Below are 129,466 nucleotides of genomic sequence, written 5' to 3'. Positions count from 1 at the left end.
AGGAGTCTATCCCAGCTGTCAGTGGGCGGGAGGCAGGAGTACACCCTGGACAGGTCGCCAGTCTAACGCAGGGCTAACACAGAGAGACAGACAACCAGTCACACTCACACCTACGGGCAATTTGGAATCACCAATGAACCTAACGAGCAGACACAGGGAGAACATGCAAACTTCACACAGAAATATGGGAACATACTTTTACTTCCTTACTAGACTATTCCTGCATTCAGTAATATTCTGGGGGCCAGATGGAAAGCTCCCACGAACTTCCTTTATAAGTTTAAATACTGATTCTAATGTATTTCCAACATATTGGCAACAAACAGATAATTATTTTTGCATATGATTCATTGCCATTGAGTAACAGCTGACGTGAAATCAGCCTCTGCAGTCTGAATTCTTCCCAGCGTTGTCCTGGACGATCTTCAGGCAATCTTGTTACGTGCACAGCCCACAGCCGTCGGATCAGATTCAACGCCCTCCATTCATTCCTGTTACCCTGTGTCACCCTGTTCAGATTTAATATTCACTAGCTAAGCATTCCAGCATCTATAAAGTTACCCTCGTACTGCTGCAGGCGAGTCACGCCACCAATAAACTCAGCTGCGGTTTCGCAACAGGGTTCATTGCAGGGCTTTTGAGAAACCAATATAAAGCCAATATAAAGAAGATAATTTGTAGTTTCGGAATTTTTTTGACGTAGAAGCATTTATGTACTGCTCCATTGTCCGTCTGAATTACGGGGATCAGCGAAGCAACATTTCTAATCTTTATTTTAAGTTTTTCTTGTTTTCATTTGTGGTTATGTGTTTGTTTTGTGTGTGTGTAGGATTCAGAAATCCTGTGCTGGGACCTCAGAGAGCCAGGAAAAGTTGTATTTTCTCTCAAAAGGAACGTGTCCACCAACCAGCGCATCTACTTCGACCTGGACCAGTAAGTTGACCTTACAGCTGTCTTTTATCCGGTTATATTGCACCTTGTCCTTTTAATGTACTCTTAAAATAAATTCAGCAGGGTTACAGATAATAATCATTTTGTCCACGTGTGTTTCTTTGTGGACATGTAGGTCGGGCAGGTACCTGCTGAGTGGAGACACGGAGGGAGTGGTCTCGGTTTGGGACACCCAGACGGCTCCTCCTGATGGTAACGAAGAATTACTGCAACCTCAGCTCAGGTTTCAGGCCAACTGGGACTGCACCAACGGCATCAGGTATGAATGTTGGAACTGGAAAAAAATAAATGATCCAACCCATCCCATCAGCTGATAACATTATATGATGACAAGGCAGATAAAATAACAGACTGAACTCACTGAAACTACGCCTAAACTGCTTTTAAATATGTGTTTATCTTAATTATTTACCAAAAAGTAGGTAGAGACTTGAGCTTTTCAGCGTTTATCAGCTTGGTAGAGGGCTGTCGTATTGAGCTTTAATACAAACAGAAAGTAGAACAACTGTAACTGCAGGACAATTAACTATTGTCCCGCCCTGTTTGGGGTTTTCAGTCAGCGTAGGTTACACAAACAAAGGAGAGCTAACTTTTTAATTTTTAATTTTTCAAAGCAGTTTATTTCTGCTTTGTGGGACAGAAGGCAATAACTGCAGCTCAGCATATTCAAGAAAAACCCATTAAGCTTAAGTTGCGGTTGCTTAAACTCAATGTTGCGTTTTCACCAAAAGAGAATAAGTGGTTGTTAAACTGAGATGAACACTCACCGGCCACTGTATTAGGTACAGCGTGCTAGCACTTTGACCGTCGTCTTATTCGTGGCAAAGCTTCAACAAAGTGCCTGAAACATTCTTCGGAGAGTTTGCTCCGTGCCTCACTATGAGATCGTACAGTTGCTGCACATCCACGATACCAATCTCCCATTGGCACCACATCTCAAAGGTGCTGTGTCTGGTGACTGTTGGAGGCTATTTGAGTTCAGTGAGCTGAAACGGTGTCATGTTCAAGGAACCAGTTTAGATGATTTCATCTTGGTGACATAGCATTCTGCTGGACGTAGCCAACAGAAGATGGACATGGACACTGTGGTCCAGAGGTTGCGCTAGACCTTCATTGTCTGTCATTTTGACTGACAGGGTCAAAAAAAACCCGTCATAATCTATTTTTAGGACTGCTAGCGCTAACAGCTCTTAGTCGGCACCGTAGGGTTGAAGTGCTTCGGTGTTATGCTAACTCTTTTATTTTGCACAGTTTGCACAAAAACTCATCAGAAATCGTGCCCTGATAAAAGTTCTGCGATGTTTGGAACGCAAACTGCGATGAGAGACAAGAGCCAATTAATAATGTCACTCGCCACCAAGTGGTCAGGGTGTGAATTGCAATCTGTCACAGTTTAAAAAAAAAAACGACGGAAAATATGACGGAAAATATTGAATTAACGCGACCCCTGCTGTGGTCGTAAGGTCATTTAAGTCACATTTCCTCTTATTCTGATGCTGGATTTGAACTTTAGCAGATCATCTCGACCGTGCCTACCAGCCTAGGTGCACTGTGTCGCTGTAATGTGATTGGATTGCACGGTTGAAGCTGATATAAATAGTGTATTTCTTTTTGGCGTGTGTTTCAAATGTGCATTTCTCCCCCGCAGCCTTCATCCCTTCATGCCACTGCTGGCGACATCCAGCGGCCAGCGGCAGTTCCCGTGGCCCAGCGACAGCGAGGGCGACTCCGCCTCCGACACCGAGGGAGGTGGAGGTGTGATGTCACAGCAGGAGAGGAGGCAGGACAACGCCCTGAGTCTGTGGTGGGCCGGGCCGCTTTGCCCCGCCGCTGAGGGCAGCCAAGACCAGGACGAGGCAGAGGCAGCAGCAGCAGCTGCAGCGTCAGTGGTGGTGGTGGAGGCCTGACACTTTGTTGTTTCAACCAGCTAACACAAATCGAGTTACACCTGCCATGTGATATTTATTTTGGGAATGCGAACAGCTAATTATGGGTCAGTCATAAGGAGTCCTGGCGCAGAATAACATTACTGGGACATTTTTTATTTTTTATTTTTTGGAAACAGCTTCCACATATCAAGTCCTAGCATATCACCTGCAGGTTTATAGATATTTACAAACAGTACTGTCTCTTCCTGGGTCAAAGAAACGTTTCACATCAGGTCAGTACAAAATAGATGTTCAGGAGTTTAGTAATTAGGATTTGGAACGATGCACCAATGTTGTAATGAATTCAGAAAGTAAGGAGGGTTTCTTTAAACCTTACTCAGGCTGAAATAAGAGGTGGGTTGTGTAAGGTTAGATGTGGAGGGACTCTTTCTCAGACTTGTTGTTTAACATCCAGTCAAAATTGAGTATAACGAATCTCTTATGACCTTTTTTTTTAATTATTTGAATAAGGAATTTACTTCCTAAATGGGATAATTTCAACCACAGTGAAAGCCTTGACTGTGTTGTCAAAGTGGCTTAGTGTCTCTCATCTGAGTTGTATCCGTGAGGGTGTTTGTTTACGTGTGTGTGTGTGTGGCTGTAACGCTGCCCTGGAGATTCCTCACTGCTGTAGTTACAGTAAGTGCCATTTGTCCCCGAGCTTTGCTTCCGTAAACCGAGCGGATCTCCTGTTTTTACCTTCTGTTTTTTAAAAAAAAAAAAAAACTGCCAGACGACGACGTCGTGTTACTCTTCTTGCGCATGCCCACAAATGTATATTTTTGTAAAGCCATGATTGACTTGTCTTTTGAATGTATGCTCAATTACGCAGCTAGCCCGACTGCTGTAACTTCACAACAACCTGTGGACGTGTCAAATTACATGTGTACCTGTGAGAGTGGTGATAGCAGCAGCACAAAACGCATCGTGTTTGATTAATTGCGTTATTTGCTCAACGCTTACGTCGCCATTAGTGGGGTTTGCTTTGCCGTTCCTTTGCCAGTTTTTCAGAAGCTCAGCAACCAAAGCTTTGCATCTCTAGACGCTGGTGAATCAATCCATTTTTAAAGCCTCTGTTGATTTACTTCTTGGAACTCCCACTTGTTGCCAAACTCTTAATTCTGCAGCTATTATTACACGATGCCACATAAAATTTATGTTCCGCCGTGGAGAATTAGGAACCATGTAGGCCTTGAACACGTCTTCAGATGGATGTCTCCGTCTACGACAGGTGGCTTTCATTCAGGAGCTGGAGTGAATTAAAAGCATATCTCTTAACAGATCCACAGCCTTGCTCGTTTATGTATTTATTTATTTATTTATTTTTTGTTTTCTATTAAACGCAGTTCAGAGTTGGACGCCCTGTAGTAAATCCTCAATGAATGCAAGATGATGCCGCACTTGAGTCAAGAGGCGGCCCTCGAAAACCCAAAGGGACCGTTGTCGTTCGCTTATGAGATGGAAAGTATTCATAGCTTTCACCTTTTCCCCACACACACACACACACACACACACCACACACCACACACCACACACCACACACATGTTCTGCATGAATGCGCACGCACGCTCGCGCACGCATTCGATTTTTTTGTTGCGAAACCGCAGGGGCACGCCGAGCGCAGAGAGCCAAGTCGGGGAGCTGGCGCTGTTGTGTTGTGCCGGTTGCCTAGCGACCGCCTCCGCCTTGGGAGAGGGGAGAAGGTAGAAAGACGACAAGACGGAAAATTGGGGGCACAGAAAGAGGAGAGGCGGAGGGGGAGAAATAAAACGCCAAACAAGTGTAATAAATAATCCAGCGGTTTAGTGATTGTTACTTGTTTGTCTTGATGGCTTGGACTCATCCACGTCTGTCTAAGCCCTACCAGAGACTGAAGTGTGTGTGTGTGTGTGGTGATGAGGGATGTATAGGTACTTATCTCCTCTGGATGTCTGCTCTTAGCTGCTAGAAACAGAAAGTGGTTAAATCACAGATGAATATAGTCAATCTGTGGTCTGTTCTTTAGACTTTGTGCTCTGTGAGATCTTTTGTTTGGATCATATCCGGTCAATTTAGCAATAGAGAAAGTATGTCAAATCAAAGTATGTTTTATATTAATGGTAGATAAAATACCAGCAGCTCTCCTCAGCTATGAGAGCAGTTTCACTTTTCTCATCAAACCTCATCTCGGTCTTCAAACAAGAGTTCTCACCAACCTCCTAAATGCTACCTGCCCAGCGTAACGTTAGAAATTAGCCGGTGGACAAAGTGTCCGTTTTTCACAAGGTCGCACATTGCCCTGTTTACAGCTTCTTCTCGCACCCCTGCGCTATTTTGAAGAAGTGCAAATTTAATTCTTGTTCCTTTTTTTAGCACTTTATACAACATAATAATCCTGAGCAACAGGTCGGCGTCGTCCAGCTGCAACGCCTCATGCTTTTGTATTCAGGTCGAGCTCCAAATTAGATTATTTTCCTCAATTCTGCATTCAGATGTTTTGTTTTCAGCCTTACTCTCCTCCCCACCACACACAGATTAATTTAATAATGAGTTCATAAGGTTATATTTTCAAGTCCCATTATTAAATCAATCCTAGGAAGCTCTCGCACCTCACAGAGAACCACGTGCCCGAGAAACTTAAATCTAATCCAATTCTGAATGTGCGTCACATGTATAGAAAAGGGCGTCTGCCTCTCAGAGCCGGCCAAACATTAGCGGCGTCTCGCAGGCGACAGGAGAGCGGTTATCTTCCTCCCGAGGTGGCTGCGGTGTAGTCTTTCCACTTGTGCGGCTAATGAGCCAATTCACATCAAGTGTTTCTGTGTTTCTGTGTTTCCGCGCCTCCATTTGCGTGGCATCCTGAGTGAGTCTCCATGGCCTCGCATAAGTGCCTTCCATTAGACCGCCGCAGACACACAAACTTAACAGTTCCAGCGCTCATCGCCAGGGAGTGTGCAGAATGGCAAGTAATGGGATCTTGATATTAAGAAAGACATTTGAAAACAATTATTCAAATGGCTGTCTTGCCTGTTGAATCTGCTAATCCCACAGTGAAGCACTCAAGCAAACACTCAGCGCCGTGACCCCGGCTGAATTAGCGCGGAGGAAAAAGAGGAGCACGCGGCTCTGAAGCTGGAGATGCTAAATGTCTAGACTGCTCCCTGGTTTGTCACTCTCATGCCGCCTTTGAAAGGAGAAAAAAAAAAAAAGAGGCTTTTTAGAACATGAAGCAGAGGGAACAGATTTCCTGTAGCTTTTAGAGGTTGTCATACACGGCATTTCTCAAAATGTCAAAGGGGCGGCTCCTTTATCTCGGAGAGACTTTGAATTTGTTTGGCAGCCGCTTAGCACGAAGGGTTTTTTCGCTCTGACCCGGCTCTGACACGCCGGCGGAGCAGAGTGGTTCCATCCAGTTTCCATCCAGAGTTAATAGATTATGTGCAGCGTATTCACAGCTGCCACGTTATTTGGTGCACTTCTCAGTCTGCAGCTCAGGCTTTTAGGGAATATATCACTTAAGCGGAGATCATTCAGAACTGATCGGGTTTGAGCTGTGGAAGAAGATTTGCAGTCGGGGATGTACCACCCAAAAAAAAAGAAATAATAATAAAAAAAAAAATCTATGTTGTATTAATTCTTCCCAGATTAAGTTGGATCATAGACTGTATAAAGATGGATGGTGGAACTGCTCCTCCAAAGTGAAGCCAAAGCAAGTAGAGCTCCCCCTGGTGGCTGGTTGCAGTATAGGCCGTAAGCTCCGCCTCCTCCATGTTAGTGGGTGGGGCCAAACTAAAACACTAAAATACACGTCAAATTATTTTTTTCAAGGATGGTTTCTGTCATTTCAGGTAGTTAATATAATGTTGATGCATGTTCAAGTGTCAATTCTTTGGATAAGTTTCGTTTTAGTTAGATATTTGACGCTATAGAAACAGGAAGTGACATAATGGCGACCACCAGTTGTCATGCCCTAACCCTGACCACTCCGTAAAGCGATCCCGCGGGACCGTGAGAGTTGTAAAAACAAATTTTAAAAATAAGTACAGTGTATAATCCAACATTTCCTTGTAACTGGTGGAAGTGTGGTCGGGTCTTGCAAGATGGCGCCGCTTGTATCTCCGGGAAAATGGCGTCACAATGGAGACACAATGTCCATGTATATTTATACAGTCTATGAGTTGGACTGGGAGACATTATGACCTCTATCTGCTCCTGGACAGCTACAAGTAGTCAAATAGCCTCTGACTCTATGCAGTATATTTAGCCACCACTAATCCAGTCATCACTTTGGTCATTATTCTTTTTCTGGCACCAAAAAGAGGATGGGTTATCTTGTTAGCTGTAGTTATCTCAAGCATGAGATTGGGGCCAGGTCAGCTTCAAAGTGTTATGTTTTATTTCACTTCCTCACAGTTGAGGATCTGCAGTGGACAGAGAGTAGAAGAAGACTGGTGTAAATGGAATCGGCATCTCGACCTGATTCTGATTTATGGACTACAGGCCGGAATACTCAACCATGGTCTTAGTTCGAGAGGGGAAAGGGTGCAAATTTAACCGTTAAACTTGCACTTGTTAGCTTATAATGCGGCACAACTGTTTAGGCCAAACTACACAGCTGTTTAGAAAAGCCAACTAGTCCAACTGCATCAGAACAATTCAGAGAGTCATGTCTAATGAGGGCTTAGTTGTGTTGTACTTGAACTTCTACTCAAGGGAAACTATGAACGCAGAGCTTTCTCGTAGTTGCTGTTAGTCCTCCATTTTGGTGTGCGCCAACTATGCTGCTAGAAAGCTTTGTACGGGCATTCATGGTTCCCAGAGGATGAATCGTAATATTTCTGATCCCCTGACTAGTTCTCTAGGGTCACCATTAGTGGTTTTACCTATTTTTGAATTGTAATATTCCAATTAAACTTTCACCGAGCGCCATTTTTGGGTCTTAATTTGAAGTTGAGCCTCACAGCAAGAAGGTTCTGGGTTGTCTCCAGGTTCTCCAGGTTCCTCCCACCGTCCAAAGACATGCTCGTTAGGTTCATTGGTGATTCTAAATTGGATGTAGGTGTGAGTGTGAATGGTTGTCTGTCTCTCTGTGTTAGCCCTGCGTTAGACTGGAGACCTGTCCAGGGTGTACCCCACCTCTCACCTAATGGCAACTGGGATAGGCTCCAGCACCCGGCGACCCTCCCTTGGACTTGCTTTAGGCCATGTCCACACGTACGAAAACGATCCTTTTTCCTCTCCGTTTTCGATCATCGTTTCAAGAAATATCCGTTTCAGCACGACCGAAAACGCTACTTCCTATTCCAGGCCTATAAGTGGCGCTGTTTCAGTTTCAGAAATTCACCAAAAACGGAGAGGAAGAGGCGGAGCATGCGCACAAATCTTCAGCGCTGTTTACAAATCGCCTTTTTTGCTCAGCGTGGTGGCACAGGAGCATGATATTTTGCCCTAGTAACCCTAATAGGCTCAATATCTTCTCCAGCATGAAAACTAGCATGTAGTCCGCCATTGTTGTTGATGTTGTTACGAGACGTCTCGCGGGATGTGGAAGGCTGCTCGGGAGTGTGGCGATGACGTCATCGTTTTCCCCGTATTCGCCGTCCACATGAAAACGCAAGAGCTGCGTTTTTGAATTTCTCCATCCTGGGACCCGTTTTCAGAAAAGTGCGTTTTAGGGCAATGCGTTTACAGGATACGTGTGGACGAAAGGCCAAAACGATGAAAAACTTCTGCGTTTCGGCGTTTTTGCGTTTCCGTGTGGACGGGCCCTTAGTTTCTCGAATATGTTTTACCTCTTTACCTAAAAGGCTTCTTCAGTTCTCCTGTAAATAGACTGGTTGGAGTCCCAAGCTTTTTAACCTCCTTGTAGGCCAGGGGGGCTAATGAGAGAGAACCCAAGAGCCTGGGTCTCACCAGAACTGAAGCAGCCTTTTGGATGAGAGGTGAAACATCTTCAAGATACTTAGATACGCCTCGACTCGGATGACTGAGAATCTCCAGACGCGTTAGACGCTCTAATGTTAGCATCACCCCTCTGCGGCGAACCCTCGTCCTTTGCCTTTCTTCGGCGTCGGGCTCCACGCTTGCACGCGATCAAGGACTTCTTCTGCTAACACGAGGACGAGGAGCTAAATCCCCAAAAATAATAAACGTCTTCATGAGTGCGACTCAAAATCGAGAACCCCTCATTGTTCACGGTCGGCGGCAGAATGTCATTCTTCAACGTCGCCGCAATTTCCGCTCATTATAGACGGACCAAGTCTGAAGTTCAAGATGGCTTGAGGTTTCCCTCACAAAGCCTCAGTCTGCGGGGATATATTTTTTTTTTTCTTTATAAGTTCCAACCAACCCATTTCATCAGCCGCCAAAATAGCCGCGCTCCTATGAATACATTCCCATTTCCATACCAAAAGGCTGCAGCTGTGATTGACGTGTCCTTGTTCTCTGGTTTACATTAAGTGTGAAAATAATTGGCACCTGCACTCCTTGCACATGCTCTGAAGCCGGGGAGAAAAAGCTCAGCGCCGGAGGTTTCATTTCACTCTGGAGCCTGATCTCCTTCTATTCACTCCAGATGTGGAGACACACACACACAAATGCGTGGATATCTATCTGAAATGGCTGGGAAGATGAATGCAGAGTAAAGATGTGTCGTATCACCGCACTCCGCCGTTGCTGACAAGTGGAGGCGAGTGGCTGTGCATTGATATTTCTCCCACGGATATATAAGCCCTCTTACATATATAGGATATCAACTGTGCATGTGTGCTTCTGCCGTCCCTCTACTCTCCACCTCATCCTCTTCTCATCATCTCAGCCTCTCCCAATCTCCTCTTCCTGCTTTACACACATTCCCTCTGGCCATCTCCGTAGCTAGTTATCACGAGAGCGGGCCTATTGAAGTACATTAAGCATCCAGTATCCCAGCCGGCCCTGGCAGATTGGATGTGATCTTGGCGGTTTAGCGGGGGTTCGATGCCCAGGGAGAGTAATTGATCGCGTAATTGCACTCTGGGGATCGGCAGAGCGGTGGGCCCCGAAATTCATCCTTCTACCTGCCCCCGGGCAGCGTGGACAACTCCCGCTCCGGCTTCTGTCCCTTCTCCACACCTCTACCATTCCTCCCCTCTCCACAGTGGCCGGAGGGGGGAGGTTTATGGAGGAGTCAGCAGTCGAGAAGTCTGCAGGCACAGCGGTGTCGAGTCAGGAGGGGGGCAGAGGGGAGGCTGAGGAAGCAGATGGAGGAGGAGATTAGGAGGAGCAAGGAGGTGTCCCGCTGATGAACCGTGAAGGCCGGTGGAGGAAGGGAGACGGAGGATATGAAAGCCAAAGTCCAAGTGAGGATATTTGTGTGTGAGAGAGAGTGTGTTCCTCATGAAGGCGGTGAGATCTTTTGAGTCACGTTGTGGCCGTTCTTCACATCACGAGGAGCTAAAGACTGATGCTGTTATATATTTTCATACCAACAAGAGACATGGCTGGAAGCATTAGGGTTTTTTACTGGTTGTCCATCTGCCCTCGACATTATGTTGAACGCAGTATCTCAGGAAAACTTCATATCTTGCACAAACTTTCATTTGGACTCAAGCATGAAGTGATTACAATTTGGTGGTGGTCAATGGCACAAAATCTGTAAATACATTTGATGAATCTCCATATCCAAAAGAACTTCACCTCAAAGTCACAAATGTGGAGAGTCTGGCCAGAGGGGCATGAGTTGTGTAGGAGGCAGGCTCTTGAAACGTTCTTTGGTTAGTTGTCACAGGTTTACTTTTGAAAAATAGGTTTTATTTTACCCAAACTACATAATAATCAACCAGCAAATTTGAGCGGTAATCAGGTTCTTAAGAGTTCAACTAAATCTAACTTTATCCTTCAACGAGTCTTTTGGCCAGACCAGGAAAGGAAGTTGAAACTCCTGAAACAGTAACTGAAAGACCAACAAAAATCATCAGTACAGCTTATTTAAACTGATGACAAACTGGATGTTTGAGCCTTTGATTAAATCACCTCAACCGTAAATAAAATTAAAAATGTTTGCGGGACAGTGTGAAACTATAAACACTGTGACCGTGTTATGCGTGCAACCAACATATAAACTGTTAACTTAATTGAAATATATTAATGTCACATGCACACAGCTGCGCTCTTACGTTCATTCCCCCTGAATGCAAAAATATGTTTTAAAAATGCTTTTATAGTCGCCTCAATCAGCAGGAACCAATCTAGGCTGAACCACAGATGAGACGGAGTCATTAAATTTTACCTTCTTCTTGTCCGACACACTTTTGTTTATCACAGAACACGCTTTCCCCGTCATTTACAAAGTGAGCGCATCCATCAGGCACTAAATGTGATTTAAATACGACACATTCATAACTGACTTCCCCCGCACGCATTGGTCTTTCCCAGTGATGTCACTAACAAAATATCCAAACAAGTATACACACTGATCAGGCAAAACATTATGACCAGCATCTGTCTATCCATTCCCCCTCTCATTCTGTCTCTCTCTCACACACACACACACACACACACACACACACACACACACACACACATATGCACACACTGCAGCAGCAAACACTCCTCGTATCTTCCTCTGACAGAGAGAGGGGGAGGCGGGTGAGGGGTGTGAGGGCGGGGGGGTTAAATAAGGGGCTGTGCAACATGTGATGCGGCGATCACACATATGGATCGTACACATTTCTGCATCGTTAAACTATTTATACCTGACAGGTGACCTAGCCACATTGTGCATGCTTGAACACTATGTGCTACTTGCATTACAGCAATCAGGCATAACATTATGACCACCTTCCTAATATTGTGTAGGTCTCCCTTGTGCCTCCAAAACAGTTGTGACTCATCAGAGAATGGACATGGGTCTTCTGAAGGTGTCCTGCGGTGTCTAGCAACATGATGTTGTTAGTGGAGGTCTTTGGGTCCTATGGGTTGAGGGGAGGGGCCTCTGTGGATCATCCCACAGATACTTGATCAGTTTGGGATCTAGTGAATTTGGAGGCCAGGTCAACACCTTGTGCTGTTCTTCATGTTTGTTGTCAGTGTCATTGCTATGGGGTGGGGGTGCCTGGTCTGGTCTAGGTTGGTGCAACATGTCTAAGTAACATCCACATGAATGAATGCCAGGTCCAAATTCTAGGCTTTGCTGCATACGTTATGAGTGTGGACAGACGTACAGTAGATGCAAACTCTAACTTGACTTGTCGGCAGAAGCATAGTTGTTGTCCAGCTCCGTGTCAGAAAGGTCAAATACTTCAACAAATGTTATGAGCATGCATTTTGAAGGGCAAACCCTGTTTTAAAGTACATGAATACACATTTGACAAACTAGGGATTGGCTTCACCTACATACATACCAGGAGTTTAATGCTTTGACAAACAAAGCGACACCTTTGAAGACAGCTGTACGGCAAAAATAAGTCAGAGTTAAGTTAAAGATTAGATTAACCTAAATGTTGATATATATAAATAAGTGACATAAAATTCTCTTTGAAGCCTGTAAAATTAGCTTTAAGCAGCAGTTTAAATGGAGTCAGTCATTCTCAGAGCCTTATGTCTTCAGGTAGGTCGTTTCAAAGCGGAGGGGTCGTCACGGCAAAAAAAAACGTGGTTGCCTTTTTAAAATTAAGTCTTAAAATTAGATCCTGGACGATTTTACGTGATTTAATCAAGAGGCTGTTTGCTGGAGGAGTCCACGATGTATGCAGCTGAGTTGTAATTGTACACACAGGTGGTCACCGTACAGTATCACCGTTCAAAGAGTCACAAGATGAATCAGAGGGGTTCTCATCTGATCCTTTTGTGTGTTCAGTCTGAACGAGGTAAGCAGGGTTACCAGCTTAAAAAGTCAGAAACTAGAAACAGTATAAAGTATTTTTTTTAATATTCTGTTACCGTAAAAGAAAACAACGTACCGTTTAATTCATAGCGTACTAAACTCAAGGTCCACTTGGTGTTTCCTCAGTTTCCAGCTTCTCATTTTGGCTTCCGCCCACTGGATGGAGCAGCTCACTTGTCAAAGAGATGTTAACTTTGATGCTACATGACACAACGTGTAGTCATGCACGCCTCTGTTCATGGACGGTCTCAGGTGTCTGATGTGAGCAGCTACACTGATCTGTTCCCGCTAGAGGATGATCCGAGAAAGAAAGAAAGAAAGAAGTTGTTGTAACCTGCAAGTTGAGACTGGCTCCATGAGGGACCTCTAAACCGTCTTTGTCGGGACGAAGTGAAGTGTTTTTAAATACTTTTTTTTTTTTTTTGCATAGTTGCCCCATTTTTAAACTCTGTTTTATTTGAATTGCATGGTGGGAAATAGCTCCCAAAACCAAAACGTTGCATCAGGAACTGGGACAAAGATTCGTAGCAAAAAATCTGGATCTCGAAGACAAGAAAGTCTTGTAGTTGAGGGAAGGCTTAAAATTAAAACTTTATGTGTCGTGCCTTTAACCTTAGCAGCTGCAGCAAGGTTGCGCTGAATGTTAAAACTAACTTAAAAAGAACTAGATTTGGGAAAATTGTGGTAATTGAAAGTATTTGGAGAATGAAAGGGGCCAGAAGTAAACCTTGTTAAATCTACACACGCATATATATGCAGAAGTGATTAACATTGACCATCTTGTGACGATTCAATGTTCTGCTGGGAAACCTTTGGACCTGGCATTCATTCATTCATGTGGATGTTACTTAGACATGTAGCACCCACCTAGACCAGACCAGCCACCCCCACCCCATAGCAATGACACTCCTTGATGGCAGCAGCCATCCCCAGCGGGACACACACGCAAAAACGCTTTAGGAACAACTCAAAAAACACGAAGAACAGCACAAGGTGTTGACCTGGCCTCTAAATTCACTAGATCCCCCCTCAACCCATAGGACCCAAAGCGCCCCCACTAACAAAATCATGTAGCTACACACCACAGGACACCCTCAGAAGGCCCATGTCCATTCCCTGATGAGTCCCAACTGTTTTGGAGGCAGAAGAGAGACCTACACAATATTAGGAAGGTGGTCATAATGTTATGCCTGATCGGTGTAATGCAAGTAGCACATAGTGTTCAAGCATGCGCAATGTGGCTAGGTCACCTGTCAGGTATAAATAGTTTAACGATGCAGAAATGTGTACGATCCATATGTGCGATCGCCCGCATCACATGTTGCACAGCCCCTTATTTAACCCCCCCACCCCCACCCACCCTCACCCGCCTCCCCCTCTCTCTGTCAGAGGAAGATACGAGGAGTGTTTGCTGCTGCAGTGTGTGCATATGTGTGTGTGTGCGTGTGTGTGAGAGAGACAGAATGAGAGGGGGAATGGATAGACAGATGCTGAAGGATAAAGACGTGCAGCTGAGATCTATCAACTGCAAGGCGGGCGAGGGTGCCATGCTCTGACAGCGACCCACATCCTCATGCACACACACACACACACACACACATATCTGCACCACCCTTGGTGTGAATTTCATTCCCATCAGGGTGCATGTTTTCCTGTCTGAGGTCTTTGTATTTCTGCCACCGTGGGCGCCTGTGCCGGCTTGTGTGTGTGTGTCTCCGTACGCGTCTGTCTTCAACCTTAACCCCTTTGCTCTACATGCATATAACGACAGCCACCGCTCACTGTAATTGCTCATGTTTTCAGCAATACGCGTTGAGGCGCACGTGACGCCTGATTTTAGTGTAAATGCACGCGTGTATTTATAGTACAGTGAGCCGTGTGTGCGTGGAGAAGGGAAGTCTGGCAGCTGGAGCAGTCTGCAGCCGGAGTCACCGGGGAGAGGATGTGGTTATGAAGAAGAGTTGAAGGTCGGTGCAGTAAACGCGGTCAGCCTGAACACATGAACACTAATAAACACCAACACGCCGGCTATGAGTGTGTATATTTAGCACGCAGCCATCTCCGAACCCCATCCTTTGGCTGACTTATTCAGATCTGGTGTAGGTGGTGTCTCGTAGCTCTGCAGATGACTTCCACGCGCGCACAGAGCGAGGGCTGCGAGACAGCCAGTTTTCCCACACACATGGATTCCCAGACAGAGCAGAAGGTTTGTTTTTCATGCCAGCTCCACCTCTGAGCTGCTGTTGTCTTTAAACCAGTCTGTCTTCCTGTCTTCTTACTGCATTTAGCTCTGTCATGTGCACAGCCAAGGTTCCTGGAGGTCAGCTCAACAGAAAACTGCTCCTTCTCTGCTCACTTTTTTTTTTTTTTTATTCTCCCTCTCTCTCTCGTTCCCTCTGACCGGCTCATTTAAAAAAAATCTCCTCTCTGTATTTGTTTCTTGTTTGGAACTCGTAGCCTGCAATTACAATTCTCCTTTAAAGAGCACGCTATAATTTCACATTGCGGGGGAAACGTCTGCGCTTTTGTCTCCGTCCTGCAGCCTGCAGACCCTGGTTTGGACTCCGCCGCGGTGCCCTTGAGCACGACGCTGAATCACCTCCAGCTCCACGTCGGTGCTGTTCCCCCTCCCCGCCTGTTCTTCGTGCCTGCCCCTACTCTCCTCTGTCTCACTTTCATTCCCTTTCTCTCCCTGGCTGTGCAGGAACAGCAGGAGGTGTCGGGGATGCGTCAAGTTTCCCTCCTCTCCCTCCCTCCCTCCCCTCCCTCCTCCTCTCTGTTGTGAAATGTTTTCAATGAAAAGTATTAAAAGTCTATTTTTTCTTTTCTTTCTTTCTCTTTTTTTTCCCTGGTAAGCATCCGCAGCAAAGTTGCACCAAACAAAAGCAGCTGCAGACAGGCCTGGAAACATCATGCACGGGCCTGTCCACGATGGAAATGTCATGGGAGCACAGTGTAAAAGAAGAAGCAGCTAATGTAAATTAAATCCTGCATGAAAGATCCTGCTTAGGTAAAAGTGCAAGAGTATTAGACGCTCACTGTTGAGGCACTGGTTAGGTTATTAATACTGTCAGCAGCGTGTTTCTGCTGCACATGGAGCACGCTTGAACTACTTTAAACACAGCTTCGTTTACCGTATGGTTTTATATTTGGTGGGAACAGATCCACATGAGGTTGGGCCACGATTCACGTGGGAGGAAAAGGTCCTGATACGTGAGTCTGTTTCCAGTTTTTGGACCTTTTCTCTAATCAGATCATTTATCGAAACAAAACCATGTGAGAGGTTTAAAAGGAGGAAAAAAAAAATGGCAGACATCTGATTTGTGACTCTAACTAAACATGATGGGCACATGATTTCAAGTGGGCACTTCGGTGAAGGGAGGTGCCCACTTGAAAACCCCAGTGACATGCTGCATACTGCTGTTGTTTAGGCCAGGTTCCTGATGTCTTCATGTTGCTTGGTAGCTATGGTTAGCTGCTGAGCGGGCCATACAAGCCAGCAGCGTTAGGTTAGCTTATATTTCACAAGGTTTGAATTATCCTCTGCTGCTCTGTGGGCCTACAAGCCAGCAGCATTTACTTAGTTTACTTAGATTGTAGGTTAAGCTAGCCAGCAGCATTTGGTTAGCTTATATTTCACAAGTTTTGAGTTAGCGTCTGCTGCTGAGCGGGCCATACAAGCCAGCAGCATTTACTTAGTTCATTTAGATTGTAGGTTAAGCGTCATATCACATGACTGTAGGTTTGTTAAGGTTTCTCAGCTGGACAGGGCCTCTAAATGTGTTTTGCCTGGGACAAGGGATTGTAACATCTAATCTTGTGTATTAATGAATGGTGTTTTGAAGCCAAACTAAAAAAAAAAGAAGGATGGAAGCTTCTGCTTTGTATAAAATCTTGATTTTAAAGGTGAAGCTGTGAGGTGCAACAGTCCCATCTGTGTTAGAGACAGACACTTGAGTAAATGTACTTACTAACCACCACTACTTGACGATAAAATCCACAAAATCTGCACAAAAACTCGAGTTTCTGTGCAGCTTCGCTACATTTTTAGTCGTTTATCTTAGCCTTTTAAACCCAGCTCTTGATTCTTTTTGATTTTCAGAAACTGATTTTCTAAAGCAACAGGTGCCTGACTTTAATTCTCTGGGACCAAAATGCCACAATATGCTGCTGAAGAGAAGGAAGTGTGCCGAGAATGTAAAGCGACGCAGGGGGATCGGATCTGCCACATGGGGGCAGTGCAGCCACAGCTTTGACAGCCCTCCGTCTCAAATATCTACCTCATTGTGTGTGTGTGTGTGTGGAGTGAATCAGTGGCGAGTCTGGGGCCTCTGTATAAACACTGGTATGTGTGGCCCTCCTCGGGGCCTGTCACTCGGGCTCGTCCTGCAACCCGTCAAGCTGAGCTGCCCACTTTGAAGTGTTGGTGCGGGACGCTGGGACTCTTCCCCTCGCTCTGTCAACGAGAGGACACGAAGAGAGGTAGAAAGAGAGAGAGAGAAATTGAGAAAGAGGGAGGGGGTCCTCATCCTCCCCGCACAGGGAGAAGTGATCCTTGTCGTTTAGGCTGCAGATAAATGAGGTGAGGCCAGTCCGGATCACATGCGATATCATGAATCTTGCGGAGGAGGAGGAGTTTTCTTTTTACGCAACAGTCTTTTACAGAAAAAATATGCAAGTTGCTTATACCGTGGCAATGCAATTCCACTTTAACCCCCAAAACATTGCCATGACTTCCCTTTAATACGTCTTCAATGCGTTTTAGATATAGCATATATCTTAGTTCCTTAAAGTATGTTTCTCTAGGATAAAGCTTCACCGTGACATTTGCATAATATCCTTCTAAAATGTTCTTTTTTTTGGGGGGGGGGACTCAATACTATCCAGTTCCAGAGCCACATGCGATTCCCTGCACATGCATTGAGGGCGCTCTTGCTCTTCCAAGAGCGCTCGGCAGATCGGAGGGCGCACGTTGGTGAGCGTTTTTTAAAAAAAGGTGGTGGTGGTAGTGGTGGTGGTGGGGAGGGGGAGCGGAGGTTGTTCTTCAGCGTTTGAAAGGAGGCAGAATAGAGCGCCGGGGAGTCCAAAGGTCCGAGTCGGGGGGGCCCCTGAAACTCTTAGAGGAGGAGAGAGGAGGCGCTGAAAGGGACTCGATACCGCCCCCCCTCCAACAGCCCCCCCTCCGAAAACGCCTGGAAGAATTGCGCTCCGCCAGTGCGCCCTGCCTGCCAGTCGGAGGATGGGGATTTTTTTTCTCCATTCATCCACGTCCCCTTTTTTTCCCCTCCTCCTCCTCCTCCTCCTCCTCCTCCTTTCAAACAACCTAGTCGGTCTGTCAATGCGCTGCGAGCATTAGGGCAAGTCAAACCAGTGGGATTTTGAGGCAGAGACGCGGATGAGATAACGAACGAAGCGCTTTCCTCTGTCCGAGAAGCGACGCGTCCAGCTCCCCCAAATGATGCGCTACACCAGATAGACGTCAAATGTGCAACTGGAAGGACTGATGCTCGCAAACTCCCATCTTTATATTTTTTTTTAATCACTTCGGCAAGTTTCGCGTTTGGTCCGTGCGCGACGTTATTAGAGTGGACGTGCTTTTCCAGCTCTTTGGGTTGTTTCTTTCAGTTTTCTTGTGTTGTAGCTTGAACTGATTCTTGGATTTATCATCGATTTGGATCCTAACTTGATTTCTCTACATATATCTATTTTTATTTCCCATTTTCACCGAATCTGGCGAAGGATTTGAGGATTTACAACCCTTGCTCAACCTGTTATTTTTATTTTCTTTTACACAGAGGCACACACGGATTGTAATGCGCACCGCCTGAGCACCGCCGTGCATCAACATGTCTTTATGAGGATGGAGCTGTGGACACGAGTGACATCTTTTCCATTTTAAACGCTTTACCTCCACAGTTTTCGGCCTGATAATCGACTGCCTCCTCCTAACACACTGACAGTACTTCTTTTTCAGCCCGGCCTGACATGTGGGAAGGTAGATATCCTTGCGAGAGAACAAGGTAATGGGAGAGAAATCACTCCGAATCGACACAGAGAACAAGGGAACATTGTTCGGAAAAAGACAATTAGGGCGCACGGAGCGGCGGCAGAAATAGCTCCTGGGGAGGCGATCGCTTTTTGACAAAACCTCGATTCCGTGGAGTTACATTTGAGCCGAGGAGCGCTGTTTTATTCCTGGGGGGAAAAAGGCACGGCTAATGACAAATTAATGGGAAAGTCATGGGATCGGCGCTGAAATAGCACGGCCGTGGACGCGCAGTGAAAAAAATAAAAAATAAAACCAATCGAGATCCAGACGCGCGGATTGAACAAGTTTCTCCGTCACGTTTAAGTGTGTTTTCGGTGCGACCCGGTGCCAATTCGCCAACATTTCGGATCCATGAGGCTGTGTACAGCGCGCTCTGCCCTCTCACTTTGACTGCCTCTCTACCTTATAGCCTGCTCGGCTGCGGCCGCAACATCTATTGTTTTGCGAGAGTCTCTCCAACCTTTTTGCAGCGGCGCTGAGAAACACATTAAAATCTCACCCGTTTCTTTTTAAATGGGGCCACACTTGCTGGGCGCCAGGGTTGAGATGGCGTGTCGAGGAAATGGGAATGGATTGGTGATCCTGATGGTATTCTTACTGGATTTACTGGGGACGACGGCCAGCAATATGGAGCCCATCTACTGGAATTCCCTGAACGAAAGGTAAGCGCAGTCCCCACTTGCAGACCTGAAAATTCAACTGGTTGACTGATTGTGTTCTCCTTTTTTTGTGTGCACTGTTTGGTAGTAGAGCAGCCTGACGCAGAAACACTATAAAGTTTGATGAGGGCAGCAGGTCACCTCAGAGGAGCTGCAGGCCTCTCACTGTTTTAATGATTTTTTTTTTTAAGGTTTCCACTTCCCCAAAATAACACCACTCCTCTTGTTGTTGCTAGCAGTTCAATCTAAACGCTGTAATCTGATAAATATGTAAACTTGGAGGTGAAACGGGCTGCTCCGTTCCACAGCTGCTCTGAATTTGTCACACTGGCATTGACGGTTGCGTGATAATCCAGCTGCACTTCTACTTATCGGTCCAAAGTCTCTTGAAGCCAAAAGATGGAAGCTGCGCGCAGGATAATAAAGACTTGTGTGATGCTCTAATTGCTGTTGCTGGTTGACCTTGATTAGAGTCCAGGCCCCCGGCTCTCGGGCCTCTCAAACACCCGGTCTTGCCCACTTGGCCCGCTCTCATTTGCATTTTTTTTTCCTCCTCTCCTTCCCTCCGGAGAAGGTGTCAGGCATTAGCTGAGGAAATGCCATTTTAAACACCTCTCCGCGAGTCCGCCTTAACGACCGACACCACTTTTCTCACACCTCCGCCAATTTCCCTGCGTCTGAGTAGACCTGGTGGCTGTGAAGGGGGGAGGAGGAGGGAGTGGGGGGTTGGAGAGTAACAAGGAGGCTTGTGTGGAGGTGAAGGGGCAGATTTCGGCGACACGAGATTAATTCCTGACACAAATATAATCTTTTTTTTTAAGTCTGACAAACACGCAGGCCGTGAAGCTGTCAGCGAGGTGCATTAGTTGGGGATCGCTTCCCTTTCTCGCAACTATGCCTACATTAACAAAAAACACAAAAGGAAAATGTAGCCATGGCAACCTCCCAAACCAACCCCGGGCTCACACCCATGCCAGGAGCTTTTTCGGAGACTAACAGGTTTTTAATGCGTCCGTGCGCTGTAGGCTACGGCCTGCCCGGTTCCTCCACCTCTCCGCAGATGTGACTGTGCGTGGGCCCCCGCTGTGGAGCCAGGCATGAAGCTCTTAATGAGGGCTTTTTGTCAGCAGTGGGTGGATTCGCCCAACAGGGAGTAGAGTTGGACACGGGAGGGTAATTTCCACTGAGAAGCTAACAGCCTGGGCTTTTGAGGCCTTATAGGTGATTCCACGCTATTGTCTCCTAATGGACTTTAGTGTTAGGTGGGTGTCGGGGCTCGGTGAATGGGCCCGGCTGGCAATTAGAGGGGTGGTGGCTTTGACGCCAGGCTCCAGCCATTCTCGCAGATTTGTTCACTTATATATTCAAAATACAAAGCCTATTGTATACGACGAAGCTTATTCGTGAAGCTTAGTATTCATACTTAATCAGCTTAGTCATTCCTCCAGTTTATTTTCCAGGCCCATTTACATGTACTTTCTCCTCGCTTCCTGACACGACAAGACCACTGCTTTAGCGTCGGCTGCCTCGGGGCAAAATGGGTTTTGGCCCAGGGCTGAAATATGTTAAGAGCCCGTGCTTGTCCAAATAGCGTGCATCTTTTCCGCGGACCGGCTTCTCGGAGCCCACACACATGTGGTGTGTAGTTCGGAAATGGGGCGAAAAGTAAGCAGAGGCAGTAGTCTGTATCAATCAGGTGGCGGAGCGCGTGTACGGTTCACGTCTCGCCTGTGCAGCAAATGGACTGTCACGTTGTTAACCCCTGGACCTCGTCTGGATGTGCAGCTTTGAAGTTCAGACCGTCCACCTGCCGCCGCCTCCCCACCCGTTTTTTTCCCCCTTCTTCTTTCCTTTCCGCCTCTGTGAGCAATCTGCGCCTCCTTCGCTTCCTCACCCCTTCTTTCTTGTGTTTTTCCGCCTCTCCTCGCCGGCACCGGTTCCCCTCTCCCTGTCGCTTTCCGTCTGTCTCTGTCTCTGCCTCCCTCCGCCGCTCCCCGCCCTCCTTTCGTTTTGCGGTGACCAGACGTAGCAAATTGGAAACATGTGTCACATCCAGCCACTAATTACGGCGCTGCAGCGGCACCGACGCACCCAAAAATGTGTTAGCATTGACAGGGGGTGAAGAGGAAACGGAGACGTCCTCGAAGTAAGACTCTTCTGGCGCATTAATTCCTCGGATATACAACGCGGTGCGGCGCGGTACAGTAAAATACACTATGAAAACGCTCGGGGTCATCAAATGCTTCATCCACCCTTTTATTGACTGCTCCGTCAGTTGAAATTACTGCAGCCTGACAGAAAGAAAGGAGACAGAAGCGTTCAGGGAGGAATATAAACCGAGACAGGTGCCCGGAGGTGAAAGAGAAACAGAAGGTAGCGGTGGAGAGAGAGAGCAGAGCAGAGCAGAGCAGAGCGGGGGTAGAGACAATCCTAACCCTAAGTAAATCAATAGCAGTTAAGTCTCAAGTGCCAATACAGGTTCTGCTTGAGGAAGAGGGAACTGAACCAGAACGATCACCTTGGGAAGAGCTCCCCTCCCAGACATACATTATCCTTATCTCAGCATCTCCTATTATCGGTCTTACACGGCCGCCCTAATGAAAGATCGAATCTTGCATTACTCCTCTGGAGTTTGGGGGTGGTGGGGTGGTGGGGTAGTGGAGCGGTTGCTTGGGTGGCAGATGACCAACACACATGTGGGATCAAACGCTTTCGGATCACATTCACGCATCTTCACGCGGAATATAAATTCAGGTTTTTGCTGGCTTTGGTCGCCCTTCCTATCGCAGCATATGGAGTTTTGTAGTTTCTGGCCCGGGTTCGATATTTCGGCGTCTGTTCTCGGGGCCAGGAGCTCTCACTCAACCCTACGTTTTTGCTTTTTTTTTTGCTTTTTCTCCCCCTTCTCTTTCCATACTTCGGTAAACGGCTGTAGATTATTGTAAACGGCTGCCGAGGGTGGGCGTCTCCCCGTCACCCGGCGCTCGAGGTGACTTGTAATACAACTATCCCCCCCCCCCCCCAAGAGCCGCATTAAAATTTAACCCCCTTCCTCCCCCCGCCCGCACGCACGCCACCCTTCCCGTTTCTCAATAATTCATTAATCGCCGGCTAATTGGCGCCGGATAAAAGACCGGCTAACTAGGCTAAGTGTTTCAACTCCGAGGGAGAAAAAAAAAAAAAAAAAGCAGAGGAAAGCGCTGGAAATCTTCTCGGTGAGGGCATCCCGGGACCGAGCGCCGAGAGGGGAATAAGAGTCAGTAGGTCAAGCGGGGTGTTGTATCAAAGGGGCAGCGTTCCCAACACCTGCTTACTGTTTGTCTAAAACGCCACACCTGCTTCAACCCGCGTGAAATCCACCCTTGCTGTAGGTTTTAACTTCATGAATAATGCACCAGCAGAGTTCTTTTTTTCTTTTCTGTGTCGATAAGCGAGGCTACGCGCATCCTTGGGCTAAATGATTAGACAACATCCACCGGGTAGTTGTTTTATTTTATTTTAGGAGAGGACGGGAAAAGGAATGTAATGGAGAGAGGGAAAGAATACGAACCATGCGGCTGTAGGTGCACGTTAAAGCAAGCAGGCAGCAGCAGCAGCAGCAGCTTCCCCTTTCTCCCTCTTTCTCTTCCAACCGCCCTCCCCCTTTGGTGAAAAAGAAGAGTGTGTGCGTGCGTTTACGAGCTGAGAGCAACAGGAGCTGTGAAAAGAGGTTTCGGCTGATGTGGCAGAATGGAAAGGCCAAGGGAAGGAGAAAAAGAAGGCAGCCAATCCAGCCAGAGGTTGCAGTCTTTATCCTTTTTCTTGCTTTGCACGTTACATTACATTACATGCAGGCAGGCAGGCAGGTAGGTAGCTAGACAGATGAGATGGACACACACAGGTATGCCGGTGGACTGTGAAAATACAGACATGTTCAACAGACGGTTCTGTCGCGGGCGGCTCGCGCTCTCAACAGATGCCTGCACACATGCACACAAACAAGCCTCTGGGGCCTCGACCCTCCCCTCCCCGTCTCTGTCGGACACGTGTGTAAATGGTGTGTGGTCCTAATTTATCTCCCTTGTTGCATGTGCAAGTGAGCATTAAACACACATGGCTACTACTAGACGGTAAACACAGGAGGGCAGATGTGCGCGCACACACTTGGTATTAGCGCACACACACACACACACACACAGGAGAGGTGAGGTGAGGAAATTGGCAGGCGTCACGGACCGTTGTTCCACCCGGAATTCATTCATTATTTTATCACTCGATTATAAGTTTATTTGGCAGGGGCAGCGCACATTCATCAACAACGTAACAGCTGTAAAGCGCTGTTGTAAATATGCTGGGGTTGGCTAAAGAACTAATTTGCTTCCCCGGTCCCTCGGGCTTTAGAAGTGACTTTGGGATTTTGGTAATTGTTAAAAGTGCTGATGATTAGGATGGAGGAGATTAAAAGCGCGCGGCTGCCCGAGCTGGTCCAAAATGTTGGGACAACGTGCGGAAACGAGCAACTTTTTTCCTCCCTCCCTCCTCCTCCTCCTCTTTGGAAACGCAGGCATGAACAAAAACGGGATCAGAGTGGTGTTGGTGGTAACAGTAATCCAGGCCATAGGTCTGAAGGGGTCACATGTGTCCCGGCATCACCGGGCAGATTGCCCTGGGTGGATGAACCCAGAGCCCCACACAGCAAGGCCAGCCAACACACACACAGACGCACACTCACACAGGCCCCCTCATTAGCTTGCTTCACAGCACACCCTGCCTAAGCAGGATCATCCAATCCTCCTGGCAGCATTTGGACTGGGCCAGGTCAATCCTCCTCCCCCCGGGGTGACACAGAGAAGCCGACGGGTGGATTGGGAGGCTAGTGTGAAAGTGTGTGTCGACTTTACAGTCCAGAGGGATGTGCGGCGTCCATCACCTCCTCTATCCTTTCTTTACTTACTCTCTTAGCTCTTCTTCTTTTCTTATCTCCTCCTCTGTCATCCCTCCGCCTCCCCGCCGCCTCTGCTTCCTCAGTTTAGTTTAGGCTCCGTCTCACGGGCGCTGCACATCTCCGCAACGCTGGGTTGGGCTCATGCCGCAGCAGCTAACTGTGGTTTCGGAATCGTTCCAGATAAACAGGATAGCAGCGGGAGTGACTGCATTGTCATTTTGTGTGATTCTGGTTTGTGACGGAGGATGTGCTGGCATGTGCGTGTGTTTGTGACTTGAATGCAAAGCGGCGTGTTAAAATCTCCCATCTGCGTACCGCATGGGCAAATCTCATTCTTATCAAGTGGCTTTTGTTGTTCTTACCCACACAAGTCTTATTTTACTAATTTTATAATCTTTTATTAATCAGATGTAATAATATTTGCGTGTTAGCGGTTTTTACGCACAGACGATAGCGATTTAGGTTCTCAAATTAAAATTAACCGATAGGGAGAACGTCTTTTGTTGCATGTGATCGGGAGTTTTAACACCTGTTCTCCCCTCGGGCAGTATCCTCATTTTGCATAGCCCCACGCACGGTTATGCAGAACGTATAAAATGCAAAACCAAAGACAAATGTTTTGTCCTCTTATCTCGCAGTCGCTTCCTCAGAGCGGCCAGAATTCATTACAGCGCCTGCCTTCACATCCAGTCACTCTCATCAACGTCCAGACTCCATCACTCTCCTCTCGCCCGTCTGCCACCGGACGTCAGCGCGGCGCTCTGATTGGGCACGGGCCTAAAATGGTTTTGTAACTGAATGTTAAAGAGAGAGGGAGGGAGAGAGAGGGAGTGTGCGCCAAGACAAGAGAGACAAATGAGCGGGTTTGCCGGCGGACAGCTGTGCCTTGTCACAGCTGAAGTTTTGGCAAACATCTTTGACCGATATGAGCGGGAAGGCAAAAAAAAAAATAGAAGAAGTGGGTGTTGTCAGGGCGAGATGAGGCAAAGATGGAGGAGATAGGAGGAGACCAGGGACCTGGCAGCGTCGGAGAAGGAAACAAAAAGCGTGAAAGGCAACAGGGGGGAAGGAGAGTGAAGAGAGAGATGGATGATTTGGAAGCCTAGTCGGGTTTGACAGTGGTACTGGCTGATGTGACACGGCCCAGACAGGGAGAGTGACTGATGATCCATAGGTCACCACCATGACTAGCTGCTTCCTGCTCGACTACAACTGAGCCGGCCCCTCATTCCTCATTACTGACACGTCCCATAATATTTATCCCTGAAAAGTCCAGCGTGAAACCTGGTAAGCTTCAGAGGAATTCATCGACTTTTTTTGGGGGGGGCAGAATGAGCTCTTTGATCAACTTAGCGCGGAGCGATTAAGAGACTGGCAGCTGTTTCCCCCACCCCTTTGTGTTTACTGGAGTTCATGCGATGAGACGAGGCGCCGCAAACACACACTGCGTTTAAACTTCACACGCAGTATGCAGGACTCGTAGAAGCAGAAATGATGCCAAATGCCTCGTGGCGGAGGGACGCGTTGATAGACTTTAATTTGCCAAAAGCTGAATCAATTCCTTTTAAAAGAAAGCTACTGTTCCTGTGTGTAATCAATATTTGAAGTTCAGTTCAACGCGGGATTAAGGGTTGGCATTTACATTCGCTGCTGAATCCACTTTGTCATCGCCTGTTTCTACTTCAGTTTCTGATTATGTGTATTTTATGTGTGCAAAAACTCCAATCAGAAGTGTGCGTAGGGGAAAACTGGGATAATATTGTTGTGAATGCAAAGCACTAAGCATTTAAAAGTCTCATTCAGAAGTCAACTTGCATTCTGGTGGATTGAGGCTGCAGTCAAATGGTGTCTCTGCCTCGTCTTTGATGGATTTTACCCTGTGTGATTATAAGTCAGTCTAGCAGCTCTGCTGAGTTGATTCCTCGAAACACACTCCAAAACCTGAAGTTTGCTGTCCTGCTTTCCTTTTATTGCACTCCATTGTGGCTTAGGCGGAACACAGTCGCACTTAGTTATACCGGGAGTAACAGAAAATACACAGAAACGGACCCAGAAATGCAAAGGCGCGCAGCCGGTAGCTCCCTTTTCGCTAGTGATGAAGTGGTTACAGGTGGAGTTTTCTTTAAATATCTCATTTTACATTTATATTTCTGGCATATGAAGCCGTTATCCAGAGATTTGCAGAAACACACGGAGCCGCAAAAGTAAGCACACATGAATCACCCTGCCTGCAAGGAGCCTGGTAACAAAGCGGAGCAACTATTTACTGCGCAACTATAAAAAAAGAAAAAAAAAAGAAACATGGCTTTTATTTGTGTGTGGAGTCAGTGTTGATCCTCTGGCTGTTGTAGTAGATGTTCGGCCTCTTTTGTTAGAGACGTGAAGGGACTATTACTCCAAAGTATCAGAGCTTTAAGATAATCTTTAACCATTGACTTACAATGGGTCAGAGATGATCCTCATGCTAAGAGGCTTTGGTGGGGAACCCTATCTCGGACTTCCCTGCTGCAATAACAACCAGTCATCCTGAGATCTGGCTTACTAATAAACGAACACATTTATTACCCCATTTATGCGCAGGCCCTACTCCTTTACCTCAGATCTTTTGCAATATTCTCCATGCCTGACTCTCACCACCTTGATTATTTTTCCAGGCTTCATGCTTTCTTCTCTTGTGCGTGAGCATAAGTGTGTGTGTCTGTGTGTGTGCACATATGCATAGTTCTAATTAGGAGTTAAAAGACCGTTCAGCGAGCGTAGTCCATCTGGCTTTGGCATTAGCCCATCGTTGTTATAGTCTACAGGGAAACTGACCTTGGCTAGCTGTGCGGGGGAAAATCACGCTCCATTTCCTGGGTTCTGCATAAAATATAGTTTAAGTGGATCTGAAGTTAAAAATGCAACGTTATGATGTGAGCGTTAGATTGAGATTAACTCTGCATCATGTGAGGGGAGCACGGTCGCTACTGACAGTTTGTCTCAGTTTAGAAATCCCATGGAAGGCAGCAAAAGCCACATGTTTCTGTTTAAGCTGCTGATTTTAAGGACGTCCATCTTGTGTCTGAAAATGTTTGTTTTAAATTCAATTTTTGGCACTAGCGCAAGAACAGCTTGATGGGAGACATCCTTCTCGACCCCAGTCAGTTTGTGAAGATCCATCTTCTTTATATCTTTGTGATATAATAAGAATGGTAGCAAGGGAAACATTTAGTCTGACTCACTCCAGAACATCTGCCTGAGCTCAGTTATTCACATGATTTATCCTCTTGTTTTGTTTTTTTTTGGAGTCGTTATGGTATACTGAGATAAGCTAACCACAACCTAGCCATAACTACATATACTTAAAGCTAGTATAGCTGCATATATAATGTACTAAAATAGTTTAAAGCTCACAATTTTACCATAAAAATCTTATGCTGTCCGCTCCTGCTACAAACGGCAACTAAGAATAAGCTGAAACATAGCGCCACAGGAATAAAAGTAGAAAAGAGCCTTTAACTTCAAAGCTAATCAACTTAAATATGAAGTTAGCTAACGTTAGCTAAGAGGTTGTGAAGAGAAGGAGAAAAAAAACAGTATTTACAACTCAAAAGTTAAAGTTATCTTACATTTGCTAATTAGCTTCAACTGCTTATAAAGCTATCTGAGCTACATATTTAATGTTATGTAATAGTTTAAAGCATTTTGGTTCTCTTAGCTGCAGGATAGCAAATGCTAAAACATTACAATAACAGAAACGGAAGAACCACTAGATGCAAAGCTACACTGCTGATTATTTAGAGTCAGTTTTAAATATAGTTAGCAAGCGTTAGCTAAGATGCTGTGAAAAGAAAAAAAAAACAAAGCTAAGGTTAGCTTACATTTGCTAACTAGCTTTAACTTCATACTTAAAGCTAGCACAGCTGCGTATTTAATGTACTGAAATAGTTTAAAGCTCACAATCTTAACATAAAAAATCTTACGCTGGCCACTCCGGCTACAAACGGCAACTAAAGGATAATAATTGTAAAAGCTGAAACATAGCGCCCCAGGAATAAAAGCAGTAAAGAATCTTTAACTTCAAAGCTAATCAGCTTAAATAGGAAGTTAGCTAACCTTAGCTAAGAGTCTGTGAAAAGAAGGAACAAAAACAGTATTTGCAACTCATAAGTTAAATTTATCTTAACATTTGCTAACTAGCTACAACTGCATATGCTTATAAAGCTATCTGAGCTACATATTTAATGTTTTAAATATAGTTAGCAAGCGTTGGCTAAGATGCTGTGAAAAGAAAAGAAAAAAAAAACAGTGTTCACAACTGAAACACAAAGCTAAGGTTAGCTTACATTTGCTAACTAGCTTTAACTGCTACTTAAAGCTATCCAAGCTACATGTTTAATGTACTGTAGTAGTTTAGAGAAGAAAAGAGAAGAGCTAGGCTATTTTTTGTTGATTTAGACTTTTAAATATAAAGTTGGCTAACATTAACTAGGAGGACGTGAATAACTGTGGAAAAACACAACTCAGAAATTGGCTAACTTTAGCCACCACAAGCCACTGGTTGTACTGAAGCTATCAGAGTTAGTAAGGCCGAGTATATTTAGCTGAGCAAGCATGTAAATTATTGCTCAGATACGCAGCTTTTCATTTGTAAGATGGGGAAAATGGGGAGAAAAAAAAAAGTTGGTCTCTGGCATCACTTTTTAAAGTTAAATAGTGTTTGACAGCAGCTGAAGCACTTCATTGTTCTCTGGTACCGAGAAAATGATCCAGACTCCTGCGTTTATAAAGCCCTCTCAGACCTGCTATGGATAAACTCAAAAAATGCATGGCTGTCAAACTAAAACAAGGCAGCTTCTCCCACTTCCTGAAAAGCAGCAGACGTTTTGCTGATAATAGTATTTCAACCTGAAGCAATGATTTAATGTCGTGCACAAAGAAAACTAGCTGCAGCTTTTTTTTTGCAGCATATGGAGTGCCGTGCAGCGCTTTGTTGTCCAGGACAAGTAACTCTAACAAGATCCATCTTGTATAGAAAGAAATGAAGTGGATTGTTGTTGCCCCTTCCACATCCCATCATCTGATACCCCAGCTCTGACTATAATACATGACTCTGTGTCTTGAAGCGCCAGCGCCGCTTCCTCGCGGTTTTACCCTCCTCTACTCTGTCTCTCTCTTGCTTTTGTCCTCATGTCTTGCAGTCAACACACACACAGCAGCATTCATATACATCCACTGGCATGCATGCACACAGTAGAGAGCTTGTATACACACACACACACACACACACTCACATACTCATGCATGCACAGATGAAAAATGTTATTGCTCCCAGTGCTGGAAAAAGTCCAAGCGGAGGGGTTGAGTTTCTTCAGAGGTGCACTCTACCTCCCCCCCTTCTTTCTGTCAGTAGCATATCCCTCACTCCCTTCTTCCACTTCTTCGTCTCTACTCCCTCACGCTCCCTCCTTCACTTCTTCCTCCTCCTCCTGCTCCCCGTGAACAAAAGCGCTCCCCTCCCAGAGCTTCCACTGAAAGCCCTCACACACACTCTGCTCTGTGGCTTCGCACTCTCCCACATGCGGTCTTAGCCCTCTCGTCGCCTGCAAAACCAGTCCACTTCTTTGCACTAATCCCCCCCTTCGTTTCTTTTGTCTTTTCTTTTACTTTCTCTCCCTCTCTCCCTCTCTCTCTCCCTCCCTTCCTCATTGCCTGGCTCGCCACCAGTGTGTGATTTTCCCTCGCTGCATATCCAGGCCGTTATCATGTTACAACTGGTTGTCAGACAGTAAAATTTATTTCCTCTTTTTTTTTTTTTTTTTTTAATTACTCTCCTCTCTTTCTCTTTCCCTCCCTTTTGTCTCCCCTTTTTCTTTGTGGGTGGTTTTTGATCATCTGTAGTCTCCGCTTCTCCTCACTCACTCGCTCACTCACTCATCATTATCCAGCAGTAAATAGGTCTTCTGTAGAGACGAGAAAATGAATAATCATGATTGCCTATCACCGCGGTGTCAAAGTAATTTGGGGGTGAATGTGAACCAGGGCTCGGCCCGGCGCACACAGATGCACCACTCCCTCAAAATTCTCTGCAAATCAGGAAGCCATTCCCTCATTAGGTACCTCTTCTTGTATCCAAAAATCTCTTTTTTTCATTCTTCTTATATATCGGTCCCGCTCCCCCTTGGAGTGCAGCTGTATTGCAGGTCCCCAGCCACAGGAGGGAGGGGAAAAAACAGATGGAGTGCCCTCCTTTCTTCCTTTCTTTCATCCTTCCATTCTTTCTTCTCTTTCTCCCTCCTTCCCACAAAGAAAATCAACCCAGAAGAATGCCGGTGCTCAGGGGGGAAAAGGGGGCGACGGGACAAAAGCCTTCCCTTTTTCGACAGTCTCCCTCTTGTGTTCTTTGAATTTCGGTTGATGGATGAGTGGCAAGACTGTGGGTCACTGTGTTGAACATGTGCAGCCCTGTACCTTGTGCGTAAGTGCGTGCTTCTACTGTATGTATGGGATGCTTCTTTCCGTTACGTGGCCCTGATAGCTCCCCGGCTGTGTGGTCTTTGGGTTTTTTGAAGAGGCTGTGTCTGTCCTTGCCGGCTAGCTGGCGCAGCTGCTGCGGTGTTTGTGTATGGTTCTCTATTTTGTGCGTTTCAGCAAAGCCACTGGTCCCGCTTAGGCCTGGCCCATCTGGAGCCTTGGTCCTGGGTGGCCGTTAAATGTGTGTGTGTGTGTACACAGCTGAGCGTTGCAACACGTCCAGTCAGTCTCCGAGGTGTGCTCTGGCACTTGGTAAATCATACGCATTATCTGAGTTCTCGGAGCCTTAATGTAGCTTCTGTAGAGCAGCCAAAACAACATTGCTATCGTGCATGAGCGCTGCAATTCAGCTGTAATTCTAATGTTATCTCTTTTTAATCAATACATCAGCTTTCTCCTTATGGTTCCTCTTATATTTAATCACTCTTGCGACGGTCGAGCTAACTCTATTATGGCGCTACTTAGCTAGAACAAAAGAATTCACTCAAGGTCTTGTTTAAGTGCTTCTGTAGCCTCATGATGCCCTTGCATGGTGGATAGAGTTTTATTTTTGTGTGTGTGTGCGTGCGAGTGCGATTGTGTGGATGTCAGGCATGCGTCATGCGTGGGTTGCGTGCGCTTGTGAACATGCCCTGCGTGGGTTTGTGTACACCCCCCCTCCCCTCCCCTCCCCTCCCCTCCATCCCCCTCCCGCTGCTCACCGCCGCTTCCCCTCCATCATCACATTAAGCATTATTTGCAAAACAACACAATCATGCGAGACAAAGCAAGGTTTCTGGGCGAGCATGAAAAGGGAGCGTGAAAACAACAGAAACTGGCCTGTACCACTTGACCCTATGGAAAGGGGGGGAGATGGGGGGGGTGATGAGGTGGTGATGAGGTGGTGTGGGAGGGAAGGTTGTAAGCCAGGGGAGAGATAATCCCTCCAGTCATTGCGTCCCCCCCTCTCTCCCGTGCTTGGGCTCTAACGTGGCGCGCTGGGCTGTCAATCACTCAACAAAGCTGTCTGTAAGGGGATTATGAACCCGCAGACCCTCCCTCCTCTCCATCCCTCCCCTCCCTCACCCCTGTCTTTTTTTCTTCTTCTTCTTCTTTTGCCTTTCCCCCCTCTCTCTTCTTCTATCCACTCATTTTTGCCCCTCTCCTTCCCTCTACCGTCGCCATTTCTCGCATCCTGCCCCCTGTTTTCCGCCTTCAAGCCCGCCTGTCAGTCCCCTTGTCCACTGTCCTCTGACAACAAAGTGAGTCTTTCTCCCAGCACACATTTTGCTTTGCTGTCTGAAGCTTAGTTTATCTTCGGCTTTCCATCCGTCCCCCTCTGTCCTCCGTAAGCCCCGTTTCTCCCTCTCTCTCTCTAAAGCCCTCTGCGCTCTTTCTCTATCTCTTCGTCCCACCCGTGCGTTTCTTTCCACCTAGACAAGGGACAGGTGTCTGGGAGATGACGGGTGCGTCCCACGCTCAAGAAATCGGCCATGCACTTGCAAATTCATATTCGCACCCTCAAATAGGAATCACAGAAGGCCGAGGTCAAAGTTGTAGAAGATAAATAACAAGAACAAGAATTTATTTTTTTACTTTTCTGTCTTTTTGAGGCCCGTGCACCCTCATAATATAGACACACCAAGCTGTCATGTGGCTAAATGTCACCTTTCCTATAAATGTGATGAATAGCTCGCGGCCCTTATCTTATCTCGCTGCTGTCCTTAACCATGCTGTTTTAAACCTAAGCACCAATTCCATCGCCTCCCGCAGGTGGTGACAGAAGCCCCTCCTCCCGCGGTCACCCTCCATTAATTCACAGTTTCTCCTTCTCCCACTATCTCCCCATCTGTCCGTCTGTTAAATGTCTGTTTAGCTTAAACGTCTGTCAGTGCCCGGACGAGCTTTCACTCTTCACCTCCTTTAAACCGGTTCGTCCACCTGTGGCTGTGTGTAATCTCCTCCCGTCGTCTCCTTTTTGTTTTTAAATTGACTCTCTTATTTTGCATGCACTGTCTCCGTTTCTCCGCTCGCTGATAATCTGTCCGGTTTGGCCGGCGGGGGGTCACGGTTAGTTGCAAGACCTCAGCCGCTTAATCTGCATCAGGAGTAAGCTCTGTGCTTTAATCCAACAATCAGCAGTCAGCGCTGCATGGGAGAAATGAAGATTTGTCTCTGCGAGTGGTGAAAAGGAGATTGAAGGGTCAAGGCTCTTACAGTGTCACAGTAACTTTTAATTAAAGCGTTGTTTAATTACAGGTTAGCATCGAGGTTTCCACTCTGAATGAGTCATTAAAGTCATTTAAGGATTCTGTCAGCATTTTGTCGAAAAAAAACCAAAAACATTTTCATATTTTATTTAATTTCTTCACAGACTAAAGTTTTTCAGTTTTGTACCATAAATCTAAATCTAATTTCATCTTATCCAAAAGTGTTTTTCATGGCTAGATTGCGACTCCTTGTTAGCAATCATAGCCCCCGGAGCAGACTATGATGTAAAGAGGCTTCAATTTAAAATAAAAAAATAATAACTGAGCATAAGAGATGGCGAGATTTAACAACCATTCATTTCGCCATTAAGAGAGCGAGATTAGGCGACGACAAAGAGCGAAAGCGAGGGGAAGACGAGACGGAGGGGGGAGACTTAATGTGGGTGACAGGGTTGTTATCTAGCAGGCAGCTGATGGGGTTTAACAGCTGTGTTATCTTGTGTATCTCATATTGGATTTGACTTCATTCTCTTACTCGCGTTGTTCTCTGATTGACGCGCAGATTAAAGACGTCCACTGGCGGAGATGTTGAAACAAAGGGGGAGGAATGAGAAGGAAGGGTAAGGGGAGAGGAGAGGGAGATGAAGAAAGGTTGTGGAGCAGGGCTTTAACGGGGCCAGTACTCGCTGATACGGAGTATTGGCTTGAGTATCACTATTGATCAGTCAGTTCTATCCATTTCTAGTCAGTGAATGTAGTTTTTCTGCTTCACAGAATGAGAGTGGTTTAAAAGTTGTTGGAAGTGGTTAACACTCGGCTCCATAGCTGCCTCAGAGCAGTTTCTGACCGAAACCTACAGAACATGACTTGTAGTTTGGGCCTTAACGTTTGCTAACGCACCAAACTGTTTTGCTACGCTTGGGAAGACGTCTTTGGAAACTTTTTTGGAAAACATACTTGGCAGGCTGTTGGATGAACTATTTATCTGTCACCATCTGTCACGGGCTAACTTAAAACCATCAGCAAACATGTCACATAGCGGGAGAGCGCCAAAAAGGAAACGCAACAAGTTGAATGTGGACTTTTCAAAGCTAGCAAGCAGCCAGTGTTGTTTGGTGCACACCACGCACGTCAGCTTGTTGTCTTTGTAAGGAGAATCTGCGCATGAGAGGCAATCTCGGGTGTGACGTACAACACACCCATTGCTGCCAATAGTCTCTCATAGGATACCGACTGGTCTGCACTGGTGTGATCTCAGGAATGTGTTGAGGATCCTGCTGCCTTGCAAGGTAAAAATAGGTACAGTAGCTCCCCTATCAGCTTAAACGGAGCTGGCAGTGCTGCCAACGCAGAGCTCAAGCAAATAAAAGAAAAAAAAAAAACAAGTTAGAAAAGTAGCTCAGCTCTGCTGCCGAGAATGTAGCGTCTCTTGTCAAGGTCCTGCACCAATAACCCAGATGAAAGCAACTATTTCAGATTCAGTACTTTGTAATTGTCTACAAATTCCTGTCGCCAATGCTCACCAGAACTGCAGGATTCGGCCTGAGAGCGTTATAAACCTGTGCTTTTGTTTTGGTGTTTACTAAGCTTTCACGGATTTGCACCTCTTCTTGGCTTCTCGTGTCTTTCTGTTCGCCAGAATCAACACACCTCCACCAGTGCAACTCCTTGCTTTGTGTAGCAGGGCTGAGTTCGGTCCCAGCAGGTGCAAACAAAACTCCCGTGGCCTGGTTTACTGTAAAAGCCTCCCGCTGCGTTTAATGTGACGCAATCGGTAACAAGTGAAATGAGAATCTGAAAGAGCAAAGTGAATGTAAAATTGGGTAGAAACCATAGGCGCAGCGAGGCGCACAGGTTGACCACAATAGCACGGCTCAGCGCGGCCATCCTCCGCCGTACGAGGCCAGAGTGCAAACGCAGCGCTCACAGCTTGGAATGCTTCAGCACAATTAAAGTGCCACAATGCAAATTCTTCCTGCTTTAACAAACCACAGCAGGTTAAAGGTGAGAGGGGGCATGTGAGTTCCAAAACGTGGTCTAGGTCAGGTAAAAAAAAAAGCAAAAAAAAAGCTGCAGGATAGGAGCCAGGATTTTTGCAAACGCCCCCAAAATCCATAAAAGCAGGTAACTGAATAAATCCTGGTCATGGTTTTGTTCGTTTCCTTACGCAAGCGTCCGATTTCAGAGTACGGGCAAGTTTTTATTCCTGTTGAGGCAGTGGTTGAAAACAAAGGCGGGTGGGGGGGAGAGATGGAGGGAGGAATCAGGAGTGAGGAGAGAAAGAAAGTTGAGTCGGGTGGGACAAGCTGGAGAAAGGTAGCAGATGAGAATGTGTCATACCTCTTATTAGATACTGTGACTGTGATCTATCTGGTCTCATATCACACCTCCGCCTTAGCTAGCACGTCATTCTCTCTCTCTCTCTCTCTCTCTCTCTCTCTCTCTCTCTCTCTCTCTCTCTCTCTCTCTCCCCCCTTTCTCCCCCTACGCCTCTCACCCCTCAGCTTTCCCTTTGTCGCGCTTGTATCTATCTCCCGCTATTTCTCACTCTGTCTCTCTTTCATACCCTGCAGTCTCTCACCAGCAAAAAAAAAAAAAAAAACTTCTCATGCTCAGTTTGGTGTGCAGCCTGTCAAGCTGGCTTTGAATGCACGCACACAGCAGCAGCAGCAGCAGCCGCAGCATATACTCCTATAACTCCAGCATACAGCCAAGGGAATAATAGAATCAAGGAATACTCGGAGATAAAGCGGGGGTGGGGGTGGGAGTCGGTGGGGGGTGGGGGGTGGGGGGGTAGAAGGATAAAGCAGACTGAGAAGGATAGAGAGCTTCATATTATTAATTTAGCTGGAGAAAAAGAAAGAAGGGGTATTTCTTTCAATCGCCCCCCCCACCACCACCACACCACCGCTGCTTCCATAGTGCTCTATAGTGGTGCACAATGGAGAGATTGGAGCGAGGGGGGGGGGGACAGAGGTAGAGATAATCCATGCCGCTCTATAAACCGTGGAGTTAACTGTTTCAGAGCACCGTCTCGGCCTGCTTTTATTCCTCTGTCATCATGCTTCTGGATCTGATTTCCTTCTACGTACGTTTCAGATGTTCATTCACTTCAACTCTGTCGCTCCTGCGTCCACCTCTTCTTCTTCGTGGGCTCTCCTCCTAATCCTTCCAACGTCTACACCGGACCTATAGACGAGAATAAACCTGCTCACACACTCACAGAGAAGCTCTTTGTGTCCTATATGCACGCATCACATGCCAGTGTACGATCTCGGCGTGCGGTTGCGAGTGTACGTTGGCACTTGGCAGCGCGCTCGCCCGTCGAATTTGGCAGAATACCTCCTCATCTGGCACTGGAAGAAGGGAAGGGCGTCCCACAGCGAGGGATTACACTGACTTACGCACACACAAACGCGCACGCGATTATTGGCGCATATTCGCACGTTAAGAAATGCAAAACCCTGGTGCGGCTCGCTCGTTCGGTCACCGGGACGTCGGTTTCTGTAAATTTATTAGCGACGTGAGCGGGGAAAGTTTCCTCGACGAGGGAAGAAAATTGCACTGCCGGTGCGTCGCGGCTCTAGGCTTAATGTTTTGTAGAAAGAGTAAATGTTTTTATCGGGATGGAGAGAGGACTTGACGCTTCTTTATGTTGCTATAAACCAAGCTGTCTCTGCAGGATGTGTCTGGTGTTTTTTTTTTTTTTTTGTGGAGCAGCTTTCCTTGGCCTTCCTCTGCCCAACAAGAAGTGAAATGCCAATGGAATGCATTTCTGTAATGGGCCTGCTGACAGTGCAGCAGCTCCAAGTGCTGGGAGGAAATAGTCTCCAGAAGCCTGTTACTGTAAAGTGTTCCTTTGTCGAGGTGGAGGGGGCTGGAGGGGAAGGGAGAGGGGAGGGGGCGGCGGACCAGACCCGGGCCCTTTGTGTGAACCTGATTGATAGGTGCGTCTGACCTTTAGCACCTCTTGAGAAATCCAACAAGTCATTCTCTCACCTTCTATTTAGTGGCCTCTGTATCTACCTCACACACACACACACACACACACACACACACACACACAGACACTCACATTCAGACAGGCCCTGGATGGAAACCTAATTCTGTCTTTTCTTTCTCTCCTTTTCAAAAACCTCCCAATTACAGCCACTCCATTTTCCACCTCCCTTCCTCCCCACCCCTCCTTTCTTAACGAGCAATCTCGTTAATGTCAGATCGCCTCTTTCTCATTCTTTCTCTCGTTCGGGCTTTTGGCCCGTACAGAAAGGGGGAGGGCGGGGGGACGGCGAGAGAGAGAGATATGAAGAAGTGGAGATAGAGAAATCAGAGCTCAACTGAAAGGACGAGTTGTGGATGAGAGAGAGGTTTTTAGGGGAGGCAGGGTGTGGGCAGAGAGAAGCCAGAGCCTGTTGTAATAATGGCCAGACAAGTGTGTGAGATTACTGCCCTGGTTTCAGGAGGGACATAATTATATGCTGCACTGCCTGTCAGAAAGAATGAGATGAGGGGGCTGTATTTAGTGATGCACCAGTGAGAGATTGGTGAGGCGAGGGCGACAACTAAATCTGCACCACTGCCTGGGCGGTTCCAGACCTGGATGTGTGTGTGTGTGTGTATGTGTGTGCAGGATGACTAATGTTAAGCCATTGAACGCTGTAAATTATTCAGCGACTTCATGCATGGAAACATTATAATTCCATGTCTGAGTGTGAATTACCCTCCGTTTTACCCCCAGGCACATATCTCACTCTAGCCCAAGGCCTCATGGGAGATTAAAGGGAGTAAATACTGTGGAAGCCTGGACCAGCGTATGAACGGCGTGGAGCGGCCAGATACGTCCCAGCAGGACGCGGCTCCTCTCCTGCGCTCTGAATGGAGTGGGTTCGGACCGGTTATCTCTCCCGGCGTCCTTTATGCTCCGACCGAGAGGACAGAGAGTCGCAAAAAATGCAAATGACCAAATTAAAATAGGGGTCCTTGTGGTGTTGGTGGGTGTGAGATGCTTGGAGAACTGAGCTTCCTGCAGAGCGAAAGTGGATTTGGTTTAGTTGGTTTTGGAATCTATCGCCAAAAAAATATATAAAACAATCAATGCAGAGACATTCCAGCAACTTTTTCTTGCACGTTAAAGTCAGAATACGACCTGCAAAGATACAGATACACACTGGAGCCGTAGGAATTGTCAACAGTGCTCAATGACACAGTTATCTTTTATGAAGTCAAATACCCAATGTGGCATCTAAAATGTGAGAATATTCCTCTTTTCTCTGTTTTTATGAGATTGTATTGTGCATGTTTGAGTTTTAGACCGTTCATCGTGCTGCAAAGCTCTGTTCTGAAGCTCACATTTGACTTTTTAGTTCAACTATAGAGACTGTATTTGAGGAAAAAAGAAAAATTGGTACTCACTGGTGAGAGTTTTCGATCCCAGTTGAATTGAGACATGAATTAAACATGCAGTATGTCCCATGGTGGCTCACCCAAATGGGCGGGGACTTCAGTTCTTGAATGTGTGTTGATATGCATTGTGGGAAATGACAACAGGAGACATTTAGACATCTCAGACTGAGGATATGCAGCAGAATGCTCCTTTAATCCGCAGCCAACGGTTTCGTCTTGATGCCCTCCGACCTTGCCCTGAACCGACTGTCTGTCTGTCAGATTAATGCTCTTCCTCCCAGCAGCTGACTGAGACGAAAGTTTGACAGAAGCGGGGTTAGAGTTGGTTTTGTAGGGTGTGTGTGTGTGTGGGTTGGGGCGTGTTGGGTGTGAGTGGGAGGTGAACTAGCATGCTGCATTAGTTCTGCTTGAGCTGATGTGTTAATTAGCCAGCCGGGTGCATAGATAATTAATGAGAATCATGATTAATGACTGTACAGTATGCACGGCTAAGGCGGAACACGACTCGCTGATAAGACGGAAGGAGGAGGAGGAGGAGGAGGAGGAGGATCACTGGCTATTCACCCTCCACTGAGTGCCCGTCGGGTGTGCATGCATGCGTGTGTGTGTGTACATGTTTCCCTCTTAAGCGTTTGCACGTGTGGGTTTGTGTAGCTGACCGACTTGTGTGTGTTGCCAGGCGTGGGCATGGATGCCAGTGTGAGTTAGCAAGCCTGGCAGTCGGTAGGCCTAATAACAGACTGCAGCAGGTCAGGGGGGCATTTAACACTTCTAAACACACTGGCAGAGCTGCCCACTGAAGCCGGATCAGATAGAGGACCTCACGCACGGATCAACGGCGAAATGAAGGACATCACAATCGATCTGTTGTTGTTTTACACTCATTCTTGAGCTGAATGTTGTTGTTTTGCACTTAACCACCGAAAAAAAAAAAAATAAAATCCATAAAGTTTTTTTGTGCGCCATCAATTCAAGTGTTACTTTGTAAATAAAAGAATAAAATAAAAGGAATCTGCCACCGCAGCCAGAGTCTTTCAAGCCGTTTCCAATAGAGATCAACTCAATTATTTGCAACATCAACTCATTTTTCTTGATTGCACTGCGGCAATCTTTCTTAAGATTCAAACCATCCTCAGGGGACGGGTTGAATTGGTTTTTAGTGCGTCGGCTGATGCTCGGTGAGACATTGAGGTATTTCAGGCTCTGTATAACGTAGACAGGAATTCGCTTTATAAGACTTGAGAACGCGAGGTTATTTTCAGCGGCCAATGAAGGACACATAAAAGGCAGAACTTTAAAGCCCAGAAGTCGTTGAAATACACAGAAATGGAAATTTGAATGTCGGCTCTTTGTGACTGTTGATGATCTGATCAAAAGCTACAAAGCAGCCACTTAACTTACCCTTGGGGTCAAGTATACTAAATGGTTGATGAGATAAATTACTGATCTGATGAAAGTACTCAACTAGAAACATTACTTGTAAACCTATGAATGTGATATCAGAACATTTCTTTAGTGATTCCTGATCTGATCGATGCTAAGGAGATCCCATATCTCACTTACTAAGCAATCTCATAGGCGATTTAGGCTTCTACGTCAATTTGATGGTGTAGCTACGGCAACAGCGCAGAGCAAACGCAGACCCTAATGCCGTAGCCTGACGTGCACCTCCCCAGAAATGTAACTACGTGCTGTGATTGGTTCCCTTGGTGGTGGTAGTAGTAGTAGTAGTAGTAGTAGTAGTAGCAGTAGCAAACATTTGTATGACTCGTCTTTGGATGAGAAATTTCAGAGAAAGTTTCAGTCACCATTGCTGTAGATTGACCTACAGACCCCGGATGATGTCTTCTGACCTGGATGATGTCATCTCTGAGCGCCGCGCGCACCACGCAACAGTCGGCTTGTTTACCTGTAATTTGCTACTGCTAGTTTTTGGCAACATGGCTGAATATTTTTCCGATTCTGAGGCTGTGGACGAACCATAGCAGTAGCAAATTACAGGTAAACAAGCCGACCGTTGCGGGTGCGCGTGGCACATTCAGAAGACATCATCTGGGGTCTGTAGGTCAATCTGCAGACCCCAGATGATGGTATCAGGTAACTCCGGACTCAACGGGGAATAGCACTAGCGTATCATAACAAAATATTGGTAAAATGAACGCGTTTCGTAGCAGATAATCCGTTATTTAGAGGCTGCGTGTCGGTGCCCCATTCACTCCCACTATATGGATAAACGCAGATCTAATTGATTACAAATGACACTAAAGTTATATGGGTGAGTAAACAATCGTATTTTATCCCAGAAATAAGGTCCAGGTTGTAAAAAAAAACAGTAGTTCCCCTTTAAGATCTGATCGCTCAGACCCCCTTTGGAGGTGATCTGGGCTTCTTGCGACCCCAGTCTTTTAGGGTCCTGTACACAAAATGCATCCTGGTTACGTTGATGCACCGCCCTTCTCTACTGATGTCCTCCGTCTAAGTGAAGCCTTGCGTCATTCAGAGACAATTTACGGAAAACAGGCCACGGCTATTATGAGTGACCTTGTAGCTGTTATTTCATTAAAAAATTACAAAAATAAACCAACTATGGAAATGAATGGATATGAATAGGCTACGTGTTATTTCAGAGTAGCCGTGTAAAGTCAGTGTTTACCCTTTTGTTACCATAGATTTTTCAGCAGAACAGTGATGCTATCCAAGGTTCAAGTTATGATCTGTGCTTTTCTGAAATAACACATGTCAGGGTGGTAATAGATAAATAATATGTGAGTGAGAGACCTTGCACCTCATTGAATTTCACATTTTTCTATCATGTTACCGTGCTGATATGGGAGTGTAACACAGCACTGCTGCTGGTGGATGTGTTATTTGCATACAGTGCACAGAACTGAGATTGGATGACGAGTCGTTACTGGAGACGCATTTGGAGGCTCGTATAAATGTTGCGTGAACACATGTGCCGACTTGTGATTTAATCACCGGGGGGCTGATGCACAAACACCTGGTCTGAACATGGCCATAACCGTGCAATTAAAGTTTCCACAACAAGATGAAGAAGAAGATGACTTGACTTGAAATAATTTAAAGTGAAACATTGTTCAGATTACATTCTTTAGAGGCTGATCTGGTTTGATCAGTGAGGGGAGCATCGGCCTATTTAGGAATAAGATAAATATGTAGTTGGCAAACAGAAGTGTCCACTAAATGGCAAACAGTCTGAGGAAAAAGAGAGAAAGCAGAGAACAAAGCAAATGAGCGCTAATCTGTAATTCGTTTTTCTATGAATACCAACTCTGCAGTGACATCGCTGCCCGTGGCAAGAGGTGGTTTGACCACTGACCGCACGCACAATCGGGGGCCCTGACCTCCCATTGGTGCGACTTGCAACATATGATACTATCTCGCCCAATGAGACGGGAGGAGGCTTGGGAACCGAGCTGACGGGAGGCGGGGGGTTAGAGGGGTGACATACCACTGCTCGGCCTGTGTGTGTGCGCGTGTTAATCTGCTTTGTCTGGCTGGATGCACCATCAGCACTCAAGCGTGACCCTTAACCTCCAACCTCAAATAAGGGAGGAGGGGCGGGGGGGAGGCTCCCTGCACCCAGCTAGACCAGTGTTACACCGAGAGCTGGAGCTGTTTGGGATCGGTGGCACGCCGGTGGAAGAGAAACAGCATTTAATGGTACATGTGAGGAAGGGAGAAGGAGGTGGGAGAGGGCGTTGGGAAAGTTAAAACTAAGGAGGACAGAGATGAGGAGCGAGGGGTGAGGAGGAGCGGACATGGAGAACAGAGCGTTCTGTACTTTCTTCTCTCTCTCCTCTTCTCTGATGAGGAGACAAATAGCTATTGTCATCTCAGAGATGCTAGAGAAAGCAGCTCGCACTCACGCTCCCTTTGTCTTCTGGCTCTGCGTTTGAGAAGGGATGACAAAGGCCATTTTCACGCTCTGCGTCTATCTCCTCCACCTCCTCTTTCTCCTCTTTCTCCTCTTTCTCCTCTCACTTTTAAACCTCTGTCCTCCAGGCTTGCCTCCTCTCCTTTATTCCCTCTTTCTCTCACGCTGAGCCTGCCACCTCTGCCGTCATGCTTTTTTTTTTCATTTTCCTCCTTTCCCTTTCCCTCTACTATGTCACCGCGTCCTTGCCTTCAACCCTCCTCTCCTTCATCTCCCCCGCCGTCCATCCATCTCTCCCAGCCCTTTCCCTTTTTCCCCTCCGTTCGTCCTTTCACCTGCCACACTCCTCCGCGAGGGGTCGGCCTAATTATCCCTCGCCCGTCTCTTCCCCTCCCCTGCGACTTCTCCCCCGGCACACACCTGTAGCTCGGCATGACGTGACACGAGCCTTTCATCAATCCCTTCCTTCCTCGGCTTCAAATTTCAGCCTATTTTTCCACTCCTGCGCAAACTTTCATAAAGTCGTCTGTTTTTCCCCTCTCTGATTCCGCGTTTGCTCTCACCCGTTCTGTTTTTCCTCTCCCGTCACTGATGTTGCACCTGTTTCTCCGCCGCCTGCCTCTATTTCTCACCATCTCCCTCTCACTTTTAGCTGTCAATCAACAACTCACCAAGGCTGCTGCATCTTCTTCTTCTTCTTCTCCTTCTTCTTTTTTTTGCCAAGAACACAAACATGTACCCAATTTGAACCAGTTGCACTCAATCCAATTTCTCTCTTTGAAGCGAGCAAGAGTATTGCAATCCCAAGATTTGGGTGGCTGTAAAGGGAGATGTTAATGGAAAAGAAGGTACGGGGGGGAAAACTATTTCGCCTCCCTTCTCGTTCTCCATCCCCTTCTTTTTCTTTTTCATTGTCAGCCAGCGGTCTCGCTGGAGTTCCCCCTGAAACAAAGGGAGGAATAAAACTGTATTTTTAGACCCTTTCATTTTTCATTACCATAATGATTCGGGCTTTGCGGAATCTTTTCATTTATATTTGACTGTTTGTGTTTGCGTGTGTTCAACAGGGTGTGCGATGGGGGGCTGAGGTGGGGTGGGGTTGGTGGGTTTCTTTTGCTGCACTGCTGCTCTCCCCACACGGGAGCCCAGAGGTTGAGAAAGACAGCACGCACACACACACACACACACACACACACACACATGCGCACTCATGCGCACTCTCTGCAAATCAGTCATACTCATCCCCAGCCGTGCCTCCTGTCTATTTATTCCTCGACTCATCCGATTCTTTATTTATTTTACACGCCGCTTCCTAATGCAAATAGGTTTGCCTGCTCCCTGCCGAACTGCGGGAGCAGCATGGGATCCCGGAGTGTGTGTTTCTGTCAGTGTGCACGCGCGGGTAACTGAATGCATGTGGGAGGATGGGTGAGAGTTTGTATATGTGTGTGTGTGTGTTTGTGTGTGTCTGTGGGACCCAGTGAGTAATAGAGCCAAAGTCCTTATCTGTCACCAGAGAGCTGCCTGGCTCTCTCTCAGCTGTCAATCATGCAGCCCTAGAGACAAACACTCTGCTTCAAACACTATGAGAGGCAGAGAGAAAGACAGAGAGAGAGAGAGAGGGAGAGAGAGAAAGGGGAGAGGGATGGATGAGGTAAAAAGGAGAGCAGGATGGAGGTGAGGTGCAAAGGAAAGACGGAGGGATGAGGAAAAGATGGGAAGAAAGCGAAGGAGTGCGGCGGGAGGAGGCAGGTGTGGAGGGACGGGAGAAAAGTGAAGGACAAAAGGATAGAAGTTGTGATAAAAGTGAGGGAGGGAGGAGGAGGAGGAGGAGGATTGGAGGTGATATTTCAACACCTCTGTTGTGTGTTTTTCGGGCCCCGCAGGTAGACGGGGGAATGCAACTTTAAAACACTTCACCTGCATGAATTAGACGGGCCCCTTGAAAATACCCGGGCGACTTTTTGAAACAGCCACTCTTTAGAAAATAAAGAGGAGGAGAAGTGGCGCACACGGACGTGCTCAAGCACACGCCCCCACACACACACACACACACACACACACATCCCTCGAAACGTTGTGCCAAAGCTATCAGCACTGAAATATTGGCATGACACTCTTCAACATCCTGACGGGAGTGAATAGGATTTTTGATGACCCGGAGGCATTCTCTTTCAGCGGGTTTGTGTGTGCAGGCATGTGTGTGTGTGTGTGTCTGTTTGCGATTGAGTAGGCAGTCGTCGGCTAGCCCCAGACCCTCGCCTGTCCTACTTTCGTGGACGGATCCCTCCCTCTCCGACTGCTCGGGAGTCTGCGCTCTTGCAGCAGGCTAACTGTTGATTTTACCGCGGGGCTCCGCAACCCCTGGGTCGAGCCGGGACTGCCGCTCCAGCGCTTTCCCCTAAGCCTTTAAATCTTCCTTCAGCCGAGAACGGGAGGAGGCGTTCGGGTGGGTGAGAAGGGGGTGGGTAGGAGAGCCAAGCAGGAGGAGGGCAAAATAAAAAAAAAAAAGAGGGTTTGAGCCCCAAATCGCTTCAAGATGCGTTCCAGTGGAGTCGGAGAGTAGCTGAGAATCTGGGAGTCGGGTAGCGCTGCTCTGAGCCTGTGGGGGAAACCGAATGGAAGCCAGGTTCCCATTTCAAATGGTGGATTAAGTGCTGCTGCGGATACACAAGGCCCCAGCTGGGATACGCACAGAAAACACACACTCATCCACTGACGACTAATAAATCCGTGATAAACTTAAAGCTGAAATGTAAAAAAAAATGACAGGTAGGGATTTTTACAAGAGGACTGTATGACTGACGTCTGGAATCTGTGCTGGTTGCAGTGCTGTCCCACGGACTTGAGAAAATATTTGCTAAATCAACAAACCCTGTAAATAAATGAAATAAATTAAAATGACTTGATTCAACTGAAGTTTATTTTAGGTATCCAGAGTCTGCTGCATCTCTGTCCTCTGTGTCAAAGAGGAAAACCAATCAGAGAGCCGTGTTCTTACACTGGGAAATGATATACATTGAGGCACTCACACACACAATGTATTTCTGTATAAATACTCACTAGTTGACTGCATGTTTGCACACAAACATGCAGCAATCGCAACCTTGTTCTTCTACTTGCTTGGTTAAGGAGGAAAAAAAATCAAAAAACAGCTACGTCCCAGGAGCCCCGCATACTTGGTGGCCCCTAGAGGCCCCCTATGGATTACACCGCACTCCTGACACTGTGGCCTGACTGAGCTTAAGTTGAGTCGCCTTTAGCTAAAGTTTCAGACTCCCTGCACCCCGTGGCCTCTCCGGAGCAAAGTTGAACCTCCAGACACACACACGCGATTGGCCCTCACAGGTCACCGACGGGGAGAGGAGGAGGAGGGAGGAGGGCCCCCCACGGGAGAACGCCTACATGCATGAGCGCATGTGGATGCACTGAAACACACACACACATGGGCATGTACGAGGGGGGGAGCTTTGAAAGTGCAGGTGACCCACACTGTGGCGGGTCAGCGTCTCACCTCGCTCCTTCACTCCCCGTGGGACGAACAGGGGATGGTTCCCGCTCTGTGTGTGGAGGGCAGAGAACGAGGGGCACTGCGTGCATTATAACCTTCATTCCTCCAGAGCCCTGGGTGACCTAATTAAATTAGTGAGGTGGCTGGAGTGAATGAGTCGAAGCTCAAAGACTTTCAGGCGTAAACACCAGCTGCCATGATCCACATATATATATATATGTGTGTGCGTGTGTGTGTGTGTATGTTGTTGTGGGGTATATACACACTGAAGACCTTACTGGGAGTCCTAGGAGGTCTCTTACGTGTGTGTGTGTGTGTGTGTGTGTGTCTCAAGGGCCTCCTTCTGCCTCTGTTAAAGTGTATACATACATAGGTGTATCCATTTGTGGACTGGGGCTGGGGGGCCCTTTCAATCTCTTCCTCTAATGCGCCCGCACACACACACACACACACACACACTGAGCTGTCAGGCCCCGCGGTGCTCTATCACCACACACCTCCACCAGACCACCTTAATGGGACCAATCCAGAGCGCTGCAAATCATCCAGAGTACATGCTGAAAACTAGGGGGGAAGGTGAGGGGAAGAGAAGAGACACAGGGGTGGGAAGAAACTGCAGTTTGAGATGGTTTAGGAGTGACGAGTGAAAAAAAAGAAGAAGAAGAAGAAGAAGAACATGATGGGGAATGTTGCTGCGAGGAATTTGAGGTTCCTGAGGGATGATTGAGTTTCTTTTCTAACAATTGAAAAATTAGCTTTGGACAAAACACGCCTCTGTGGCTTCATGGCCTCTTGTCTGTATGACCTTTACAGACACATACTAAAGAACAATAACATATGAGCATATAGTAAATGAATAGTGGCGCACACCGATCAGCCACAACATTAAAACCACTGACAGGAGAAATAAATAACATTGACCATCTCGAGATAATACAATAGACCTGGCATTCATTCATGTGGATGTTACTTAGACATGTAGCACCCACCTAGACCAGACCAGGCACCCCCACCCCATAGCAATGACACTCCTTGATGGGTCCCCACCAACAGCAGACACCCTCAGAAGGTCCATGTCCATTCTCTGATGAGTCACAACTGTTTTGGAGGCGCAAGAGACACCTACACAATATTAGGAAGGTGGTCATAATGTTATGCCTGATCGGTGCATATTGCGAAGCACAGCTTGTAATTATTGTTTTTAAGCGGTGGTTTTATAGGATGCTGATTTTGTACGACTGAAGCGCTTTAGACGGAACAACAATGTGAGAAAAGCCGCAAACAAGTGAAGGTGAAGTCAGGTGGCATGGCTGGCTGCAGAGAAGACAAAGAAGGTAACAAAGAAAGGCATAGACAGAGAGAGAGAGAGAGAGAGGTGAAGGAATGAGAGGTACAGCGAAGGGGTTGCGGCTCGTTGAGACACCAGAGATTGAACACAGAGCTGTTTCTAGAACTCACTTCTGGTGAATGTTTCGGAGGAGTCAAAAGAAGCCGCGAACAAAAGTTCTGAGGCTGTTCGCGGATGCGGGAGCAAGAGAAAGAAAAAAAAAAAACAGGAACAAGGATGCAAATGAGAAAGAGATGAGGAAGAAGAGAGAGAGAGAGAGAGAGAGAGAGAGGGGGATGTTAGCTTGAGAAAAGTTTCTGCTGACCTGAATATGGCTGCACTGTTCAGCTTTGTTCAAAGGAGGGAAAGAAGTCTTTCTCCACGGCTGGTTAGTGAGTTCTAGTTTCTCTTTACCGTGCAGCTACAAGTCTCCACTTAATGTGGCGCGCTCGTCTGCTGCATCGGACTGTATGGAATGTGTTGAACGCGGCGGGAGCGCAGCGGCGAGGGGGATGAAGGGTGTGTGTGTGTGTGAGAGATAAACAAAAAGTGTGTGTGTGTGTGTACGAGCTATTTGCAAATGCCAAGGCGTCCTGCGTGCCTCCGTCCCGCGTCTCTGTGGTTATCCGGGGTGTGATGTGTACTGGATGTGACACCGACGCTGCAGCATTCGGGACCGCCTCCGGACAAGAGGATGAGTGTGTGTGTGCGTGTGTATGTGTGTTGTGTGAGATGACAAGGACGCCGCTACCTTCAAAGTCCCATGACGCCGACCAACTATTGAGAAAAGGCTCTGCGTCCCTATACCTGCTGACTGCCACCTCCCAATCTCTCCCTCCTAAGCCTCATCAGTGTCGCCTTACCTTTCTCCTCACCACCTCTTTATCTCTCACCCCTCCCTCTCTCACACACACACACTCTCTCTCCCTCGCTCTCCCTCTGACCATATGGAAACTATTACAACCATTGTCGCTTCTCACCACCGACATTCCTCGGGGCTTTCTAGACTTTACATCAACCTTGTGCTCCTTTGTCCTCGTTCGCTCTGCTCCTCGTCGTTGGATTACGCTGCCTCTCCCCCCTCCTCCCATTAAACCCCTTCTTACATCCAGTTTCCCTCCTTTCTATTTATAATTGTTTAAGCTGATTTAATTAATTTTCTTTGGCCACACCAGCGGTGACAAAAGAAACGCATTGTTGACTCTTCTTGCGGCTCCATTTTGGTCACAACCAGGTCCTGAGAGAAATAACCTTCTGTTTACGGACTTCCTGTGTTCCTTTGTGATTCAACTGTGGTGCTGATTGATTAAGGCTGTTGTAAGGATGTGACGCTTCGGTAGTTTTTTGCTGGTTTCTATCAAGTGGTAATAACACGGTTGCTGTGTTATTACCACAGCAACATTTAGTGGTTTCCTCAGGTTTTTAGGAAGCCTTTGGTTGCCCCGGCGTTCGTATTCGGCTCGCCCACCAGAGGAACCGTGGAGTTTATGAAGATGAAATAATAAAAAAGTTGTAGGAGGGGGAAACCCAGCTTTCAAACTTTTATTCTTCCTCTCCTCTCCTCTCCTCGCTCGCCGTCGAACTCACATCCATTCCAGCGCTCCATCCATAATAGAAATGTTCGGAGGTATCTGGGCCAAGCCTTCTAGAGAGACTCAAACTCTCATCAATTTACATTATAGCTCTCTCTGTCTCTTCCTAACCCCTCTTCTCCGTCTCCCTCTCTCTTACAAATGCGTCTCTCTCTCCCCCTGCCTAGCTCTATACACACAGTCAAAGACCACTTTCTGCAGCTCCTCTCCAGGGTATATGGTTCTTTAATGAAGACAGTAATAATGATTATGGATATTTTAAAACGTCTGTCTGCCCCCGTGCAGCTGATGGAAGCGGAGGCCGCGGCGCCTGCATGTAAAAGGGTCCTGTCGGATGGTGAGGAAATTCAACTAGCTGAATTATAATCATTGATTATTACTTCCTGTTGCTGTTTGAAGTGACAAATAACCAAGGGTTGGGCCTTTCCCTTTGCTTTTTACTTTAATCTTTAATCTGATGCTCTGATATATGACTAATGCGTATATATTAAACATGAACGTGGCATTAATTCAGTCATATATCACAGGATGACCCCACACACTGACACAGCTGCAGGTGATACAAGCTTTTTTTTTTTTTAAATGCAAGGCCTCAAGTTCAACCTACAAACCGCTCGCGTTTCAGCTACAGAGCCGAACAAAGATGGGGTCAAGATAAAAGAGCGGGACATGAGTGAAATCTGAAAGCTCCTGAATCTTTTATTGTATCAGATGAAGGTAAAAATGAAGACGTAGGTGAGAAGCTGCGCAACAGGTCAACCTGACGGAGCTGACGGAGGGCCCGAGTCGAGACGGATTGCACGTTAGCCGGATTCATGTTTTATATACTCTCCGCCATGTGTTTTACATTATGCGTTGTTGGTGTTTCTGGGCTGCGCGGCGTATAGGGCTACTGATTGCTGCAGCAGAAGAGTGGAAAATGATAGCTGCTTGAGTCCAGCACACACACACACACACACACAAAAGTAAAAAAAAATCTGCATCGTGGCAAGTGATTTAATCCAGCGCTGAGGCTTGAAATAATATTTTCCTTCAAACCGGTAAAACAGTCTGTCAGTGGAGTGAGATAATTTTACATTTCCAAACCTTATGAATCTTTTTATTCATACCTGAGGACCTGCTTTTTTTTATTATTATTATTTTATTCATTCAAGACTTTAACACTAGTAAAATTCATTAAAGCGCGTTGGAAGAAATTCAATTACGGCTCACGATCGCGACTGAATGTTTCACTTGTTTCATCAGAAGTGGGGTTTACAGACGCGGGGCTCGAGTGACATGTGCAAAATGGACGTTTTCCGCTCCCCGCGCGCGCGTTCGCTCGTTGCGGCGTTCTTTGGAAAAGCGCCTCTCCGGCAAACGAGACCCAGTGGATTTGCTTTAGACAGCTACTAGATGGCCTGCAGGTGTTGCAGCTCGGCGGGTGTGTGTGTATCCCTTGCCGTGGCCGATCGGTTGGCTACTCTTTGGCGTGCGTGCTCCCCCGTTGTGCGTCTGACAGTGTGTGTACATTAAAAGGGAGGAGGTAGGGGGGGGGGGGTCACTCAGGGCCCCTGTGTGTGTGTGATTACTCTGTGTATACCATGAGATTAGTGCAGACAGCTTTATACGCAGGGCCCGCCATAAATCTCCCCGGCCACAGAACCGAATACCGCCGTCGTTTATTATTCTCTAATAGATCGGTCCTTTGCTGTCTCTCCTTGGCTTCCTGCTCACACCAGGTTGTGGTTAGCTCAAGGACAAAACCCCCTCAGAGGATGGAGGAGGTCAGAGTGTGGGGAGAGTTTGGAGTAAATCCTCCACGCTGATTTCGTTTGAGTTTATTCCGCGCTCCCTGCCAACTCCAGTGTCCTCTCTCTCTTTGTTCCTCCTGTTTTCCTTTGCACTACACATTTAACTCCACACTTCTTGCAATCTGTCCGCATTCTTGCTTTCTCTTTTGTCCTTATGTGTTTGTTTGATGCTTTATCACTTTGAATCCCACCTCGCTCTCCTTTATCTCTCGCCTCAGATTTTTTTTCCTCTCCCACGGACCGGGCGCTCGCGCTCGTCTGAACCTCCCCCACACCCCCGCCTCCCCTCCATATTCTCATGTTCACGCATTTGCACACACACACACACAAACGCAGCACCTTGTCTCCCCCTCCCCGCCGAGCTGCACCTGTGTGCCCGGGCTTCTGGTCTGGACACGGCTCGGGTTGCCTCTGTGGAATCTGGGAAATGTTCGAGCTGTCCGATGTGCCGCCCCGAGCAGGTACAACGGCGGGAGGACAACGTGCGGATGGACAACAGCGGATGGAAAGCACATATACATTAAAAACCACACAAAGGCATGAGCAGTGGCGGAGATATCTTCAGCAACGGCAGGCTTATTGCCGGAGAAAGAAATTTCAAACGTGGTTAGTTTGATTGGAAGTGGACGTCGATAAGAAACCTTTCAAGTCGTGCAAAGTTTAAAGACTTTATATGGTGCTCTGAAGTGAGTGGAGGAACGGGGGAGGATGGGAAGCAGGAGGTGTAAGAGGTCGGGGGGGTGAGGTCAGGGAGACTGACACTTGAGTCTTCTCAGCTCAGCTCAGGGGTCGCAGCGGGGCGATGCTCGGGTTGAGAAAATGATGTTTCTGCCCTCATAAAAGAGCTTCAGAGAAGAAAAGATTGGAAAACCTCCCCCCTCTCTCGCTCTCTCTCACCCTCCCTCCACCTCTCCTTCCTCCGCCTCCCATTCTCGGTGTCACCTCTAGCCCCCCTCCAACCTCCCACACCGTGTTTCAAAGTGTGGCCACATGAATGGCTCTATTGTTGACGGCGGAGAGAAAGGGAGGGGGGGGGGGGGGGGGGGGGGAGAGAGACGGGGAGAGAGAGGGAGAATGAACCGCAAAAGGAGATGAGAGAGAGAAAAGACTTTTTTTTTTTTTTTTAAAAAGAACATAGACTCTCGGAGACGGAGAGAGTGTCTCACTCAGAGCCAAATGTGGCCAGAGAGAGTAAAGGGAAAGCGTAATGATGCTCAGGGCTGTGTCTGAATGGGATGATTTATTTAGACGTGGTCACAGATGAACTCCATAAAGTTGTTTATGAGTTCACCTCTCTTCACTTCTCCCTCTCTCTCTCTCTCCTCTGGAAATGATTTTTACAGCATCGCGGCATCTCTGAGATTCACAGGGCTCACATAATATCCTGCACTTTCTGACTGGACTTTAAAGGTGGATTTAAAACCTCCAGTTACCGAGGGAGGGAGGGCGGGGATGAGTCTAAGTGATTGCGTATTACTGTACCGGGTGTTTGAATGCCATCCAGGTTTGTTGACACTGGAGGCCCTTACATGGAAGAGAGAGAGAGAGAGAGGAGGCAAAGCGCGAATTCCCAGATAAAATGACACCATTTCTCCGCCACGCGATTAGATTGGGACAAGGTCTCCCCACCCCGTCCTGTTTACCGGGAACACAGACGCTATCATTCACTCTCACACACCAGGTTAACCCGGGTTAACTCGGCAAATCTGACACTCCGAGCGCGGAGCCTATCAGGAAATCGAGTTTCGTCACAGGATTGTGTTGGAATTCACTGACACCCGTCTCGTCTCTCTTTTCCTCTTTTCGTCTCTCGCTCGTCTCTGCCTCCTCTGCGCTCCGTGTTATATATATATATTTTAGGATCTCCGTCTCCGTGGGGCGTTTTCCTTTTTCTGCTGCGTGTTCGCCACATTTCTTTGTTGCCGCTACATACCTTGCTTGAAATGCTCAATATTCTTTTCCACACTCCTCCCCTCTCCCTCCCTCTTTCTTTTTCAAGCACTGCACCTGCCCAGTGGCATTTTACCTCTCATACCATCTCCAGTGTGTGTGTGTGTGTGTGTGTGTGTGTGTGTGTGTGTGTGTGTGTGTGCTCTACCATTCTGCATTGCAGCTCAGCTGTGACTCAGGGTACCATCAGATACCACTCAGAGAATGCGTCATGCAGGAAGCAAAGAGTACTTGTTTTTATAAAAGTGTGTGTGTGTGTCGGTTGGTTTCAGTATTCATGTGTTGGGAAAAGTAAACCTGTGAGCTTGGATGTGGGTGGATGTGCTCAGGCAAACCTTTTGTGTTCAGCAGAAGGGCATTTGTATGGGCCTGTGTGTGTGTGTGTGTGTGTGTGTGTGTGTGTGTGTGTGTGTGTGTGTGTGTGTGCATGTGCTGAATAGATTTTTCTGTTCAGGCTTTGCTGCAGAAGCCTCAGGAACTACCACCATGTTTACACTTCATACGCTATAAATGATGCCGGTGCATGTGCTCGCCAGTCTGACGCCGACGGGATGGGGGAAATATGTGTGTGTGTTTGGAGGTGATGAGTGAAGCTGAGTGCCTGCTTCGCCAGTGTAAGTGTTGCCTGATAACCCCGAGTGACCCGGGTAATGAGAAGTGGAACAGTGGCTTCCCGGCAGGCCTCCGGGTCCGCCTCGGCTAAAGCTCCTCCGCCGCTCAGGCTGCGCTCTCGAGTCCCCCTCCAGTGTTCGCCGCCAGCCAAACACGCCAACAGATAAAGCTTATATCTCAATTTAGAGCAGGTGTAAAGCTGTGGGCTCGCAGTGCTAGGAGGTAGCCTGCTAGCCCGCACTGTGGAGGAGGATGGAGTCCAGGTACAACAAAGGAGACAAATATTTGCCCTGGGTAACAACAGGATTGTTGCCCTTGTTACATAGCGATGTAGAAACTAGAATACACATCTCCTCTCCGCTTCATGAATGTTGGTGTGTCAGACGAATCTCTGTTGCACATTTTGTAAACAAATTAGTTAATGTTTGCGGGCTAAAATGCTAAGATGGTAAAATAAATAGTAGCATGTCAACACGCTGATAGAGCTGCTGCACACAGACGGCCTCGGAGGTCCATTAGCATCGCTGCTGACTCGTAGTCTCGTGGAGTATTTAGGACAGTGGTCGCCCCGTGGGAGTCGTGGAGCCGTTGAAGGAGGGACACTTACGTCTAGGCAGGAAACTGTCGAGTGTGTTTAATTTATATGTAGACTGGATCGTCTCGTACTAGCAAGGCTAGATGCAGGTTGCCAAGATTTATCCTGCTAGCAAACGAATGCTAGTAGTGGGAAAGAAAACGGCTTTACGTTGTGAGTTGAGTTGCTGTTCAAGCGTTTGTTGACACATGTGATTGGTTGATGCGTCACTGCATCGTTGGAAAATCTGAAAAACGTCAACTGAACTTTGGTTGTTGTAGCTTTGGCGGGGAGTTTGAAACAAGACGGCACGGACGGTCCAAAGCTAGGTGTGCACTTTTTGCCACCAAATATGTTTGGCTCCAAAATGGCGTCCCTATCCAGGAAGAGGTTCAGAGAGTTAGACTTGGATAAACTTTATTGATGCACAAGGGAAATTGCTTGGTCACAGTAGTTTAGTTGCACATAAAAACACTCTTAAGAACTACAAGTAAATATATATTAGATACATAGGAATGATAGCAAGGTAGTAAAGTGTCTGTATCTGTTACAGAAAGGTGAGTTGTTGTACAACTGGATAGAGTTTGGTATGAAAGAGGTCCCGTAGCGCTCACTGTGGGAGCGGAGCTGGATCAATCTCGTTTGGCGAGCAAAGACAGCAGAAATCCAGCATGCCGATCTCACAATGTGGCTTGATGATACGATCTGCTTCCTCTGAGAAACCAATAGGAATGCAGCGCGATAATGCTCCGATTGATGCGTAAATCACTACATCTCTACAACTCTTGTGTGTCAAATCATATCTACGCACAAGATGTATGTTTATGTAGCGCTAAACAGCTCTTAAATCAAACTGTATTTGCAATATTGGCGTCCCAGTTTGGCCACTTTTCTTCCTCCTTTTTCCTTATCTGTGTCCAATCACAATTGCTGGCGTAGCCTCATGGAATACAGTCCATGGTTTTTTCTAGATAATCATATTACTAAATCTCAAACTGGCTTCAGTACTGTCTAATATTATTAATCATCACTTGGCATGATTATTTTTGTTGGCATCCAAAGGACCGCATGAAAGACAAACGGTTTAATAGACATCAATTTAGCTTATGTGATACTGAAAGGTGATTTTTTTTTTCTTCCTCAAACTGTCACTCGTTTCCTGTGTGACAGCAGAAGGATTTATTCTGTCTCTTTTTCTGACAGTGCGGTTATGTAACGCCGTTCCCTTTGTCTTTGTCTTAGCGCTTTGTGATCCCGTATTGTTTATTTTTAATACTCACACGGTTGTCTGACAGCAGAACAGAGAGAATAATTAAGCAGGTTTTAGTGGCTGTGACTCCCAAGTGTTCATGTGGATTTGTTGGAAACAGGCGACGGCGTCTGAGTCAGAGGTAACGGGAAAAAAAAACGGGCTCCTTAACATTACAGGCATTTGTTTCCTCCCACTTCCACATCAAAGTGTCACTTAAGATTCTGGGAGAATGCTAACAGCCAAATAAAAAATAAATAAAAGAAATCCAGCAAATCTCCTCCTCCGTTTGAACTTTTACTACTATAAACACTTTCCCCCCTCCCGTCAGCGGTGACATTTATTTTAACCTGAGATAACGTTACTACTGGTGCTTTCTGCTTTTCCAGTGCTGGCCAGGCATTCTGGCGTGGTGCGCTTGAGTCAGCCCAGGCCTCAGGAGCTAAGTTGCTAACTTATAGTGTTTGGCCTTATCAGCGAGCGATGTGCCTGTTTTGTGAGGGGGAGTCTGAGTCATTTGTTGAGTTTATGCCCCTGCGACTGCTGTGTTTCATGTTCTCTGCTCTGGAAAGGCCTCGGTGCAGCCACACCGGGCCCAACAGCCCACATACGCTTCTCGTTCAGGCTGAAATCAAATGTTTTTATCAGTGTTTTTTAATTTAGGAACATATAACGTCGAACCATACTCTAGCAGACTTTTGTGTTGAGTTTAGTCGGCCCGTTTGATTGAAATCATTTTAAAATGCAGGTTTTCCGTAGACGGCGGGTGCCAAATCGTCGGCGCGGCTCTGGGCAAACAATCGGCACATCCTTCATAGCTAAGAGAGTGATAGACCGACTTCAAGGAGGCTAATTAGCAAACTAATTAACTGTACATACCTGAGATTTGGCACTGGCAGCCTTGTTCTGCTGATCTGCTGCGATAGTTCTGCCCGTTTCTTCCTCCATGGACATGCCTCAGTTCTCACTTCCAAATATAAGAGCTGGAGAAAAAAAATAAAACATAAAATGAGCGTTGTGAGGGAAAAAAGTAAATGCTAACCATACTTCAGGTTCATATTCATGCATACGTTCGCCCGTGTGCATACAGGGACGGTCTTGTTGTTTGCTTCGTTTCCACACGTCTGTAAATTCCTTAAAATCACACTGCGACTCGATTTCACTTGTACATAAATGAGCGTCGTGACTGTTGAGTGGATAAATAAACGAAATGGCTGAAAGGTGGAAACCAATGATTTTTAAATTGGAAGTTACTTTGCTCTTTCCTTTGCCTACATTTGACTAATTGTGCGCATGTTTAGTCTTAAAGTGCAGCAGAACATGAGTCTCTCTCTCTGAACTCAAGGTAATTTCTGTGGGTGGTTTACAAAAAAACAAAAGAACACAAATCAATGCTTTTCTAAAAACCGAACCCTTTTAGGCGGCGGTTATTTTCCCCGTGTGGATCATCAACTGCTGGTTATATTTTCCTACGTTTTTCTCCACTGCCTCACGGGGTCAACGGGGGATTGCATGAGCTTGTGTGGTAAAAAATTATTTGTGCAGTTGACTGCACAGCAGTTCCCCTGTAAAGGCACCTGCTCCCTGTGACGGAGGAAAAAAAAAAATAGTAGGAGAAATGAGAGAGCTAAAGGACCCATCTGTTGCTCTTTCAGCAGCGAGGACAGGTGGTTGTGAAGCGGTTTAGAAAGACTTTTAATTAACGATTCTAAACATTTCTTTCTCCTCTTAATTCCCGCTCTTCTTCTCTCCGACGCCCAGGTTCAGGGACGACAAGGGCTATGTCCTGTACCCTCAGATCGGGGACCGGCTGGACCTCATCTGCCCTCCCCTGGACACGGCCAGGTCCACGCCGGAGTACGAGTTCTACAAGCTCTACCTCGTGTCGTCGCGGGAGCAGGCGGACCGCTGCGAGGTGATGGGGGCGCCCAACATCGTGCTCACGTGCGACGAGCCCACCCGCGAGCGTCGCTTCACCATCAAGTTCCAGGAGTTCTCGCCCAACCTCTGGGGCCACGAGTTCAAGAGCATGCACGACTACTACATCATCGGTGAGTCGAGGGAGCTCGCCAAACACTGGAGATTAGGGAGTGGAGAGTGTGTGTGTGTGTGTGTGTGTTTATGGTCTTGTACGTTAAGACTTATTGCAGTGTGTGGGTGGTGATGGGTGAGTGGGTGGGTGGGAAGCGGGGGGTTGTTATGATTGCATGACTGATTTCTGATTGTGCCCGAGTGTGTTTGTTTATTTCGGTGATGATAGTGCTGATTGGGCGGGTGTGTTTATAGTAATTAGGTTTGAGAATTGTGTGTGAGCCAGTCCACAGGCGGATACAGTGCAGGACATACACTGTAAAAAAAAAACAACAACCAAAATGACCAGATGAGCTTCTTTAATTTAAGTCCCTTTACTTTCACCTCAATGGAAATTAAACTCATGTTCAGTGACATCTCTGACGCAAGCATCCTTTTCATTTCTCGCAGCGCCCCTAGATTTGCTATTTGTGTGGCATTTTGTGTTTATTGAAGTACGGTTTGTGCTCCAGAGCGGTTTCTAAGAGCGCCTCTGTCATTGCTCGTGTCTTTGTCCCGTTCGGCTGCCTTGCCGGCCCCCGGGGCCTGTTTATTGTTACTGCCAGCCTCGCAGTGACCGCAGCAGGGGTGAAGCGCAGTTTGTTATGGTTTATCCGAAAACTTTGTTTGGAGTTAGGCCGTGTGAAGACCTGATGAGGTCATCAAGGCAAGCCAGGCCAAGCGTTCTTATCGGACGGAACGATCTGCAAGTAGTAAAGGTCGCGGCAACTGAAACCTGTGGGTTGTTTTTTTTTTTTGTTTTTTTAAATACAGGCCAGGAGCCGGGAGCGTTCAAATTAGACCCATGCACATAACACACACGGAGAACCCTCACGTGCTTGTATACAACACACGCCCACAAGTTTCCAATACAAACACGGGCACTGTAAAAAAAACTGGATTGGGAAAGAGAGAGCAGGATATACAAAGACACAGAGACCCTGTTTGTTTCCCATAGCTCCCCTCCCATCCTCCCACGCACTTGTGAACTCTGTTCACTCAGGTGTGCAAGTGTTCTTTGCATTTATTCTCATCTGCTGACGGGGATAGGACGTGTTGAGCCAGGAGTAGGAGGACGAGGAGGTGGAGGAAGAAGTTGGGACAGGGATGGAGAGACAGATAGACAGAGAGAGAGAGGGAGTATAAAAAAAAAAAGCAGACAAAGAGAATATAAGATCCCTCCAAGTCTGTGAAGTCCCTCATGCCTCTTTGTGTTCTATATTTGTTCGCCGGTTTCAGGTGCGCTCCGTTTTTTTTTACCGCTATCAGTCCTCATACCCGACGTGTTTGTGAAGAGAGGTGAGGCACTGGGCACATTTTCTCCTGCGCCCTGCATCAGTATCAGCGTGCAACTATTTCTCTCAGATTAGATACGAGGAGGTGAGGTGAGATAGCATGCCGCGGTTGCAGTTAGCCACCGTGCACTGTATATACAAGTGTGTTGCATGTCCACCCCGGGACGCAATTATACAGGAATTTGGGGCCTGATAAGTAGTAAAGGGAAATTTATGCAATGCGATGCCTGCCCGTAGCTGACTCAATGACTGACAGATGTTTAACAGGAGAAGCCTCCAAGAAGCCGGCCTTTACAGGACACGCAAAGCTAAATTTAAAGCTACACTCTTGTGAACTTTTGTCTCCCCTCTCTGCAGTGGGAGCAATTACACGAAGACTGTAGACACATGCACATGATGTATGCCAATAGACATCTACATTTCCATTTCTTCTTTCAACTCGCTCCAACAAGAAAAAGGCACACCAGCTCTAATGTTTGGTGATGTTATGCTAATGGTGTTTGTCTTCGCTACAGATCATGTTTGTTTTTAGGAAAACATTTCCCTGAACACACAGTTCTCCTTTTTTTTTTAACCTTTTAATACTCATTGGAAGCTTCAATAGTTCATTCATTCATTTTCTGTAACCGCCTTGTCCTGTGGTGGCGCGGCTGGAGCCTATCCCAGCTCTCATTGGGCGGGAGGCGGGGCACACCCTGGACAGGTTGCCAGTCTATCGCAGGGCTAACACAGACAGACAGACAACCATTCACACTCACACCTACGGCCAATTTAGAATCAACAGCATGTCTTTGGACGGTGGGAGGAAGGACCTGGAGAGAACCCACGCAGACACTCGTAGAACCCAAGTTACATTAGTAACTCTCATTTTTCCGCTGTCTCACATAGCCTTATCCGCCTGCCAAACAATCAAAGCCAGTTGGCATAAATCTGTCATTACTGATGTGTTTAATCAGCATTTGGTTTGAACACAACAGACATTCATTTCTATTTAAATCTCAACCCAAAGTTGGAATAAAACACAGAGTTGCACAGGTTTGTATTATCACATCCGCACTCCACGCCCAAAAAAAATTGAGCCTGCACCACAACCGGCAAACTGTTGTTTTAAGGGATGTTTCCCCCTTTGTTGAGTTTCTATCTTGAGCATTCCTCAGCACGTTCAAAACACTTACCGTGAAAATATCTTACTTCGCTGAACACAGACAGATTGTTTTTCCAACACACCCAGTTAACTGCTTATTGTGCACAAATCCCGGTTAACAAAACTTCTCAGGCACTCGTGAGACTTTTTTTTTTTTTGTTGCAAGACCAAAAGTGTTTGGCCGTGTTTTCCCACAATCTCTGTTTTGCCCGCCCCTCCTCTCCTCTGCCTCTCCGCGTACTCCCCTCCTCGCTGACAACCGAGCGTCCAGAGATAGAAACGCCTTTATCTCCACACACACAGCCAGACTGATCGATTGACAGCTCCAGCCCCAATCGATGACGGCTGCAACACAAGGTCGCACACGCTCCCTCTGCTTCTCTTACACTCACATTTTGAAGAGAGCCGGAGAGGTGAGGAGGCAGGGGAGTAGCATATCGTAGAAAGCATTTGGTACTGATAACTTATTGATAAGATCCCCAGGTCGCTTGTGTATAGCGAACGACCTAGGCTCTTTGATCATGTGTCCTTAATGAAGAATGGTATTGAGTCTCTCACCAGAACTCCTGTGTACTTAATGAGGCTGTGAGATAATTAATAACCAGTAATCCTGCAGTTAATTTAAAGGCACATATCTGCCGCAGCTCGTGTGCTCCGACTGGGCCTGTAGGGAGGATATTGCGCATACTGAACACCCTGCGGACTCTGACTTGTCCCTGAATTCAGTTAGAGTAAATGTATGTTTGTGCATTTGCGTAAAGGCGCCGTATGTATGCGGCGGGAGCCTGAGGGAAATCATGTTTTAATTAACCTATAGCGGAGTGTGATTTAATTTGCGCACTGCAGACTGGGCACACGTGAATAAGGGTGCGTATGGTAATGTGGAGGGGCTTGGCTTGGTGGAGCAGCGTGAGGGAATGAGGCGGTAGAGGTTAATTTCAATGTTAAACCCATTACAGATTACCTGTAACTTGCTTAAAGCCCACTGGGTGATCAGTTTCCCTTGCCACCATGGTAAGCACATATTAAATCATACTAAAACTCTGTATGATTTGGTTTTCACATCCTCATCATCAACAGGTGCTATTACTGATTATTTCAAGAGGAAATAATCTTTGCGTCTTGAGAAAAATCTCTCGAGTACACGGCGAGAAACTAAACTTTCCTTCGTTTTCGCGGGCTCCTAATGCATCACAGATGCCACTGTTTTGTAATCAGATTACTTGAATCCCATTAAATGTAATTCTTTACTTCTGCGCCCTGGGGAGAGGAGCGAAAGAGTGGAAAAACCGATTAGTTATACCTATTGATTGATGTTTTCATTCATAACACGAGGTCAGAGTTTATGTAAGCCCGTTCCTCTGTCACACTCCCTCCCTCCTTTCCTTCCCTCGCCTTCTGTTTTGCCTCAGTCGCTCCCTCGGCTCCTCCACCCTCTAGCTTCCCCTCGCCCTCTTTCACCCCTCAAATCTTGCCGCACACAGAGACGCGTTCGGTACATCAGCCCGAAATGTAGATCAAGCCTTTCACTGCTTTTAATAAACCCTTTGAAACCATGCACCGGGCAGGGCTTTGTGTAACACACACCCTTTTGCATGCATGCATGCATGCACGAGCAACGCACAAACAGACGCCCTGCCAGAGTGTGGTCTTGAGGACGCGTCTTCCTAATGAGAACTTCAGAAGGAAACCATCTCCACGCAGCTTATTGGGTTTCCAACTTAAAAGAGCATAAAAGAGGAGAACAAGAGTTTCTTTAACATGTCCTGGATCAGTTGATTAAAAAGGGCCACTTAACCAAAATTACTCAGATGCAACTTATTTCTCTTTTTTTGCAATGCTAAGCTAAGCCAAGAAAGTTTACAACCCTCCAACCCCGAATTTTTATCACTTATAAACAAGATGGTGAAACTAATAGCAATAATAACAAGATCCAGATTGGACTTTGGCAAAATAAAGGTCAGCACAATAACATCTGCAAACTCTGGTTTGTTTTATTCCACTACATGCAGGTATTCATTTAACTTAAAGGGGAACTACTGTTTTTTACAACCTGGACCTTATTTCTGGCATAAAATACGACCGTTTACTCACCCATATAACTTTGGTGTTGTTTTGTTCGTCAGATATTTAGCTCCACGTATATCCATATAGTGGGAGTGAATGGGGCACCGAAACACAGCCTCTAAATAACGCATTATCTGCTGTGAAACTCGTTCATTTCACCAATATTTTGCTATGATACGTTAGTGCTATTCCCTGTTGAGTCTGGAGTTACTTGTTATCTGTTATCAGCCATGTTGCAAAAAACTAGCACTTCAAATCAACAGCACTTCCAGAGTCAGCGTCTGTCTGTGTTGGATAATCCTCAGACCTCGCATTGAACTGTTGTTTTTTTTTTTTTTCTCCAAAGCAATCCTCCACATAAAACCTGATGTATTGTGGATAATCCACATCTTTATTTATTTATTTTTTGTTTGTAATTTTGGTGAACGCATACTTAAAGTGCTTTTTGGAGAGATTAATTCTCAGTGATGAGGTGCAGCCCGGGTTATTTTGGAATATTTGTTTCCAACTAAGCTTTTGCGGATATTAAATTATACCTGCTGACCAGATTGGGGGAAGAAGATGATCAGGAGCGGGTGCACTTCGAATCAAAAAACGTTACTTGGTAAAATACTAGTACTAAAATACTTTCCTGGAATATTAAAAATGTTTAGTTTACTTTACATGTAGCTTGTGTGGCTAGCTGTCCTACCGGTGTCATTCCCGTGGAGATTGAATGATGAAAGCGAAGATGATGAATCACAACGAGGAAGCGGAAAGGGGAAGGACTACGGAGAGGTTTCCATATATTGTACCTGTTTCGGGGATGAAAGGATCAAAGGAAAGGGAAGATGACAACAGGCAAGACGCGGGTTTGTCGTTCTGCATGTGGCTGATGTGAATGGGAAGTGAGCGCGGGGGTTGACGCACAGCCGCTGCATTTCATCTACGGGGTGACACTGAAACAACCCGGTCACTTTCAATCACCGGCGCCGCTGTCAGGGGGAACGGGGACGCACACAAGTTCCCTTTGCGTTTGAACACACACCAACTCGCAGTGAATGATTGCATGCTCGCAGTCAACATACAGACGACCTCGTATGTGAGCGATCTCTCCCTCGCCCTCACACACACACACACACACGGCAGTAATCTTCTCTGGTCACACTAACATATGCATGCTCGCATCGCCATTAACAAGGGCATTCTCATAAATATATGCACTCACACACACACGTTGGGGTACAGGCAGGGTTGCGGCTCTCGAAAATAGCTCACACGAAAAGAAGCCGAAACATATGTGCGCGTACAAAGTTTGGTCAGATGTGTCGTGAGGATTGGGTCAGTCGCTGCGGGACTGCAGTGTTGTTGTTGTTGTTGTTGTTGCATACTGAGACAGATGGCTGTGTGTGTGTTTGTGCACATTTGGGGCAGATACAGGTATGAGAATGTGTTTTGTGTGTGACTATGCGGCTAGCAGGTGTACGTATGGATGCTGAAGGATAGACATGAAGGCCCGTGTGTGTGTTTGAGTGAGTGAATGACTCCCAGCGGCGTGTTTACGGAGCAGGGCCCCCGGAGGTTTTAGACGGAGCCTGTCGCCTGCAGCCGCACAATGGCAGAGATAAACAACCACACCCTGCTAATATGAATAATAGAAGCACTGACTGGAGCCTGCGAACCTAGAAAAAGAAAAAAAAAATGTGTGTTTGCGCACACTCGCAAACGTGCTTGTGATTTTTGTGGCAAGGTTAATGGTGTGCCGGTGCATGTGTGTATTTGTACAGTAGTCATTTGCGCGCAGATTTATTTTCCCTCTCTCTGACTTCTCTTTCGGAATTTTATTCTCGTTCTCCGTCTCGCCTGTTTATCTCTCTTGTCTATCCATCTGTCTTTATTTCCCTCTTCGGTCTAGGTTTGTGTGTACTTGCTTGTTTGCGGATATGTGTGCGACCGTTTTAGCCTTAAATGGAAACTTCTGATTGGTGTTTCTGTGTGCAGTTTGGGACAGGGTGGGGCTAGGGGGGGTTTGTGTGTGTGTGTGTGGTCTAATTGTCGGACAGCGCGGGGGCAGGCGTAGCAGACTGCAACGTCCAAGTGTTCAATAATGTAGAGGTACTCACTGGTTTATTTATCAGGGTTAAGCTGAAATAAATGACACAGAATCCAGATGGGAAAGAGGGAGGGAGGGAGGGACGGAGGGAGGCCAGACTGAAGGGAGGAGTGAGAAACGGATGAAGAGAGAGGAGGATGAGGAACGGCAGGGAAATGGAGGGAGGAGACAATGGAGGAGAGGAAGCGCAGAGAAGCACTGCACTGCAGCCTAAATGAGCTGCACCTCTCTGCCACTCTGCGTTACTTCATGATTCGCCGTGTGCATACGTGCGTGGGCCGCGCAACTTTGTTTGTGACGGCGGCGAGCGGCTCGAACGTGAAAGAATCTGAGAAGGGGCAGGAAGGCAGCTGTGTGGAAGAGGTGAGGAATCCAGGGACCCGGTGAAATCTATATCTGCTGAATATTTGATCAAGTTTAAGCCCTCTGATTTGAGCCTCCTGCCGGGCTCTAAAGCAACCAAAGACACGGTGGGAGAGAGAGAGAGAGAGAGAGAGAGAGGACGAAGAGCCGCAGGAAGAAGAAGGAGTAGGAAGAGGAGGGGGATGACGAGGGGAGAGACAAGATGACCTCAGCGAGGGGCTTTGAGCCAGAGCAGGGGATGTTTTTACACAGAAATCCCTCTGAAATGGAAATGCTTGGATAGCACTGTATGTCCCATTTATATATACAAACCTATATACCTGTCGAGACGATAGTGATACATCTGGCATTTATTAATAAATGTCACTCAAGTTTTAAATTTGAACTGTTCTCTCGCCTTTTTGATCATAGTTATCATCATGGTGCGTTTAAAATGTACATTTCTATTAGTTTAACTGACTTAAAGGGGAATTAATGTTTTTTTTACAACCTGGACCTTATTTCTCACATAAAATACGATTGTTTACTCACCCATATAACTTTGGTGTCATTTGGAGTCGTTTGGACGATACTGTATGTCCATATAGTGGGAGTGAATGGGGCACCGAAATGCAGCCTCTAAATAACGCATTTTCTGCCGCGAAACTCGTTCATTTCACCAATATTTTGTTATGATACGTTAGTGCTATTCTCCATTGAGCCTGAAGTTACCTGTTATCATCATCTAGGGTCTGTAGATTGACCTACTAACCTCTGACCTGGATGATGTCATCTCTGAGCGCTTGTTTACCTGTAATTTGCTACTGCTGTTTTTTTGCAACATGGCTGAATATTTTTCCGATTCGGAGGTTGTGGACGACGACTTTGTTTATGATGGACGTCCTTACCGTTTTGAGCCAGATTATACGGATGAGGAGCTCGTTGAAAGGAGAATGCGGAGGCAGAAAGCGGAACAGCTGGCCAAAGAACAACAAACCGCTGCACGTACGCGAATAGATAACAGGTAACTCTGGACTCAACACGGAATAGCACTAGCATATCATAACAAAATATTGGTGAAATTAACGAGTTTCGCAGCAGATAATGTGTTATTTAGAGGCTGCTTTTCGGTGCCCCATTCACTCCCACTATATGGATATACGCGGATCTAAATATCTCCTGAACGACTACAAATGACACCAAAGTTATATGGGTGAGTAAATGATCGTATTTTATGCCAGAAATAAGGTCCAGGTGTTTAAGCAGGTATTTGTTGAGAGACACTTGAACTAACTTTAATGGTAGATGCAAAAGAACATCATTAGGTGAAACTCCTAGAAATGCTTCCTCATAAATTAAAAACAGACACATGCCGACACAAGCATTTCCATCTTGACCACCCCGAGAAAAAGAAAAAAATTGTTATAAATTTTTCTGCTTCAAGTGTGTTTATGCTTCCACATCTGTCGGCGTCCCTCGAGGGACATGCCTAGAGTTCGCCCCAAGCCAGCCCCCGACAACTTTTCTTCTTCTCATTTTTTTTCCTGAGGTGGACCTAGGACTGCTTTTTCTAGCCCGCAACACATTTTTCACACTCCACCAAACACATCGAATTCTTTGGGGCGAACAGCCTCGGTTAAACTCTCATGTGTGAAAATAGCCTCAAATAAAGTGCAAAAGTGGAAAATTGAATAGAATAGGCCAGCGGGGGGTTCGGTGCAAACGGATCCAACTAATTTCCCCTCCAGAGATAAAGTTTATCTGCATCTCTCGGTGGATAAAAGCAAGTGGAGGGGAGAATAGATGACTCAATTTTGAAATAATAGTGTTTTAAATGAATACGCCTGATACTCCCTTGAGCGTCTCTGTACGTGTCTTCCTTATATGCAAAGCTATTGCTTCTTAAATACAGTATGCAGATGACGACAGAGCCGCTGTGAACGTGCACCACGGGCTATGTGCCACCTCTACTGGTGGTACAAACAAGGCCAAACAAGGCAAAGGCATTTCTGGTGAAAATAATAGAGGAGAGGGACTGGAATGAGCTGATGCGAAGTGACATCGGAAGAGAGCGAGGGATATTTGGGCAAGGGGGAAAAAAAAAGAAGAAGAAAGAGGAGAGAAGAGAAAGGGGAGGAAAAAAAAAGATGAAGAAAAGATGTGTGCTGAGTGTGAGTAAGAGAAAGTGACAGATCGCCTGGCCGATTTAGGTCAGCAATCAGAGCCGCGCTACTGTCTGCGAGATTGGCTGCGCGTGTTGTGGTATGTGTGTGATGTCGGTTCGGAGCTTATGCGTGCGTGTTCGCGTGGGGGCGACGGGTGCATTCTGTGGGTGTTTGTGTGGCGATTGCGTGAGTTTCATGTTTGTCTGCCTGTTTGTGCAGAGGGCTGTGCGTGTGGTTGTGGCGGTAGGGGTGGGGGGTTGATTGCGTGAACGAGTGTGAATGCGTCTCCTCCTGTTAAAGGTCAGACAAGAAGAATCCCTCCCTAATTGGATTGGGCCTGGTTAACATCTTATGATTCATTTAACCTTCCTACACTGTCTCACACACATGCTCACACACAACTTTTCTCGTCCCCCGTCGCAGCTTGACAAACAAAGGCGTCATTGTGCTGCTGCCTTCTGCTGAGGAACCTTTCACAGAAGGATGTGTTTCCCCGCAATCATGCATGTGTGTGTGTGTGTGGGGGGGGGGGGGGGGTGTTTGAAACAAGCGCACCTCTCGGGCTGACCTCTGCCATCAGCAGAACGCATTACCCTGCTAATATAGCCTTGATTTAGTGGCCGGGTTCACGCAAACATGACCCGTGATCAACATAATGACACATGGGTAGTATCCCTACACGCAGACATGTGTGCGCTTGTTTACACACTCACTGTGTGTCGAAACTTTTGTTGATGATAAGCCATCTGTCCTCCCCGTTTTATGACCATTTGGGGAATATGGGTTTTCTCTTTGTAAGAGCGAGATTAAAATTGACCTGAGTGAGAGCACGCTTAGCCCGGCTTAGCATAAAGACTGGAAACGTGTAAGCTGTGTGTATGCAGAGAAATATATTAGCTTGGTGTAGTCACGGGTAATTCTTGCAGGAATATGGTATCACTCCATTTAGATTTCATCATGTTTCAGCTGACACAGAGAAACTAGATACCTCTGCACCTAACTGGATAGAATTTGTAAACAAATTCAACTCCAAGATGACGTTTATGACTGCTTAAGGCTCTTTTAGGGTCCTGAGGGACTAGATGCCGTAACCTACGCCGGTGCGAGCCAGTTATACTTGTGCGCTCGCCAGTGTCTCTCATTCTGTAACGACACAACCCAAATGCTAGCTGCCGCTGTGTCTTTTTAGCCAGTCCGGTCAATTTTTGTGTCTACTTCCTGCTTGACTTTCAACAACAGCGACTGAAACTTTCGCCGAAATTTCGGTGTACACGAGTCCTACAAATGTTTGTATCTCCGAACCTCCTCAGTTAACCATTCCTCCATGTCTTCCATCTTTATTGACGCAAAACAATCAATCTGAAAATTGTGGAGATGGAGAACCAGCCGGCAAGGGACGTAGTTACATTTCTGGGGAGGTGCACGTCAGGCTACGGCGCTGGGGTCTGTGTACGGTCTGTATTCATAAAGGCCTTCTACATAAAGCTCTCCAGAATGATTTGATTGGCGCAGAAGATCTTCCCAAGAGAGAGATCCTAGATCAACTTTCCTCTGCAAAAAAATTGAGGACAGGGGAACTTGTAGTTGTTTTATATATTGCAAGAATAAATTGAAAAGATGCTTGCTGCTTGGCTACATTTAGTGTAAGACAGTGTTCCCCTCCCATAGGTCACCTGTCCAAACAGATAAAAGGAGCCTGCAGACAACTCTAAATTTGCTCACGTGCAGTAACTCATATTTGAACGGAAATAGATTAACTGTAATTTGCTATTTAAGTGCAAGGTACACAGTGGATTCCTGACTAACATCTGTGGCAGTTGAAACTAGACTAAAGTTTTTGTTTTGGTCTTGAATGCAGCAGTAGCAGGTCTTTATGCTAAGCTAAGCTAACCGTGTCCTGACTTTACTTCTGTATTGAATGCACTTGACATGAGTTGGGGATTGATCTTCTCGTCTAACTCTAAGAAAGACAGTTTTTCTTTTTTTTCTTTCTGCACGTGTCTCTAATGGTTGAGTTACTCTTTTTTTTTATATATAAAAAAGGAACAAAAGCACACAGACGCGCTGCTGCTGGTGTTTTTAAGGGTGGTTTGTTTATAAGATACAGGCCTGATCTTGGACATGTGTGAGGGAGATTATGGCGTTCTTGGAGCATGATTGGAGACAGCAGCTGTGTACATGGAGAGGAAGAGGAGGAGCCAGAGGATGAAGAGTGAAAGAGAGAGGGATAGAGAGACGGTAAATTACAGGGAAAACAGAAAAGCTAGAATAATTTAAGCACACAGAAGGAGAGAGAGAGAGAGAGAGAGAGAAGGGGGGATTGAGGGAAGAAGAGGAATGGTCTGCTGTGGACGGGATGATGAAAAAAGGATTTGTGTGTGTGCAGCGCGGAGACGGTGGAAGAAGACAGTGTTGACACTCGGCGGAGCAAGAGGGCCCGCGGCTCAAAGACACAAGGACAAACAATCGGCTTCAAATCCTTTTTAACCACCATTTAAGCAGCCCTAATTACCCCCAAAAACTCCACAAAGAACATCATTATCACTCATGTGTGTGTGTGCATGTTGTGTACGTGCGTGCACGTGCATTGCCCTTGTTTATTGAAGGGAGATTCATTAGCGGACTGGCTGTTTACTTGTTCTCGACTAATCGGCATTGTTGTGAGATACTTTGGGTGCGTTTCACAAATACAACAAGGCGTTTTCTGCTGGTTTTTTACCCCCTCCTCTTTCTCTCGGAGCCCAAATTCCTCCCCTCGCCACTCTCACACCCTTATGCTTTATTGGTTAATAGATCTCCCTCCCTCTCTCCTTTAGCCCGGCCTTACATTTTAACTCAAGGGTCAGCCGGAGCCAGAAGAGAAGCTTAATTTGATGCGTGTCGTCCGCTCCGGGAGAGCCAAAGGGGTTTGATAATCACTGAGAACTCACAAAATGTTCGAGCCAAAAGAGGCAGGGAAGCGGAGCTGGCGTCGGAGCTAATGGTTCTGATGCCGTCGTGGTTCACGCAGGAGCGCGCGGTGCGTTTGCGGGGGCCAGACGGGGCGAGGCTGCAGGGTTTGGCGTCTCGGATGTCGCGGGGAGTAAGCGATCCAGTGGAGGGTTTCAGATTGAGACGACTTCAAGTAGTCCCTGTAGTTCTAATATTAATCCTCTCTGTTCCCTCTGGGGGGGCTTATCGTCCATATTAGCACCACACATCTGCTGCTGCAGTATGGGCTGATTATATATTGATGAGGGGTGGGAGGTTGGATAATTGAATACCCTCATCGTGGAGGGGAGCGCTTGGTCTCGTTTCCCCACTTCAGACTATTTCAAGTGGGTGGGGGAAGGTGGAACTAGTTTTCTACGTCCCTCTCTGTGCGTGTGTACGTGTGTGTTTGTGTGTAACACCCTTTTGTCCGCCAGTACCCGCCCTCGACTCCAGCTTTAGATCCAGGCCCCAACCACGGCTCCAGCCCCGCTAACCACTGGTTTAATATATGCAATTAAGAAGCTAATTAGAGTAATTAATTCAGCCAGGGCCAAGGCCCAGCCTGGCCTCTATTCACAGCTTTGGAACTGCCATAATCCTCCTCCCTCCACACACACACACATACACACTGACTGCACAAAGAACAACACACACTCAGACACGGCCATGCCCTCATTATGAGCGGGGTCTTTGTTGGCTGCGTGCGTGCGGTGCCAGAGAAGTCGGACATGAAGAAAAGGGTGTAAATAAAGACAGAGAAAAAAGTGAGGCAGTCAGCTCAGCGTAATGAGGCAAAACAGTGAACTAATTCATTGGCACCTCCCGGCTCGTTTTTCGGTTGCTCTCTTGGTGGCGCTGCGGCAGAAAGGGGGCCCTGTTGTGGCGCAGAGCATCTTACCTCATCTGTAGCAACGGCCCCGCTTGTCGCTGCCTCTGGAAGCCGGCCCTGGGAGGAAAGACGAGGCCCGTTTTATTGGTTTAACCTTTATTTATCCAGGTTTGTCCCTTTGAAGATTTAACAACTGTTTTTACAAGCCTGACCTCGCCAAGAAAGCACTATTCCATTATTGCAGGTCCTCCTGAAATGATTTGAAGCTTTAATTAAGATATTTTCTTCTTCTATTTTACAGTATAACAAGGCAAACAAGGGTAGTTTGTTAGTCTTTAGTGATTCATGCGCACGCCATAAACCTCCGACGGCTTGCATTTGGCTCGGCTCTCGGCGTACAGAAAGAAGAGACTAAGTAATTCCAGGTTTGTTATTTTTGGAGCGTGATTAGGAAATGTGTGATGAATTGAAGATTAGAGGAGCGGGACAGATTTACAGCACTTGGAGCGCGCCGTTCTAAACGGATTACCGATAAAAGTAATCGAAGAAGTTTTTGGCGGCGGCGGCGGCGGCAGGGAAGAAAAAGGTCGCTCAGCCCGCAAATGTGACACAGAGCGAACAATTAGTCATAGTTTATTTAGGGTTCGTGTGTTACGTGATGTGCTAACATGATTCTGTCTATTTGCTGGGATTTGTGGTACCTTTTTTTTGTTGAGTACCCCTGTGGAGCAGGTATTTTTAACAAAGTACCCCTCATTGAAGACGCTGACATTGAAGTGCACTCTTTTTTCCTGAGTGTAGCTAGTGCACCACTCTTACACCAATCCTTGCAACACCTAATCACTTCTTGCTATGTGAGGTTTTTCTCAGTCAGTCAGTTTGCGAGTGGAAAATATCTCCCATCTGCCGCGTTTTGGCTCGCCGTGGCATCTTTTTTTATAAAACCGGGCCTTTAAAAGAGCCGCTAGCAGTCCTTGGAGGTAGGAGTAGTGGGCTGGTGATCCTACGGGAGCTCGGTGTGTGTGTGTCTGTCAGCGCAGCGTGTGAATGGCACACTTAAAATATGAATTAGCCTTAGCTGTTTCTACACCAGAACCTCGCACTTGACCCTGTTAAAAGTTTCACTCAGGTGGGAAACTCTCTTTTCTCTCTCCCTCTGCCTCCCCTTGCTTTTATCCCCTGCTTCTGTCATTCTGCATGTCTGTCACTCCGGGCCCAGATCTTTTTCTGCACTTATTACTCTTTTAGATGCTCTCAGTCTCTCCCTGTCTCTCCCGTCTTCTTAGCTCTCTGCTGCAACTTGAAGACAGCACGAAACAGTGAGCGGCGCAGAGACACACGCGCTCCCTTTTTTGCTATCAGGTGTACCAGAACACCAACTTGTAAAGTCAAAAGTTGAAATAGAAAAACGTTTTTGAGGTTTTGCCAGGAGGAAATGGTTAAAAGACGCACCCAACAACTGAAAAGAGGCTTCTCAACAGGATTTAGCAGCTAGACATCCTCCTCTGGTGTAGTTGAGCAAGATAGTGAGTCTTAACCAGCGAAATAGAATCACTATAATTAGTGAGACATCGTTTTAGGGATTAAATGTTTTTTAACCTTATACTTATGTAAATCCTGCCACCATTTAGTTGAAGGGTCAGTCACGTGCGTTGCTTATTGTCAAGTTGACTCAGACGTCTATAATCCTCTTTCTAAACAAGCACGTACAGTTAAAATAGTTGCGACATGTCGGACTGTTTGTTCCGGAGCTTCACTTTTTGCCCTTTTTACAGTTATAGTTGCTACGCAAGTTTGTTTGTATCCACCTCGACAGACTAGGTGTTGTGTACTTTGCTGTCGAAGCGTGACAATGATCCTATCAGGCTCATAGAGCTTGTTGAACTTGAAAACTGAGGTGGCGGAATGAGACAGACAGATATCTTTCAGCTGTCAGACAGAATAAACTCCCCATCGAACAGACGGGAGGCAAACAAACCTCGGAACGGCAGCGAGAGAATACGTACTAATGAACACACACAACACACACACACGCACACAGGTTTTTCCAGTCCTGCACATGCCAAACATCCGCGGATGAGTTTGCTTAAGCAAACGATACCAAGAGATTAGATACTGAAGCGCACATTTTGGGAGGGGATGCAGACTGGCTGCAACACACACACACACACACACACACCCATGCGCCTATCACAAGGCATGTCATTAAACACACTGCAGAGGCGAGCACATGCATGCACACACGTGCGCAGCCAGTAAACGGCAGACAGGCTCCCATGCAGCTAAGCACACAGTTTTAGCAGGATGCTTTAGTCACAGAGGAGCTAAACAAACACAACTGTCATCAGTCTTTCTCTCAGAGCTGCACACACACACACACTGGTGCATACGCTCACACGCGGTGAGACGTGCGCACACACAAACAGTATATAATTGCCCTATGCTTTCTGCTGTCCATCATTTTCCCCTTCATATCTCACCCCTCTTCTTTCCACTTTCTCTCTCCAATCTCTCCCTTGAGCAGTATGCAGGCACAGATGTCAAGATGTATTATTTCGCCTGGCTGGCTCCCATGTTTTGTGTACTGTTCGTGTACGTGTGTGCGTGCATGTGTGTGTGTGTGCGTGTGTGCGTTTCTCTTGATTTCCTCTTTTGGAAACAAGAATAATGGCGAGGTGGGGGGTTGGTGAGAAAGGAAGGGAACTGTACTGGCAAAGATTAGTAAAACATTTTCGAATTCTAACGTACACGCTTGTACGCGCCGCTGCTTACATTACAAAGAGCACACACGCACACATGCACACACACACACACTCACACAGATAGATAGATACACACATTCAGTATTCTGGTGTTACCGTCATGGTTCAAGGACATTTAAGGCTAGCATACACACACTCGCACAGAACGGCTCATTGTGCTGACTCCGTGTTGATCCATTAGAAGGACCTCCGTGCTCGTTTGGATTGTGTTATAGCCCGGTCTTGGCCGGTGCGTTTAAACACTAAAACCGAGCCAGGTTTAAAGTGCTCCTGTGTCTCCGCGCGCGCACACGTGTACACAGTGTCTGCAGTGTATGACATAGCCGCCGGTCGAGGGAATGGCATGCAACGAGGGGCGGAAACTGGAGCGGGTAAGAAAAGAGGCTTGTTTTCTTTGTCCCCAGTGCTTCTTTACCTACGAGTCGAAGCCCTAATATGGATGGTGCCAGCGGGCCCTGAAACGGAAAGTAAAGGCAAACGCAAATGGCGATAAAAATTAAGTTAATTTTGACATTATTCAGTGTTAAGGAAGCTCCTGAAACTACACCTTGTTTTTATCGAATTGCAGTAAAAGACCCTCAAGACGTATCTGATGCTGAGGTTGCCCCGGTGATTAGAGGGTTAACGCGCAAATCACCAACCACACAGCCCTGTTTACTGGTCCGCAGAGGACCGGTCGTCGTCCTTGCATCTCTCTCTAATCTCGTTTCATGTCATCTGTCTACTGTTACTGTCTAATAAAGGCATGAAGTGCCCCAATAATGCGGTGGTTTATAAGTTTCTGCCGAAATTAAATGCGGCATTCGGCTTGTTTAGCTCCCAAACGGCGAACTGGAAATTCCTGCAAAACCTCCAGAGCTACTAAAAAATGCATTAACCACCATTGCAGTTAAACTGCTACAGCAGATATATATATATATATATATATATATATATATATATTGCAGTGGCTGCAAAAGCATAAAATGACCACATTTGCACGTCACACTCTGTTAATAGTAGTCATAAACAAGTATAAAGCATTCCTACATTCCTTTTGAATTTTCTAAATCCAGTTTAAAATCCCGTGCACTTACTTTGTTCTCGACTGGCGGTGGTGCTTGAACCAACTACGCGTGAGATTGTAGAAAATTGTTATTTATTTTTCAATTTTCATATTTAATCTGAACAGATCCTTTAAAAAAAAAAATAAAAACACACCACGGTGTACCCTATGCCGTCATTACACATAATTGAGCTTGCCCACCCAGAGTGTAATCTCGTTTGATTTCGGTTAATGCTCTGTATCTGCCGCTAGATCAAGACCTAACATTTTTCCAGTCCTTGGCTGCGATCTATTTTCCTATACCAGGGGCAGCCAGCGCTAGAGTGCAGCCAAGAGTTTTAGCAGCCGATCTTAATGATGCAGATTAAACCCCCTCTCGTGGAGCGTTTTGGCCAAATCTTAAATAAAGTTTTCCTTAATGGCAAATCCAATTGTTTTAAAGGTCTTTCCTATAGGTCCAGTCCACACCTCTGCAGCGGGCTGGACTTGGACACTTTATCACCATAGAAAGCGACAGCAATAATCAGTTATATGTGTGTGTGTGTGTGTGTGTGTGTGTGTGTGAGAGAGAGAGGGGAAGTTAAAGGTATGCATGTTTGTTTGATGGTGGACCTCAGCGCTGCACTCCAGCTCATTAAAATGTTTGATTGTGTTGGTGTTTGTGTGCACGTTCTTCCTTGAGCGCATCATTCATCACAGACACGCACAAACAAACACGCTCGTGTTCCAGTGGCTGGCGGCTTTTGTCCTTTCTCGGCTCTCACGGAGTTCATTAAAAGCCTTAATTAGACTGACAGTTATGTGTAATTACAGTCTTTAAGATGTACAGCTCCTCTGCAGGCCCACTCCGTCACTGCCTCCTTTCAAAAGTCATTGTCTAAGGGGGGAGGGGGGAGGTGGTGGTGGGGGGGGGGATAAAACTCTTGAGAGTTTGAGAGCGTTCATACATGTGTTTGCGCGTATTCAGGAGCCCTAACCTCCTGTAAGTTCTGAGTCTTTGACATTTGCCATTAATAACACCCAGAAAGGAGTGACATTTATGAGGCCCTTTCCTCCAACAGCCCCTGCCTCCCATGGATTCTGCCTTTTTCCTGTCTTTCTCTCACATTTTCACCCGCACTCCTCCTCCTCCTCCTCCTCCTTCACACCCTTCTGCTTCCCTTCTTCTTAATTTAGAAACCCCTCCTCTCCCTCGCTCTCCGCCGCCATCTTCCCACTCGCTCTCACTTTCTTTCTCTCCTGCTTCATGTCACAGATCGCTGTCGCATTCCTCCCTTCAGACCGTTGACCCACTTCCCTCTTTTTTCTCCGCATCTTTCCGAGCCTCCCTGTTTCACCAGACGTTTGTCCTTCACTCGAGCAGCTTCCAATCGTCCCTTCCTCTCATCCCAAATTCGATTTCGACCAAAAATTCGCGTAACCTACATTTCAAACCCAAATGCAAAAATAGGCCCCGTGTTATTGCGCTGTCTGTCCTTGAGAGAGGTTTCAAACAATCTCCAAATGACTTGGCCTGCGAGGCTCAAACATGATGCTATTTGTTTGAGGTTTTCTTTGTGTTTCTTACGTGATTGATGTTATTTAAAATGCTTCAAATGTTTCAAGGGGGAAACTGAAAGCTGTTTTGATTTAGGCTTTAAAAGAAAAGGTGGAAAATGTTATGATAGGCCAAAAAGCTGAGCGCAGAAGTAGTCGTAATAACCGCGAGGGTGAAACTGTGTTCTCTGCGCTCCCTCAACACTATCATGGCAATTTTTCAACAGCATCTACCGCCTCAAAGTCATCATCACCAGCCACAAAGTTGACTCAAAGTCACTGACGACGAGGAAATCCGACTGCTCCGCGTCCCAGAGGGAAGTTTTGGCTTCAGACGCACGCTGCGTTTCAAGAGTTGTTTTTGTAGTCGGAGGGGTTCGCGCCCCGTGGCAGAGCAGAAGTCGTGCGGCGAGGGTCGCCTCCTCCTCCTCCTCCTCCTCCGCGTCTCCGGCTTGTTCGTGGCGAGGCGCCAACGCTGTAATCCTGCAATGACAAACAATGTCACAGCTAGGTTCTGCCTGAGAGGAAGCCCCTGCGTGGAGGGGGACAGCGGGATCGCTGCTAACATGAAGGCAATAATTGAAAGGAGAGGGAAATGTTGGAGAGGAGGAGAAGCGAGAGCTGCCGGTGAAGAAAGTGATTGCCTCAACAGACGGCTGTTGTTTTGGGTTTTTTTCCCTATTCCCCTGTGATGAAAGTATGACAAAGTGACAGGAGACTGCGAGTTAGGTGTAGTTGTCTCTTGTTTTCCTCTTCGCTGCACAGAATTCATGCTTAAATTGAGCCACTAAATCAGGCTAATGTGAGACCGGGGGCTTTTATGTGGTGATTGTGTGCTTATACAGGTGTGTAAATGTGCAATCCTCCGTGCTAGTGTGTGGGAGTACACGGCGTTCTGAGGGAGGAGAGTGAAGGGAAAGGTTTCGAGGGCGACTTAGTGACCCAAAAAAGACAACAGGATGAATGATGGAGGTATTAATCTGGGAGAGGGAGAGGGAGACATTGCTCCGGTCCTATTAGTCATGGCTGTGGTATCCTGTTACCTGTGTTGCGTCTCATCCCCTCTGACTAGTTCTGCAACAGGTGTGTGTGTGTGTGTGACCACGCTGATGAAACATGGCCTGAGACACATAAAGCAAATATACAGCTGGCGAGGGCCTGCTCCACAACCTGGCAAACAGACATTTCACAATTATTGTTGGTGATATGATTCTTCAGCAGTTGCTACCTGCAGTGTTCAATCTGCTCGTGCTCACGGCCTCTGCAGTCTGAATGTCAGGAGACAAGTTCGTCTCGCCACACCTGTAAGCCCGATTTGTCCACTCCACAAATTGGACGTCTTGTTTCCTCCACCGTTACGCCGTGCTGCGTGTCTTCATGCTCGGCCAGAACTGCTAGAATACGCAAATGGAGACTTCTTGGAGTTTCTTTGCTCAACTCAAAGAGGAGATAAGAAGGTGAGGAAATGAGGAGCGAGTGATGGACTTCGCTCGTTTAACCCAGATCCAGGCACCCGCAGGAGGAGTGGACAACCGGAGGTGTTTCGTTTTTATTCTTGGAGCGACTTGGGAATAAGAGTAAAAAAAAAAAAAAAACATGAGCAAAGAGCAGGAGAGACAGTGAGAAGGAACGACGAAGGCTGGCACTGACCCATTTCTCCGGGCCCCCAATCTACTGGCTGATATAATGAAGAACTGCTACCCGCATGTGCACGATTATGGACAGACACCAGCAGACGAGGACGCATAGACATGTAGCATAGATATATGTGCATGCACTGGGCTCTGCAGACAGCTACGTTCCCAAAGATAGCTCCAAGTGTTGCTTCCCACCGCCACCGTAGCGGGGGACTGGAAATGATCGCATTCAGACACTGAAGCGCGACCGTGAACTCGGCGGCCCGCTCAGTCTCCTCTCTGCCGCCCCGGCAGCGATATGGGAGTGCGTTACGTACCCGGCCCCGTCTAAAAAGGCTTCGCATGCCTTTTAAGAGGCTTTAAAAAAAAAATAAAAAATCACTGCTGTAGAAGTCACTCAGGGATTCGCTGATAAGTATTCATTAAGTATTGATAAGCAGTCATTGAAGTATTCATTCAATATGCATGCAGGTCCACTCAGAGGTGCGCTTGACAGGGATTGCGGGGACGGCAGATTCTGGCAGGTTTGTGGAAGTTAACAGATAGATACACAGAGAAAGAGAGAGAGAGAGAGAGAGAGAGAGAAGAGCACACAGAATGCCCTCGCTGCCCCAGGACGGGAACGTTGACCTAGTTGTAAGGAACATTGGTCGTGACTGTCCTACATGGCTAGCACTTTACTGACGTTACACAAGACTCATCCACCCAGTCACTAGGCCTCTTCTTAATGGCCCCTGCTCCCTGTTTTTTTTTTTTTTTTTTTTTGTAACTTTCTTTTCTCCCATGCTTTGTCCCTGCCTGTCTTTCTTTTGGTCCATTATGCATGTCTACGCTCTGGCGCTCGCATTTATCTGGCGTTGATTACTTCTCAAACCGGGCAGTCAGACTTATTACGTTTGCTCGGCCACGATTTGTCTCTGGACGTTTAATTAACGTGAGAACGGACGGGACGAAACCGGCCCCCCCTGTTCTCTGAGGACGATAACGAGACCCCTTTAAGAGGCCGTGCATAGGCTGTTTATTGATGTTCAAGACGCGGACATACTGCTGTGGATATGTTGCAAAGTGTCATCCATCATTAACTCACAATGCCTCACAATCAGATTATGCAATGAAGGATCTGTCATACGGCGGCGTCGGAAAACATTCCTGACCTTTGCGCGCATGAAGCAGGTCACACACACACACACATCTGGCACGACAATACCCAACTGGATTACCAGTACGGCAAGAGCAGTGCTGTCTAATAAATTATGATATGGATTTTGTCAGAGGCAGACTATACTGTGACAGCCTCCGACGAGGTTTTTCCCTCTGAACTAAGCCATGAAATGGCAGCGGATCTGTCACGAGCAATCAGACTTTCCCTGTCAGTGCCTTGTGTGTGTGTGTGTGTGTGTGTGTGTGTGTGTTTGTCAGATCAGGTGAGATCCTCTGCCGCTTTTTTTTGGAGCTCCCCGCGGACGGTAGTGCGGCGGAGGCGTTGGGGGATGGAGGCCGCTGCGCCGTGGCCCAGTTTGTTGCGTGTGTTTTGGTGCTGGAGGTTAATGCGATGTGATTCTGAGTCGCCCACCCTCCAAGCGCACGGGACATTGAAAGACGGAAACTCTGAGGGAGGGAGGGGGGGAACGAGAGAGAGGGAGAGCGAGAGAGAGAGGGGGGTGGCGTGATTGTAATAGAACAGGATGGATGGAAAGAGAATAACTGCTGAGAATTAAAATGTCATCGAGCACAGAGGAGAGATCAAGCCGCACGCAAGCAAAGACACTGAAATCGTTTTCCTCTGGTGGCTTGTACGAGTGTGTGCGTGTGTGTACGTGTGTGAGCTTGTGTTTTTGAACTAGCGGTGTGTCCTCTGCGGGGGCACATGTGAAACCAAGGGCTTATGTCGTGCACTTGTGTGTGTGTGTGTGTGTGTGTGCGCGCCTTTGGTCAGCATGTGACACATCATATGAGTTCAGCTTTTGACCGTGACCCCACAGTCGGTCGGTAGGTCCAGCTCCCATCGCCTCTTGTTCTCTCCTAATATTCATGTGCTGCAGCTTTAAATGATGCAGATTGAATTAGTAAACGTACTTGATGGAAGTCCAACGTATCTGCAATTCAAATCACATTATCACAGAGCACAAATTAAGGAGAATTCCCATCCCATTTATTTTTTTTCTCTTTTAGTGAATTTGGTTGCTGCTGGAAATTAAAAAGATGGCTTTAATTTGCTCATGCACCAGTGGAGTCATTTGATTTATCTTACCCTTATCCAGCATTGCATAGGTCAGATGAAATGTTCTCTAATGGAAAGAGTAGTTATTAGTCACCATAGTAACCAAGGTGTCTGTAAATATTAGATTTTTCTCTATCCACTCGGCTTCCCGCCTTGATATCAGAGGGGGGAACGCAGAACCCCAGCTCCGATGCCCGCGTTTCTTTATCAGCACAAATCTCCGCCCGTTCTTGCGGCGCCTCATGTTACATACACGTACGCGTCCTGCCTCCAAACCGCGCTCGCATGCCAGAGCCCCCGACGCGCGGCGGAGGCGCCGAACGCGCAGACGTCTTTGTTATTCTTGTTTGTAGCTGGTCCCGTTTGTGGATCAGGCGCTACCACAACACAGTCAACACTGGGCCTTTGTCTGCAACAATAGAAAACAGAAAACTTGCAACCTTCGCAGAAAGACAAGTTTGGAAAACCTCATGCTATATTGGAAGTAATGGTGTGTAGTGGATTTGGAGGTGGAATGTGAGTGAAAATAATACTGGGCTTTTTTTGTGTGTGTGTGTGTGTGAGCTAAAATAATGCCCGTTCTGTTCCAGTACACAACTTAATGCCTTCGCCACCGCAGTGAAGTAATGGCTTTTGATAGCTTCGTTAATGCGTCATAGCCAGGTTATAAAAGCGCCACGCCAGATTTATGAAGACGTTTTTAGTTACAGGAAATTTCGATTGGCGAGATTCGGGATTTTTTGGGGGTGAGTGTGAAAAGGAGGGCGGAGGAGTTTGAAGCTCAGCCTCCAGGGAGACGGGATCAGGTTATATGCTTTTCAGCATGTAGATGCGACACATAGAGCTCATAGAGCCAGTAGAGAGTGAGGACTACAAATATAAACAAGAAGGTTTCGATAAATCCCACCCCCGAGACCTCATTCTACACACACACACACACACACACACACACACACACACATTTCCCAGTTCACCCAAGTGACAAACTTAGTTTCGATTGTGGTCCAAAGACCAAACAAGTTGAACTAAAAGAAGGATTTTTAATGGCACCGCTGATGTGATGCAACACATTGGTTTTAGGTTGATTTGCACAGATGGCAACACTTTGCGTGCAGCAACACACACACACACATGCATAGTGACACACACACACACACACTCCGGCTTCAGCGTGCACCAGTCTGCCCGGGGCGAAACAAAACACCCACTTTGTGTTTTTCACATTTCATTTACATTTGTGCTCGCTGCGTTTCGCTAACCTGACACACTCGTGACGTGGCTGACGCGCCACCAGAGGCGCATGGCGGGGGCGCCGCTGTGTGCCGAACGTGAGACAGCGCAACGCCGGGGAGCTTTGTTCCTCCCTTGCTTCTTGTTTGCCTGGTTTGTTTATTCCGTTCGGTGTTTAATCGGCTTTTTTGCTTGCACCGCGTTGCCATTTCTGCTCTCTCTAATCATGCTGTCATCAGGAAAGATGTGCGGTGGGGTAGCTAGCATGGACTGTTGTTGTAGCCCGGCCTCACATATAGTATTTATGCACAAAAGGAGTGTGCGCAGAGCTCCACCTCAATCCGGGACATTTATCTTCCTAGGGACTTGGGTAAGAAGCTAGCTCTGGGCCCCTGGCTTTCTGTAAACTCTGTCGTCTTAATAAAACATATTTTTTTAGTAATATGCACAAATCTAAAAGTAGATTTGACACAAGGAGGAGTAGGATTTCAGCTGGAGACGCAGCGGGTGGCGCGTCAGCCTCACTTTTATTGTTTCACGCTACTGTTTACTTCATTTCATGTAAATCTCTCTGCAGACTCTTCGTCGCTCAGACGAGGAAAAGAGCAGCCGATGAAAACGTTGCCATCCCCGTCGCTTCGTTTTTATCACCGTCTGATCAAAAGCTTTTGGCTTTTCCGGCAGCGGGGAGTGCTCTGCAGAGCCTCCTCGCCTTGGGATTCGCCCTTCAGTCTCCGCACAAGTTACTGCTGACCTACCCTCTGATTTGGTGGAGGACGTAATTGCAGTCTGGCAGAAAGAATGCGGGGTTCTGCTCCTGGCTGAAAAACCATTTTGACGACTAAAAAAACTACGAAGAAAGTGTTTTAGTATTAAAAAAAAAACAAAAAAGTTTCAAATACAAGGACGAAGAAGCAAAGACGCAAGTATTGTGATTATTTATTTGGGTATACGGTCTCTAAATTTAAACTAAACGTAGGTTTAATTAACTTGGTGCCTCAGGACTAGTAATTAGTGTGTGTTGTAAAAGCATTCAAATAAATTTAATTCACACACGACAAGTGACTACTGAGGACAAGGCTTCAAGACTAGACCCAGTTAAAGACCTTTATGTGTTTGATTTAGTGTTTTATTTGCGGCTTGATCATTTGTTTTGTCTTTTAACACTTTGGTCTCCTCAGTTTCTGGGATAGCTGCCCACTTTTCCAGGTCAATAATGCATCCGTCAAAGGTGCGTCGGTTTCCTCCATATTTCCAGCAAATTGCAGCACGATGTAGAACGTATACATGTCCCCGAGCGAAATCCCATTCCAGCCTGAATTATGAGACACGAGGCAATAAAACGGCACTTCTCGTGACTTCCGAGCGGAGTGAAAATGTGAGCCGTGTCCCAAACTAGACAGAAGGACGCGGTGGAAATTAAAACATCAGCATGTACACAAATTCACGTCACTCACGGAGGAGCGGGGTGTTTTTTTTTTTTGCTGCCGAGGGCCGACTGTCACTCAAGCGTGTGTGGAATATGCAAGCAGAGCTGTGAAACGCGGCGAGAGGGGAGGGGTGGAGGGGTGTTGGTGGAATAGTGTGGGTGGGCGCGTTGAGGTATGAAGTGCGTCTTAATGCAAATGGCGTAACTTTGCATAGTCCTCTGCAGCAGGTGTCAGTCAGTGTGGGAATGTGCACGAGCGTCCCTGAACGAATTGTTTCGCTTTTTCATAACTCGGGCAGCAATAATGGAGACGGCGAGGAGTCTCGGCCCGCCGCTGACCTTGGTAATAACAACACAGACGCAGAGAAAAACTCCCATCCACTCTGCGGTCTTCTCCACGGGCCGCATCCACACTCCTCCCCCCCCGCCGCCTGCCTCCTTGTGTGCCGTCTGATTGAGGCTGACTGCGATATTATTTCATTAATTAAGTTTTTCCACTTCCTCCGCCTCTCCCTCCTGTCTTCCTGTCGAACAGGGGTGGCGGAGCGACGCCCTTCCTCTCCACCGTCCTCTGGCGCTTCACATCCCCCCCATCACTGCTGATCATTGTCTCAATTACTCATCCCTCCTCTATCTCTTCCTGCTTCTTCTCTCGTGCTGTTCTTCCTCCTTTCCCCTCTTATCTAATCCCAAATCGCTCCGCACGCTCCTCCCAAACTGAGGGTGGGAAACATTTGAAGCGTCTCTCCATCTCGCCATCTTTCCCCACCCGCTCTCATCTCAGGATTTCACAGATACTCTGTGGTTATCTCCTACCTTGATTTGGCAATATCTCCTCCTCCTCAAGTCGAAGCGTTTTTCAGTGTTTAGCGACTGAGTTTGGGGAGGGAGGAGGAAGGGGGGACGCGTTTCAGTCCCAGGGCGGAGCAGCTCTGATCTTTCGGTTCGCTTTGTTCCCGCGAAATTGAGATTCACAGGAATAGTGGCACCTGTGACACGTCTAATGGATTTAAGAGGATTTGTCACGACAGAGTTCACTGTTTTAACAAAAATTACCTTTGTGATATTTGTGACCTGTTGATTATGATGTTTGAAATATATATATATATAAAAATAAAAAAAATAGCTCGCATTTGCAAAATCACATTTGTGGAAGCTCTCCTGGTTCAATTTGGCTCTCAGTCTCTGTCTCTCTTTGTCTCTCCCTCTTCTTTGTATCCATTAGCGCTCCACTTTTCCATAATGGAGACATTAGAGTCTTTTACCTCTGCGCTATCTATCATGTCATTTAAACTCTTTCCTTACTTTCTGTTTTTAACTCCTCTACTTTTCTCCTCTCTTGCCCTCCCTCCCTCCTCCCGCAGATCTTCCTCCCCCCTCCTCGTGTCCACTGGGCTGTGGGTCATCTCTTTCGTCTCCCATAGTCTCCTGTCCCCATCATATCACCAACAGCTTGTCACAGGCAATCAGTCTCCCTGCCTCGCTTCCCTGCACTACCTCCTCCTTCTTTCCTCTCCTTCATCTTCAGCACCTCCCTCGTCTCCTGTCACCTTCTTGTCCTCCTTCATGTGTCAGTAATTATTACTCTCAGAAATCCTCTGCCCCGTCTCTCTGAGACCGGTTACCAGGGTATTTACTCAATCCTCCATCCATTCCTCCAGTTGGTGCTCACTTTTAGTCCTTTAGCCCATTTTTATTACAGTCCTGCTATAGCTCCCAGTGCGCCTTGTCCTGGGTTATATACTGGAGGGTGAGCTCATCTTATATCTCTTATGTCATCCACTTAACCCCCCCCCCCCCGCCATATGAAATCAAATTCAACTACTAAGTGATTCTCTGACATGTCCTGCATTATATTTGACTTATCAATGACAATAAATGTTGTTTTATTTATTTATCTTAATGGACTTTTACAGTTTGCAGATCCACATCCTGGAAAACACTGTTAAAATGTTGATGACTCATCCTGCACCAGGGGGCGTGTGCTAATTTTGCACTTTCTCAAAATGTCTCGATCAGGCCACTTCAGCCGACCAATTCAGACCCCACTGGTGATTTAAAGTCATGTTTTCGTAGTTAAAAATCAGCAATCCACCAGCCGCTTCATGGGAATTAAGTTTCTATTCAAGGCTTCTTACGTGTGTCCATTTAGTGCGTGTTTTATTAACTAGATGGACAGTTATGTTTCGGCGAAAATATTAGAAAAGAAAAGAAGAAGCATGCTTGTTTGAATGTTATCTAGCTCTAAGATAATTGAGTTTCATATCTTTAATTTTCATAATTATGTTCCTCTGTGCAACATGCCGGAGGAAAAAGAAAATAATAACGTTAATGATGTAGCACTGCCTTAGATCTGTTTGTTAAATGATTAGATTTGTTAGTGTGTTTCTGCACTGAAGGCATTAAGGTGAAAAGTTATACATGAATTTAGTCCCCTAAGTGATCAAACTAGATTTTTTTCCTAATCATATTTTACATTTTGTGTCACATTTTGAGCCAAAGATATATTTTCATTCAACTTCCTTTAAATCAATGACTCTCTCTTACCACATTAGCGTAAAAACAAGCATTTCACAGGTGCCAGGCATAAAAAAAAAATAAATAAATTAATGATTTAGTATCACAACCAATAGTGGAAATAAAACTTGAGGACTGTAAAAAACTTTTTCTTTTTTTCTTTATTTAAACCTTCTTTATATATCCCTTCATCCGTCCCCGTCTGCTGGCTTTCCCTCCATACTGCTGCTCGTCTTGACCTCCGCCTGCTTCTCTCCTCCTCCTCCTCCTGCTTTCACACTCTGCATCCTGCAGGGAAGGAGAGAGGGAGAGGGAGGGAGGGAGGTGTTAGAAGTAAAGCTGCCTCTTTTTCACACCTTCCTCTCTCTCTCTCTCTCTCTCTCTCTCTCTCTCTCTCTCTCTCTCTCTCTCTCTCTCTCTCTCTCTCTCTCTCTTTCTTTCCCTCCTGAGCCGCCATCCACCATCCCTTGCTTTCTGCTTCGCTTCAGACGGGCTAATCTATAGCCTGAAGGAAAGTGGCGGAGGAAATGATTTCTTGTTTTTTTTTTTTTTTGGTTTGTTTTGTTTTTAAGGAGAAGAGGTGAGGGTTAGCCCCTTGGGCTATATAACAAGGAAAGCAAGGACGGACGTGTATGCATGGATGGTGGAGGGAGGAACAATATGTTTACAGTATTTTTTTATTTTACTCTACTTGTACTCTAACTTTAAATATAGTTATAGAAGTTTTTGGAAGATTTGCGATACGTCTGGGAAGAACATCTTCATCCTGAATCTCCCTCTGCATGTTCCTTCCTCCTCCTCCTCCTCCTCCTTCTGGGACCAGGGATCTTTAATGCATAAACTGAGATACTCTGTGTAGAAAAGAAGTGAAGCGGAGTCATTCACACATATCTCTTCCTGTCGGTGCACTTCATCAGCACTCTTTGACCCTCTTCTGTAGCTTCACAACGAAAAAAAAAACACGTTTCATTTAATAAACAGAGGCTTTTGCTCGAATAACACATCAGTTCCTCAATTTTAAATACGATAATTCTCTTAATTACAACATAAGCAGCGGTAGAAATGAGGGTTTTTACTAACTGGAGCTTAAGCTCATCCAGTACAGCCTGCGTTCCAACCAATCAAGTCCAGTTTTTCCTCTCAAATCATACAGTGATTTGAGTCTTAGGGGCTCCGCTTTATTTCATATTCGCTCTTGATTGGATTACCGTCCTCTTTTATTCCCCCCCACACCCCTTTCCATGCTATTCCCGCAGCCCGAGCAGCGATTGCGGCCGACTGCGAGCGGTTGAGTCCACGCGGCGCGGCGGGGGTGTTAATGAATTCCAGCAGACTGCTAAATGAGGACTTATTAAAGTGCCGCCGCCTCGTAGTTTGACATTTTAGAGCTTCTGGTGGAGTTTTAAATCGCTGCCTCTGCAAATGTCACTGGCTGACTCTCCGGAATGGCCGACCGCATGAATAGGGGCTAGTGTTGGCCTCGGCTATAGATCGAAAGAGGAGGAGAGAGCTTGTGTGGAAAGTGAATGGATGAGTGTTTTCCGCGTGTCCGTGCGCCTCCCTGCTACCCGGGCTAATTGTGCAATTTTGTGTTTCCATCCCTCCAGCTACGTCAGATGGGACGCGTCAAGGCCTGGATAGCATGAGAGGTGGAGTGTGCGCCACGCAAGGCATGAAGGTGGTCCTGAAAGTGGGACAGAGTAAGTGCTCTCGCTTCTCTTTTTCTGTTTTATGTCACACAAACTCAACACACACACACACTCACATGTGAAATCCATGCATGTGTGGTGGACCTCTCCTCACACATGCACCGTTGTTCACGCACAATCGAATCACAGTGTGAGTGCAACATACACACAGGCCTCAGTCCACCTCACGTCACATCTGCGCAGACCGTCGCACGTTCATTACTGCAGCGGTGCAACGCCATATACTATCTCGCGTGCAGCTTCTTTCAAACCATCGCTCTAATCTTCCTCTTCCTCTTCGCACACATAACCGTACACGTGCCTTTCTCTGTGTGTGTGTCCTCGCTGAGCACATTAGGGCTCGTTAAGTGGCGAGAACAGTGGAGAAGTGTGGGATCAGTCAGCTCTAATGAGCCCTGTTGACTCCCTTCTCACTCTGCCTTTTAACTGCTACTGACTCATGCTGGACACACACACACACACACACTTTGAAACTCACACACACACACACACACACATCCCCGTCTGTGCACAAACATTAGCTCGCACACCGCACGGACGCGGACGTGCGACTGAGGTGTCCGCGAAGGCGTTAAGCAGAACACACACGGGCTCCGCCACGCCGCGGCCCCGACAGCTGATAAGAAAATGACTCCGTCCGGCGCTAAAGAACACAGTCAGGGATTTTTAATGACTCGTAGCTGCGCACGCTGCTAATTTGTTTGGAAAATATTCCCAGGTAATGACCCTCACAAGCAGGTTTTCAAAAAAAAAAAAAGGCCCATTTAAGCGTTTTCACTGACCGGCGCATTCCTACGCATAATAGGCACCTGTCCTTCACATGACCCCCGCTCACATACTCACATACACATAAAAAAAGAAAGAAAGAAAGAAAGAAAGCGCGCCCGCCTCGTTCCGTTCCTTTGATCGGTGCTGTGTTATCAGGCCCCGTGTATCGTCGGTGCTCTCCAGCGAGGAGCCAAGTGGCGCTGTTGTGGCTCTATCGGCCCAGAACATCAGCGTAGTCAGCTGTGCTCAATAGAAACAGCGCTCACACACGCTTTTATTTCCCCCGTTGCCCTTTTCCATCGGCCCCATGTGTCGAAATGGAAAAGCCGCGCACGCATCTTTCAGTTGCATCCATTATTGGTTTCCGTTTTCGTCCCGTACCACTTTTCTTTTTTAACCGACATTTGCTCACTTCCTTCTCAAAATCCCCCTTTTCCTTATCCTGATCGCCTCAATGTCACTTTGCATGCCGGCCGTCCCTCCTTCCTCCCCCCATTTTCCCGTTATTTCCCCTCTTTTCCTCTGTTTTTCCGTCTTATCTCCTCCGTGGCTGAAAGGTCACGTGTGTGTTGTTTGTCGTCTAAATAAGCAGTGGGCCGCCTCATGGTGATCTCTGATGAGATATGGCGCTCCTCTCCTCTCCTCTCCTCTCTGCTCTGCTTCGAGGAACACACACTTGCCCCCTCACCCCATGCACAACCACACACACACACATACATTGACTTGTCCTCTCTTATTTGATTCCTTATCTATCTTGCTTTCTCCCTGGATCTGTCACACACCAACACTTTCTCTCACACGCCGCCTGAACCTCCCTCCAACCAGCCCCTGCTGACCACACAGCAGTTCCTATTGATCCGGCCAGCAACGCCCCTCACTTCTGTCTGGTTGACTGTCAAGAGGGAGCCGCCAGCCAATAGCCTTACACTTTTCTAAATGTCAGTATATATAGGTGGATGGCTGGGCTTGTGTGTGTGTGTGTTTGTGGGTTTGCTGTGCAGTTTCCCTCATGATCGCCCCATGACCGCATCTGTTTTGTTCTCCCCTGCCTCTGCATTGACCGGCAATGGACTTTCTTTTTAAAATGCTGCATGAACTGCAGAGCTGAGGAGTCAGAGCCCGACATAAAGCTATTCTCACATCCTACAGTTGGACAGATGGCTCAGAGGCGACCAAAATTAGTATTTCTCTGAACCATCTCTTTCAGCTTTGAGGTGTAGCACTTTGCACAAAGGCTGTGCATGTGCGTGTGTGTGTGTACACGTGTGTGTGTGTGTGTGTCGCATAAACGCACTTTAATGCCATCACCATTACTGAGGGCTTGCTAGACAGATGGCCTGATTTAGCGACTACAGATTACAAGCCGTTATGGCCTTGTGTAAATTCGCCGAGGCCAAAACAACAAACGGCTTCTCTTTAGTCTCCCATTCAAACAAATAGAAAAGTGCTCATACTCGGCACATCGAAGCCGGATCAATATGTGCTCTCCTATAATGGGAAGGGAGGGAAGCCTTTATTAAACCTCTTCTGTCTCTATTTCTCTTCCTGGCTGGGCCTCTCCTTGTTAATGTCACTTGTTGGGTCCTACTCTGAGAGCTCTGGCTGTTGCAGAAGATGGAGTCTGCCTAGGAAGTCGTGTAATTCCTCTCTCTTTTTTTTCCTCCCCTCCCCAGGCCCATACGGACTGCCTCCAAAGAAGGAGCCGCCGGCGGGACGCACCACCAGCAGAAACCCAGGTAAGCAGGAAACCAAATGGAGATAATCCACAGCAGATCCATCCACAAAATGGATGGAGAGAATGAGCGACGACTGGTAGATAAAAAAGAAAGCAGCGTGAGAGGGAGAGGGAGAGGGAGGGAGAGGCGGCGACAGATGGAGAATGTGCAGCGGTGACATCTGCGGATCTCTCTGTTTAATTCCATATTTCACTTTCTCTCTCCCCCTCTCCTCCTCATCTCTGCGCCCAGCCCTCCGAGCTAAGTGCTGCAGGCGGGGAATGGATGGCTAATAGCTACCTTGGGAGAAGGACAAGAAAAAGAGAGGGAGGAAGAAGGAGAGAGAGGGAGACGGGGCAAGAGCGGCGGCGACATTTCAGAGAGTTATTATTGTCATTAGTTTGGGCGGTCTGGATTCTGTAGTTCTGTCGAGAGAGAGAGAAAGGAAGGAAGAAATGAGAATTACCGAAAGATGAGGGGAGAGAGAAGAAGAGGCATAGGGGAGTGATGGAGCAGGAGTGGGTAGAAGTGGGAGGCACATAAGGAGGAGAAAGAAAAGAATAATTGAAAAGCAAAGAGGAGAGGGGGATAGAACAAGGAGATGTAAATGGGGAGAGGCTAGATTCCACCTTCGAAGTCATTCAGCGGAGGGGAAGGAACATGATTCACTCTCGGCTATGTTCATTTCTCTCTTCTTCTACTTTTTTTTTTTTTGCGGTTGTGAATTGCGCACTGTAGAAAACGTGTGAATTGGTGCATTCACACGTTTCCCAATCACTCGTCCATACCTCACGTAGGTGAGAATTGCATGTGTGAAGCGCGCAACAATGGCGTGCATTTTTACTCCGACGAGAGAAGTCGCACACGTTAGAAAAAAAGGTTTAATAACTCACATAATGAGGCAGTTTGCACATTTTTGACTCTCAGACAAGGACATATTAACACGCACTTAACCACATATCTGAAATGATTGCTTTGACTCCTGACACAGCAGTTACGCCAGAACGTCTAATCCTCACGCGAATGCGCTCGAAGTCCTCCAAGCTAATAACCGTAATGCCGCCGCTTATTCACAGTTTCTCTTCGTGTTTGTTTTGTCTCTTCTGATCCTCACTTGGGATGCAGACAAGTACAAATACATTATTGGAATATGAACAAGAAACGCTCCCTGAACAGATATGTGAACTGCGTTCCTCCCCTCTCATCCAATTTGCCACGAGCTCCACTCTAGACAAATCAAAACACACCAACAGTCACGCACAGCCCGCTAACTCTTTACAGATGTCCGTCGAGGATAAACGGCCGTAAATTCGTTTCAAATCGGAGAAGGGAGGCGCTTCTGGTGATTTTTTTGTGTCGGCGTAGTGTGAAGAGGACCTGCTAAAAGCTAAAGTTGCATCGATTTTTGTGATGCAGATTGGCCAAATTGCACAATAAATGTCTATAGACCTAAAATGTAAAAGTGCATATAGTAGTCGGTTCGATATCCAGACTTTCAGCAAGGTTGATGTGTCACACAGGAGTTTGCGGAGTAAGGCTGAGATGCCTCCATTATAAACTCAAAATCAGGTTGTTGTTGTGAAACAAATATATGTTGATATATTAGCTTTACAATAATGTTGTAGCTAATCTGCACCCAGAGGTGATCCTGGGTCCAGGGGGGCCCTAAGCAAAGATGTATGTGTACTATCCCCTTGCCAAACTATCAAAATCAGTCATAGGGTAAGTAGGGGGAGGAGGGGTCAATGCACTATAGGGCTTCATAGGTTTAAAGGGAAATTACCGTTTTTTACAACCTGGACCTTATTTCTGGCATAAAATACGATCGTTTACTCACCCATATAACTTTGGTGTCATTTGGAGTCGTTCAAAAGCACCGCATATATCTATATAGTGGGAGCGACTGGGGCACCGATACACAGCCTCTAAATAACGCGTTATCTGCCACGAAACTGGTTCATTTCACCAATATTTTGTTATGATACGCTAGTGCTATTCCCCGTTGAGTCCAGAGTTACCTGTTATCATCATCCAGGGTCTGTAGATTGACCTACTAACCTCTGACCTGGATGATGTCATCTCCCCGCGCAGCTTGTTTACCTGTAATTTGCTACTGCTAGTTTTTTGCAACATGGCTCAATATTTTTCCGATTCTGAGGTTGTGGACGACGACTTTGTTTATGATGCACGTCCTTACCGTTTTGAGCCAGAGTATATGGATGAGGAGCTCGTTGAAAGGAGGATGCGGAGGCAGAGAGAGGAACAGCTGGCCAAAGAACAACAAACCGCTGCACGTCCGCGAATAGATAGTAACTGGTGGTGTTCTTGTGGACAATGTTCGTCTATGACAACAGAGGAGGAATGCCTCTGTTGCTCAGAGTGGGTTAGAGCGAGTTTCGCGGCAGATAATGCGTTATGTAGAGGCTGTGTTTCGGTGCCCCATTCACTCCCACTATATGGATATACGCAGATCTAATTATCTCCTGAACGACTCCAAATGACACCAAAGTTATATGGGTGAGTAAATGTTTGTATTTTATGCCAGAAATAAGGTCCAGGTTGTAAAAAAACTGTAATTCCCCTTTAAGGTGGTTTATGGTTGCCATTGCAAAATACTGTATACCAAAAGGCAGCCATCTCAGGGCCCAGACAACAACAACTACAGCTACGTTGTCGGCAAGTAGAGGCGTCACTCTACTCAATAAATGCGTCATTGGAACATTTAAAAATCCTTGAAGGCCAAATCAACTTGGGTTATTAGCGCATCCGGGCCGGTCAAACAGCGGCATCAGCATTTGTAGCCTCCTTTAAGGTTAGGCTTAGCTATATGAGGCTACAGCAGATCTGGATGGAGGAGATCTAAAAACACACAGCAAGCACCTGCCGTATTTCGGCCAAGGACGCATGGGTTGGATGCGACAAATTAATTTAATGTGGCGAGACACAATGTGCAAACAAGATATGATTAGATGAACTTTGTCACATCCTCTTGAATGCATTAGTATAAAGGTTACGGATGGAAACACAGGCTGGTTTACACTTGATGTGGATTATATTTCAGAAGTTTGCAAGCGTGTGGCAGCCGAGTGGAAAAGAAAAGGTTTCAGAAATAAATGTACGACCAATTAGGTCTTTCCGGAAATGTGTCTTATTCTCTGAAATACAGTAGAAAGGGAAGGACAGCAGAAACAAGGATAAGACTGTGCCATCACCTTGACCCGTTCTTTCATTTCTGACCTTTTGCATGTTTTTCTCTGAGGTAAAATTCACTAATGATATGAAATAGATGGAAGTGAGGGGAAAGTAAGGCATCAAAGCCTGAACTTGTGTGATAAAATAATAAAAAAAAAAAGAGGAACACAGAAGGGAAGCAGAAGTGCAGAACAGGGTGAGGGAGTGAGAGGTGAAGGAAAAGGATACAATAATGAGAGCCGGTGAAAGGCGGCGGTCGTAATGGAGATGGAGAATGAGGGATGTTGGGTTAATGGAGGGAGGAAGAAAGCGGGAGGAGGAGTAGGGAGTGTAATCGACGTCCGGCATTAGCGCTGTGCTCCCAGTCAGTCCAGCGCTACGGGTGGAGGGGGGGGGCTTAGCAGCAGGGGGCGATGAGGTGTGTTCGCTCGGGTTGTGTACGTCCGCGTCTTGGTGTGTGTTTGTGCAGCTAGGTGCTGAGCTCAGAGCAAGGTAGGTCATTACGGCTACAATAACCCAAAGATGGAGAGAACCACGGAGCGAGGGAGGGCGAGGAAGCGGAGGAGACGCGGGAGAGAGACAGACGGGGGGGGGAGGGAGAGAAAAGGATGTGTGCCAAGAATAATGATTGACCAATCCAAGGGCTCCGTACAGGCAGAGACTCGCATTACCGGCCTTAACCAGCTCGCAACTCAGCACTCGCACGGTGCAGTTCCTGAGCCGCCGTTTTATAAACACACCTACAGATGCGCACCCACACACACACACACACATCTACCTCCGGACCATCGCTCACCTGCTGAGTTCTGACCCGACCTCCCGCAGAGAGAACCGCGAGCTCCGAGGCTGTGAAGATCTTAGGTTCCACACAGACGCACAACAGGAAGCGGGAGCGATGGGCCGACCAGGAGAAAGACGGCGTGGCAGACAGTTTGATAAACAGACAGACAGATAAAAAAGCAGGCGGACAGACAGACAGGAAGGCCAGCAGGCAGGCGGACTGTGTGGTCTGGTGGTAGAGGCAAAGCAGGGAGGCTCTCTTCATGTGGCTGGCTGTAATACTAAGTAAATACGGTTGTTAAGGTTAGGGAAATAGAGTGTGTTACCTTGATACACACTGTGGCTTAGCCAGGCCGTCCACAAGAGTATATACTGTAGAGTAGGCTCGCACTCACCGCGGACATTCCTCTCCATTTTATATGCACTGCTGTCCACTTCATCACATCAATAAAGTGACCACATATGAGCTTCTGTGAGATTCGCTGCATACTTGCCGCGCTCCCTCCGGGTTAAGCCTGCGCAGTCTCCGCTAGTTGAGCTCAACCATCACCATTACTCATGGTATTGTGGTCCAGAGCCATAAGGAATGGTATGTTTATTGGAGAACGCTCGCGGAAACACAAATTGTGAAAGCAAGCTGTGTTATTGCTCCGCCGTATTAGTCATGATTAATAGTCAAACGTCGTATGAATTAAAGCACAGAGAGCAGCTTGTGATGCTGTGGATGTTGGACTGAGCGAGATGCTTCTTTTGGTTTCGTTTCAGGCGGCGCTGGGAACTCCACCCAGCCCCGAGGGCCGTTCGGGGAGGACGGCAGCAGAGGTGAGAATGGGCCTCTCCAGGCGTCCAACATCGCCGTCATCGCCGGCGCGGCGGGAGGTTCCGCCTTCCTCCTGCTGGTCACCGCCGTGATCTGCGTCGTGTGCTACCGGCGGCGGCACGCCAAGCACTCGGACACCCACCACCCTCCGCTGTCGCTGTCCTCCCTCACCAGCCCCAAGCGGGGCGGCGGCGGCGGCATCACCAGCTCCAACAACAACGGCTCCGAGCCCAGCGACATCATCATCCCGCTGCGGACGTCGGACTCGGCCTACTGCCCGCACTACGAGAAGGTGAGCGGGGACTACGGGCACCCCGTCTACATCGTCCAGGAGATGCCGCCTCAGAGCCCGGCCAACATCTACTACAAAGTATGAGGCGGCCGCTGCTCCGGTGCCGACTGGACACACCCACCTCTCTCCACCCGCCTCCAACCAACCCCCCCCCCCCGTCCCCTTGCTCCAAATGAAGCCACAGCAACGCTTGCCACCACAGCTCCAACCCTGATCCCCCCCTCAATACTACCAGTATTGTCCCCCGGACCCCCACTCATTGCCCTGTGAGCCCACGCCCCGGGCCACAGTTGTGTTTCTAGCAGAACAAACCACCCCGCCCCATTCTCACACAACTGGGCCACGAAGTGTGTGTAAAGGGCGATGTCGTAACCGTGCATAACCCTTCTTAACAAGGCCCTCGCGAAACGGGCAAGAGCCTCTGAGTGCCCCCTTCTCGTTAACTCAGAGCTAAATGAGCCCCACCCGTGCCGCATTGAAGAGTTGCCCCCTAAACGGCAGTGTGTAAGTGCGGAACACGCTCTTTTTTTCTAGGAGTACGGACTCGGCATTGATGGGACGTGCGATGTTTTAAAAAAAAAAAAAGTCATATAGAAAAGAACTAAACAAAAGAAAAAAAAAAAGAAATAAACACTCCTGACCCTCACTTAGCACCGGAGAACTCTGATTCAGCAGAGGCCCCTACCTGCCTAGCCCACCGCCCACCGTCCCCTCTCGGAGCTCCATCAGCCCAACCGGAGACCGGGCCCCTGCCGCTAACTCAACAGTAGGATTTCTAGTTTGTGTTTGTCTCTCCTGAGAAAACAAGGGGCCTCGGACTCGCCCAATCAGCACGTCCGAGCGGCGGGTCGCGCGACCAAGCCCGGGCCTTCGAGGAGGCCTGACCAATCGGTGACACTCAGAATCTTGTATATTTTAATAAAGCGTGTGTGTGTGTGACTGTGCGCGACTGTGTGTGTGTGAGCGCGCATACGACTCGGATAATAATTACGGCGCTGCTGCTGCTCCACATTAGACGTGTGTGCGCGCAGTCGGTGTGCTTCAGTACAAGCAAGTTTGCATATGCGTGTGTGTGCGTGCGCGTGGGGTTTAGTTTGTGTGTGTGTGTTTTGTGTGCGAGTGATTGTGCGTACGTGTGCGTTCTTTAGACTTGTCTTAAATACCAAAACACAAAATAGTGAGCGAATATCAAAAAAAAAAGTGAGATTTTTTATCGCTATCGACACTTATAGATTATATATATGAATATCCAGTAAATAATTTCTAGATGTTTTTTTTTTCTATTTTATTATTTCTACCCACTCTGTTAAACTACACTTCTGTCGCTAGACATTTTTTTTTTATCTGCTGTTTCTGTTTTTCACAACTTAGAGCGACCTTGTCTCCCTCCCTTTCCCTTTTCAGTTGTATATTAATTTAATCCCTTTTTTTATTATTATTATTTTTTTTTTTCCGGCGAACAGAGGTTGTTTCTCTCTTCCTCTCTTCCCTCTCTCATTCACTCCCTCCCTCCTTCCCCCCTCCCCCCCCCCCCTCCCTCCTTCCCCTCTAGGGTCTCTGAACTCTGTGTATATTTTTATAGCTCCTTGTACTATGCTGTAGTTTTGAAGTTTAGACCTCGTTTGTGGAAGTGTTGAGGTAGAACCATCTATGAAAGTTTTTTCTTTTTTGTTGTTTTTTTTTTTTTTTTTTTTTCCAAACGCTTTTTTTTTAAATTTTATTTTGAAACGCAGGATTGAAAAGAAGTTAAGGGGTGGGGAAGGAGGAGGGGGAGGAGGAGGAGGAGGGAGGCGAGAGGGGATGAAATGAAAAAGAAGAATAAAGGAAAAAGGGCGACAGACACACAGAGAGAGAGAGAGAGAGGGAGAGAGAGGAGGAGTAAAGCGGCGTCTGAATGCACAAAAAAAGAGAAATAGAGGGAGGGAGGGAGGAGGCGAGGAAAGAAAAGAGACTGTGAAGGAGTTGCGCACTAAAAGAAAAGAAGCTGAGGGGAGGGGAGGATGGGAGCGGCAGGAGTGAGAGATGAAGGATCCTGAGGAAGGCAGGATGGAGAGAGCTGGCGAAAGAGTGGCCGGCCCGACTAGAGAGACCTCTTCTTTGAGCGGAGGCGATGGACTGACAACGAAAAAAAGAAAAAACACAAAAACCCGGATTTTTTTGGAGGAGTTTGAACTCTGACCTTTGGAACGGAGACATCTCATCACACACAAGACACACATCCACTGTGACTCTTATCACGCTTCACACACAGAGGCGGCACATTTTCGGATCTGTTCCTCCTCCTCCTTCTCCTTCTTCTTCTTCTGACTAAATTCGAGTCGGTCATCAAGCGTTTGCTCTGAAAGCGCGGACACATGTGAGAGAAATCCCTCCCCTGGGCGAAGTCGGTACACTTGTTTTTTTTGTTTTTTCTGTGTTCGACACACACACACACACACGCTCCCTAACACACATTTCACACCTCTTAATGACTGTCACAAACGCTCACTGATTGCATTGAACGACATACACCCTCTCTCTCTCTCTCTCTCTCTCTCTTTTTCGCCGCCGCACTTTCACCCGACAAGAAAAAAAGAAAAAAAAAACGCTGATTACTTTCATATGACTCTGTACTTCTGTGATTAACACGGACAACACGGGAGGGATGAAAGGAGCGATTGTGTGTTCCACCCCTCACCTCAGCCTCTCACACACACACACACACACACACACACACAGATACGACGCGCACAAGCAAACAAACACACTACTAGTGCCCGGCGCCTCAACCTCGGAGGGCAATAACACAACCGCTGTGTTCAGAGGTGCAATATTCTTAACATGTGCATACTAATAAAGCTGTTTTTGTGTTGCTCAAAACATGTTTATGGCTTAAGTGTAAAACTGGGTGGCAGTGGAGAGCTTTTAGGTTTTTATTTTTTCCTCACACACACACGCAAACACACACACACACGCAAAGCCTCCAGTGTTGTAGTCATGTTTTCTGTGTGAAGCCAGTGTTGAATCTGGACCTTACGACATTTCTCAGCTGTGTTTCGTATCGGTATCTAACATCGTATTATGAGATATCTTTCATACTTAAGTGTCACATTCGTCCGAGATGACTTTGTTCAACACATGATGATGTTCTGATATGTTTTTATTGTTTTTTTGTTTTGTTTTTTTTATATATATACCATGGAGGAGTTTGGATTGTATTTGACTGTATCGCAAAATGATTTCAAAGATGAAATGAGAGGGGGAAGACGCCTCAAATTCTTCTGTTGTTTTTTTTTTTTTTTGTACAACTGCCGACTTGTGTTTTTTTTATGTATGCTGTTAAGTCTGTGTCTATTTAAACATGCTCAGAGTACCTAAAAATATCCTCCAAGCCAAATGAAGTGTCTGTTACTCTCTCTCTCTCTCTCTCTCTTCTCTCGACTCCTGCAACTGTTTGGAGCACTCAAATCCCAGATGTTTCCCACCACCTCCTATCTCCCCCTCCTTTTCTTTAATTTTTAATTTTTTTTTTTGTTCAATAATGGCCCGCAACTGGAGGTTGGGAAAGACGCCAAAACCTCTCGGACTTTCACGACTCGAGACGGAGGAAGAAGAAGAAGAAGAAGCCACTGCCCCAGTTTTCGGCCCGTTCCTCTTTTCCCCTCTCTTCCCCGTTCCCTCTCGGCGGACTGTCAAACGGACTCAGAGTTTTGTTTTCTTTTTCTCCTTATTACCCATTGTTTGATTTCCACGTCGATGTTATTTCAAAGTTGTGTCTCTGGCTCTCAGCGTTTGTGTTTTGAGCGGTCGACTTCGACGTGTTTGGCTTTTTCTATAAACCGCGGACTCGGCCACTGGTTGTCGTGTTGGAAAAAGAGAAAGAACAAAGTGCTGTTTCTATGGAACCGGGGCGGGTGGGTCGGGGGGGGGGGGGGGGGGGGGGGGGAAGAGACAGAGAGAGAGGAAAAAAGCAGCTACTGCCGAGCTCCCTCACCTCTCCGCTGGTGAAAGTGTGCGTTAATGTGCGTGAGTGTTTCTTTGTGCCAACAGCCAGCGAGCGAGCGGAGGCCGCAGAGCAAAGGCGGCTCTCATATGTGACGTGTTGAGACTTTGTATTTTGGGACACCTCTGTGAGAGAAGGTTTTTGTTTTTCTTTTCTTTTTTTTTTTTTTGGTTTTGTTTCGTGTCCTCTCCTCCTCTCCCCCTCTCCCCCTCTCCTCCTTACCCCCCCCGTCCCTTGTCTACTCATCACGGCGACCCCTGACCGCCCTCCCCTCCCCTTTCTCCCCCCCCCTTCCCCCCCCCCCCCCCCCCCCCAACACACCTCTAAAGAGAGGAAAAAACTAGTACATTCCTGGTTTGGAAAAAAAAAAAAAAAAGGTTGAATAAAAAAAACAAACAAAAATGTTTAAGCACCACTCTTTTGGTCCCGTTGTGTGATTCATTATTGTGTGAGGGTCTGCTGAGGTCTTTTGTTCTGCCAGTGTGTGTGTGTGTGTGCAAGAGAGAGAGAGGCCCACTAACCCCACCTTTAATAGGAGGTCTATCCCCTTATCTCTGCTTTGGGCTTGTCTCAGCGGGGGGGGGGGGGGTCTTTCACTGCCTCTGCTAATAACACTGCCATTTCAGACACACACACACACACACACACACACACACACACACACACACTCTCTCCCACCGGTGTTATCAACAAGTTATCAAACCCAGCTTCGTTAGTGTTGAGCGTTGCCTGGCAACGTATTGACAGAGCTGATTTCATTCTCCTCAACCCCTCTTCTTCTTCCTCCTCCTCCATTTCCCCCCTCTCTCTCTTTCTCCCTTTAGCTTTGTGGCCCGTTTCCATGGCAACTGTTAGCATCTTTTTCCTCCCTTGCTGAAATGTGCCTCATCTGGTTGTGGATGTGTGATCATGTGTCCCTTCCAGAGGGACGGTGTGCTACAGGGTGGCCCAGGGTGAGATGACCAGGCGTCTGCTTACGCCCTTTGATCGGTGATGTGTGAGAGTAGATTACAAGCGTCTCTCTCGCTTTCTCTAACACACACACACACACACACATTGAGTGACCCCACCTTACGCAAACATCACCACATGTCCGTACACAAATGCAATCTTACGCACTGCCACACACCGGCATTGATCCTGGAAGACTCCTGTCGTCGCCCCTGCCATGACAACCTGCCACTGTAGCCGAGGCAAAGTACAATGAAGGCCGGCGAGCGAGCGGTAAACATCCATTCACTCAGTGACCCCGCTAAAGCTGCTAATCTACCTGAAGTCAATGTCTCCGCTTCCTTCCTCCTCCTCTTGTCACTCTCACTTCCTTTCCCCCCTACTCGTTTACATACAATCCAGCAGGTAAATTGCACCTAAAACGTTTATTTATTTACTGCAGCGGAGAGGCTGAACTGCAAAATAGTTTCTAATTAGACCTCGCCTCTGTTTGCCTCTAATGAATCCGGTTATAAAAGTGGATATTTTAATAGCAGGCCGTGACAGTGAGCCACCATGCGTGGTACCGGGAGGGACCCTGAAACTGGAGCAGCGAAATGGAATCCAGCCAGCGTTCATTAAACACTCGTCTTTTTCTTAACGCGACAACCTTGGATGGAGGGGTGGTGGTATTCTGAGAGAAAGACTTCTGTTGAAATGGCCACGACGCGCTGCAGTGAACTGTCGAAGGGAGCCGGGGATATGTGCTGACAAGCTGGCGACCGACGCTCGACGCCACGTGACGAACGAGACATGCAACGTAAAAGTGAAGCTGCGTTTTGTTGCTTCACAGACAAGGTGACTCGTAAACCAGTTATATATACCAATCAGGCATAACATTATGGCCACTGACGAGACCATCTTGTGACCATTCAGTGTTCTGTTGGGAAACTTTTGGACCTGGTATTCATTCATGTGGATGTTACTTAGACATGTAGCACCCACCTACACCAGACCAGACACCCCCATCCCATAGCAATGACACTCCTTGAGAGCAGGGGCCATCCCCAGCAGGATGCAGCCTGACACAGGCACATACACAGTTTTTGTGTGTTTTAGGAACAACTAAAAAAAAAAAAACATGAAGAACAGCACTAGGTTTTGACCTGTCCTCCAAATTCACTAGATCCCAGACTGATCAAGTATCTGTGGGATGATCCACAGAGGCCCCTCCCCTCAACCCATAGGACCCAAAGGCCCGTACTAACAACGTTGTGTTGCCAGACACCACAGGACACCTTCAGAAGGTCCATGTCCATTCTCTGATGAGTCACAACTGATTTGGAGGCACAAGGGAGACATACACAATATTAGGTCATAATGTTATGTCTGATTGGTGTACTTTTGCTTCAACCAGTTTGTGTGTTGTGTACACAGTCTGCCCGTTCCACATGACCCTGTCAAGGAGCACTCGAGTGACACTCCAGCGGCTCCTTGGTGACAATGTCGCTGGCAACACCGACCGAGCTCTTGTCGCTGTTAGTGCTACTATTAGTATCGTACACCGAAACCCCTCCGCCCAACGCTGGTGTTTATACCTCCACAACAAAGCTATGCAGAGCCAACATTGGAGGAACAGGTGCATTTTGGACCAATCCCTACTGTTGTAGATCTGCATCTTAGGGCCACCAACCTTAATCACCTAGATTGGTGAACAGTCATCATAGGCTACCCTGAATTGTTCAACCCAGCTCAAAGCAGAACAGATCAGCCAGGGTAAGCTCCTTTGAGTGTGCAAAACTGGAGGCATGAATCCCACTTGTTAACTAATATCTGGCTAAAATCAACTATGGAGCAATAGTAACAAACCATTCAGATCCTTTGTGCATGTGTCTGAGAAGGTTCTCAGTCATCCAGGTCACGGTAACTGGACTTGTTGGGTTTCTTCAAGACGTTCCCGGCACTCATCCAAGTAGCTTCTTCAGTTTTAATGACTGGTGGTGAGATTTGGTTTTCATTTGGAACATGTGTGGAGTGCACTTCTTTCCAAGAAATATTCCAAAAATAATGTTTAGCAACACGTCACGAAGAAATCAGAAGGAGCTATAGTGTCCTGTAGTCACTACACCAGGCTATAGCTTAGAGCTTGTACTACTTAAGAGCTATATACGGTACTTAGTGATCTTATTTAGATATTGCCTTTCTAAAGTCAGAAAACATGCAAGTAATTTGGTAGACGATTAGTTCTACATGATCTAATAAAACCAATCATCTCTGGATAGTAATGGGAAATGGCTAACAATAAAGAAGATAGCGGCTGCCAACAAATCGCTAACTCTAATACCAAACCAGTGGTTGTAATGTTCCTTGAATGGCTCACCACTGTTGCAAATCCATGGAAACCAGCAGCAATATTCCCTTCAAAGAGGAACTAATGCTAATCTAATGGCTGTTAAGCCGTAATGAGTTTGCTTGCTTCTTTCCAGTCGGGTTTTAAAGGAGCCCTGTTTAGACTATCGGGACTGCTGTGGTCCCCTTATCATTACATGCTCATCATTACTCCTGCTAATCTGTTCTGCTCAATGCACACACAGATGAATATTAATGCCATGGAGGATGATAGCCGCGCGTATGTGCCGCATGAACACACACAGACGGATGCAGATAGGCGACAAAAGTTGGAGCGGCACAGGCGCGGGAACACTGACGCACACTCGTGCGTGCTCGCCGTGTGTTGCCAAGTGAGACGAGCGGAGCTTCCTCCTTAACTCCACGGAGGAAGGAAAGCTGGATGCACACACACAGACGCACACACACACACACACACACACACACACACACGCCTCCTTCCCTGATACTTTATCACAGCAGCAGAAGGAAGGAAAGAGAAAAGAATCAGTTTTAAGTGAAATCAATAGAGAGATAATCCCCTAAATTAGATTTTGAAAAGCTTTGCCGCTGATGCGCAACTTCAAACCCGAGGATTGGCCCACTTGACTTAGCGACGGAACAATCCTTGAGTGCGACGCATTTACCATGGGAATGAGCGAAGGTCAAGGATAAGAGGAGAGGCGGCGAGAAGTGGGGGAGAGAGAGAGGGACGCTCTAAATCAAAGAAATATACCCAGGAATCTGCATACAGAATCGGCCTCAAACTGCTGTGATTACAGTGTCACTGTGATTAATGTAACGGGCCGCCTTAACACCCGGAGGGGTAGAGCCGCGCAGAGGGCAGGGGATGTCTCGCACCTGACGGACCTGAAATGCCACGGCGTGACGGGGAGAGGAGATGAAGGGTTAAAAGGTCAAGCTGTTTGATTGGATGCAAAGGCCTTTTCGGTGTGTGGCCAGGACTGGGGGCGGACAGATAGCTCGAGCGGAGAGTAATTAAACCTCAGCAGAGGAGGAATTATCGGTACACAATCCGCAATTTTACAGTACAGACGCTGGCACCTATTTGCCTCAAGATTGCTCTCATTGCCTGACTCCCTCCCTCCCTCGCTCTACCTCCTCTTTCACCACCTGACTCTCACTCTCTCCCCTTTTGTCTTCTGCTCCCTCTCCCTCTCCCTCCCTCTCTCTCTTTCTCGCTTACCTGCCCGAGTCTCTCTGCACCTTTTCCTCCAGCGAGAAAAATGTTACAGTTAATAACAGGCCTGATGACAAGAGCAGCTGCGATCTGCAAATGCACAGCTGAAGGAGAGAGTGAGAAGGAGAGGGAGAGAGAGAAAGAGGGAGTGGAAGAGGGATGGGAAAAAAAAAAAAAAACAGTTAGAAAATAGCTTGGTTGCTCAGTGGGGGGGTGGGCATGTTGTACATTATGTTTTGGGCTGGAGGTTATAAGAGCGTTAATTTCAGATGATTAACTTGTTAATATTCCTGAGTGCATAGAGCCACCGCTGCCCTCGTTGTTGCAGACAGGCTTATAGTTTCGTAATGCCTCCGCTTGTCACGCAAACAGCTCCCCTGATGGCCCCCCACCCCCCCTCCACCACAGACACTCACCATTATGCCTATACACAACTGAGGCCGCAGGAAATAAATAAAGACGGCTGTGTTCAAATAAAAAAAAGAAAAAAAAAAAGATCCTTTTTTACTTTTTACTTATTTTTCTCCCCTCGCCAATAAATTTAAGAGATTCAGACAAGCAGAATATTCTGTTCCACGGAGTAATGACATCAAATTGACAGTTTGGTAAACCCCTCACATGAGCAGCAATTGTCTAATCAGAACTTGCAGTAACTAGGCATGGCAGGCTTGTCAAGCTTTGGATTACGCTGGTGTGCGTGGAACCGTGGTTGCAGAAGTATTAAACATCAGCTGCTCATCGAGTTAGATTCGTTTCCAGGGCCAAACGTCTGATGTTGGATCTTTGGCTCATGGCACACCATTTGGATTTCATTATGGGGCTGAAGCTGAAACTACAGCCAATCACAGACGTTATTTTGAAAACAAATTCGACTACACAACGCTCAGAAAACGCGTTACTTGTCCATCCATCAACACATAAATCCCGCCCAAATGATTTGATTGGCTCGGAGCGTAATCAGTTCCCAACAGAGAGACTCCAGACCGACTTAGGGCTGGCTTCCAGGCTTGGTCACGACAGAAAGATCCCTCTTCAGGACTTATAGGTTTAGGCCTCTGCGGCAATTTGACGGCGTAGCTACGGCAATAAAGATGGAACACATCGAGGAAAGGTTACCTGAGGAGGTTCAGAGATACAAACATTTGTATGACTCGTCTTTGGTGAAGTTTTGGCGAAAGTTTTCAGTTGAACGGGAAGCAGGAAGTAGAAACATAAATTAACCCAAAAGGCAAAAAAGGCACAGCGTTGACTAGTGTTTGGGTGGTGTCTTTACAGAGCGAGCCAGACTGACTAGCGTACAAGTACAAATGGCTACGGTTACGGTGCCTTAAATTAGCCTTTAAACAAGCAGTCTATGTTGTGGGGAAGCCAGCTGATCCTCCCTTAAGTTTACACTCCAGCAAACTCAACCCATACTTATTGCAGGAATAGCGTTACCTTTGCAGAACATATCAGTTTGCACCTCACCATCAAAGTCTTTTCTTTCAGGAAGGCAAAACTACGAGCGGATTGGAGTATATAAATGTAACAATCATCTTGTCTGAGTTTCTATAGTGAACGCAGGACGCAAACCAAGGTTTAAGTTGGAAGAAAATCACTTTCATAGCCTTTATATCCTAAAAAAACATTTGTTACCACATCTTCTACATCAAGGGTCCACCATTCCACCAATCCGTTCCTTTGCATTTCTTGGGTCATCTTCAGTCGGGAAGTAACGGTTCCATTCTCTTACAACACCAATGCCAGGTGACCGTGCTCCAGTCGGGGCTAAAGACGATCCAGTCCTGGCCTCTCTCTAAATGTTTCCACTGGGAACACATCAAATATGTTCCTGTTTACTCGCGGTCCCCACAGCTCCAGTTTGGCTCGAGTGCAGACACTTTTATCTGTCAACTTGAGGACAGCTGTCATTCTCTCCTAAAGTGACAAATTGAGTTCACCGAGCAAGTTGAAAGTGTCACACAGGTAAGTGGGTCTTTGCTATCTGCTCCTCGTAGCGTGCTGCCAGTGGTGACTTGTTCCCTGCAAGAAACCTCTGCAGCGGCTCAAACACCTCGTCCATGATCATACCCTTGCGGTGGAGGAAGCTGCATCACAGACAAGTTCAGTTTAATTATCACACTGTGTAATTTAATGTTGCAGGGGTTTTTTTTGACAAGTCATATTTTCCCTTTTGAGGGCCGGTAGCAAATGTTTTGCTAACAGGTACAAATGATACCTTGTAGTTTTGGATGTTTGTTCTGCATGAGTCATCAACAGGTGGGGAAGCGGATGTTTTACAGGTTTTGCATCAGCTTCTAGCGTCATGCAAGGTACGTCAACTTCTCTTTTAAGTTCTCTTTTGAAAGCAAGTCAGCCAGAGAGAGTGATTCCAACTAAAAGTTAGCATCGGTTAGCTTGCTAGCTACAGCTGACAGTTTAACCAATGGCTAGAAATTACAGCTGACCTGCAGGGGGTCAAAATGTGTATCTAAAGCTTGTTGTGGCTAACTAATCACACTAAATTCACATGTATTTTTTTTTTATTGCATTAGATTATATCACTGATTTTACTGCACAAACTCTTGCAGACACACACGAGATCAGTACCCCAGTCGAGTACAAGCAGATATTGTGCACAAATACTTTCCGCCCTCAAAGAGCAGATAAACAAACCCAGGCAGACTTTACATAAACCACATTCTCCGAGAAATTCCAATCCAACCCAACAAAACAAGCCCTGCATACTGGTGTGTCATTATTGAAGTTTACTTCCAAAAACACCCATCTATTGTTTCATCTGCCGGTTTAGCCGTAACCTCATTTAGTGACAAAAAAAAAAAAAAACTACTTAGATTTCCATTTGAAATTAAGGGAATGCCCTTGTTTTCTGACAAAGAAGCTGTGTTACTGGCATCGGGGTGGTCTTGTGGTTAAGGAAAACCCGCAGCTTAAAGATTGAATGCTCTTTGTTCGCAAACATCCACCCCGCCGAAGTGTCCTTGAGCAAGACACCGGAGCCTGGAGTGACATACAGTTTGTGGGAGGAGGAATGTACACAGAGTGACATGGAAATATAGAAATAGCACAGCTGTGAAGGTGGGTTTCTTTCACGGTGTTACATGACTATTGCACAAACCTGTGAGGAGGAAGCATCACTGCTCCTAGTTGGTCTAACAGCTTCACACACACTGCTGCCGTTGTACTCTTTAAAAAAGGAGGAAATTTATATGAAGGGACACAAAGCCCCAGGCACTGCCAGTCATGTAATGATGAAACAATCGCAGCACATTGAGCACAGTTAAAGATTTAATGTATAAAAATAAACACTTTGATTACCGGCGGCACTTTAACGTAAAACGACCGCTGGAAAATATTTTATTCAAATGGAAAGTCCTTTAAAGGTGGCAGAATTATGACTGCCATACACTCTAACGACGTTATATTACAAAAAAATCCCATCGCACGCTTTACTTATTAAAATCGTTTTCTGTGAGAAGAACACGCTGTCAGGTGAAACTACAGTATTGGAGGAAAACGCTTCAAACAATACGTCAAACGTGTTGAGGTTGGAGTATTTACAAGTAGGACAATCAAGAATTAAATATGCAGGCACCCTTCTTTCTGGCAAAAAAAATGGCATTTAAAATGATCCTTATCATTGCAAAAACTACATCGGCGACAACCAGAGAAGCAATGGAATAGCTTTTTCTTCTTGGAATCTCAAATCAGATCAGGAAAAAGCTCCGGTTACGTAGGGGCTTTAGGGTGTACGGGTGCCAGACTTGCTGGATTAGTCTTAACAGCTGAAGCACGCAATTTACTCTTGGGGTTGGTGATGAAGCGGGGGAGGGGGCGATGAAGCGGGGGAGGGGGTGATGAAGCGGGGGAGGGGGGACTTTTTGGATGAGCGGTGCTTGTCTTCCAGGGTTTGTTTGTGCCACAAGTTGATTAGCATACACAAAAAAAATCTTTCATGTATAGTTCAGGCAACTGAAGCGCAAAGAATATGCAGATAGCCCTCGCAAAGCGTTCATGGTACTTCTGGGTTCAGTGTCGTGTAGCAGAACTTGACTATTTACCTTCCAACAAAGAAGGAGTCTCTGCTGCAACTGTAGTTGCTCCTGTATTTCAGTTCAAGTATTTCTGGAATTTGATAGGAATTTCCCGGAACTTTATGCACTGTAAAGCCAAACTAATTAACAATGAAAGACTTGTTCTGTTTTTGCAACGGAGTGCGTAACATGCAAGATACAGAACGTTTTTCATCATAGCAATTTGTGCATGTCACACCTATTTCAAGTCTTTAATGCATCATCATTGCCGCGAGGAAGTGTGAGCATGACAAGATGAAGGGTTTTCGTGAAGAGCCGGGAAGTTATTCATGTTAAGTTCAAAGTTTAAGGCTAACCACGGGGAGGCGGATTTCCACCTGCACACATTTCCACGATCAAATTGTGTCATGAGACCTTTCTCTAAATGATGCCCGGGCAGAGTTCAAAGCGAATCCTGTTCAAAGAAAAATCTGATTTAATTTTCACTCAGTCAAGTCTAAATGTGATCATGCCAAAGTCATCCTGGTTAGCACCACACCCTTTGAGGTGCTCAAGAAGGCGAGCGTTAGGATCCCTAAAGACACTTTTCAATCCATCAAGAAGGATTTCACACCACTTGTGCTGCAGCAACCTCCCCGTTTGCTTGTGCTGCTAGTAGCACTCAGTGAGAGCTGAATTTTATTCAAAATGTCAGTCTCTCTCTCTCCCTTCGCACTTCTCTGGATCATTCCCTAATTTTGGAACTTGCGGCCTTTGGACACCTACTTTAATCCAGTGACAGGTGTTTTTGAAAGATATCACTTTTAATATATTTTACCTTCAGTAATACCCCTCTGTGTTTTGGATATTAAAGACATCACTCATTTGGTGACAGGTTGTGGCAGTTTTAAAAAGGTTAATGTGTCATTTTCAGAGACACTGTCCGTCCCTGCAGGAATACCGCTGTGACTTTTAGAGAACAAAAAAAAAAAAAAAGGCCAAAACTGCTGAACCAATCCCAAATGACTCAACCTGAACCTGAGCATTGCCGAGAGATTACGTTTGTTTTTCCTCTTTCATACGACTTTTGGTGAGGGCGAGGGCACGTGTAGAAAGAAATTCAATGGTCTGAAGTGATGTCACACGCGGGGATAGATCTGACTCATAACATGCCACTGATATGACGTGCCTGGGAGAGACCAACCGGTCAGGACGTTGAGTTGAGCCGCATCAGGATCCCAGCAGGATTGGTTGTTTTAAAGGTCTCGTATTGTGCCCTTTTTAAAAAGTTAATGTAAGTCTCACATTTCCCAAGAGTCTGTCTTTCGTGTTTAAGCTCAAAATATTGCTCAGACTGTTCATTTTACCTTGCTGCATATACCCCTGGTGTTAGCCCTTTTCCAAGCAGTCTTTTCAGTCAAGTATCTGTAACTTGAAATGCAAATGAGCAGCTATGGGAAAATTATATCCTTGTGATGCCATAGGAGAGACTGCAATCCTGAGGCTTATATAGACAAATTCTTGTTCTATCTATAAAGTAAGGGCAAGAAATTAGTGGAGCATTTTGGACCTGCCATCTGCAACTCACCCACAACGAATTCTAAATGACGATAAGAGCAGGTTGGACCAAAGCAGAAGAGTCCAACCAGCTACCGTCCAAGGATACAACTACGCGTTGAAATGACTGATTAAGATGATTACAGTAATACTTTAGCGATTTACGCAAAATATGGCGGCAAGTCTCAATCATTTCAAAACATGGTGGATTCCACGTCATGGTAGGGACTTTCGAATGTTTCCTGTTTTTATTTTGTAGGCGTCGTCCTTGGTGTTTCTTGTTTTGCTTTACTTCCTGTGTTTGCCCCCACCTCTGATTATGATTGGTTTCTCCTCATGAGCTCCGCCCTCATTAGTTTCACCTGTGTTTCGTCAACCCCTCTGCCCACATGTGTATCTGTGGTCCTGCCTTGAAGTTACCGATGTGCTGTTACCTTTGAGGTTACCTTCTCATGCGAAGTAACCCCCGTCAATGCTTCCTCACGTTTTCTTGTGTTTCCATTCTACTTTTGATTTCTGATTTCCCAAGTTTTTGTGTCGCTTTTGGGCTTTCTGGTTTACCCCACCAACCCTGCAGTGCTTTTTGGTTCCCAAGTATGTAAGTAAGTCTTCATTGAAGTTATCTTGTTTCCTTCTCCTGCCTCCCCTTGGGTCCTACATCGCCAACAGTTCTGTTTGTTATTTAGTGGTAAATTAACAAAAGGACTAATCGATTACTCGGAAAATAACTGCTAAATTAACTAGTCAGTTGAAAGAATAACAATACAGCTGTGCTACTATCACTACTGAACCCAGACCATACAAGAACATGCTCAATACCTCCTGCAGTCCTTCATGAGTCACTGCAAAACTGGCAAGAAAGCTCATTTGGCCTCCTAATAAAACACCAGCTGCCGGTTTGTTGGATGTCAGTCTAAATAGCATAATGACATTATGAATGTTGTCTGCATCCAGTAACACAAAATTGCCATTTTATGCTTCTAATAAACTAGAATTTAATGTTTTTCTCTGCATAATCGGGGTTGGAAACGAGCACTCGTTCTAAAACTCTCTATGTTCTTTTCTACTGAGGATTTTTATTTTTTTTTAAATGCAAAACAGTACAGAACATTACAAATGGCACAGCATAGGGCTCTGTGGTAGCTGAATGGTTACTATAATACAACAATGTCCTCAATATAATTCCGACAGCAAACCTTTGTTGTATGTCATACCCCTCTCTGTGTTTTTGTACTGTCAGCTTTCCAATTAAGGCCAGAAAAACAAAGGACACTACATTTAAGAGAACAGCAAGCAAGGACGGGAGGGAAGCGGGATGCATACAGAACATGAATGGCTCAACTGTGCTGTAGAACATTTTGACAATCTGGAGTTCCTAATAACACTTACGATGGTTCTGTTCTATTCAAGTGTCCCAGTAAGCCATGACAGTGTGACAGAGCCGCCTTGCACAATACCAGCACACTAAGACTGAAGCGGCTAATTGGAGTTCAGCCAAGATTGAAAATATATTCTGTAAAATGCGCCGATCAGCCACAACATTAAAACCACTGACAGGAAAAGCAAAGAACACTGCCCATCTTGTGACAGTTCAGTGTTCTGCTGGGAAACGCTTGGACCTGGCAGACATGTAGCACCCACCTAGACCAGACCAGGTACCCCCACCCCATAGCAATGACACTCCTTGATGGCAGGATGCAGCCTGACACAGGGACACACAAAAAAACGGTTTAGGAACAACTAAAAAAAACATGAAGAACAGCACAAGGTGTTGACCTGGCCTCCAAATTCATTAGATCCCAAACTGATCAAGTATCTGTGGGATGATCCACAGAGGCCCCTCCCCTCAATCCGTAGGAAAGGTCCCCCATTAACAATGCCAGACACCACAGGACACCCTCAGAAGGCCCATGTCCATTATCTGATGAGTCAGAACTGTTTTGGAGGCACAAGGGAGACCTACACAATATTAGGAAGGTGGTCATAATGTTATGCCTGATCTTTGTATCTAGGGACACTAAAATCTAGGGACAAAAATATTTATCAAATCAGCTTTTCATCTAATTAAGGGCAAAGGGCACCACCACAGCTACTGAGCCAAAGGTAAATATCTTGAGTTAAAGTTGAGTGTTTTAGGCACAGATGGCTTTCAAGCAGACCATAACTGGATGCTATCTGATATCAGGATAATGGCTTCGACTGGCCTGGCTGTCTCGTATTCAGCAAAAAGGTCAAAGTCATCCCTGCATCCAGCCTAAACGTCCACCCCACCCAGCGCCGGAGGATTTTGTCCATTAGCCACGAGCAGAGACAGCATGTTGGTCGTCATAAATACAAAGACGGCCCAGCCGAGGGATCCTTTGTGGTAAATGGCTGCAACCAGCCGTTTGTGTTTACATCTGCTCCAGCCAAAGAGAGTAAACAGAGTGTGAGAAAGAGGTACAACAACTGCTATTCCAAACGCTGCAAAACAAGCCAGGAATGAGCCAATCCCCCCCCCCACCACCACCTTCTCCCTCCAACCCCAGCGAACCCCTAAAAATACCCCCCCCCGCACCCCAAACTCCAATGCTTTAACTCCTTTTCTGCCCACCGCGGTAAGGGAGGAAAGTGAATGAGTCACCCTCCTCCCTCTCCATCTCTCCCCCTTTCTCCCTCCCCCATCTCTTTATTGAGGCAGCTGCCCCCTTTGACCTTTACGCTTGTGGAATGTGTGTGTGTGTGTGTGTCGACCAGTGGTTATGAAGGCCGGTGGTACGGGGGAGTAAAAGGGTGATGGGAGGCGAATTTAGGAGATGGAGGGAGACGGGAGGAGGGGAGAAGTCGCTTTTTCTCCCGACTACAAAAGCTGTCAGGGGGAACAATAAGCATGGAGAATGGTGTGTGTCCAGGGAGGCACTGAGCCGTGTTAGTGTGCGAACCGGGGCAGAGAGAGGGAACGATGGAGAGGAAGATAAAGAGAAAGATTGAAATTAGATGAGAGGGCTGTGGAGGAGAAGGGACGATGATGAGATAGAGAAGGACACACAGATGACTGGGGGGGGAAAGGTTTTGAGAACGAGCGGGCGAGTGGTGGGAGAGGGGGGACAGAAAAGCGGAGAAGGGTATTTGTTTTGTCTAGCAGCTCTCTTAAATACTGGACTTCCGTTGCCAAAGGAAACAGAACACAAGGCCCAGTATCGGGACATGTGTGTGTGTGTTTGAGTGTGTGTGGCCAGCATACCAAAGGGGGCCCCCGCTCCTCACTGTACCAGTGACATCAGTATGGTTAGCGCCTTACATTCGCCAAGGCCTCATTAAGTTTATCTGTGTGTGTATGCGTGTGTGTGTGCTCTGCATTCAAACCACTCACATTTCAGACTACACACCGTGCAGCTGGCTGCAGACAAAGGTGTTCGCCGCGCTTTGTTTCAAAGATGCGGGCGCGCATGAGTGTTTGAACAGTTGCAGGGGCGGACGGGAGCGGGGGTGTCGGTAGTTGAGTGGAGACTTTGAATACGTTGCGTGGGGGTCCAGTGGTGGGGTGTTTTGCTTTGAAAGCAAACTGAAGAGGGGGAGGGGGAGGGGGGGTGTTGTGCGTGCACACATGCAACGGTGAAAGTATTGATTTTCTAGCCGGTGTGTGAGGTGTGGTAAGTGCGTCGGTAATAGCAGGAGAAGAGTGCTGTGAAGTGGTGCAGGTTAAGAAGTTTGGCTGCCGGGTAGGCATTTTATCTCTGGGATGGGGGCAGCGTTGATGGGACGAGATGGATGGGGGTCAAAAAACACTCCAGTGTCTGTAAATTGGGAAGAGAGGTGTGAAAATCACTAAAACCACTAAAAAAAAGCATCCACACAAACTACACGCACGTACGGCTCTGATTCCAAAAACACACACACACACAGCTGAGGCAAATATACATACAAACGTACAGCAGATTATGCGCGAACACGCACAAACGAAGCGCACTTATATACCCACGCATGCCTCCACAAAGTACTTACGCACACTCCGACACTAAACATACAAGCAGGCGCACTTGAACTATAGTGAGCGATCAGACAGAGTGCGCTACACATACCGTACCGCACAAAAGAAGTGATGGCGCATTGTGCTTTTGTGCTACGAAATGCATTATGCAAAAACATGAACACATTACACATGCACTGAAGTAGTCACATAATCGCACAGAAACACCTGCGAGGAAATGGTGTAAGCGTGCATTTGAACGTAAACTAGACACGTAGCGGAAAAGTGCGCACGCCTTTTTACCAAGACGCCGTAAACACATATGAAGCACACACAAGGTAATGCTTTTACATGAGGTCTGAAAAGAATGATTAAGTGTTTGGGAACTCATTTTTGCAGCTGTGATTGTCATCATTCTTTCAATAGCCTTAATCGATCAGTCTCAGGGCTTTAACGACGGATAACTCTTCATATTCACAATCACATCTAAGGCCAATTTAGAGTCGCCAAGTGACTTGTGTTTGGAAAAAGGCTTCACGCCGACACCTCTGACTGTGATCGCTTAATTCTCTTTCAGTGTTATCTCTCGGTTTATGGTATTAGACACGTATAAAGTGATTTAATCATTAAGACGACGCATTAACCAAAGCTAGGTGGGCTTTCACACTGTAATAAGCCAACAAGTCGTTTGGGCTGCACTGCTTCGGGTATGTTTTTCTGCCACCAGCAAAACAGTGAAATCTGAATCTGGCATGTCTACACAAGACGGCGTTTCGGCCGTGTTTTCCAGTCCTCTGTTTCCCAGGCGTCTGACAGAGGAGATAAGCTTATTTTTAAATCAATCCTGCCGTCTACGCAGGTCACGTAATCGCGTGTGTTCGCAGACGCACGGTGGGAGGAAAAAGTCTCCTTTTCTCTTTTTCTGTTTGTTTTTTTTTTTCTCTCGGAACTATTGTGATTATATATATAATCTTGCTAATGCGTTGCAGATGCTACACCTACTCTGTTGACACGGCGTAAGATTCATGAGTTTGCAGTCTTATCGCCGGCTAAGACACAACGCGGGAGTATGCGGTCTCACGGGGAGTGATTTCACAATCGCCTCATCTTCCTTGGTGATCATCACCAGGTAAACAGAAACACTTTCTAATCTTTAGCGTGGGCGCTATCATCCGTTTTGAATAGCTGCCTTGCAGGAGGATGTGGCGAAAGGTCAGCCGGCGTCTGCGGCAGTGACAGCGTGTTAATTTTTATTATTTTTGCGTGACAAATTTGCATTTGCGTTTTGTTTTTCTTTTACCCCCCCCCAGTCTGCGATGGCAACCGTCCTTATTCAAATAAATGAAGGGGCTGCACCTTTTTCATGCAGGGCTAATGCTGGTCTGAACATGCTCTAGTAGCCGTTCCTGTGCTGCTGCTGCTGCTGCACCGAGACCTTGTGATTGTCTTTATTGATACACTAAAAAAAATAAAATAAAAGGGCAATCACGGAGACAGTCGGCAGCTGACAGAACCCTCCGACGTGGCTGCTGCACAGAAATATTGAATCATCTGCAGTGCTCCAACGAGCTTTGTTTTCACTGTGAATTCATCCACTGTGGAGAGCATTGTGGGTGAGCGATCGTTTTAGGAGCCGGAAAATGCCAAGTGCGTGCGTATGCAGGGCCTCATTCAACAGACGTGCTGCCAGCAGTGGCTAAACGCCGTCTATAGTGTCTAAGCACATAGAGGAATAACATCCTTAAGACCTGTGAAATCCGCCGCTGCGTCTGTCCTTGTTTGCCGACATGCTCGATCTATGTTTTTTTGTTTTTTCCTCTGATGAAACAGGTGGTCTCCGTATAGACCCGACCGCCTTCGCCCCCCTCTTCCTCTCCTGCCACACACGCGCACATGCTCCTACACCCTATAGGTTTCCCCCATAACAGTTAAAGGAGGCTTTTCCTCCCCAATGCTTCCACGGCATCCCCTTCGTCCCCATTCTCACCCGTTCTGTCTGTCGCCCGGTTCCCTGCAAACCACACCCCCGTCCCACCCCAATTACACACAGCAGCTGCCAGTGTCCTTTGGAGGAAAAATGATGCGTGTCCAAAACAACTGATCTCCCTCTCTCTCTCTCTCTCCCTCTCTCTGTCGCTCTCCTTCCTTTTCGCCACTCAGCCTCCTCCTGCGCCCTCGCCTCCCTCTTCCCCTCTCTGCAGTTGAAGCATGTACCACATTACATTCAGGCAGGCAGCCGGAGAGCAGTAGTGATGGGAGATTTCCTGTCTGCCAGGCGTGCACATGTGAAGGTCCCGGGTTGCCTTCATCATCTCGCCTGACAGATACACTGATAGCACCATGGTGTGCAAAAGCGCTCTCTCCCTCTCTTCCTCCCTCCGTCTCTCTCTCTCACACACTCACATCCGCGTACAGGCAGACATGACGGGGTCATTCACATGAGGCTCACCCGAGAGCAGATTCTTCGACTGAATGACCGACTGAAAATGATTAGACTTCTTCCCTTTTTTTTTTTTGTTTGAGACAAATCTAGCCACAAAAGGTTGGATGAGCTCCTGACTCCAGCACACACACACACACACACACACACATGCACACATTTCAATAGCTTTTCAGATACAGTTGTGCAGAGAAGAACAATTGCAAGCCCGTCAAGAGGAGGGACACACACACACACACACACACAACAAGAGCAACGGTACCTATAGTAACACTCTCCGAAAGCCTCTTGCAAAGCTCGAGGTGGAATCGAAGACAGAGGGATAAGTGAGTGTGGGTGTAGGTGTGTGTACTTTCGTTTGTATCCACCTAGGTGTTTAAAGGGTTTGTTAAGGGTCTTGTTTTATTTTGTCCTCTGCGGCAGTGCGATAGAGGGAATTTCATTATGCAAATCTGTGTCTCTCTGCTGATGAGCATGCCCTCAGGCTTCTGTCTCACACACACAGTGGCACTCTCTCTCTCTCTCACACACACACACACCCTCACGCATATAAATACTCTCATCCGTGCAGTCCCGTGTCTCTCTCACCCACACATACGCTCCCTCTCGGGCGCGCACACACATGCTCAGGCCCTCATGAAAACATGCGTGACCGTGCCACACAGACACAGTCACGCATATCATGTCTGAGACTGGCGGCGCAGCGGGGGAGTGTGTGTGTGTGTGTGTGTGTGTGTGTGTGTCGTCTGTGGCGAGGCTAAAGGGGTCTGCTTGAGGTTACAAACCCTTACGGGGGTTACACACTACTTCCCGCTATATCTCCATGCATGATTGTGCTGATACCCTCTTGCCCCGGCACGCACAAACACTTGCTTGCATACCCACAACTGCGACCACAGCTACATTTACACACACACACACACACACATATATATATATATGCTAAACAACACAAATCAAAAACAGCATAAAATACATCTTAAAGAGCAGTAGCACATACATCAGTGGGCCTACACATAGGCACAAACATGTACCTTAGGACACACACGCACACATGCAAACAACACACAAATACATGTGTGCGTGCAAAAGGTCAGATTACACAGTCTCACACATACTCACACAAAAGGAGACCCCTACCCCATGTGGATGTGACCCAATGACCCTGCTGTCACACACAGTGCCCATCTGCCACAGAGAGGCACAGAGGGAGGGGATAAGGGTGGGGGTGAGGTTGTCTTGAGGGAGGGGGAGTTAAGTAAGTGAGTGCACTGAGGGGGTGGGGGCACAGGAACATCTCGGGACAGCACAGAGCGGAAGAAAGAATGTGTCTTCACGGTAAATTTTTAGTTCACTTTTGCACAGATGTGCTTCTTCTTGGTGCCCGGAGAAGTTTTAGTGGTTTTAGACCCCCCCCCCCCCATTCTTTCTTTGTGCACCCCTCCTCCCTCAACTTCTTACCATTACAACACACACACACAAGCACCTCAGGAACAAAATGTATTCCTGTTTGCCCGGGGCTGATATATCCAAAACCTTCTGTCCGCCGTCTCCCTTTTTAAACTGGAGCCCTCTCAGGCTTCCTATGGTAAATAAAGAAAATACTCAGGGAAGCAGGCTGACTACTGTCCTGAATGTAGAACAGATGAGGAACAGAGGGGGAACAAAGACAGGGCAGGGGAGGGTTCATGGGGGAAGGAGGAACTTGCAGTCATTCTGTAGAAACTGTCTACTTACGGTGTTTTTTAACATTCACCAGTAATCAGCTTGATTACGCAGGTTTTTGACAAATACTTGATATTAAAACTTTTTTTCTCTAAGTTTTGGACCTATGAGATCGTGGAGTCTTGTAAATATTAACAGAAACATCATCCAGTCAAAAGGAAATTTGGATCCGTGGACGTTTTTCCTGGAAGCTTTTTTGGTGCACATGCATGGCTCCCAACAAAGCCAGAGAGTGGACGGGCCCTGTTGTGCAAATGTGGTCATAGTTAGGCAGATATACGATCGGCAGTTACAACGAGCAGTTATTGCTTTTTTATTACATATCATATATTGGCATCCACTGCCAATATGATGGCAGTTCCTCTCTGACCACAAAACAGCCTGTAAAACATGCTGTAAAGTTTTATTTTCTGTACCAGCTATGTTTCGTTATTTTATTGTTCTGTTTTTTTGTGAAATAATTTTTTGGGGTTTTAATGCCAGCTGTAACCACATGGATATTGGACAATGATGTGTCAAAATATCAGTACCGGCTTCTGAAAGTCACGCAGAATTAGGTTTAGAGTTAATAGTTTGCTGTCAGTTGAAGAAAGAGGTGGAGGAAAAGGGGGTGGAAAGTGGGAAGAAGGCACCCAGGCCCGAGATCCCGGAAGAGAGAGGAAGGAGGGAGGGCAGGTTGTGGAACAGGAGAACAGGGGGTGCGAAGGATATCCAGAGGGGACCAACTGTAGTGGTGTCAGACGGGGGTGCTGCCAGCGCTCATCCTGCCAAACGCACCGGGAGCCAGACACACACACACCCTCAGGCCTGGCCCTAAGTGTGTGAGCAAACCCTGCCAACTGTACCCCCACCACCCCCACCGCCACGCATCCAGCCCGCACCCCACCACAACCCCTGAAGACCCAATCTGGAATCAGTCTGCAGCGACAACTCTGATGCCAAGCGCTCCCTACTCCCTGCTCCCTGCTCCCTGCTCCCGGCCCCGCTCGTGTTTATTTCACTCCGAGACGTGGGTTGACTGAGCTCTCGACACAAAGACCGAGCGCGCAGAGGTTTAAAGCGCACTTTGAAGCCGCGAATTGTTTGAGAATATTTGTATTCTTCTGAAACGCCGCGGCAAAAATCAATCTGGATGATGTATAATGCTGGGAGCAGTAAGTTGGGGAGGCATTGCTTTCCATAAGCAAGCATTAGCTCGGAGAACCTTTGTGTACACACCTGCAATTTATTCACTCCCACGGGTGAAGTGGTGGTTCAGCAGACACATGTACCATTTACAGCTAATGTTGTGAGTTTATATTCTGCTCACAACGTTTGCTGCAAGTCATCTAATCTCATTTTTCTCTGTTTGTGTCAAATGCATGCTATCTTAGAAGAAACGCTTCATAAATGATGGTAAAATTCCCATAATGCAACTGTAAACCTCATCACAACCCATCCCCCGGCCTCCATATGACACTAACCCCTAACCTTCTTAATTCCCTAATCATGTTTATGCAAATTCCATTTGTATGTAGCATGTGTACATAATGGATGCTGCTATCACCTATGGGACAGGCCAGCTTTTTATATATGCAGGTTTCTCTATTACACAGAGGGGGATAAAGATTATATATATATATATAGAGAGAGAGAGAGAGAGAGTCTGCAAATGGGATGGGAATGTTATTTTCTTTTTTAAATATTTCCTCAAAGCAAGGCTTCTAAATCTGATTATGGAAAGAATGCACATTGGTGCTGTGTTGTTTCATGTTTAAAGATGCGGTTGAGGAAAAGAAACAAAAGGATTCGGGGCTAGCACAAATGACTCGAGTTCTCAGATGTTGGACTGAAAAGGACTTGAGGTCTGCGTTGAGTCTCCGCATACACAAAGATCAGGTAGCGATTAGCAAAACATCGGCAGCTTTGCTAGAGGCTCTGCCGGGCTGGACTCACAAAGGTGCTGAGGGGTTATTATTAACTTCAGCCCGCTACGCTAACATGCTCACCGTGTTAACGTACTAGCATTTAGCAGGTAATGTTTAACATATTTGAGTGTGTTGGCATGCTAACATTTGCTAATTAGCACTAAACATGACGTAAAGGCGCATTTAGGGTAGGACATAGATGCTGTAACCTACGCACGAAGTCAACGTTGGTCAGTCTGACTCGCTCTATAACAACGCCACCGAAACGTTAGTCAACGCTGTATCTTTTTTGCCAGTCCGGTTAAGTTTTGCTTCCACTTCCTGCTTCACTTTCAACAATAGCGACTGAAACTTTCGCCGAAATTTCACCGGACCTCCTCAGTTAACCTCTCCTCGATGTATTCCATCTTTATTGATCCAAGACAATCAGTTTTAAAATTGCAGAAATGGAGGAGCGGCCGGCCTCACAGCAAGAAGGTGTTCAAATCCATGGGCCGACTGGGCCTTTCTGTGTGGAGTTTGCACGTTCTCCCTGTGTCTGCGTGGGTTCTCTCTGGGTACTCCAGCTTCCTCCCACCATCCAAAGACATGCTCATTAGGTTAATTGGTGATTCTAAATTAGCCGTAGGTGTGATAGACTGGCGACTTGTCCAGGGTGTACCCCGCCTCTCGCCCGATGACAGCTGGGATAGGCTCAGGAACAAGTGGTTACAGAAGATGAATGAATGAATGAATGAGAAGCAGTCGGAAATACTGAAGCGGAAACACGCTACTACCAAGCGGACCGATCACAACTCTTGCAGTCTGTGTCGCCACAACGCGTAGTTACATTTCTGGGAAGGTGCTATGGCGCTAGGGCCTGCATAGGGTCTGTGTTGTTGTCATAGCCACGACGTCAAATTGGTGCGGAAGTCTAAACCGTCTATTAGGATTGAACAAATTTAGTAGATCACTAAGGTGAGGTGAGGTTTGAAGTGGATGTTAAGCGAGTCCTTCGATGTGCTGGTGGCACTATAAATAAGTCTGGGCTCCTCTTCTGGGGACTACGAATGTCTGTTCTCAATTCCATGGTAATCAGTTCAATACTTGTTGTGATGTTTCAGGAGAAACCAAAGTTGGGATCGACTTCCAGAACAGTGTTGCCGTCCGTGGAGCCATGTTGCTAGTGAAGGAAAAACATGGCAATAAAAATGTTCCCACAGATAATGTGAGATTATAAGATTAGGTTACATTAAACACACAACTAGAAGCAGATACCCCAAACAGATCTGGTATATAAACAAGCTGAGGTTTGTCTTGTTCTAGCCCATATCTGCTCAAATTGTGGTCAACTATACAGGGTATAACGCACAGGGGGTCATGATTACGCTGACACTAAAGTCATTCTGTCAGGCCGAGATGTATACACTGAGCTGTCTTAACGGCAGGATAAACAAAAGCGTAATCCCTTTTGCCTCTTAAGCTATCGTCGGAGCAGGCATCCAACAATTTGCTAAACAAACTCCATCCCTTTTGCCTGTAAACGATTTCCTATTATAAACACATGTTGGAGATGAATCACTCTTTAGTTCAACTCTCAGAGAGGACATTTCAGACAAGTTCCCCCTCCTGTTTTCCATTTGGCTGTTTAATTGTCTCAGCGCTGTCAACAGACTATCAAGGTAATTAGCCATGACTGCACAACAACACAATCAGACAGACAGGAATGAACTGCAGCCTCCGAACATGATACTTAGAGAGGGAATGGGTGGGAACGACTTAATGTGGACGCACGTATGAGCACATCCGGGCGCACATGTGCGCCGACACACGAAGCCTCTCGTGCGCAGTCATTACCGTACCCTGAGTACATAGTTCCATGCCACACATTATATTTCCTCTTCCAAGCATAACCCTCCACCCACCTCCTCCTTAATCCTTCTACCTCTTACAACTCTCTCTCTCGCGCTCTCCCTCTCTCTCTCTCACACACACACACACACACACAATTACAAAACCAAAACCTCATTTCCTCTGCGCCTCAAGCTATAGGAGCAGTGTTAATTGCGAGAAGGTGGGGAGTAAGCATGGGTGTGCTTTTTCTGTGCGTGTGTGTCAGTCTGCAGGAACATGAGCTTTAGAGGTGTGTGTGTGTTTGTGTGTGTGTGTAAGTGTGTAAGCCTCGGCAACTGTATGCATTTCTATATGTGTGATCATGTCTTTTAGGTGTGTGCAGGCTCTCCCATGCCAGCCTGGGCATAGCTCCAGGGTTTCCTGCACCACCTGGGCATCTGTGAGTTCTTGCGCTTGTCACCGGTCCCAGCTGGAGTGTGTACTTCCGCCGTGCGCGCTTATATGTTTGTGTTTGTGTGTGTCAGCTGAGGAGCAAGCCAGCAGCAAACACCATTGTCTTATCCCCGTTGAGCCACGGGGGCCTATAGACAAACACACACACACACACACCGCTCGGAGTGTGCATCTGGCTCCCACCTCCACCTTCTTCTCCACACACACATTGAGAGCCAAGTCTTCCCTTTGAAAAACATTCCCAATAAAAAAAAGGACGCAAGAAATTAAGGGGGAGTGGGTGGAGTGGAGTGGATTGGGGGGCGGCCATTAAGTAGTCAATGAAGCTTTCTGTGCCCACTTGCGCAGACTGCACATACGCCATTAGTTGTTCAGGCCACAGCAAACTTTAAAGTACCCCGACTCAAAGGTCATCTACCTCCATTGGGCAGAGCTAATATTAGATTAGCTCTATAGCACTATGTGAGTAAAAGGAAGAAAGAAAGAAAGAAAGGGCATTCTGGGGAGATAAAGGAGGAGATTATATTGACTTTGCGGAGGTTGTTGTCTCTGCTGTATTGGAGCACAACTGAATTTACAGCGTTGATTTATGTATTTGAGAGAGCATTTTGGTTGAAGGAAAAAAAGGGTAAACGAAGGGAAAAAAAATCAATCAGTATATTTTTGGGCTGAAATAAAATAAATATCTGATGGATTTACCGCGATACACAATGTCGATGAACCCACGTGTCATATAAGCGATGTTAGCGTCAGGCGTAACCTCTTCATTCCTAATAATAAATGTTCTGGATTATCTGTTTTTTATTTACCACAACATTTTGCAGGGAACGGGTAATAAAATTAGTAGGTGATAGAGGTAATTGGCGGTAAAGTTAATGTTTAGAATAAGTGATAAGGTAACGGAGACAATAGAGCCAATGCGTTATGGAGTGCTAATGCTGCTGTCAGCAGGCGCAGGTAAGGGTAACAAAATTAGCAAAGAGGAGGGAAGCGAAATAAAAGTGTAATAAAAGAACGCCCTTGGTGGTCTCGCTCGGTGAAATTGCCCCAAAATGATGCATTTTCACCAGGTGATTATGTGGAGGAGTGGCAAAGCGCCGGCTGTGAAAACAATTTTAAGAGCATTCAGCGTGGGGTCAGCGGATCGCCGTGTGCCGAAACACTTCAGGGCAGAAACAATACTCTCAGCCCTGATACAATAATGCTCATGGCCTCGGGCTCCACACACACACACACAAATATACACTCACTCTTATGTTCCCTGCCCACTGTTGCCCCAAGGTTGAAACTCTAAACCTAATCACTAGGTATCAGCGGAGGCAACACTCCCGCTCTCAGCCCGGCCTAATCTCTCCACACTTTTCTCTTTGTTTGTGTGTGGGGTCGTGTTGGTGTGGATGTTTGCACATAAGCAGATGCCCTGCACATTTGCATGCACAGGAGAGGTGCATGTGTTTTTTTTTTCTTTCTTTCTTTATGTTCTCTCCCACTCTTGTGTGAAGATACTGCGATGTGAAAAAGCCTCAAAGTAAACTGCTAGTGTGGGTGTGCGGTATTTAAATATTGGATTTGTTTTAGTGTGGGTAAAACTTGCAGCGTTTGTGTATGTACAGCCTATAGCACATGTGTGCTAGGGTGGAATCAGGCAGAGGCCAATGTGGGATGCAGCAAATGTCTTTACATTTAATGAAAATGCTAAAAAAAGAAGACCATTAATTAGCAATTATTCTATAGCCTTTATCAGAGCAAGGCATGACATAACATAATGGGAAACAAAAATGATTTGAAATATGAGACTGATGATGATAAATACAACCAGTTAATTTAAATGGTACACCATGAGCACATAGGCTACCACAATTATTACCATAATAATTACCATAATTACCATAAAATGCGTTTTTTTTTTTTTAGTGCCTTCCTGTTTTACTTACAAATGGTTTTCAGTTTTATTTACACTTACACTTAGATAGACTTAATTGGTCCACAAGGGAAACTGTTTGGTTACAGTAGTACGGTTGCACATCTTGAAAAACTAAAATATTAAAAAGAAATATAGATGTTAGATAGTTAAAATAAAATACAATAATATAATAGCATAAGCAAAAATATAGAAGATTTACAAATGTACAAATCTACAAGAAACAGAAAAAAAAACACAATAAAGAAAAATGCCCTTTTACCGTAGTTTTTAATTAATTTGTAATTTTACATCCGGTAATGACAGCTCGTCGCTGATTGGTTGGGGCTTAGCCAATCAGAGGGCAAAGGTCAGAGCCAGGTGCGTCAATATTGGACGTAATTCGCTACCATCATGGCGGACGATACGAGGAGAGGAAGGTAAAAAGAAAATGATGGATTTAAAACGAAAAACAAACCAAAGTTGCTGTTTTTTCTTCCCCCTTGTACCTTTGCTGCTGCTAATATCTCCAGCACTCCGCGTCTAAAAAGGTAAGATAATGTCTTAATATTATTTGGACCGTTGTTTGGCCTTCAGTAACTCCTTCAGTGATGCTGTGTGAGTTTTTCTTGTCCCACGCACTCTCCTAATGCGTCTCTCTCCTCTGAAACTGCATAGAGGAATCAGTAAATCGCGATATGCTGATGATTTAGTGTCAGTTAAAGGTCGTACATCACGTCTTACCTCATTATTCTAGAGGCTGTTTACGTGTTTAATCGTCATAACGTGAACCTGCGGAAGTAGAGCCCACTCGGCTTTAACGTACAGTGTCACAGAGTTCCTGTTGCCATGGCATTGCTTATATGGAGGATTTGCAAAGTGCTGTTTCATGGTGCGGTACAGGTAGGTCCTGACTCATGATGACTCAAGCTGTGAGCACAGATCAGAGTTGCATTTATGCTGTGGATTTATGTATGCACATGTCAGCTGGCAGCTCACCAGTATACACACCAATCAGCCACAACATTAAAACCACCGATAGGAGAAGTAAATAACACTGACCATCTTTTGAACCTGGCGTTCATTGGTGTGGATGTTACTTAGACATGTAGCACCCACCTAGACCAGACCAGGCGCCCCCCACCCCATAGCAATGACACTCCTTGATGTCAGCAGCCATCCCCAGCAGGATGCAGCCTGACATAGATACACACACAAAAACCAGTTGAGGAACAACTCCAAAAACTACAGCAGACACCACAGGACACCCTCAGAAGGCCCAAGTCCATTCTCAACTGTTTTGGAGGCCGACACAATATTGGGAAGGTGGTCACAATGTTATGCCTGATCGGTGTATATATATGTATGTACGTACGATTGAATGTACAGTGAGTGTGTGTAATAGGTTTTGGAAGTCAGCAGGGGTCCCGCGAGACTGATTAGTGGACCCTACCAAATGTCATTAGGGTGTAATGAAAAAGCGGCCGTGGTACTGATGCATATTAAAGCGAATGGGCTGTTACATTACCACAGTGTTCAGACTGCGCCTGTTGGCACATCAGCACTTCATTGGTTTGTGTTGGTGCGCCGGCGTGTGTGTGTGTGTGCACGTGTGTGTGTTGCAACCCTGCACCAGATATTTGAGGAAAAGATGACTGAAACAGAGATTCTTTATGCCAACATGCGTGTGAGCCAGAGAAGGGGAAAGACTGAGTCAGAGCTTTTAGATGTACAACAGACCTCGTATGTGTGCAGTCGCATGTGTTTATTATAATTATTTTGTCATGCAAATGAGTTCAAGAGCGGGCCAATGTGTCCAGACTGTTTTTTTGTGTACGTGTGTGTGTGTGTGTGTGTGTCGGGGGGGAAGTCACGTCCGGGAGTGTATATACAATTTAGTCAAAGTGCTTTATGTTTATGCACTGTTTTTAAAGTTACAGCATATTCAAGTTTACTTGTGTATATTTGTGTGTGTGCAGACTTGATGGTGATTGCGTGTGTGCGCGTTGGCTCCGCGACTCCATCTACATTTCTCAGCAGTAATCTCGGTGTCAGGGCCAAAGGAAGTGCTTTCATGCTAGTGGTTGATACAGTAATCACAGCGAGCGAGGAGTAATAACTGTCGACTATGCCTCCATTTAACTAGTGCGGCCTTGACTTCACTGTTGACTGCGTCAGAAGCGCCGCATTCGCTTTCGTTATGCTCTCGCGTGCTCCGTATATTCGTCTTTCTGTGCGTGATATGGCCTCATGAGTCTCTCCGTGGAGTGCAGTCGCTGGTTGCTTATTGTGCCAGCTGTTAAATGTAAGAAGTGTATAAAAAAAATAAATAAAAAAAAGCAGTTAAGCGGCTGTCTGTCTTCCTTTTCTTTGACAGAGACCACAGTGAAGGGCGAACGAGGATGTGTGTGTGTGTGTAATCCATCCACTTCCCTCTCTCTCTCTCTCTCTCTCTCTTTGCGCCTCTGTCACAGCATCGTCTCTTTATTTCTAAGACCCAGAATGATTGAATATTTACTCTCATTTAACGTTACTGTCCAAAAGACAACAAGCGGCGGAGACACATCCACGCACACATATATACACACACACACACACACACACCCAGTCTAGTCTACCCATTTAATTAAGCACTCTATGAATAATTCAGTTTGAGCCTCTGGGCTGAAGATAATTATAACGATCAGGATAATAATGTTTATTTTGCTTTTTATTGTATTAAGACATCAATATCTCTGCAGTGCAGCGTGGACAGTTTGCGGCTACGCTTCTGCCGCCCGAAGCGTCACCTCTAATATGCGAGCGTCTGTTGTGTTGCGTGTGCAAAGCGCGCATGTCGCAGAGGTTGTACGTGAGAGGACGTTTCTGAAGTCTGAGGAATTAGCCTTCCTCTCAGTGCCACACAAGAATTGATGCACACATACATGTATATATATAAAATGCCACAATAATGAGAGAGAGAATTTATTAGAGAATTTTTTATTACTCTCTTCAAAGTCAGAAGTTTACATACATTTCCTTAGTATTTGGTAGCATTGCCTTTAAACTGTATGACTTGGGTCAAACGTTTTGGGTATCCTTCCACAAGCTTCTCGCAATAGTCTGCTGGAATTCTGGTCCGCTCCCCCTGACAGAAGTTGTGTAACTGAGTCAGGGTTGTAGGCCGCCTCACTCGCACATGCCTTTTCAGATCTGCCCACAAATTTTCTATGGGATTGAGATCGGGCCTTTGTGGTGGCCATTAGGGATGTGCGATATTTCATCGTTTACGATATATCGTCAAAAACATTCCCTACGGTAAGAATATGTCATCCCGCGATAAAAACGATAAATTCCCATTGATGACGTATATATATGCGCGACACACTCGCAGCCCAACCATTGACTGTATACACGTATGGAATATTGACAAATTGACAATGGCGGAAGGCGGAGCAGATACGCCGGGCAGCGAGGAGCTCGTTCCTAAACGAGGCTCCACCTCCATTATCTGGAACTGGTTTGGTTTTAACCCCTAAACTGAATTGATTTTTCAATTATATAAAGAAATTAAATATTTGTATTTTTGCTTACCACTCTGACCGGTCCTACGAGAAACTAGTGCTTGCAAAAGGTTCCTAGGAATTTTTTGAATGTGCACAAACCGACATTGGAGTATTACATGCGTTATGTCGGCTGCGGTCTGAACGGAAACAGTGCGTCGCGATTTCGCGACACTAGGCATGAAGGGGTTAAAAAGTCTGATGTGGAGCAGCAAATTACAACATGCAAGGTTTGCAAACAAATACTGCATAAAAAGGACAGTAACACCACTAATTTGTTCCACCACCTCAAACACAAGCACAAATCAGAATATGAAGAAAGCCAGAAAATGCGCAAGGATGCAGAAGCAGCGTCGACTTCATCCAAAGAGTCCGGTAAAAAAACAACAACTCAGATACAACTTGCCGATGCATTATAGTCAAAAAGATTAGGCTGAATTGGTGTTTATTTATCGTCATTTTTATTGTTACCGTGATAAATACCAGAAATTATCGGGATAATTTTTTTAGTCCATATCGCCCATCCCTAGTGGCCACTCCAAAACATTGATTTTGTTGTCCTTAAGCCACTTTGTAACTACTTTGGCAGTATGCTTGGGGTCATTGTCCATTTGGAAGACCCATGTGCGTCCAAGCTTTAACTTCCTGGCTGATGTCGTGAGATGTTGCTTCAATATTTCCACATAATGTTCTTTCCTCATGATGCCGTCTATTTTATGAAGTGTACCAGTTCCTCCTGCGGCAAAACAGCCCCACAACATGATGCTACCACCCCCATACTTCACAGTTGGGATGGTGTTCTCAGGCTTACAAGCTTCCCCCCTTTTTCCTCCAAATGTAACGATGGTCAGTATGGCCAAACGGTTCCACTTTAGTTTCATCAGATCACAGGACATGTCTCCAAAAAGTAAGGTCTTTGTCACTGTGTGTATTTGCAAACTGTAATCTGGCTTTTTTATGTTGCTTTTGGAGTAATGGCTTCTTCCTCGCTGAGTGGCCTTTCAGTCCATGTCGGTATAGGACTTGTTTCACTGTGGAGAATGACACACTCTCACCAGCTTCAGCCATCATCTTAACAAGGTCTTTAGCTTTTGTTTTGGGGTTGAGTCGCACGTTTCGTAATCCTAACTGACCTAAAACAGGAGAGGTTTAGTCTGATTTAACTTCAGACATTGAGGTAAAAATGTTTATATGTCTTTTAACACAGTGTATGTAAACATCTGGTTTCTGGTATATATCTTACCTCACAACTATGCCTTGACATCAGTAATCTGAAAGTGGCAGGTACAGTTGCTGCACCTTTTAACCTTGTAAATTGTGACTGTTCTCACTCCCAGTGCAAATATCCGAACCCATAATCCTCAGTTTTTCAGATCGATAATACATAATGTGATTACAGTTGAGCTCACTGGGCACAGCAGCTGTTCTCCGCCCGACGTGGCTTCTATCAAGTTCTGATTAGTCAATGATTGTCTATTCTTTGCCGGGCATATGGAATCAGCGGTCTATTCGCTGTCAACTGTATAGCCATTGATTAACCCCGGCAACAGATGTGGGAACAGTGATTGTGCTGTATTGTTAACCTGCACTCCGGCGTATCGCAACACACTGGGTAGTCTTTTTCCAAATGGAGGCAATTTGCTATTCTTTCTGGAGATTATTGTAAATCTTTTCTTCTTCTTCTTCTTCTTCACACTGCAGCCGAGAGGTTGGGAGAAATGGCATGACATCAAACTGAGCCGTGAGCTAAATCAGCTCCTGTGACGTATCTGCGCTTGGAATGTGCTGCACTCCTCTCTTGGCTGACGCCGTTCTGTTATTTCACCGCCACGGTTATGTCTCGCAGATTTTTAAATTGCTATCATCCTCATAGATTTGCCGTCGCCGTCATCCATCATCCCCCCTTGCATGCAAAAAAAACAAAAACACCACACGTAGTCATTAGGCCTGGGATTCTCAGAGTCTGCCATTGATCCTTCTCCCTGTCACCCTCAAAGCTCCAGGGTGTCTGTCCAGACTCCCAGCGTCTCTGAGAGGCTTGGCCCAGTGATGGCCTCTCCCTCTGGGCTTCGGCGACGGGGAAAAGTCCATCTGCGGATCTGGGCCTTAGCGGAGTTAACCCATCAGTCACTGAGGCTGATGGATTGCCCAGACAGACTGGGAGATTGTTGGCGTACATGCAGACACACAAACGCGCACTAATGCGTGGAAGCCAACTGAACAACAGACTGACAGACTGCCTCTTGGTGTGTGTGTGTGTGTGTGTGTGTGTGTGTGGGTGATGTAAGTCTAAGAAACTTGAGAAACTTTCAAGTGCCTCTTGTGTCCCCTCAGCATCCACCTCATTTGATTAGTGGCCTTAAGGGGCCCTGCGGATCAATAACTGAGTTTGGTAGCCCCCCCCCCCCCACCCCTCCCTCGCCCTTCAGCTCTACACACATGCACACTCCCAACACACACACATACAAAGCTCTGCAGCAGTTCATTTCGACCAAGCCGTCAATCATCAAAGAGTGGACAGGTCCAGTCTGGCCTAGCATATCTGGGACGCCGGAGGGGGGGCTTGTGTTCGTGTGTTTATGCGGATGAGATATGACGTGTCTGCTCGGTCCATCTGTCTTGTGCGTGAGCCCCAATTAGTTCACGTTCCTTGTTATCCTCGCCAACAATGCCAGGCCAATGCGGGCAGGTGGATCGATCGCCGATAATCCCGAGGTCGGACGGATTTTTGTCAAATCGGCCCTTTAAACACGTTTAACCGGGTATGAGAACCTGAGATGGATGCATGTTTGACTTGCGGGTGAACCACAGGGAGGACTGCACACAGGCTACATGATGTCACTACGCGGCGCAACCGCAAGCCCTCGCTGCTGAATATTAGGTTAACTGCTGAGCTCAAGGGCACTTTGACATTAATTGTGGAGGGAAGTCGGAGCATTTTATCATCCAAATTTTCCCATGTGGTCCAGTAATTGGAACGGGTGGAACAAAAGAACCATTAGGCGATCACCTGCAGCTTTATAAAGTGGATAAAAGACATTAAATAATGAAAACAGCAGCTTGATACGCGTCGCATTGTTAAATAAACGCAACAAAGCCGTGCTTTTTTTTTTTTTAATTTATTCCTTGAGCGATGCGGTATGTCCAAGATTTGCAAAACTCTTTTACAACAATGTCAGAAAGTGCAAGACTTGTTTCCACTTCCACTGTTCTACTATCTGCTCGATCAGCTCCACAGTGACTTAACTTGTTAGAGTATACAGTTTGCTTTAGCTATCAAAGCCTGCAGGGTTGTTATTCCCTCTTCATCCACCCCTTTGCTCTTCAAAACAGAGTCAAAGTTAAACAACAGTGAAGCAGATGGATTGTAACTTCATATATTGTGACAGGAAGTGTCAGTGCTATTGTAAAACTGGAGCTGAAATGTTGTCGTTGGCAGTATAAAGTCAAATATGTATTCTTTAGGTTAAATATTTAGCTTTATTAACATCTACCACCGTTAAGGCCTAAAATTTCAACACTCTAGGCCGCTGGCAGAGATCCCAAGAAGGAAAACGCTGTGAATGGTGGTAATTATTTGAATTTAACAAAGGCAGCCAAGATCCTTCGATAAAACGCCTTCAAGATCAGATTTAAAGGTGTTAATTCATCATGACTGAAGCCAACCTCAGGCCCAAGCATGTCACAGCGGGGTCGGCGCTCGCTTCTAATGGTCATTTCGGTTCCCCGTGTGGTCTCCTTGTCCGGGCTAAATGGAAACAGAGTGTTCGACAAACAGCCTGTCCACCCACGGGCGATACCCCCCCCCCCCCCCCACCCCCCCCGACGACCTCGCAGACGCCACCGCAGCTGGACGAACCCCCCGAAACACTCAATTTCACACCGACGCACGCGCTTAAACTCTCGTTGTCGCCTTACCCCGCGGCGCCCTCCCTCCCGCCCACGCCGCCGTCACTCACTTTTGGACTCCACCCGTCCACTCTTCCTTCCCACTCGCGTAAACACAGTCATTGGCCGCCCACACGTGCCAGTTAACCTTCTAATGAGGCGGC

The 129,466-nt window shown here is 46.6% G+C and overlaps 2 protein-coding genes across 3 annotated transcripts in view; both read left to right on the top strand.

Annotated features, from left to right (window-relative positions):
• Positions 1-4,161, top strand: part of wrap53 (WD repeat containing, antisense to TP53) — a 16,845-nt gene extending 12,684 nt beyond the window's left edge. For both annotated transcript variants that reach the window (XM_084544603.1, XM_084544602.1), the window contains exons 9-11: positions 830-933; positions 1,067-1,210; positions 2,600-4,161. In XM_084544603.1, the coding sequence (XP_084400729.1) occupies positions 830-933; positions 1,067-1,210; positions 2,600-2,858 (507 nt within the window). In that variant the 3' untranslated portion in view covers positions 2,859-4,161. The remainder of the gene's footprint in view (positions 1-829; positions 934-1,066; positions 1,211-2,599) is intronic.
• Positions 4,162-18,132: 13,971 nt separating this feature from the next.
• efnb3b (ephrin-B3b) lies at positions 18,133-95,083 on the top strand. The gene is made up of 5 exons (XM_084544322.1): positions 18,133-19,432; positions 56,726-57,015; positions 85,926-86,018; positions 88,469-88,531; positions 93,248-95,083. Exons 1-5 carry the CDS (start codon positions 19,284-19,286, stop codon positions 93,676-93,678), a joined length of 1,026 nt encoding a protein of 341 aa, XP_084400448.1. The 5' UTR covers positions 18,133-19,283; the 3' UTR covers positions 93,679-95,083.
• Positions 95,084-129,466: the final 34,383 nt, after the last annotated feature.

This window comes from Chelon labrosus, assembly GCF_963514085.1.
Source record: "Chelon labrosus genome assembly, chromosome: 1".
Taxonomy (NCBI): domain Eukaryota; kingdom Metazoa; phylum Chordata; class Actinopteri; order Mugiliformes; family Mugilidae; genus Chelon; species Chelon labrosus.
The sequence above is the reverse complement of the archived record's forward strand: the minus strand, read 5'-3'. Positions and strand labels throughout refer to the sequence as shown.

Excerpts from the sequence above, each read along its gene's own strand:
- efnb3b (XM_084544322.1), top strand. The coding sequence starts at position 19,284 with ATGGGGCCACACTTGCTGGGCGCCAGGGTTGAGATGGCGTGTCGAGGA. Across the intron at positions 86,019-88,468 it reads GGTCCTGAAAGTGGGACAGA|GCCCATACGGACTGCCTCCA; the intron begins GTAAGTGCTCTC and ends TCCCCTCCCCAG. Across the intron at positions 88,532-93,247 it reads CACCACCAGCAGAAACCCAG|GCGGCGCTGGGAACTCCACC; the intron begins GTAAGCAGGAAA and ends GTTTCGTTTCAG.